The sequence below is a fragment of the Protopterus annectens genome, chromosome 10.part0 (assembly GCF_019279795.1).
Source record: "Protopterus annectens isolate FY-2018-M chromosome 10.part0, PAN1.0, whole genome shotgun sequence".
Classification (NCBI taxonomy): Eukaryota; Metazoa; Chordata; order Ceratodontiformes; family Protopteridae; genus Protopterus; species Protopterus annectens.
Window position 1 is genome coordinate 1,290,597,779 of NC_056744.1, and position 144,179 is coordinate 1,290,741,957.

Below are 144,179 nucleotides of genomic sequence, written 5' to 3' on the forward strand. Positions count from 1 at the left end.
ATGAGATGTGAGCTTGCAGTGCTAGGGTGCTCCTGTGTGTCCTGTACCAGTCGTGTAGTACTGCACACATATCAACATCCTCAAACATCTGCAGTGCAGAGTCCAGTGTGGGCAACATGCCACTTGCAGTTTACATGTCCATCATTGCGTATCAATACTTTCATTACCTTATCCCCTGTGCTACCTATGTATGTAACCTTCTGTTGACATCCTTACCACCAGTATGCCAACATGGGCAGATGATACAATATGGTGCTTACCATGGGTGTAGACAACAGTACAAGACAATCATATCCTTAATGCAAAAGGGATGCTGGGATATACCCACAATTATATCAGCACACAGTACTGTTAACAACATGATACTATTACTACACGTCTATGTAGTCACCCTATGCATCAGCAACATGTTAACCTGTACCTGCACTGATGTTACAGATTGCAGGAGGTGGCACAGTTTCATCATATGCACAGGGTGTGAACTTGGTATGCCTGAGTCTGCCACTGATACCTCCAATTGACATGTATGTGTATGTGTGTTGGTGAGGGACAGCAGTACAAGGTGGGGCAATGTTGATGCAGTGTGTGCATGTATGCGGTAGCCCTAGGTATTGTCAATTCACATGTGTGTATGGATGCACACAGTTCCACCTCATGGCTGCCATATACCGGTGTTTGTGGACAGCCACAGACTGTACCTGCCAGGTCATACAGATCAGTGTCTCTGGCCATGGACATGGTACCTGTGCCTTGCAGGGGTGCTACGGACCGTATCCGGTACCAATCCAGACTGGGTACTGACATCAGAAGCAGGTGTTCATTGACTGGACACAGATCCCTGTCGGGCCTGTCCAGATCCACGTGCACGTGGTCTCCTGGGGTGGCCTGATGACAGCACAGACCCAGCATTGCTGGGGCTGCTGCTGGCACTATGGGTGCGGCTGCGGCCCTGTTGTCATCCACGATGACTGCCAGCTGCTGCTGTTGCTGGCATATGCCCACATCGACGCCTCAACCGTCCACCATTGCCCTGGCTCATGTAGTTGTGGAACTGATCTAATATGTCTCCACAACTTATGTCTATGACATCGGTGAAATTACGGATGGCAGCCGCAATGTCACGCATACTGTCAGTCATGGCTGTGCAACATGCTGTCAGCTCCGTCAGACCCTGTTTGGTGTACCGTTCCATACGTGACTGTGCCTGCATGACAGCCCAAAACATAGCTGAGGTTGTAAGACCTCTGTGGGCATGTCTGACAGGGGCAGTACGTCCACGGATGCTCCCACAAGAACCCCTGGACATCTGTCTGTGTGGTACCATCTCAGGGCCATGCCCATGGCTGCTGTGTGGGGAAGCATGTGCCACAGATACCACATTACCCTGGTCAATGCCCACTGTATCCTGTCCATCACCTAGGGACATTGGTGACAAAGGGTGTATTGGCAGGATGACTGTACGCATTGATGGGATTGACAGCTGTGTACTGTCAATTGGCTGACCAATGATGGACCCTGGCATACCTTCCTGTGCCATTACACAGATGTCATCATTATCAGTACCCATGGCACCTGATTCAGGTTCCCTGCTGCATGACACCAGAGCAGCACCAGAACCTGTGGGAGGGAAACAGGAAACAGGAAACACAGTTTACAATGTCTACACAATGTTACCAGTGATGCACACATGCACACATGCACACATGCACAGGTGCACACATGCACACATGCACACTTGCACACAGTTGCACACTTGCACACTACTCAGCATGTGAGATATCAACACACAGACACAGACACACCTGCATGCATACACAGAGCACTACTAAGTGAGCCTAATATTACTATTACTATCAAGACTATTAAAGGTATTGTTAATACACACTCACCAGCATGGATAGGCTGCATTGCTGTTACACCGGAGGGACCTGCAGAAGTGAGGAAATTAATGTCAGTGGGCACAACTGTGCCATTGTTACTGAGTATGATACAGGTCAGTAGTACAACAGTTGCCTTTCACAGGTCAGCTGCTGATATTGAGAATATCACACTTGCACATTAAATACTATGATGACAGCTACAAGCCAAGGACACACCTCACACATGCATTAACTACCAGTGTACACAACATACATATGGCATATTACCTGCACACTCGTAGTCTTGGTGCTGTGTGGCTCCAGCCTCCATCATAATGCAGGTCTGCTGCTGTTGTTGTGTTGGCGGGCTGGAGCCACAACACTTATGAGTAGTCCCTCCAGTCTGGTGAGTGGGGGATATGTAGCCACCCCACCACCTGTGGCAACCTGTTGCCTGTGGATATCCGATGCACGCTGACGGACATTTCTGATTAAATCACTGCAGTGATGTCGTACCTGCTCATATGTCCTATTATGCGTGCCTATGTCATTTACCTGACAGACCAGGTCTTGCCACAGTGCAGCCCTCTCCTGCTGATTCTGGCTGGTGCGGGAAAAGAGTATTGCATAATCCCGCACCAGGCTCTGGTGTATTTCCTCATCCTCAGCTGCAGAGTACGCTGGATTGCGCTGGTGAGCCATGGTCCTAAAAAAGGAAATAACATGATATCAGCAAAATATGTCAGCAGAATGTGGCACACATACTACACATGCTACTCGACTGTTGTGATACAACATATCTCACATATATAGCATCTGTCTGTCTATTGGTGGATACACATGTAAATGGCCAGGTATCAGTTCTCAGCCAACAACTGTGCAACAGTACCTGGCACACTCCATACGACATACTACCAAACCCCAGCAGTCAGAACACTGATTCAGGTCCAAAGCACCTCCTCACTCTGGGGGTTTGTATCGAGGTACTGTATGGGGTACGTCATCAACCACTGTGAGCTGACCATAAACTAATTGCCCTGGATATACATATCCCACCTCCACCACCAGCACAAACGACTACAGTGAATAACATTTCAAATGCAAACTTTACACTTCATAACACTGACATGGTATTCTTTAAGCCCACTGGGCCAGTGGAAGACACAACCCACAATGCTGACTCCTTCACAAATGATTTCTACAGACATCTCCGAGAATGCATGGATCATGCAATCCCATATAAGACCAAGACACTCTCCACAAAGGGAAAGCATCCTGTCTGGTGGACCCCAGCCATAGACAGATTGTATAACAAAAGATGGAAGCTACTGCAAGACAGAGCATAATTCCATAAAGGGAAAGCATGTCTGATCAGCACTAGTAAAGAGCTATTTTCTCTCATACAAACATCCATGGGCAACTTTGAGAGGGAAATCAACAGGGACACTACAGATAACCACAAGGCCTTCTTCAGATATGTTAGAAACCTGGTCAGAAACCCTCCAATATGCTCATAGTTAGTACACAACAACAAATAATTCACTGAACCCACAGATATTGGCAACATTGGGGCAGACAGGTTCAGTACAAGTTTCCCCCCTCCCTCTCCCCCAAACTAAGACATACTTATCCCAGCTGACTGTAACCTCCCTGTCATCACAGATGTCCAGGTGAGAGCCGCCCTCAGAAAAGCAGAAAACACAGCATCAATGGGACCTGATGGTATCCCCGGTTGCATGCTACCTGAACTCCAAGAGGAGCTAAACACACATATAGAAGTGCTATGTAACACTAGCCTGACTACAAGATATGTACCTGTACACTGACGTACAGCAGTGGTTCCACTCCACGAAGGAGGCACCTCTACATACCAGTACAATACAACACAATACAATACATTACAATACAAAACAATACAATACAATATGCTATTGCCCCTGGGACTACAGCAGCATACTGTTCTGCTACCCTGAGCATTGTGACACATGTGATGTGATGGTACCTGCTCCTGTCAAACAGTTACACAGGGTGACTCATATGGCATATTACCTATCTGACTAACATTCAGCAGGGGTATGTGTGACATGTACTCATGGGGAGTCTTGCTTCTTAATGCTGTGTGGTTTATTACAGGGTATGTCTTACCTGTGGGTAGGAACCTGTACCTCCGCCATGTGCTCTCTACTGCGGTGTCACGGACAACACACAGCAGTCATTTAGGTTGTGGATGGTGTGAGGTGTTACTATGGTTGTTGGACATCTGTCATGGGTGTGACTTAAGTATGTAAATCCAGGAGTGGTAACCTCTATGTGGGTAGTATGTGTGTACTCTGTGGTGTTGTCAGTCACTGTGCATTGGTAATATGTTTGAGTGCATTGTCACAGTGTTGTACATGTCACTGTGTCCTTCTCCATATCTGTAGCTGTCATGTGAGGTACATACCGTGGCAGCCATTGTGTGGTGTGGAGGGATACACTGACCTACATGTCCATAGCTGACACACCATGTCTGCTGACACATACCATGTGCAGGTATTCCAAGAATAGTGTGCCACTGTGACTATCATTGGAGGGACTATTGTACACATTTATGACCCTGTTCACCCCTGACACATGCAGTGGTGGGAAGCCAATCACATATCTGGTGGTTACTGGTGTAGGTGATTTGAAATGGGGTATGGTACTCCAGTTTCAACACTGGTGTTCACTCCATGCCTTTGTCACCAGGCACCTGTTGCAATACATCTGTACATATGTGCCTCACTCAGAATATATATACATCTCTCTCTCTCTCTCTATATATATATATATATATATATGTATATATATATATATATATATATATATATATATATATATATATATATATATGTATATATGTATATATATATATATATATATATATGTATATATATATATATATATATATATATATATATATATATATATGTATATTTCGTATACATATACACATATATAAATTGATATACATATATTGCTATAGATATGGAGAGGGGGGTGTGTGTGTGACAGAGAGGGGGTGAGAGTGACAGAGGGGGTGGGACAGGGGGAGTGTGAGATCGTCATATACAGTCATATCTGTAGATAGTCAGATCTGTCTGTCTATGTATATGTATTTACATATATCTATATCTGTATGTGTGTATTACATATATATGTTTCTACATATTCTATCTATCTACATCTGTCTATGTATTCCTACATCCCTCTCTATGTATGTATACATATATGCATATTTTATATATATATATATATATATATATATATATATATATATATATATATATATATATATATATACATACATACATACATACATATATTGACATACATACATATCCATATGATAGATAGGTATATCAACATGTTTGTTTACAAAATTGTATACACACTAATACATAACTGTGAAACCTACTTTGTACATTGCACTACAACCTACATTCAACCTACATTGATATGTGCACATAGATGCCCTCACATACATATGTATGTACAGCCTTCACTGATAGTTGCTGTATGTCCCCTGCCCTATGCACATCTTCATATACATATGGATACAGACCAATGACACATATGGAAGGTTCACAGTATGTAGACTTTTAAAGTATTACTTTACATTACCTGTGTTTGTCACAGCTGCTTGCGTTGCTGTTTGGTTTGGTGTCCTGCTGCTCCAGTTGGCAGTTGGCAGCTTTCGAGTGGGTTTTGATGACTGTTTTTGTTTATGTATGTTTTTTTTTTCTCTCTCTCTCTGTCTCTCCCTACTTCCACAGGGTGCAATGAAAGTATTGCATGTGTGGACTGGGAGTACAGCATGCTTTTGTAGGTATCTGCATATGTCCATGTGATGGCCTCTGCACCAATTGTTAGCCAGCATTTGCTAATTGCATGCAGCCAGTTGTGTACTGATTGCAGTTCTCACTGTGATTCCAGGACAGTGCTATAAAAAGATATGTGAGATAGGCATAGCCCTTTCAGAGTTTAAGGGCAGGGACCATGCTGGTATGCTGTGGACACTGTTCTGTGAGTGTAAAGGTTAGTATCTCTCTCATATTTCCGGCTGTGTTGTAGATTAACATTTCTCCATTCATTTCTCCTGTTTCCTCTACTAAGTGTGTATGTAGACTGACACCTAAGACTACTACTACTGTTAATGTGGGTGTGTGTGCTTTCCTGTGGGACATGTGGTGTAACTGGTATATAGCAGTGGCTCTTGCACTTTGTTGCTATGGCTTCAATATTTGCCCTTTACATTCACTACTTGTATGCCTGCTAGGTGTCTTGACTGTAGTGTGTTGCTGTGGCTTTCTTATTTTCCATGTACATTCACACCTTGGAATGCTTGCTATATCTGCTAGGGTGTTACAGCATGCAGTGTGGTCTGGCCATGGTGTGGGCCTTGACATCTATTAGGGTATTTGAGTATGCTGCTGAGCAGGCCCCAGAGACTCTCAGGTGCATCTTTTATCTGCCTCATGGAATGGTACATATCAGTGGGGTACACCCATTAAATTGCCTGGTATTCTGCAGTTGTGACTTTGGGTTAGCATGAGCATATGTATTACTACACTATTTCCGACATGCAAGTGGTGCATACTTTCAGTACTTCATAGTTACCATTGCATGTGTTGTAACACCTTTCTGCCTACTGTTTGTACATTTCACAGGGAGTCTGGGGGGCATCCCTATAACTCAGTCACTGTTGCTATGTCTAGGCTCTTAACTATTCAAATATGGCAGTGTCAGACCTCTCAAGTGTACAGATATTTGCAGGTTGTCCACATTTTTGCCTCATATTTTGGTCCATATCTCATAAACAGCTTTTTCTGGCAAATCACTCTGAGCTCAAGTCAGACTATAGTGACAAACATTTCAGATTTGACAGTAAATATACATGACATGCTTTGTGTACTACACATCCTATATTCCCTTTACATTCATTCCTGCTATTACATGATATATTTATTGTAGCACAATGTTCTTATGTAACAGTCATGGTTTAGTGGTAAGTCATGCAGACTACTGTTTCCAAAGTCCTGGGTTCGTGACTGACAGTGGGATTTTATTTTGCTTTTGAGCAGACTACAGGCCTTGTCATTCAGAGTGACTAAGGCACTTTTAAGCAGTTATAACCGGGTTAGTGCTGGTTTGCACGGAGCTCACGCATGCGCACTGGCGTTCAGCTCCGTGCACACCTGCTTACAACTGCTTAAAAGTGCTTACTCTTGCACACACCCGCACTATTTTCTTTGAAAGAAATGAAAATGGGGAGACAGGAAAGTGGTAAAAAAGGGGTCACAAAGAGGGTAAGACAGTAGGGAAACAAGCTCGGGTTTTGCAGGAGGGATATAGGTAAGGCCCATAGCTGCCCATTTCTTCATCAGCAACAGCTGTGCATATGTTTGTAATTTGGTATGACATTTGAAACCTTCCACCCCTGAGAGAAGTGTAAGGACAGCAATAATACTTGTTGTACACCCAATTGTAATTGACAGTTTCCATGTCCAGCAGACATGTGTGCAAAATGGGCAGCTATGTATGGGGCGTAATTTTTTTGTGGGTACAGAGTGCCCTTTTTTTTTTTTTTTTTCAGGTGAGAGTGGTATGTCAGGTACGGGAAGTTGGTATAGCTGGGGAGGTAGGTTGGGTAGGTTAACAGACAAGACAAAGAAGACGCATACAGGAGCGGTGTATGACACATGTGGGGGGGGGTTACACAATTGATGGGGACAGATGTTTGGATATTTAGAGCCCATGAGCCCACAGATGGCAACAGTGGAACTGATACCCCCACCCATGGGCAGTTGCCACTGTGCCTTCACTGCCCAGGACGGGGCTGTGCTGGGGGCTGTGTAGGCCGGGCAGCAGGCACGCCCGTTAGTTGTGCCACCTGTGCCTCAAGCTGGGGCCCAAGAACAGCTTCCCGGATCTGCCTATGCACCACAGTCTGGACATTACGGAGGGTGAGTGGATGTTCTCCTCCGGCCACACTTGCAGAGGGGGGACGAGCCCCATCCCCTGCAGCACTTCCACCCGCAGGTGGCACAGGACCACCGGAGGAGGGTCCGGCCTGGGCACTACTGCCAGGTGCACTCGCCAGCTGAGGAGGGAGAGGTGGGTCCGCTGGAACCCATCTTCCCTGCCGTCCTATGTTTTGCATTATGTCATGACAGTTTGGGTTAGTAACGTACAATACCATTCACAAGTAGTTGTAACAGCATGCATTAGTATTCCCATTAACGAAACACCCAGATATTCAAACCATTGAAAAGCAAGTATAACACATGCATATTTTGAACAGCAATACACAGTCCAACAACATGCAGGGTTGACTGATGGCAACAGGCCATCAGGTTTGGATGTATGAACAGGGCAGATGAAGTCTAGCCAATTTGCCTTTCAAAGGTGAGAATCATACTCTCTACCTTGTGATAGTGAGGGAAGCATCTCAACTATTATACCAACCCAACCCCATTTCTTAATCTTGTTTCTAAACCCCATCTTCTTGTTCCCTATATCAAGCATTTTATTGTAAAGAGCATCCTAAATGTTCTATAAACAAAACCCTTGCCATGTCTTTCTCCATCTCTTTCTCTCTTCACCACTTCTGCTTTAGTACGTTGCCACTGTCCCTTCAATTGTGTGATTTAAAGTGTGCAAAGTAATAGTTCCTTTGCAGTGTGCTGTCAGCGTCACTGTCTAATGAAGTCTCTCCCACACCACAATTCCCACACCATTTCTAGTCTGTCCTCCTTCTGAATAGTAGATTCTGGTTCCCAAGCTAAGTGACTTTGCTGCACTGCCCTTCCATCTTGTCTCTTGGATGCATAAGATGTCTAGCCTCCACCTTATCATTATGTTATCTACTTCCAAGCTGCATTCGGTCAGTGAATCTACACTGAGTGTAGCAATTTTTACTTCATGTTTGGCAGGTTGTTTGGTTTTATGTCCACCTTTTACTCAATAGAGCTATCCCAGGAAACCCAAGCTGGGCTACTGGATGTTGGCCAGTAGCTTATTGACCCAAGGCTGCTTTTATGATGGGTGCACATTGTCATTAGAGGCACATACGACTCTTCCACTGTTAGCATGGGTCCCTGGCCTAGATCAGAGTAGGCTGGGTCCTCAACCCACTTATCACCGTCAAATACATTATTGTTCACACATTTGCTATTATCCCATGTCATCAATTGCATTCTTGTGTGGCTTGCATACTTAAAATCTAACAATTGTATAACTAGTATTATCCATTCCATGGTATCACCTATTCTGTAATGTAGCGTTCTGTAACATCACTGCTTGATTTCTGTAATTTGATTCTGTAGCTTTACCATTTTGTTTGTTTTTGGAGCTTTTCTTCCTGGACTTCTACTAAAAATGGGTTCACACTGGCCCAGTAGACCTCCTGGTAAACAAGTACAAATAAAATAAATAAATAAATGCCCATGCCCATTTGATGATGTTAGTCAATATAACTGAATCACCTAGAACCATCTTCAACACTTTCGAGTGGCTAGCCTGCTATGATTTGCAGTCTGCGATCTCTGCTTTCCTATCCTGAGGATACTGCTCACCACAGTAGATGGCTAAAGTGGTTGGTCTGTACAATGCTTCTCCCTGTAGGGCACCATTTAGAGTCTGTGTTGTTGCCCACAACTCCATTCTTGGGTAAGTTTGTGATGGAAACACTCAGAATGTTTTTGGAAGGTGGGAGGAACCCCACAAAAACATGGAGAACATGCAGACTCCATATAGGCATTGGCCAGAGGTTAGGATCTAACCTCATACTTTGCACCCGACAAGCAAAGACCTTAACCATTACATCAACTGGTCTCTTTAATGGTACTAAAAACAGTACAGGAATCAGGGGTTTGGGGGAACACCAGACACCAGGAATACTACTATTGTGCTAGAGGATTACGCTAAACTTGTGTGCTGTAATGGTACTTAATCCAGTACAACAAACCGGGGGAGGGGAGTAACCACAAGACACCAGAGATTACTATAAATACGTGTGCCATAATGGCATTTAAACCAGTATGGGGATGGGGTAGGGGTGTAGGGAGAACCACTAAACACCAGGATATGATGTAGAACTGTAACGTTTTCTGATAGTTTAAGGCTGGAAAAAGAGAAGCTATGGATGCTTGGCCAGCACAGGGAATGGTAAATGGACTCCAGATTGAATGTCTGTGATGTTAAATTTAATGATGAGATTCAAAATTTGAGTATAAATTTGGAAAAGAGGCATTACAGTAGTTCCAAAATTAATGCTAATAGAGGCAGATTTCACTTGTATGCTTGGATAAAGCAAAGCCTTATTTTTCTTTATGAGATTGCGATGAAGATAGCATTACTTGTTTGTGTCTTTCGGCTTTTCCCAGTTAGGGGTCGCCACAGCGGAACACCGGTCCGCTAATGATTGGCAGTTGATTTTTACATACCGGCTTGCCAGGCCTGATGCACAACCTTCAACGAAGGTACATCCATTCACGCATGTCTCCATGCAGAAGACGCTCTAGCTGAGAATCGAACCGGACCGCATCTTTCTGTGAGGCGACAACGCTACCACAGCACCACCACCGTTACTAGGAAGCAAAATTTGAATGACAATGTTAAGTTCCCCCTTTTTTTATACAAGAATCTGCACACCATCACTGAAATTATTAAGAAACATTGGTCTATATTAATGACTGATTCAACACTTAAGAATGTGATCAGAGAAGCACCCAGGTTTAGGTATAAAAATAAAAGGAACATTAAGAGCATGCTATGTTACCCCAAAGATACTGCCAATATTGATCTTGTTGGTATGGAACCAGGTACTATTCTCTGCAGTGCGTGTAGTTATTGTCGGCTTATATCTACAGTTAATGCATTTGTGCACCCTGATAATGGTCAAGTATACAATTTCAGAGTACAGGCGAGTTGGTACACCTGTCATGTAGTTTATCTTGCTACCTGCCAGGTATGTGGTTCATTTTACATTGGTAAAATGGATAGACTGTTAAAAGATCATATCAGAGAACACTTGTATCAGATAAGGATTAATTCTACTGCTAATACATTGTCTAAACATAGTCTTGACACTGAATAAATTCACTTTTTTATGTTTAATGTTTTAGAGGTTATCAAACTGAATATCACACAAGGTGATATTTGAAATAGGACTGAAAGTGCTGAGGCAGGATGAATTATTAAACTAAGAGTGGATAGGGTTAAGGGTTTGAATGCTAAGGTCCCTTTGAAATCATTTTTAAAAGCCAGGGGGCTACAACACTGAAATACAGCTATGTAGAAATGGTCCAGTGTTAAGAATTTTTACCTTTCATGTAAGAGGCCTGGGTTTGTTTCTAGGCTAAGCTGAGTTTTAAATTTTTAGTATTGACCACACATATTTCTTGAACACTGTGGAAATCTGTTAGAAGGGAGTGTTTATTGTGAGGAGAAGCCAAAGGCTAGGAGATATGGAATTGTTATTAACTAAATTATTTTAATTTGCATTGTCTGATTAGTTTGATCACGATATTATATGTTTTTATTTGTGGAATATGATTGGTTACAAGTCTATCCTAAATAAAGCCTGAATGCCTGTATTTTGGTTAGAAACTTTGCAACATGATTGGTTATATTGTTTTTTCCTTGTATTTATGACTGGTAGAAAATTTGTTATAAGGAACCTATACAGTTGGTTATAATACTACACTAAGTGGAATCTGAGTGGCTGTATCACTATGTTCTAAGCCACTGAATGGTTAACAAATGTATAGTGTGATTGGTTACAATGTTATATTAAGCCACGTATCATTGGTGGTAATGTTTTCTTTTAAGTTTTCTCTGATTGGTCTTATTATTACATCTAGTGGAATTTGAATGGCCATCAGATGGATAATAATGTTTTATATAGTGATTTGTTATGCCTCCTATGATTGGTGACACTGTCATATTTAAATGTTTCACTAAAGTGTAACATTTAATCTGTCTGATGAAGCAACTGTTTATGCTGTGAAAGTGCTCACCGACTTTTATTATTTTTAGACTCTATTCTATGAAATCATTTTTAGACCTAGAATGTGCATTGGTCTCACTCTTTGCATTTTTTATATCAGCTGTTATATTTAAAAATTCTTTGCTGCTTTAATGCCTAGTCCAAAGATCTAGAGGGGTGTTCAAAAACAAACAGAATGATAAATGAAAAGCATGGTGAGTGGAGACACACAGGGAGTCATGTTTCAGAGGCACGTGTAGTCTGATCCCTTTAGTGGGAAAACGGTATGTATGTATGTATGCATTGTATGTAAATGACCACATAATTACACACAAATGAGCATTAACATGATAATGAGAGTCATCACATATGCAAATGATGAAATTAAACATAGCAGCATGACTCATAAACATACAACATTTCTACAATAAGCTATCTAGATCAGCTTGCCTGAACACTATAATTGATAATGCACAGGAGAATCACTAATGCTAAGCTGCTTGGGGTGCCCCCACCACCATAGCTGGGCAGTATGTGTTAGTGGCCGGTATGGAATATGGTCTTCATGATGCTGTGCATTGTTACACCTCATATAATATAACAGTCTACCAGAAGCTGACATACCATCACCTCCTCCATCAGGACATTATCAACCATTAATGGCTAGACTGAGACATCATATGACTGCTAGTAGACATTTCCTGTCCTCACATGGATTCAAGGGGTATGCGTGGTTTACCTATCCCAGTGGATACAAAAGTTTGTGTAGCATTAGCCATCCTTTCTATGTGTACTTTTCAGCATCTATTACATCATTATCACTGCTTTCCATTAATTATTTTATTTTATTAATCATCCATACTTTTACAGGGTACACATTAGAAAGTTCACAGGCATTGAACTTTTAAATTCTACATCAGTTCCTTGATATGATGACACAACATTTGTAGAAGCATATTTGTTTTTCATGAGCAGCAAGGAGAGAACCACCAATATGCAGGAATTTTATGGCATAACCCATTTTCTTGAGGCCCTGAGGTCCACTGATTACATCAAATTGCTATCATATGATACCAGTATATCAATGAGAAGGGCATCTACTCCATTGACTATCGGGGTGCAAAGTGCAGAGAGTATTATATAAAATGTGTCTATGTGCCATTCAGGCAGTTCTATGAGTCCCATGTCTGCCACATGTGCAACCTATTGCACTATTTCCTGTAGGGGTTACTTGTCACAGGGCTCCCTAGTTGGTAGGTACACAAACTTCCATCCATAGATTCCCCAATAGTCTAGTCCCATGAACGTTTGAAGTAGACCATTCATAATAATTTCCACTGCTCTGGTTTGCAGTGATGCAGGGTACACCATGGAATCATGTCTGATGGCCCCTTTCACAGTTTCTAGACAATGACAGAGATGGCATATAACAACACAAAATCACAGATGCCTAACATCATTGATCATGTATTCAAACTGCTGAAAGCCTGCTTTCTCTGGATACATCTGATGTCACACTATAACAGTCTTCAGTGACCTGCAGGAAGATGTATGTGGTCTATGCCATGCTTCAGAACCTGGTGCTATGAAAACAGTTACAACACTGGGACACCACTGTACTGTTTTTTATATTGTGGCAGCAGCAGAGAAGGATCTGGGTGAGGAGTCATTTTAGAATCCAGATGTGGAAGGATCCTGTACAAGGCAGAGGAGAGTGTAATACTTTGTGGAACTAGCAAAGAAAACAGTGTCTATTCCACAGTTATGGGCTGTGAATAGAGTAACACAGAATAAAACTTATACAGTCAATAGCACACCTATGCTATGTATTGCAATGCACTGACCAGCTTCACTGTGCATCAGATGCTACCATACCCATACAAGTCAAAGGGGTGTGCAGTGCACAGTCATCATCATGTGCTCATGGTTAGGGCAGAGTGAAAAGGAACTGAAATGCTAGCACACACAGAGGGGTGATAAATTGTGGATACAGTATCCATATACATGGCTAGAGGGTACAGGATGTTTGGACCCTGCCGATTTGCCACCGGATGATTCGCCCCCAACCAGTTTGACCCCGGACGGTTGGACCCCAGTAAAAAAATGTAACGTAAGTGAAGCTGAAGCTCATCAAAGCAAAAATAGAAATGAAAGACTGTCTAAACATTCTTAAAATTGGTTTAGAAAGTATTTCTTTCCTATTTATGTGCTTCGACTACACTTACTTTAAACTAAGTGCAAATTGGAACTTTAATTATATATACAAAAACAGTAAGTGCCAAAAAAAAAACAAAACGTTTGCTGATTAATCCGGAAGTTCATGGCATTAACTAGTCTGGAGTTTCCGTATGATGATAATATCATTATTACATAAAAGTAAAGAAAATTAGCGACAAAACAACAAATAAGGATTAAAAATAAATTATATTTAAAAATGAAAACAAAATGGGCAGTCATTTTGATAGATGTCTGCTTTGATGTTCTGTTTGTTTCCCTGCTGAAATTAATGGGCTGTGGATGTAAGCTGTAGAGGCACTGAGCATTGTGATAGTGAAATGGATGTTTAGCCCTAGAATTGCACTTCTAAGCTTTGAACTACCTGTTGATACTTTTTACAAATAACTTCTTGAGTCCTTAATAACAGTGTTTTACTCAGGAATGTTTGTGCACTGTAGGTGGATTACACTGTATTGTGTGTATGTTGTACTCTGCAATCAAGTCAAGTCCTCTGCAGCACTACACACTAACAGTGTTGCTGGAAATCAAGAGCGTTTGCATTTACTCATACATCCATATCCATTTTCCTGAGGTTCTGATGTGCTTTGATGGTAGACGGTGGGAAATGGTGAAAATTGCATGTTGCTGCTTGAGCTTTGGTGGTAGTATAAATGTTCAAGATGAAGAAGGCATATTAACTTGAATAAAAAATGATTTCATTTAATTTTAAAAGAAATTATTTATAATAGATAATAGATTAGTTAACATATCAACATAATATAAAATAAAAAATATATATTTAATTGATGGAAAACATATGTCATGAAGTATGTTATAAAATATCAGTAGTCATAATATGTTAAAACATAACACTAGTTATTATATGTTAAAGATTTAAATGTTATATTTATACTAACCACTGTAATAATTAAATAAAATAAAAATATTAATAAAAATATATTTACAATGAAAAATTAACAGTGTTATTATTGAATAATTGATTAATTAATAACTTAATGATAAAGTACTTAAAAGAATATATTTGGGGTCAAATAGTCTGGGGTCGAACTGTTCACTAAAAAATCACATATATAATACATATAAATTTATACATGAAATGGTATAGAAATGCATTGGGGTTGAACTGTGAGAGGGCGAACTGTCCGGGGTCGAATAGTCCTGCTTCCTGGCTGGAAGGTTTGGGGAGTCAGGGATCACATCTTCCAGTGACTGAGTGGAGCTTACATAGGTGGAATATTGTATGGATGAATCATGTGGCACACTGTGTAAGTACTAGAGGCATCCTGTCTAAGGGATGGTGTAGCATGTCAGGTGCATATACAGCAACAATGTTATGATCCCTAATGGAAAACTAATACAACATTCTACCAGAATTTTGGCTTCCACAACCCTGTGAACATGCATGGGCAGGTGTCATTCAGTGTAGAGCTACAGTGAAACATGAAGATGTTAAACTGCAAGACCCCATGGAGTGTGCTCAGTGTGGAGCTAAAAGATCATTTGTCACGTCCATAGTGTCCACACTGAGATGTGATGGCAGTCATTGACAGCATGTACAGCAAAAGTCATCTCTGGAATGGTGTCTGCCATATGCATAAGCCTAAGGAATGATCATAAAATTTGCATCACTCTCCTTACCTGACCATGGCATCCAGTTGCCCACATCCATATGGATACACCTGTGGAAGCCAGCTGGGCCACCACTACACATATTTAGCATGTCTGCTCCAAGTCCCTGTATACCATGACACTCTGTATGTACTGCAGAATATCCTGCTGTGCCTGCAGCATTTGCAGGTCTTCAAACAAGACACTCAGCATCTCTGCCATGATGTGAGCAGTGACCTTCACATCTAGTGATTGATACCAAGGGTGACACCATGGTCTAGGAAAGTTCAGAAGTCATGGTGCCAGTGGCACACTGCAGACTTCTCTTCTTTGCTTAGTCTGGCCAACTCTGAGGCAGTGTGGCCCACTGATTCCACCTTTACTGGCAGTTCATCATACTCCTGCACAGTCACCTCAGCTGTGAGTGATGTGAGCTTGCCCACCATGGTTAGCATTGCCGACAGTGCCAATATGTCATCTGACCAGAACATGTGCCTGATGCAAACATTTTGCTTTTCTGCTCTCCTGGATCCTCTTTCAGTGGAATCTGTGAATGGATACAGATGACATACCTCGGGCAATTGAGGGACATATATGTTATGATTCTCCACAGTATGTGGCACACATTTTGATACATGCATATAACGTGCCTACATTTGCTATAGCAGGATAATGGCCACCCAACAGGACTGAGATCTCTCCTGCTTGTACCTTGTGCCTTGCCAGGTTGACTCCAAAAACTGGACTGCAACCTGACCTGTCTTCTGTTCCATGTCAGGCTGAGTTCACCAAAAGAAGTGAAACCTGTTTTTATTGTCCTCTGTGCCCAGTGAAACTGAGCCCCCATACTGTCAGTTCCTTCCTATCCCTATGCTGTGTTACTTCAAGCACTCCACTGCTATGTCACAGTGTCTCTCTTACTTCCATATATCCTCAAAATGCAAAAGTCCTAAGGTTCATTGTCATTGCTCAGGCTGCATTCTTTAAAACTTTTTGTTGTTTCAACATCTAGACATTGGCCTATACATTTTCTAGGGTTTGTTGATATTGTAAGAAGTCATTTTTTATTTAATTTCCGATTTATATGTCTGCCTTATACTGTTTTTGGATACACCGTGCTTTATACACAACCAACCCAACTACTAAATGCACTACTCTGCCCTACTATAGTCATTACTCTGCTTGTTCTTTCCAACCTAACCTCTTACCATGCTCAACTCAGAATCCACACCCTTCCCCCCTGGCAGACAGACTCCACAATTAACCACACCAAACTAAATTGCATTTCTATAAAGCAATGCATCCCCACCCACACCCAACACCTTATGCATCTCTATAAAGCAATGCATCCCCACCCACACCCAACACCTTGCTTACCCACACTACAAACTAACATTCAAAATAAACCCTCATATCTCTCAAAGATTAAACAAAATATTACACAAATTTAGCAACACTACTCACACTTACTCAAAACACTCACTAGTTGCAGTGATATACATCCCAACCCAGGACCTATATCACCTATCAACCATACCCCAAACCAGCTAAATGCCCTTTACAATAGACCTAGAACATCTACCCTCTTTTTTAACATCAATGTAAGAAGCATACTCAATAAAACACATGACCTTCATGCTTTGCTTACCCTATACAAACCTGAAGTCACAATATTAACAGAAACATGGCAAAAACCAGAACACCACAATGATGAAATTACTACCCTAGGCTACAATATGATTAGAAAAGATAGACTAGGAAAAAAGGGAGGGGGTGTAGCAATCCTCTTCCAAAATCACCTCACCATAGAGCAACTAGACTACAATAACCCAGAAATCAAAGATGTAGAACTAATCTTTGGCAAACTAGAAATAAATCCCAATAAGCACATAATTATTGCAGGTGGCTATATCCCACCAGGCATTAACACAACTGTTATGGAACACCTACTTAACTGGCTTTCCAACTCCTTTCCACATGAGACCATACTATTAGGGGACTTCAATATAGACTGGACAAAATGCTCCAGCCACAATCCCTCTGCCTTTCTAAACCTCCAAAGGTTTACCCAAACCATAATAACTCCCACAAGAAATGACAAAACATTCAAACACCAATCAATCTTGTACTGGATCCTAGTATCTGACCCCACTCAGGCTCACCTAAGTGACCATCACTCATCCTATCTAATTGGTTATAGGTTCATAGGTTCATAGGTAGGTACTGGGCTATCTGCCCAAAGGCATATATTAGCCCAGCCATGTTGTGCAGTATTCACCACTCCTTTGGTTACTTCCCTAGGCCCTTGATCTAGCAGCTAGTACCCTTGGTCCCTATCTAGTAGAGCTGTTGGTATGATTCCTGGTGTGAACTTTCTGTTACCCATCCACTCGTTAAGGTTCCTCTTGAAGAGTGATAGTGAGGGGCTCTGTCTTATGTAGATCGGGACCTTGTTCCCTAGCAAGAGAAGTCTTTGCAAAGGGAATCTATCCCTCCAGCATGTTCTATTCATTGTTGTGCTGAGGTTTATATCCCTAGAGCATGTAGCTCAAGTAGATTTGGTTATGCTAAGATGGAGCATGTTCAACAGTTCTGAGTTGGACATGGCTCTGTATGTTAGACAAAGATCGCCTCTGAGAAGGCGGTATGCAACAGAGAAAAGCCTTAGCTTTTTCAATCATGCTGCATAGGGCAACTATTTGAGGCCAGTAATCCTCTTAGTGAGGTACCTCTGTGGTCTCTCCAGCTGCTGGAGATGCCTAGCCAGGTACATTCCAATTGGTGCATTGTACTCAATAATGGGTCTGATGAGGGAAGAGTAGAGGGGCACCACTACATCCTCAGATCTTGATGCAAACCCTTTTGTGATCAGATGGGTCACATAGAAGGATTTTCTAACCACTTTGGCAACATGGTTATCAAAGGAAAGCTGACTATCTACTTGGGTCCCTAGATCCCTTATTACTTCTTCAGATTTCAGGGGGTTACCTGCTATGTGGTAGTTCGTGAGTACTCTGTTTTTTCCAAAGGGGATTACTACGCATTTTTTAGCACTTAGCTTGAGACCATGGTTTTGACACCATGCATCAGTCTCATTAAGGCCCTTCTGGAGGATATCCATGTCGGCCGGAGACTCTATTATAGCACCCAGTTTGCAGTCATCCGCAAACTTGGTCATCCACAGCCCTTCAGTGCTTGCCTGTACTTCTGAGAAGTATATGCCAAACAGGAGGGGCCCCAGGACAGAGCCCTGAGGCACATCGCTAGTTACTAGACTGTATTCGGACATAGATCCCACTACTCTTACTTTGTGGGATCTGTCTGAGAGCCAGTTTGTGATCCATCTTGTGATGTAAGGGTTTATGCCCAGGTTGGTGAGTTTATCAATAATACCGGAATGGGGAATGGTGTCAAATGCCTTAGCAAGGTCAAGGTAAGTTGTGGGTACCTCCTTTCCCTTATCTATAGCCTGAGTAACTGTCTCAAAGAAGTCCACCAGGTTCAGGAGGCATGATCTGCCCTTGACAAAGCCGAACTGTGTGGGGTCAAGTGTTTGGAGGTTCCCAATCTCTCCATTTATGAGTTCCATACTGATTCGCTCCATTGCCTTACAGATCAGACTGGTTAGGCTTATTGGAACACCTTCTTAACTGGCTTTCCAATTCCTTTGCACATGAAACCATACTACAAAAACATGCAGGAAATACATGCTCATAATCCCCAGAAATTTTGGGCCACATTAAATAGAATACTCCAATCAGGAAAAAACACCACCCCATCCCCAGTGCTACCTGGCAATCTTGAAGACATTCCCACACAATTCAAAATTCTTTAAACTGTCCAAACCCTGGCCAATGCCCTTTACTGTACCAGTAGTCCCACACCAACAAATACCCCCACCCTTCTCAACACTCAACCCAACATCCAACATCCCCACTTTCAACCTCCACCCCGTGTCCACTAGGGTGATTTATAAGCTCCTCAAAAAACTAAAACCAACGACACTAGCAGCCAATAAGCTCCCAGCAGACTTCCTTCACATATCAGCTGATGCCATAGCCTACCCAATCTATATTCTAATAAATAGATCACTGATGGAAAACAAAGTACCCACCTCCTGGAAAGCCTCACAGATCATTCCACTACACAAAGGGGGAACTCCTTAGAGCTGACCAATTATCGTCCAGTTGCAATCCTATCACCTCTGTCCAAAATATTAGAAAGAGTGGTTCACATTCAACTAATGCAACACCTCAAAGATAACAACCTTCTCTCTGCTTCACAACATGGCTTTAGACCATCTCACAGCACCACCACCACAGCCCTCCTATCATTCATGGATATAGTTAACCACCACAGAAACAATGGTCTGTTTGTATCCTCCATATTCTTAGACTTATCAAAAGCGTTTGATATGGTTAACCACAGCATTCTTCTCAGTTCTCTATCTAGTATAAACACAAGCCCCTCCTCTATTACTTGGTTTAACAGCTACCTATCTAGCCGTCAACAAACGGTTCTCTGGAAAGACCAACTATCCCCCCTATTGCCAGTTACCATAGGAGTCTCTCAAGGGTCTATTCTCAGTCCCTTACTGTTCTCCTTATATACTAACCACATCACTTTATCCTCACCCTCTGTGTCAGTAGTACAAAATGCGGATGACACCACCCTTATTTGTGCCACCTCCACATGACATGAACTTCAATCCTTAACCCAGAACTACTTCACTCTCACAGAAACATGTTTCAACAATATCAAACTTCTTCTCAATCCCAAAGAAAAACAAACTTATTATATTTGGCCCAGGAAAACCACCACCCCTAAGTGATAACTTCTCCATCAAATCCAAAGACAACACTTAAATCAGCCCTACCACACACACAAAACTGCTAGGTGTTGAAATCGACAACAATCTTAAATTCGACATCCACATTGCTCAAACCATCAAGAAAGTTAACAAAAAACCTGGACTCCTTTATAGGAATAAACACTTTATGACTAATAACACTAAAGCAACCATTGCAAGGACCTATCTCCTATCCATCCTCTTATATGCCTCTCCCATCTTAACTAATCTCCGGCAAGCCGACCTAAATAAAATGGAATCCTGTTACAACAAAATCGCTAAATTTGCTACCGAATCCCTTATAGGTCCCATCACTGTCTGTCGCTTAAGCAAGTCAACTAGTTGGAGCTACCTCATATGCTACTACTCAACCAACTGTCTACTGCTCACAAACTCTACTACTTTCCCAACCTTATCCCTGCACTACAGCAGCTCATACAACCATATATTCCCACTAGTACTCTTATATCCAGCAACCAAAATCTCATAAAAGTTGTCAAGCACAGAAATGATGCTGGCAAATCCCTTTTTGCCAGCACTATTGCCAAAAAAATGGAACACCCTACCAAGCCATACAACCTCTACCACCTCCACTACTCAGTTTAAAAAACTCCTGAAAATCCATTTTCAGAATATTTGGCTATGCTCATGTCATTCACCAAGATAACCCTTAAAAGGTAACTCCTCTGTACCCCAACTACTCTGGCAGTCTGTTTCATGAATACGAAATTCTGCCTCTTTTTAGGTCTTTTGAATAGATGTCTTTTGGTACTTTATCAACGTTTGACTTTTGTATGAACTGTTAATTTAATGTATTCCATACTGTATGTATCATCTCCTTGTGTGTATGCAATGAAAGCTCTCATAACATGAAACAAATGTTCCATGTAATTGCCTGTTATTCTATGTATGTGTATTTGGAGCTTATCTTCCCGGGCCTCAGCTGAAAATGGACCTGGGTCCAGTCGGACTTTCCCGGTTATCAAATGTAAAATAAAAAATAAAATAAATTTGCCCTGTCTACTGTCCATTTGACTATTAAGACACTACTCTTGGATATCCACTTTATTTTAATTATTAGTTTTGCGTTCTATAATGTAGTCTACTACAAAAAGGTGACTACAGTTTTCATCACACTGACAAGGGCTTGTAACATGGTTATTATGCTAATGAGAAGATTTCTTGAGATAGTCTCTGAACTGAGCAAATGATGTGATGTGATATCATCTCTAGTCTGCACTACAGGGCCCATTCATGCTCATTCAAGAGCTGGCTCTTGCCACCCCCATAGTGCCTTTTTTAGGCAAGGCTCAAATTCTAAACCTACCACCCTAGAACAAAACAAAGAAAAAAAACTAAGGGTAATGCTGCTCAATGCCAGAAGTCTCAACCTCAAGATGCACGCACTCGAGGCCCTTCTCAGTATGGAGAACATCGATGTCTGTGCTGTGACAGAAACCTGGTTCAAGGCTCCTGAGAGCACCCCAGCACTATCAGGTTTTACCTCATATCATGCGTTCCGGCCCCAAAACCCGGACAATACCAAGAAAGGAGGAGGGGTATCCATATTCATCAAGGACACCCACACCTCAAGATTGGTGGCATCGCACGATGCATCGGAAACCATCCAGGTGCAATTAACCATAGGCAAGACTGCTCTGCAATTTGTAGCATGTTACAGGCCACCCTCGCAAACTCAGGAACCTCATATGGCCTTCCTGAAAACACTGGAGGGGATAAATGTATCTCCGAACACCATCATACTAGGTGACTTCAACTACCCTAATATAGACTGGGAACACTACTCAAGCCCAAACACTCTAGCCCAAAAGTTCCTGGAATTCATAAACTCAAATGCCATGGAACAACTAGTCACCATTCCCACAAGAGGAGAAAACATACTTGATCTCATCATCACGAACATGGGAGCACAACGCCGGAAGTATACCCCTCACTGGTGAGATCTGATCACAAACTAATCTCGCTGGAGGTCCTCATCCCGCCCCCACCCGAAATGAAAAAGACCACAGTAAAGAACTTCTCGAAAGCCGACTTCACACTTCTAAAGACTAGTGTGGTCTCCTTTAAGGCCCCTGAGCCGGCGGTTAACATTACTCAAACCGCTGAATCACTTACAAATGCCTTCTACCAGCACCTGCAGGGCTGCATGGATCAGGCAATCCCAAGCAAAACAAAGACTCTTTGTACCAAAGGCAAGCGTCCAGTCTGGTGGACCCCAGCCATAAACAAACTCTACAACAAAAGGAGAAAGCTACTACAAGATAGAACAAAATCCTTAAAAGGTAAGACACCGCTGATCACTATAAGTAAAAAGCTAAGAGCTCTCATAAAATCATCCAAAGCTAATTTTGAGAAAAAAATAGCTAAGGACTCTAAAGACAACCATAAGGCATTCTTTAGCTATGTCAGAAACCTAGGAGGAAACTCCCAGATATGCTCAGAATTAGTTCAAAATGATGTGAAGATTACTGATCCTACAGACATTGCCAACATACTGGCTGACAGGTTCAGTGCAAACTTCTCTCCCCCCTCCCCCCCTAAAGGAGAGATATCTATACCAAATGATTGTAGCCCCCCAAACATCTCTAACGCCCAGGTGAGAACTGCTCTCTTCAAGGCAAAGAACACAGCATCCATGGGACCTGATGGTGTCCCCGGCTGTGTGCTCCATGAACTCAATGAGGAATTAAACCCACAGTTAGGACAGCTGTTTAATCTTAGTCTCACCTCCGGATACGCACTCCAGGAGTGGCGCAGCGACTGTGGTCCCACTCCACAAAGGCGGTGCCTCCACCGACCCTGGAAATTACCGTCCCATTAGCTTGACAAGCCTTATCTGCAAAGCCATGGAGAAGATCATAATGGATCTCATAAATAAAGACATAGGGAACTTGCAGACTTTGGATCCAACCCAGTTTGGCTTTGTCAAAGGCAGATCATGCCTTTTAAACTTGGTTGACTTTTTGAAACAGTCACCAAGGCCATTGACGAGGGAAAGGCAGTCCATACAGCCTACCTAGACCTGGCGAAGGCTTTTGATACAATACCTCACTCGGGTATCATTGAAAAACTCATCAACTTAAATGTAAACCCATACATTACAAGATGGGTTGCAAACTGGCTGAGTGACAGAACCCACAGGGTCAGAGTTGCTGGCGCCATGTCAGACTCAAAGCCTGTCACAAGTGGTGTCCCACAGGGCTCAGTCCTGGGCCCACTCTTGTTTGGCATCTACTTTTCTGAAGTACAAGCAAACACAGGAGGGTTATGGCTGACAAAGTTTGCAGATGACTGCAAACTGGGCGCCGTAGTTGAAAACACATCCAACACAGATATCCTTCAGAAGGGTCTCACAGAAACGGATAACTGGTGCCAGAGCCATGGCCTAAAGTTAAATGCCAAGAAATGCATAGTCATACCCTTCGGGAAAAATAAGGTTACCCCTAGCTACCATATAGGTGGCAATCCCTGAACACAGAAGAAGTTATTAGGGACTTGGGAACCCAGGTTGACAGTAGCCTTTCATTCGACACTCATATTGCTAAAGTAGTTAGGAAGACCTTCTACATTGCCCACCTTATCATGAAGGTATTCACATCTAGATCAAGGGAAGTCATAGTCTCCCTATACTCATCACTCATCAGACCAATGATCGAGTACAATGCCCCATTCGGAATGTATCTGACCCGACACTTGCAGCAGCTGGAGAGGCCACAAAGTTCCTCACCAAAAGGATAAAGGGTCTCAAAAATCTGTCTTATGCTGCCCGACTGAAAGAACTCCAGTTATATTCAGTTGCTTACCGCTTGCTCAGAGGTGATCTATGCCTGACATACAAGGCCATGTCAAACCCAGATTTGATGAACATGCTTCATCTCAAAAAATCTAGATCCCTTAGAGCCACAAGGGCGGGAGACTTAAACCTCGACACGGTTATTAATAGGACGTGCTGGAGGGATAGATTCATCACCCAAAGACTCCCTATGCTGTGGAACAAAATCCCGGTTTATGTGAGGCAGAGCACCTCGCTGGCCTTGTTCAAGAGGAATCTTGACCAATGGATGGGAGATCGCAGATACACCCCAGGGGTTACCTCAGTGTCACTGCTCGACAGAGGCACAGCAAAATAATGGGCATAGTTTCTCCAAACTAAAGGGGTGGCGTAAGCCACAAAACTATGGGCTAGGCTTATAAATGCCCTCGGGCAGATAGCCTAGTATGAACCTATGAACCTATAACATGTGCTAGCCTGTGAAGCCCTGCACACTAATGTCACTCTGCATAACACCACTGACCACATGCAATGCACTACTGTTATAAACCATCTTGCCAAACTGCTGCTTGTCTTGTCTGTTCACATACAGGGAGTTTGCACTTGGTATGCTTGTTAAGGAAGCCTGATTGCACTAATATCACTTTGCATCATGCTATGGACCATGTATATCACTCTGCTGTTAACTGGCATCATACAACCTGTTGTCCTTCAATGCATGTTTCGTGGTACCTATTACATCTGGGCATGTGCCCCAGCTATCATTTTTTCTGAGATGACATAGTGAATGAACATAATCTTTACTGGCACAGACTCTGGCAGGGCCTTCACCTGGTGAATCAGAGAGTGAAAAATATTTTCATCCCATGCAGTGCAGAGATTATTGGGAATGTATGCTGGAGGATTATTAGGGCCATCTTTATATAGAGGATGCCTGTTACCAGCTTGCTGGGACAGTGAGTGAGGGAGGGAGAGGTTAGAGAGAGAGAGAGTGAGAGAATGTGTGTGTGTGAGAAAGAGAGAGAGAGAGAGAGAAAGAGAGAGAAAGAGAGAGAGGGCAACCTTTTATTGTAAACATTCTGTTGTACAGCAGGCCTAGCACCTGTCAGAGTAATAGCTTTCTGCTGTCAGGGATGTGATATGCTCATTACTGTTTTCTATATGTTTTAGACAGCTACAGAAGACTGAAGATAATCAGATTGTCGGCAGGTGGAGTCAAGCCAGGCTTTCCTGATGGTGGGGTATGTGTGGGGTATTGCTAGAAGTAGTATAATAGTCCAATAAACTTTAATAAAAATAACTGAGGGCTTGTCTTTGTGTTTCTCCTTATTTTTCATTTTTGCAGTTTCCTTTTTATAATTTTACTTTGTTGTTTTTCTCCATCTTTCTCTGCACTGGCCACTGCCTTAACTGCTGTGTCCCCAGCAGTTCCCAGGCCTGCCTTTCAGCAGTTTCAAGAAAGCCACCCTGTTGGAGGTAAACTGGATAGCTCACCAATGGCATCAATTGTCTTTTCTTGGGAGAACTTGGAGAAGGATGGCTTGATGGCCACATTGACACCTAGAGGGGATCCTTGCATGGCTTGTAAAATTTCACAGCTGGCTGGCCCTGAGCTTCGGGCTACCAGAGATGGATCCCATTCAAGATGTAAGGCATGGAGGTGACTAACATCAGGGTACGCTGTCATATGAGTCAGCTTGTCAATCCCTTGTCACCCCTATCTATTGCTCATCTTTATGTTCTCCATCTTTTCATGTCTCTCCTCATCCCCTGTTTGGAGTCCAGTCCTCCTATTTACCAGTCTTCCGCCTTCAATCTGCATTTTGCCCCACCCCCTCATGTGTCACTACTTCATAATCATCATCATCAACCATGTTTTTCCCATTTTCTACATGAGGTCAAGGTGCCATGTTAATTGTCACCATCTCCCTATATTCATTGCCAAACTCCTATCTTCTTCAATATTCATGCCTGACTGTCACAGATCTTGTCTCATGAAATCCATCCACCTCTTTGCTGGATGCCCTTGTTTCCTCTTGCCCTCTTCCTGTCTGTCTCAAATCTTTCACCAGATTGTCCTCTGCTTTTCTGCACATGTTCCTGAACCACTGTAATCTGTTCTCTTTGATCTTTTCTGCAAATGGAGCTAATTTGGCTTCTGCTCTTATGTCCTCATTTCATCATCTGTCCCACAGTGTGCATCCTATCACCCTTCTCAGGCACTTCATTTCCATTACATTTAACTTCTTCATCTACGCCGCCTTTACTGCCCAGGTTTCTGTATCATACAGTAGTACTAGTCACACCATTGCTTTGTACACCTTACTTTTCAGCTTCTTCGGCATTCTTCTGTCATATACTATCCCTGATCCATAATGCCAGTTGGCTGCATCCACTCTGATTGTAGCTTTGACCTCTTCATTCAGACAGCAACCAATCCTCCCAGATACTTGAAGCTATTTACCTGTTCCAGTATCTTTCCTTCTATCTCATTTCTCAGCTTCTTCTGATTTCCCCAGTTTGCTTCAATTACCTCTGTTTTATCTGTACTTATTTTCATCCCATGTCCCTTCACTTTTGCATTCCATTCTCCTATCCTTTGCTGAAGTTCTTGCTCAGAGTCTGCCTGTAATGCCACATCATCGCATACAGCAACTTTGTTGCTCTGTCCCCTCCAACCTGTTTACTGATATAGCCCATCACCAGTATGAACAGCAGTGGGCTCAGACCTGAACCCTGATGCACACCCAATCTCACTGGAACCCCTCTGTAAGAATGAACACTGTTCATACTTGAGTCTTTGGGTCCTTGAACATAGCTTGCACTAATTCTATCAATGTTTCTGGGATTTTAAACCACTGTAGGACTGGCCAAATCAACTTTCTTGGGACCTTGTCATATGCTTTTAGACTGTCAAACTTTATTTGCATTCAGTTAATAGGCTGCCACATCTTACCTCTCAACATCTTAGGTCAGGAAATCTGGACAAAGCCAACAATAATGGGGGGACAAAGGCCCAGTAGGGACAGATTTCAAATTTTGCTCTTCTACACTTAAATAGTTGCTAGAATAACAGGTTTAGCATCAACAGGCATTTCCTGAAGGATATGAAAATTGAACCTCAAATGTCTGTCATTATTTAGCAACTTCAGTCCTCAGTTATTTGCCAGACAACAACGGCTTTTATGAGGAGCAGAGCAAAAACATAAGGCAAAAATCTGGACATTCTGCAAGTTGAAAGATACGCACATTAATAAACATGTAATTTTTATAAACTTTATTTACTGTTACTTACCACTCACTTAAAGACAGCACAGAAGCAAGTTTACAAAAATTATGTTTCAGAATGCAGCAGTCTAATAACTTGCTACTACCAAAAATAACTAACTAACTAACTAATAGAAACAATGGTTTACTATTAAAATGTCGAACGGCACTACGTCGACTGTACTATAGTCGAACACAGAAGTTCAAAAATAGTAATGTCGACGTCAAAAAAAACAATATAGGAATGGTTTTAACATGGGTCGAGGTAGGTGTTCAGTATTATTCAGAACTACAAACATGTCCCTTACCTCGACCCATGTTAAAACACAGTCCTAGATTGTTTTTTTGTCGTCGACATTACTAGTTTCGAACTTCCGTGTTCGACTATAGTACAGTCGATGTAGTGCCGTTCGACATTTCAATAGTAAACCAGAAACAACAACAACTTTACAGTATGCCACTTCTGATTAAGAAACTGTTATTGCTTACATACAGTGCAGGGGTGACAAATGAGTGCATTGTCTAGGGTGCCAAACTAAAGCTCAGGTAGTATGGGCACACTCTAACATTATTTTTGAAAAATAATTATATTGGCTTCTGTGTGTATCAGCAAAGTGCTTATTTATTTTATGGAACAGTATCATACACACACACACACACACACACACACACACACACACACACACACACACACACACACACACATACATGCACATGGAAGTTCTAGTTCATTGGATTAATAACATCCTCAGTGTATAAAACTGATAGCTACTTATTTGCATTGTTTTGATCTGGTAGTCTTCCTGACTACAAGTTATGACTATTTTCATAGGAGAGCCATGGCTCAGACATAGCACTAAATGCAGAGTCAGGATCAAAGCATACAACTGATAATAGCATATTGTAGAAAACACTGGCAAAAAAAAAAAAAAAAAAAAACAAGCAAAGATGTATTTTCTTTTTTATAACATTTTAAAATATTTTTTGTATATAACCACAACAGATTAATTTATAGTTGCAACAATACACTAAAATTATCATACCAAAGCGCCTACTTTATTAAGATAAGCGACTGTATATGTAAACTGCATATGTAATCAACTCACACAAATATGATGTAAAACTGTTGTAGTGCATGTAGTGCAGTGATTATGCTCTGATTTTCAGGAAAAGACAAATCAGTTAAGCTCTAGAGTGGCATGAGCCCCAACCATAACAAATGTTAGGCATCCCCTGCTTAGGTCGATAAGCTTAGGTATTAGGCTAGGCAATAAAATCTGCCAGTACTGACCAGCAAATGACAGCAGTGGAATAAAAGATTTTTCTGCATGCTGCCTGTTGGTAACTTGTCCCTGACTTCCTGTAATAAACTTGGAAAGTTGCTAGAATAACAGGATGCATGGTGCATGTTTGCTTGCATTTTTTGAATGATACGAGGTCTGAAATCCAAATGTCTTTAATTATTTTGTGCAGTCATAATGAAGAAAAAAACTAGACAGATGAGAGGCACATAGGTGAGTGTAAATGTAAGGGAATGAGTTATACTGCCTTCCTGACAGTGCTCTCTAAGTGCTTTATGACTTTGAAAGCTGGCGAAACACTTAGCATTTTTTTTCTTTTTTACTGTAACTAATAGTATATGGAACGGAGATAACTCCATGCACTACAAAGAATTATGCTCGGGTCTCCAGTCCTTACCTTATTATGTGCTCTTGACATAGATGCCAAGATTCACCTCTCAAGCTTCGCTCTTGAGGTGAATTTCTTGGCATCCATGTCTTGGATACATAATAAGGATAAACAAGTGGAGAACCAGAACGATTGCACACTAACTCCGTACAGAAAGAGGTTTATTCGATGAACCAGATAAAAAACGAAACTCATATAAAATTCAGTCGAATCAATTGAATAAAGTTCTTTCTGTACAGATTTGGTGGGCTGCTGTTCTGTTTCTCCACTTATTGATCCAGTTCATGGTCTGTTTTATACTTGTGGATTCTAGTTTGTGTTTGGACACATAAGTCGATTAGGATCGACGGCCCACTCATAATCCTCTATGAATGTAAAGAAGTGCCATTAAATTCTTGATCATATGACAATAACACAGTAATATGATTGTTTCAACAAATCATTATCATTATGGGGAGCTATTTTCCTGAACTTCAACTTAAATAATATGGTATTCATCTTCATGGTACCTTTCTTGTATATCATACAAGGGCCACAGAGAAGCAATCTTATTAACACTGAACATCACTTAAATGAACAAATGTATGAAAATTCAACAGAGTTTTTTTCTTGGTGACCTGTTTGATTTATGTAGCCCCTAAGTAAGCATTTGTCATGAAAAAATCCAGGGATAAAAGGGTATACAAATATAGTCCTAATTATTTCACAAAGTACATCAGGCACAGTCTGCTGGTAATGGCAGGAATTCAAAGTCACTGTGGCATAAAAAGAGCATACTTACCTCTCACAGATTCATTAATATCTGTATTTTAGAAATGAAGGGCATTTCCTTTCAGTCACTTGGGCAAACTTAAATAAAATCTGCATACACTGAAAACACTATCTTCTAGAAGAAGAAACAAAAACATGACAGATGTCACACATACTGGCCTCTGCTAGCTCTGTTATTACTGGATTAGCTCTTGGATATTTCAGAGATAATGTTGGGGGACAATGATGAATATACAACAATGGTGCATCTAAGCAAAAAGATAAGCTCCTGAAAGATCAGTTAAGCACTTGCAATTTCACAGGCTGCAAACAAAAGCATATCACTTACAGCCTTTTCCTGAAAATCTTTTTAATCAGCTCCCTCTCCCTATTCTGGAAAGCTGCATGTAAAATAGTTACAATCAGAGAAGAAATGTAGGCCTGAGAAAAATGAAAGGTGAGGGTACTCATTAAAATATAAGGAAATCACAGTGACTAATGGCTTCCAAACATTCTTACAGCTGTCAAATGGCTGCACATTTTAATTTGGTACTATGATAAGAACTTTTTTTTTCAAATGAATACTTACCATAAATGGTACGCTGTGAAAAGCCATTGTTTCTCACAAATTACACAGTTACTATGGCAACCAACCACGGAAGTTAATATCCATGTAGACTTAAAGATGAATTATATCTTTTTGGTTTCCATATTTTATTTTAATCAGAATAAAATAATATGTGGAGTAAAGATTATGTTGAGAATATGATCATGCCATGAATGAGAATATTTTTTGCTATCTCTCTTGAGGCTTTTTACTTAAAGGTATATTTTATTCTTTTGTTCATAAGTCAGAGTCTAATGAAGGTATTGCAAGCTAAGGATAATCATGGCTTTCTTCATAAAGCAGTGACAGGAATCTAAGTACCAACATCTGATAAGGGGACATGCAGTCTTAATACCAATTGTTATATTATACCACAGGCTAATGAATAATAAAATGCAAATGAAGAAAAAACAGACACATGCACGCATATACATTTATGTGTTTGTTTTACACACACACACACACACACACACACACACACACACACACACACACACACACACACACACACACACACACACAAACACATATCTATCTATCTATCTATATATCTATCTATCTATTTATCTATCTATCTATCTATCTATGTATCTACCTATCTATTGGTGTACCTGAAATTATCTAAACAACATAAGATTGGCAGTAAAATGATTGACAGAAAAATATCTAAAAGTAAAATGATCTAAACTAAAAAATATCTAAATACAAAACAACGACAACACTGAAGTTATAGGAGCATTAATACCCATTCCACTAATGCTGTGAGACCTTGGAGTTGGTCTATATAATTAGCAAGGGGTGTGGGGTTGGGGGAGTGCATTGAGAAAATGTGGTTTGATTTTGTTAGATTTTTCATTGGTTTTACATGTGGTTAGATTATGTCACATTTTTTCATATTTTTGCAGGGTCAAGCCCATCCTGCACCCTCCCATGTGAAGGCTGTTCCCCCCACACAACTCATGCTACTTATATATAACAACTCTGAGGTTGCATAACAATGGAGAAAGGGCATAAACCCTATAACTTTAATTTTATTGTTTTTCAGTTTAGATATTTTTCTGTCGATCATTTCACTGTTAATCTTATGTTGTTTGGATCATTTCAGGTACACGTGTATATATATATATATATATATATATATATATAATAGATATAGCCTCATTCTATGTGGTCAAAGTGCTATTTTTATTTTCTTGATTATGTGCTGTGGGTGTGAATGTGGTGTGTTGTGGAAATGTGTATGTCAATGTGCAGGTTTTCCAAGTGGAGTAGTGTAGTTTGTAGAGATACATAGGGTTTATTTTTTTAATGCCAAAACGTTTGAACATAATGAATATTTCTACATTAGAGGGTAGGAATGTGCATATATGTGTGTGTGTGTGTGTGTGTGTGTGTGTGTGTGTGTGTGTGTGTGTGTGGCGTGTGTGTAATTGTATGAGGGTTAGGGCTAGAGTGAGAATGTCAGTTAGTCAAAGGGATAGATTTAGTATGTTTGTTTTTTAGGGTTAGGATTACGAATTGGGGGGGTAGGTTTAATGTTATGTTGGTGTTTTGCTGCATGTGATGTGTGTCTGAGCCTGTCCTGTTTAGTAGTAGTGTTACAGAAAGGGTTAGGGTTGGAACAGTGGTGGAGATAGCAATGGTTAATAAGCTGGGTGGGGGGGCTCCACATTTCACTTTGCTGAATATGAAATGAATTTGAATTTGTTGACTTATGTTTGACAGCTCCAAGTTTAAACTGCACATGATGAGTGGTAGGGCACCCCCCTACACACACACACACACACACACACACACACACACACACACACAAACACACACACACACACACACACACACACACACACACACACACACACACACACACACACACACACACACACACCAGACTTACATCACAGACATACCACTGCCTAGCCCTGACACAGAACTGCCGCACTACCTAACCTTTTCACAGCCAAGTGATTACACTGCACCAAGGGCAAACACAGTCTTAAATGCAGAATTTGTAGTCAGATGGCAGAGAAATATACATGATCTGGATTAAACTGTAGTAGTACAAGTTTCTTGGATGGGCGTGGAGGATATATGAAATTAGTGAAAAATAGCATATTCTATGTGAAACTATGCAGCATGTTGAGGACAACTTCTAAATAAATTGATTTAGTTATCTATCTTAGTAAATGTTACCTGTTTCATATGTATTGTATGCATAAATTTGAAGTCTAACTAGAGTAAAAACGTTCAGTATTTGTAGGAAACATGTTACTTTGAGTAGGAGCAAGTTGAAAATAACTGTTATAGCACATGTTACTAAAGTTATAATATTTTATTACAAATTATTGATATTGTGGATCAATGTTGCTAAATTAATAAATTATATTTAAGGGTTTATGCTTAGATTCACTGATATATATATATATATATATATATATATATATATATATATATATATATATATATACAAATCTACACCATATTGACCATTTCACCTATAGCAGCTTATTTCCATCTCCATTTAGCAGAAATGTTGAAGGAAAAGAGGAAGTGAAGCCCCAGAGGTATATTAATAAATGCAGATACTGTAATTAGAGACTTCATTGCACCAGCATGTAGTGCACTAATATGAACCATTTATGTACATATATATCTATCAGTCTAGATTCTGAGTGCAGTCTAATAAAGAGTCATTCTGCAAATGGCACTGCTTCATTATAACTGTGCAAATCAAATCAGCAACTAAATAACATTGCAGGTAATGACAATTTATCTAGTTTGGGTTTGTGTAGCTATGATGGCAAAAGTCTGTTTTAACCGAAACAATTCACTACTGATAATTATAATCATTCCTTCTTAACAACTACTTCCATATTTTGTTTTATTAATGACGCATCTACACTTTCAGGTATGTTTTGAAAAGCATATTTAGAAATAACTAATTGCTTAGCAGTTTAGGCAGGGTTCACTGTCTGACATTCATGTTGCAATTTTTTTTTTCCATCTGCTTTGGTGCACATAAAGACTCATTCCCCATAATGTTTTTCATTCTATCATCTGCACTGCTTTTCCTGTAATGTAGATGTTACAAGATGGCATGTCTCCCAGAATGCACTCTGCCATGTTGTGATAACGGAGATCAGCAGTATAAAGGGAGGGCACTGGCTATGCATGCTTGCTATACTGGACTGCGAAAGTAGAAGAGACTGAAGTCTTTTGTAGAAATGAAGACTTACACAGCCCATATGTGCTGTGTGGTATCTCACAAGCAAAAATGCAACCCTTGATGCTGAATGCTTTTGTCAAGCCTGATGCTTCACTGTCATATCATATATAAACTATGTCATTCTATGTGCATGTGTGCACATCAGTTTTCATGTATGTGTGTCTGTTCAAGCACACATGCATATGCACGCGTGTGTGTGCGTGTGTGTGTGTGTGTGTGTGTGTGTGTGTGTGTGTGTGTGTGTGTGTGTGTATGCACTTACATATGTTTTTCATAGTTTTTCCATCAGTCTTTTAATAATTATTGTTATTCATACTTACAGTGAATCCAGCTGTTGGGGACCAGCCACTGATCATTAATTAATGGACAATGTGCCTTCACTTTACATCAGGCAGCTAACGCAAATTATAAGTACTTCACAACCTGCCATGTGTTTTACATGATAATAAACATCATATTCAAATATCATCAAGAATCTGATGATTATGTACAACGCTCAAAACAAGAATAACAGGACCAAGGAAAAACTCTTTATCTACTATGCCAAAAAGATGACAATCTTGCTGCTCTCACTTTTAAAAAAGTGTGCACTTGTATACAGTCTTCTTAAAACATATACCTCAGCAGTATCATCTGAATAACAAGACAGAAAAAGTGATGTGATAAAAAGCAGATGCCTATAGGCCCTTTTAGTTTGCCTAGCCTACGTGTTGCTCTTTTGTTGTTGTACTCCTATTTGTCAGTCTTCCTTCCTCCCTTCATTACTAAATTGTCCCATCAGGAGATTGTATCTGACATTCTACTGCTCGAGTCTGTTATCTGTTTTTATTGTTGACTTTGTTCCATTACTCCATCACTGTTTTATGTGTCCTAAACAGATGAACATCCTTCTAATTCTAATTCAACTTCCTTTGAGTCCATGGTATGTAAGTCACAGAATGAATTTCAGGATATTTTATGTCATGTGTAAGCAGATGTGTTAGTACACAGCTAGTCAACATTCTGTTGTATTTCATAGTTTGAATGTATTGTTAATATTTCTTATGTCAGTTAAATATAATATTTCAATAAACAATGTCCATGTACTCTGGCCATTCTCACTTACCTAAGAACATTCAAGATTAAACAATGCCGTACAATTTATTTATTCATTTATGTATTTATCTGAATTGGTTTACTGGGGTAGAGTACTGATCATTTCTGACTGACTTCAGTCTCAGCCCAAGGTACGAAACCTACCAGACATACAAGTGGGCAGGGGTACAATAGCAAAAAAGTGCCAGTGAAGCAGTACGCTGGCAACATAGCGCTTAGGACACATAGTAAATCCAAAGCATTACTCTCTAATATGTACAAATGTTTCAAAAATTTGCTAAATTAGAGTAGAGCAAATCAGAGATGTGAGAAGGAGTGAAGTATCTTACTGGTTGAGGTAGAGTGGAAAAGAGTTAAAGTAAACTCAAGTGATGTGGCCTGAGGGGGTAACAGGTACATTCTGATTATTTAACTAGATGTGATTTTAACAGAGAATACAACTTGAAATAAGACTATGCATCATTAATTTTCTGGTGGGCGGTACCTCCACAGTTTGCGCCCGAGAACTAAGAATGCATGGTCAGAAATATGTAGCATGGATTGTGGGATTTGTGTTTTAGGGCCTGTGTGGTTCAAGTTCTTAGGCTGTATGTGGAAGTGTGTCGTATTAGTTATGAAATTAAAGGATGCTGAGTATGTATTGTAGGACTTTGAACAGTTGGTCAGCACTTTGGTTAACTAGCAGCCAGTTTGCCTTTTTTAGTTTAATACAGTGGTGTTCATTTCTTGGGTACTGTGTAATAAATGTACATATTTTCTTTTCTAGTGTTTGAATAGTGGTGGGTTTTTAGCAGAGGTTGTTGGTATAAGAGGGAGGTTGAATTTAAGTTGAGGGAGTAGGACATCTTTCCTTATTGTAGACCCAGGGGACTGTGAGAGGAAAGGGGATATTTTTGTGTCCAGAAAAGTAGATAACTCATTTTTTTATATCTATGATCAAGATGAATGTTGAAGCTGAGTGAGGGATCTAACCAGAGACCAAGATATTTGAAAGAAGAGACTTAGTCTAAGGGGTTGCTGTGATCACAGATTGCTAAAGTTTTCTTGGATCTGCTGAAGTTTTAGTTTAGTACCAAAAAGTGTTGATTTAGTTTTGTATGCATTTAGTATGTGCAGTTTTTTTTGTAGTAATCCACTCACTGAGGTGATTGAAGTCAAATTGTAGGTCTTGTTGTAAGGTAGTTAGGGAGTGGTTAGGTCTGCAGAGGACCATACCATCTGGTTAGAGGAAGAGATGATGGTAAGGAAAATCGAGTTGAAGTTTATTGATGCATGTAGAGAACAGAAGGGGGTGCAAAAATAGATCCTTGGGGTACAATTTTGAATAGTGGGGAGGAGAGAGAGATGTAACAGAGTTAGAGTTCACTCAGAAATGGCTATTAGTCAGATGACTTTGAAATAAAGGAATGATATCAGGGTTAATACCTAATTCTGAAAACTGGATTATAAGAGAGATGAGATTAAGTGAAAGGGTCAGGTCTATAAAAATTGTACCAGGCAATGTGCCTTAGTTCATTGATATGAAAATTTAATCTCCTAGATGGCTGTAACTGTGCCCCTCCCTGACCAGAAGCCATACTGTTTTTGTGAGAGAAGGTGGTATTTCGTAATATATTCTGTGAGTTAAAGATTGACAGTTTTGTCTAAGATTTTGCATAGAGTTGGGAGGATGGAATGAGGTGATGGTGTAATGGGAGTATAGGTTGTGTTTGAATGTGCAGTGCTTTTATTATGGAAGATTAGGGCTGCAACAATGAAACCATGACAGTGGTATATGAAGCTTACATGTAGGTTGTCTGTACATGTGGGACCTTCCAGCTGTATCTGTTGCAGTAAAGAGATAATGTCTTTGGATGAGACTTGCTGGAAATAAAACAGAAGAAGATACTATGGGTGGAATGAGGGAGAATTTGTGGGGGGTGTTTGCAGCACATTTGGGGAAGTCGCTAAACTGTCTGTGCAAATTATCTGTAGACAAACTAAAGGAAGTATTAGTAGAACTGTAAGGCAGGTTATGTCCTGTGAGGTTATTGACTTTTTCCAAAATTTCCTAGGGCTGTATTTATGACAGATTTGGATGTATGTCATGGAATGACTTTTGTGTCTTAAATGACTTTTATTGGCAAGATTCCATAGATTTGTATACTACTTCCTGTTTGCTGGAATGGGATTAGATTTCCAGGAGTGCCTTCATCCTAGAGTTTGACAAGGGATTGCAATTTGTGGGTTAGACAGTTTTTGGGATTGGAGTTAGAAAGTCTAGAGATTAATGAAAAGTGTCTGTCTTGTAGGCTGGAAAGATTGTGTGTGTGAGGAGTTTACCTGCTTTGTTAGGACCTATGGTGTCTACAATATAGGTCTAGTCATGGGCTCCTTAGAAAAAATGCTGTTCTTCATTAGATGACAGTTGTAGTAATGCTAACTGATGTGATGTATCCTGCCAAGGATACCACATGCCCAGTCAATCAAAGCTCTGGCATACTTCATTTTTGTTCCGAAAGTCTGACCTTAGACCTATGCATGAGACTTTCTGCTGATAGATAAGGAAAGTCTTTGTCTTTCGGCTTTTCCTGGTTAGGGGGTCACCACAGCTGAACTTCGGTCCGCTCATGATTGGCAGTGGATTTTACAGTGCCGAGTTGCCAGCCCAATGCCCAACCTTCAACAAAGGCACGCCCATTCATGCTCGCACCTACCTGCATGTCTTTAACATCACTCGACCATGGGGAGGAAATGCAGACTCCACACAGGAGGTGCTCCAGCTAAGAATCGAACGGGAGAACCTCTTGCTGTGAGGCAACAATGCTAACCACTGCACCACCACGGCTTTGATACATAAAGAAAGTATAGGCATGAAAATTGTCATAACTCTCTTACTGCCAGTCTGTGACACAAGAGTCCTGTCTAAATCTTGGTCTGTCAGCCATGTGGAAGAAGCCAGCTACCTTCACTAAGTACATCTCAGTAGCAGGATGGGAATCCTTCCTCTTATCTTTTGTTTTTCAATAAAAAATGATATTTTCATGTCATCTAAGGGAGGGAAATATGACTGCAGCTGGCAAATCTCTTATAAATACAGGCATATACAATGTTTGTTTTTGTCTTGGATCTGACCATGACACTAATGAGTGCTCTATTTGTCAAGACTTTGTACCAAAGACCCTAAGTAGCCATTTACTGTCTCATAAAATCTATTTTAAAAATACACATCAATAGGTTCTCACATATGTTAGGATGCAGTCTGAATCTCCTTCCTCAGATGTCCCTTCACAGCCAAGGAAAAAGTCTAAAAATCAATAAGAGGACACTAATCACCCTGCTTCTTTTTTCTATGTCATAGTCAAATGTCTCTGTTGAAACTAATGATAAACCCACAGATCACCTGAAGTCTGGGCCTGGTCCTTAGGCCTATAAGGTACAAGCAGCTAACATGTCCCATCCACCTGATCAGATGGCTATTAAAGCCATGAAAGGAGAGCTGAGGCTTAGCGTAAGATTCCTTTTACCAGACAATGTGAGAAAAAAATCACCTGAAATCTATCTGAGTGCAATGCTGTCATACTGTTTCATTCCCAGTTCCTCTCTTTCCCTTTGTGAAGAAGCAACTCTTTTGGAATGCCAACAAAATAAAAGCCAGTTCAGGAATTCCCCCCAGCAAACCTCCTTAAAAAGTACCAGTAGCAACAGCCATGGATGCAGTATCTACAAAGTCATATACACACTTTAAACAATGAGTAGTGACCTGAGAAATGGAAGAAACTAAACCACACAAACCAGATTTTTCCTCACAACAGGGAACTGCAGATAAAACATTCATTATACTCTCACAATTTTTCAGAACAAACTTTAATATGTGAATTTTACAATTCAATATTTTAAAAATTAAAGTTTTTCCAAAACTTAACAATAGTTTTATCGTCCTTCTCTGAAGGAGTAGGGTTAGACTTAACATAATGTTTGGCAGCAGCTGGACTAACTAAGCTGTCTCTGTTGGGTCAGGTCTGGGATGGATTTATAAAAACTTGAAAGGCTAATGAACTTTGTACAACCTGTCTGCTGTCTTAGCTGCAGCAAACTGTCAGGGAAAATCACAGGCTGTGGCAAACATATCTTTCAATTCTGACAGCACTTGGAGGTTGGAAGAAGATTCTGGGAATACCAGATGTAACAACTCATAGTACATTCTGACGGAGGGAGAAACTTCACTGTTGTCCCACTGAAAGCACAGGTACATTCAGGAAATAGTCTCAGAAAAAAGAGAATGCCTCACATGGACATTTAAATACCATGCTCATCTCTGAGCCTGAATTAGAAATCTGAGGAGAAAAAACTGCATCTGTCCCATCTCATGTCTCCACAAGCTCAGAACTTTAAATCTCTTCAGGAAAAGTGGAACCTCCTTTTTTACCCCCCCCCAAAAAAAAAACTTATGAGAGGGGTCAATAGAATGTACAACACCCTGACACAGCCATTATAAACTACTCCTGACCAGAGAAACTGTCTCAGTAGAAGAAGCATGTTTAGTTGTCTGCTTCTTTTTGACTGAAATTTTGGGGCAAACAGACTTATTAATGGCAATAACAGCTTCTGAAGGGATAGGCACAACATTCTGCCTAAGCAAGGGCATCTTCTCTGCCCCCCTTCTCCCAACACTGGCAAGAGTTTCTCACACTAGCTCACTGCGGGGAACCCAACAGTCAAAGAGGAAGTGGCTAACCTCCCCCCCAGTCCATAATGGTTGTATGGACTACACAAGAGGGCTCTATGGAAATGATGAGTGATTTGTGGAGCCACTTTTGGCTACAGCAGAGTCACTGACCAGTCAATGGGGTAAATTGCTAGTCTGCTGTGGATGCAAAGACTGTTTATTTAGCTTTTTCTTTTCTTGGCTGGAAGAAGGACTGACTGAGGGACTGGTAGTTTTTCTATGGTCAAGTCAAAAATGGTCTTTTTTTTTCTTGGAGAAGCTAAGCAGCACAAGTCGGTAAAAAATATAAAGTGCTAAAAAAGTAACTTTTTTCCTAGTCAAAACACAATAAAATCACTCAAATACATTTGGCTAATCCCGAAAAGTAAATTAACACAGTTTCTCCATGCAAAAAGTAGTTTAAACAGGTTTGAACAATTTTTAATTTGTCAAGAACAAAAGTGTGCCTCCATTTAAAAGTAAATTAGAGTCATGTGACAATCATCAAACTCACAATTTCCTAGCTTAAAAATACTCTCTTTAACAGGAAAGTAAGATTAAGGAATAAAATATTAAGTGTGGAGGGCTTTTCCCCAACGGGAACTTACCTGACCAGAACTGGACAAGCATAAGTCATCCATCAATCCTCAAAAGCCTACAGAGAAGCTCTCTGTTTGCTGGCAGGAAAGCTGTAAAGGGCTTAGTGTACAAACCTGTCTGTTAATTAGCTCAGACTGAGGTGTCTAATTGTTTGAGTACACAGAAGGTGCTCGGAAACTGTGGAAAATAGCTGGCTATTATATCCTTAGCAGATTATAACCTATATAGCTTTGGCTACTTCAGCAGTGATCAATATTATGAACATTTTCTACTAACTGTTTAGCTAGAATTAGTGTTAGAACTAACCAGCTAATTAGGAAACTTTTTTTTTTTTTAAAGCCAAATGTTGGTTGAAAATCATTTAATGTATATTTCTCTTTGCAGTCACATATATGTTTATGTCTTTAATTGTTAAACTGCATTCCCTACTTTCTCTATGTAATTTTCTTTAATTTAAAAACTGATGCAATTGGCTTAGTAATGTTTATTAAGGTAAGTAAATTGAAAGTGTTAATTTTAACTGTTGAAATCCAACTTTCTAAGACGGAAAGTAAAATAGAGAGGTACTCCTTCACCTAACTACCATAAGATATTATAGTGCAGCTGACTCATTTTTAAGAGTGGAACCTAGATGTGTCGTAGTAGTTTAGCTGTGACAGAGAACTACCACCAATCAGGAAAGAGTTGTTGCACTGAATTATTCTGTATGTGTGAATGCAATATTATTACCCAACATACAGTTAATATTGGCAAGCTAACACTGTAAGATATTGGGCTCAGATTGAGATGGGTGAGTTCCTGTGAAGCCAGTATTTATAACCCTTGCCTGAAGCCATTCAGTGTGAACAGAATCCCAAGTCAGCAGTGCACACCTACTACATAGTAAGGACAAATACATTACGTATATAATTTTTTGAGACAGTGGTGCCGATTGAAAGACTGCTGCTCCTTTCCCTTGACTCTTAATTAGTGGCAGTGGTACATTTGTTTGTTGAACTTCTCTGGCATCAGATGGAATTATATACTAAGCCATTACAAGCAGAACATGACACTTGATGGTCATGTGGTGTATGAGAAAGCGAGCACACTGGTCAAAGCACCTTTTCTTGGACACAGTTTGGGCCTTTCAGATGGTGATATAGTTAGTACATCAAAGAAAGAAGTGGCATAATAACTTAACCAGAGTGCTGACTTAGTGATCAAAGCATCATAAGAAAATACATTGTTCTGTGGAATTTAATACACTGGCGCTGAAAGTAGCATAGATAAATTAGGACTGCTTTATTCACCAGAAGATCTACTTTTGTTTGTTATCAAACTTGTCTTTTTTACTTCTTTAAATATTTTCATCTTGCCATTGATGTTGTTTCAATATCATGGAGTGACAAATAGTAAAATGAAGACCCTATCACATGAATACATGTTTGTTCACTACAGTGAACTCCAAAAAAAAAGAAAAACTGTCATTGATTTGGGTTGAGAGAGAAAACGTACAAATAGGGGAAAGGTTCCAAGTAATACATTTCTAGGACTAATATTTGGTAAAGCAAGAGGAAAGTTTCAATGTCATGTCATTGCCATTGATTGAAAAGGGTTCTTGGAACAGTATACCTACTCATTTTTCCAAATAAATATCTTCATGTAGGCAACATATTTTTCATGACAAATCCACTCATGCCTCAAAAATGTCCCATAGTCCTGATCCTGGGGTTTGGTTATTGAACAGTTAATGTTAATATAGCAAGCTGACTATATGGCCTGTTTCTTGTTTTTCACATTACAGCTGTGTATTACAACTGATTAAATGATTTATTTTATTGCAGTACTTCACCGTATGTTTCCTGGTTACTGCTACTAATCTCCCTGACCATGCTTTATGACTTAAACTGTTGAAAAAGGTAGCTGAAGTTTAGGACTTGTGCCAAACACATTCTTCAAACAGCTAATACATCTCTGGTGCAAAAAAAGTTGTTTATTGACTCTCTTCATCTCTTTTTTATATAATGTGAGAAAAGAAGACTATCCAATTTATAGTTAAAAGTCTTAAATATTTCTGTCAAACATGAACTCAAAGATATAGCACTGACATTACTAATGGAATTAAGGGCATAAACAGAATAGGAAAACTTTGCACCATAAATTCTTTGAAAAGCATTTGTTTCAGATTAACAGTGCTATTCAAGTTCTGTCACATTAGGTAATGTGACTTCAGATTACGCCACAAATACATTTAATCACAAAATGCACCAAGTTTTAGAATATCAAATACTTTTTAGTTGTATAAACCAGTTTAACAAATTGAATTAACACCGAACCAAGTTGAGCATTTCCAAGAAGGTACAGAAAATATAAACAAGAAACAATGTTACAATTTCTGGTCTTTCTGAAAATACTAAATGACCAGATATGGGCAGTCTATCTATGTATCTTTTTAGAGTATTTTGCCTCCTAGAAGGCATCTTAAATAGTTGAAAGTGAATATAAAAAACAACCATTTATAGTACTAAGACAGTGCAAGTCACAAAAGTGAGGCTGAATGTGTGAAAATATGGACTTGTATTTTAATTCAGAGCATTCCCTTTTCTTCAAGGTAATGATGATCTCAGAGTTTATTATATTTAAGTGTGTGTGTGTGTGTGGGGGGGGGGGGGGGGCTTGCCCAAAGCATAGACAACTTTTGAAAAACAGTGTCAGAATTTTCTGTTCTCATATACTTTTTTAAATCTGCCTCTCAGTTATGAGGAAGCTGTGAACATATATTAACTCATTCTAGTATCTTGGGCTTTTCCATGTGTTGTCCAGTGTGAAAGCACATGTAGTTCACGCCTCCCCATGTATATAATTACGTCTGATATCCCCTTACCTTTTCTTTTTAGAAGTTTATTTTACAATATTTTTATGCCAATCCCAGTTTCACTATCTCATCGGTCAGTGCTCATTTCCAGTTTTCCTTGGCAAGATTACTGTTTGATCTAAGTTGTTTTACCACAAATATTTTTTTTCTGTCCATTTATAACCTTTTACATTGTTGCATTGAAAGGTATTTGGTCCTAGCCATTTTAGCAATACATGTGTATGGATTATTATGCCTTGTTAATGGATATGCTACAGCTGCTTTTGTAAACCTGTCTGTTGCATTCAAGCATTCTTCCAAGCTGCTGTGGCATGATTTTATGAGTACTTTTGTAATATTTTAATTCTTGGGCATAGTAGCTCCCTTATTCTGCTGTCTTTCATTTACACTTCCTCTCTCTCTACTTCTCTGTTGTTTCCAATCTAAATAATATTCTGGCATTCTTTTTTAAACTGCAAACTTTCTCACAGACTTTCCATGTGCTTTACCTCACCATTTTATCTGTTTATTTGTAGTGCCCATCCCCTATGTCCTCCCTGTTGGTAAAGTCTCAAAACTAGTTTATATTGTCCCTTTTAGGAGACAGCTGTGAATGACACTGTTGTTAACTATTGTACTTTCTAGCTGTAAGTATTGATTTAATCTGTAGCTGGTTTGGGTTTGAGGCTTCCTTTTCTGTTCTGAAAACCTGTATGCCTCACGAGGTAAATCATTGTGTTTCTTTACTTTTTATTTATAATATTATATATATTTTTATTACTATTTCAGGAAAAATGTCCACTAATTCATATATATACAACAGCATGATCTCATTGACCAGGACATTTTGCATATGGTCGGGCATGGTTTCCATCCCCCCCCCCCCCTCTCACTCATAAAATTTCCTTTTGAAAGTTTATTTGTGTGATATAACATGTTAAACCATTGCAGCTTGTGTAGGTATATATCAACAAACAACACTAGGTGGTGTTTTAGAGTAACTACACAAGCAAAGAGCAATGGAGACTTGAATAAGATGAACTAGCAGACAATTTTGGAAATTGTTTAAAGGATGGAGTAATAGTGGAGCTTTATTGGACGTGTAGTGATTCATCTCCACCACACTGGGATCTTTAATGTGGCAACAAGAGCGAGGCGAAATACCTTGAACACTTTGGGTCACATTAATATGTAGCAACATAAAGTGAGTTCTGGAAATATAAAGATACAGATTTAAATGCAGACATGAGTCATGGAACCTTTATGTATTAGTATATAAGGCAGCTGTATGACCGATGTTTCTCAATATTCATACAAATAGGAGAAGTTGCTTAGGGTAACTTTATAAGTAAGGATTGCTGAAGAGCCATTTGAGGTGAAGAAGTAAGTGTAGTCAACATGTCAGAAATAAGTGAAAAAAGGAGGTAAACAAACACACAGTCAGGCACTGTGTGTTGTTTTTGCACTTTTTGTATGTTTGAACGGCACTACTGGTAACTTGTCAATATAGAAGGGAATATTTATTTATTTTGTTTTTTGTTTTTACTATTTTTCATTTCTTACTTTCATGTTTTACTTGTTTACAAAGTCAAATACTATTGAAAGTACAAAATGTGCTGTGTCTTTTATTCTTGGGGGGTTGGCCTTTTTAAATCCCATTACAGGGTACTAAGCATTTTAAATGAAATGTGATTTCAACTGTAATTGAAATGTGATTTTATTTTAAAAAGTGGAAATTTGTTGATTCTTGTTGTTTGTCTGAAGAAGTCCTGCTAGGAGCAGGATGAAAAGCGGAAATTAAAACTGAAGGCTTTACCTTTTAAAACTTTTATGTTTTGCTTGGTCCATTGAAGGTGGATATCGATACCATTTGGATTGTTTTAATAGAAGTGGTGCAGTGAGTGCGTGTTCATTTGTCTCAGTTCTTTTTCTAACCTGTATGCATAACACTGGAACATTTTTTTCTTTTAAATAAATACTTGAATGGAGTAACTCCGACTTCGAACCAGTGACAAGTGGAGTACCACAGCGTCCAGTCCTGGGTCCTCTCCTGTTTGGTATCTACTTTTCTGAAGTACAGGCTAACACAGAAGGTCTTTGGCTAATGAAGTTTGCAGATGACTTCAAACTAGGAGCCATAATTGAAACTCCTAACGATGTGGACATCCTACAAAAGGGACTCACTGAGACAGATGCCTGGTATCAAATCCATGGCCTCAAGCTCACTGCCAAAAAGTGCATTGTCATCCCCTTTGGTAAAAATTCTGTACCCATGAGCTACCACATAGGTAGTAGTCTACTTAACACCGAAAGTGTGATAAGAGACCTTGGGACACAGGTGGACAGTAGTCTCTCCTTACATCGCCACAGTAGTCAGGAAATCGTTCTACATGGCACACCTCATCACAAAAGGTTTCTCATCCAGTAAAAAAGAGTTCATTGTTTTTTTTCTACTCATCACTCATTAGACCCATTATAGAGTACAACGTCCCTTTTAGTATGTACCTCACAAGACATCTACAACAACTGGAAAGGCTGCAGAAATACCTCAAAAAGAGGATTACCAGCCTCAAACAGATGCCCTACGCAGACTGTCTCAAAAAACTCCAGCTTTACTTCGTCACATATCGCCTACTCAGAGGCGATCTCTGCCTAACATACAAAGCTATGTCAAACCCAGAGCTGTTGGACATGCTCCACTTAAAGAAATCTCAATCCCTCCGAGCTACATGCTCTAGGGACCTAAATCTTGTTACCACAATAAACAGAACACACTGGAAGGATAGATTCCTGTACCAGAGACTTCCCATACTCTGGAACAAACTACCTATCTATATCAAACAAAGCTCCTCATTAGCACGCTTCAAGAAGAATCTTGATGATTGGATGGGAAATGGGAAATTCACCCCAGGGATCACCTCTGTGGCTCTGCTCGACAGGGGCACAGGAAAATAATTTTATTGGGTGGCAAAAGCCAGGGTACCTATTTGGTTAGACTTATATAGGCCCTAGGGCCAATAGCCTTGTACCTACCTACGAACCTATGAACCTAAGTACAGCATTTGACAGTGTCTAACAAATAATTATATAACTGCAAAAGGTGCTTGCTACTGCAGCCTTTCTGTTGTATTGCTCCAAATGTACATGGAAGTTTTAAACTGTGTATTAACTGCCTGACATTGCATAGGCTTACAGAACTGCAAGTGACATTTTACAGTCCTCATCCATTCCCTACCCCAATTTGACAAGCACTTCACTTAAAGAACTTCAGGAAGTGAATCAAAATATTCACATAATAACTACCAAATAACTCTCATCTGTGCCTCCCCCCATTCTTATTTAATTAAGTAACCTTGTTTATTATTATTATTTTTTTTATTTCTTAAAACTTTTCTCTGTGCTATTTTTTATGAAACATAAAGTGAATGTTATCACTGATGGTGTGCTGACTAATTACCTCACAATGGTTGTGATTTCTGGCCCACTACTTTCACCTCCCACCCCAGCCATTTCCAGTTCCCTATAACTTTCGCTCTGCTATCCACACCCAATTCTAACCACATAATACACAAATTTTAATTTCCACCTTCACACTCAGTTATCAACATTCCTCCTACCCAGATGTCTCTCTTTTCCAGTACCACACAATATTGATAAACTTTCTTCATATCTTCATCTTTCACTTTTTTATTACAAAATGTACTCCTCACTACTCATATGAACATCAGTTACTATGACTCCAAACGATACCTGTCATACATTGGAATATATGTCATAGGTAGGCAGATAGGTATGAGCCTTGCATTGAGCAGCATTCTACCTGCATCCAGAATAATACCATAGCATGGACATAAAATGATTGATTTTGATAAGTGGCTTAGTTTCTGGTGTCACACCAGGGGAATCCAATATCTGTCAGCATGGAAGGACATAATCAAAAGATCACATTGCTTTGCCAAGGATGGGCTACACCTGTCCCCCATAAACTTTCAGATATTAGCTAAAACTTTATTCACCCCCTTACAGCCTTTTCTAGGCAATGCCAAAAAGATAAAACCACTAACATACTGAAAAAGTCTACTAGAAATCTTAATATGTTCCTGCTCAATGCTCGGAGCCTAAACAAAAAACTTCGCATCCTTGAAGCTCTCTTCACTCAGGATAATGTATGCATCTGTGCCATGTCTGACACTTGGTTTAAAGCTGTAGAAAGTACTTGGCAGTGCAAGAATACAATACCTTCCACACATTTATACCAACAACAGCACAGACTAGGGCCAAAGGTGGAGGTGCCTCAATCTACGTTAGCAATAGACATACCCCCAGGTTGGTTAAACAGGATGATACCAGGGAGGTCATCCATGTACAAGTCATCATAGATAAGGTCCCTCATCATATCATAGCTAGTTACAGGTCACAGTCTTGTTTCATAGGTTCATAGGTTGTTGCAAGGCTATCTACCACCAGACCATACCCCCTCCTAGATCTCATATTGACAAACAAACCTTCTCTTACCTCAAACATCACCATCTACCCACCATCTTTGAATTAGTACTGCCCAATCAGTTTCCATATCCATCATCCATGTGAAAATATGCCACCAAAGCTAATATCTTTCTGTAATAGATCATAGCCTCACATTAACAAAAATCCACCCTCTCTAAATGGGTGAAGAACCAGTTCTGAATACAGCTGACCCTCACCCTGCTACAGAACTACTTATCTGTATATTGGATGACCTGCAAAAGTCCTGCTTCCCAGGATTCTAAAGACTATACTAACCAAAAACTAATAACTGGTTAACCTTTGACCTTACAGCTCTTCTACAACCTAGAGACATGGCATGATGGTCTTGGAAAGCTCTTCCCACTACCACTAGCAGACAATGCTTCACCCAGGCATGGAACCTTGCCAAGCAAGCAATACACCAACATAAAAGTCACCTGATGCAATTATACTAAACCTCACAAAAAAAAAAAAAAAATCACCCTAAAACTTCTGGAAAGAGGTTAGCTATCATACAGGATGGAATAACATTCTCTGTATGAAATTCACATCTTCTGATTTTCTTTCTCATTTCAGAAAACCTTCCATCGCTTACTATAGCCAATTCCAAACACCCTCTTGTCACACCATCAGCCCTCCATACATCCCTGCATTCTACATCAGAACTATCACATGTAAGGACATCCATCCAATGCTCAAATAGATTAAACTTGATAGCCCCCATGGTGCAGGCAACCTTCACCCATGGTTTATTTATCACTGCAGAGTCAACATTAAAATCCTATTCAAACACATCTATAACTTGTGTATTACACTTAATAGTATGCCTGATATCTCACTGACACCATTCTCCTTGGAAAGACTAATTATGGAAGCCATTTTTACTGACCCTACTAGATCCTTTGCTCTTGTAGATCACCCAGATGTCATAGACCATTTTACTGAAATAGGCAATTGCAATAACACACTGCCTCAGTTCAGAAACTGTCTCTCTAACCACCACTTCTCAGTGAACGTCAACTCATCAACCCCAACATCAGTGCCTCTGGAGAAGGGCACCCCCAAAGATCTGTTCTGGCACCTCTTCTCTCTTCTATCTACATTAATAGGCTATCTTTTCACTAATCCCATCTTCCTCTTTTGCTTTATACCAGTGGTATAACCATATTCTGTTCCAGCTATTCTCGTTCGTGTCTTGAACTCGAACTTCAGGCTGATTCTCATGCCCTTTTTCAATGGGTCAATGATAAATAATTATTGCTTTTGTGCTCTAAGACAAAACAATGCATTTTGGTACTAGGCAAAAGCTCACTTTTGTCCCCAGACCTCTACAAATCCTGATCATTTGAATAATAGTTTTGAAAATATAACTACATTAAAATGCCTAGGGATTTGAATGGAACCATTCCTAACTCTCTGTCTCCACCTGGCCTACACACACAAAAACTCATCTCCTGTTCTGCAATAATATAAACTGTAGACTACCTATTATGGAGTAGCTCCCCTTATAGGCTTTCTAAACCCGGTGGAGTGTCTGGTTGTCCCCAGGACCAACAAGTAAAAACAAAAGGAAAAAGCCTCTTTATTTTAAGTAATTCGTTGTTATATTCCTGTAGGCATTTTTCACTCAGACAGCTAACCAGAGTAGAATGTACACATTCTCAAAAATCAAGCAATGAGAACATGAAACAATCCTTCTTTCAGTCTTAATTTGTCTTGTTTATTAAAAGGAATGAGCACTTTTGTCTATCAGACTTCATCGGATACAATGTTTCTTCAGGAGTCTGAGAAGTAGAAGGAGCTGAGAAATACATTTTCTTGTTTATTTGCATTTCTATTTAGCTGTATGGGCAGTAAGACTACTGCTGGTATATGACTGCATTGGATTTCTGTATTTAATGTTTAGTTGTTTACATTATAACTGATTTTTTGCTCATATTATATTAGCCTGCTTTATTTTAAAGTTTGCTTTTCTTAAAGGTTTTTCTTGGAGTTTTAAAAGTTCTTAGATAAGGGCAGTTAGAAACATTTCCATTTCCATCACTCACTGAAAAAGCAGTAAGTTCAGGTGATAAGTAGGAGGAGCTGAGAATAGGATTTCTTATTTAGCTACAAGTGTTGTTGTACTACTGATGCTGTTTGACAGCACTAGATTTTTCCAAACCACCCAGTTTCTGTTGTACTTTTACACTTGCTGGCTTTTGAGCTGCCTGCTCTTACTATAAATTTGACTTTGGAGGCTCATCCCAGCCTAATCTCTTCTACTCATTCTACTGAATACTGAAAGACCAAACTAGACCAAACTAGGAAGTCCCTCCCATAGACTTGAGTTAGTATTTGTTTTATATCATCCCACTCCCTAAGTGCACACTGAAATATGTTGAGTATTAACCCATTTTTCCATATTACTTTTTAAATCTGTAACATCTGGTCTAGACTACCAGTCACTGGAGAGCCTAGGAACTGCTTCTGAGGAGTCAGCTAGGAGAATACTGTGTTTCTGTTTTGCTCCTAGTGAGAGAAGAAGCGGAGTGACATTATTGCTTGGCCTCCCATTACCTCCACAGTGTGCTTCCTACAGACTGCATTTACCAGAAAGCCTGAAAATTGCTTTGTAAGAGCTACTTTCAAATTAATGCTACTTCTTTTCTTCTGGCGAGATGAGGAGCAGAATATGCTGGTATTTAACTGGGCAGTGTATATCAGACTTTAAAAAGTGGTCTAGTTGCAGTTTTGGTGATGGCCTCCTCAAGACCTTTGCACAGTTTGGGTGTCTGTTGTATCTAGGTGTTGTAGGTTCTGTCTAGGATTAATACTAGTTTTCAGGAAAAAGCTGGGAATTAATGTTACAATTTTGCTTCTGGGGAGAGAAGGAGTTAAATATCATATATTGCTAGCTGCATGCAGTTGCACTGAGACCAGCTCTATCTCCACTATCAGACAGATAATACCTCCAGTAATCAACTGCAAACTGCTCCCCTTTAGCCCTTATAAATAAGGACCTGAAACCATGGATTTGCACTTGGTTGAAATGACTTCCTGAGATAATGCAGCAATTGTCTCTTGTTTAGTGACAATGAATTACTACTTAAACAGACAGTGTGTGAGAGATGTAGTTATGTAATTCTAAACATGAAGACACTACAAATTGTAAGCAGGTTGTCAGTACCAGACAATACCACATTGAACATATCAAAACAGATCAGGCCAAACCTACAGACATAGATATGCTGAGGCTCTTAAAAGTAACTTCCTGAACCACAAAGGCCTCCTAAACAAGTACTCTCAACAATCTCACAAAATACACAACACAGGCAGCACCCACCTTGAAACATACATGAAAGAGGCTCAATGTCTCAGTTCAAAAGCCTATAAGGCAAACCTCTGTACAATCTAACATCCTAGTCATAGTCACTCCATTGTGATACACACTGATGTATCATTCCCAAGGTTATGCAAGGATATGGTCATGGTCATTTGCCTATCAGGTGACAGAGTTTGCCACATCATACAAGCACTCATGTCCTAGTACCACAAGTACAAACATGGCAAAATGGTAGTACACATGGGTGTAAATGACTTGAAACATACTACCAATGACTGTATGAAGAGAAACATGATGGAGCTCTTAGAATATATGTCTAGTTATGAACCTAGCATTGTGAAGCATTTTACAATCACTAAGAATGATGCCACAATCAAATCAAATGATTATTGACTTCAACAATTGACTTAGCCTCTGGTGTGATTCATTTTGGGTCCAATGTATATACTAGCCTGGGAGGAGATGTCAGACAGTCCAAATTGCTTTGCCAGGGATGGCCTATACCTATTACTCAAGGCTTTCATATATTCTCTAAAACTTTGTTCCACCCATACTGCTTTTTTAAAGCAATATCAGTCCTCAAATGCTTCTAACACAGCAAAACAGAATCATGATAAACTAAAGGTATTGCTACTGAACACTAGGAGCCTTAACAAAATATCCATTCCATTGTTGTGGAGAACTTGTTCAAGGCCATCAATGCAGCGTTTCAGTACCTTCTATACATTCAGGCCCATCACACTAGATGAAGGCACTAATGGCAACTATGTCTTCATATTTGTAAAAAAAGCATTTCATCTTTAGATTTGATAGACAAGATAACAATCTGAAACTTCTCTATGTCCATCTTACCATTAAAACGCCTACTTAGCACATCATGGCTACCTACAGGGTCCCCTCCCTGTCCTTCTCAGCCAATAACTCCTACTTTACTAATATGGAGTGCCTATGCCTTAAGCCAAACACAATTCTTCTAGGGGACATCAACTATCCCTTGGTTAACTGGAAGACATATATATCCTTTAACATATATGCCCAGAGATTTCTAGACTTCACCAAAATAAACTTTCTGAACAATCTAGTCTGTACCGCAATCAGGGGCAATTAAATCCTGGACTTAATCCTCACCAATATGGGTTGGCACTGCTCCCTATGAATTGTAATTACCTGACTAGTTACCTTAAGAATAAAGCCAGAAGCATCTTCCAATAGCTTAGTATTCAGAGATTGTGCTATGGCTAATCTACTTAGATTGAGTGATGGATGACTTTGCTAAATTCAATTCAATGACACCGTTGCTTATGCAAAATCCTTCACTGCCAGATTCTGTAGACATGTAAATTGCTCCAAATTAAATAAAATGCCAAATACAAAAATGAGCGCCGATGGCAGAATCCAAGTATAAAAAATAGATCTATAATAAAAGAAACAAATTTGTTGCAAATAAAAATGAATGAGACTCACAAGATGCAAAAAAAAAACTTGCTAAACTTAACATTAAACTCCAGACTCTGATCAAATCAACCAAAGCCTAATATGAGGTAAAAACTGCCACATAGGCAAAGGGCAATCACAAAGCCTTCCTTAACAATGTTAGAATCCTTAGAAACAATAGCCAGCACTGTGTAGGTCCAATGGCAGAGAACTTTTGTTCATTTGTACTGTTGGTTCAATGGTAGAATTCTTTCCTCCCATTCAGGAGACCTGGGTTCACCTGCCAGCTAATACAACACCCCTGTTTCTACTTCTTTCTTCTACCAATCCTGAAAATTCTCTCTCTGTCTCTCACCTCTTAATACTAATCCTCCATTCCTCCTCTTCTCTTCTTCTACCAGATTTATTTCCCAGTATGTTTTATAGCATTTTATATGATGCTGCTATTAATGAATGGTATTCTGTTTACATTGTGTATGTTTTTTGATTACTTGTATGCCTCTCTTAACTATGTTCTTTATCTAATGTTTTAAACTTTTCTGGAGCTATTCTCTTCAGGCCTTTGCTGATAAGGGATAGCTTTCTGCCCATTCAGTCTATCACAACAGGCAAATTCAATAAATAAATAAATAGTAAATGGTGCCACATATTGCGACCCAGTGGGCAAAGACAATCTACTACTGGATAAATTTAGTTCTAACTTTATCCACTCTCCCTTTATCTCCCTGTATATCCCTTTATATCTCCTTTATATCCCTCCCTGTATATCCCTTTATATCTCCTTTATATCCCTCCCTGTATCTGCACCCTCCTCAAATCTCTCACAAAAAAAGTCATCAGTGCACTATCCAAGACCAAGAGCACTGTCTCCTTAGGGCCGGATAACATATTGGGCTGCTTTGGCCAGCCTGAAACAGTACTTGTCAGATCCCCTGGAGAGGCTATTCAATGTCAGCCTCCCAAAAATACTTTGTGCAGGACAAAAGAAGAACAGCAAATATCATTGTTTTGCACAAAGGTGGGTCATTAATGGACCCAGGAATTTATAATCTCATAAGTCTGACCAGCCTCATCTGTAAGGCTATGGAAAGGATCGTTATGTAATTAATAAATAAGGGCATAGGTATCCTACAACTTCTTGTCCCAAGCTAGTTCTTAATTATTAAAGGCGGATCCTGAGAGTTACTAAAGCAATGGATGAAGGCAAATTACTACACACTCTACATTTTTAAACATTGCAAAGGCATTCAGCACCATCCCACACACAGGCATCATAGACAAACTATCTCAGCTAAATAGTAATCCCTATGTAACTCAATGGATCGAAAATTAGCTCACAAATAGAATCAAAGAAAGTAAAGTGGGCTGCTCTGCCTCCTCAATGAGACTTGTCCCTAGTGGTATATCCAAGGGTTCAGTTCATGGGTCACTCCTCCTAGGCATGTATTTCTCAGAGGTCAGAGCTATTGTAAAGGGTTTATGGATGTTCAGGTTTGCAGATGATTGTAAATTTGGTGCCATCATAACTCCCCAGAGGACACCAGACTAATAGCTGGTGTAAAAAACATAAACTAAAACAGAATGCCATGAAATGTATAGTAGTATATTTCAGCAAGCAAGAAGTTCCATTTAACTATCACATTGACAACACATCCCTGAAAACTGATATAGTAGTTTTGGACCTGGCAATGTAAGTAGACAATGAACTGCCCTTTGATCACCATGGATCCAGCATTTCAAGCAAGTGCTTTTCCTTGCAAATTTTTTTTACTAAGGTTATGGCATCCAGGTCCAGAGATGGAATCATTCCATGACATTCTGCACTCAGCAGGCTGATCATTGAGTATAATGCCCCCTTTGTTGCATAGATGTCCAAACATCCGACACAACTCATATGCCCACAATAATTTCTTACTAAGTAGACTATCTTAAAACCTTGTCCCTCTTTTTGGTGTCATACAGGCTTCTGAGGGGTGATCTCTGCCATGGATAAATAACCTCAACAAAGCCTATCCTTTCCGACCTCTTGCACACTAACAAATTCAGTGGGGGCATAAATGCCCACTCAAGAAATCTAAATCTTTTTTACAGCATAAAAAGAACATGTTGGAGGGATAGGTTATGTATCACAAAAAAAACCTCCACTTCCTACAAGCCCTTCTCACCCAGGAGGACATATACATCTGTGTAGTTTCTGAGATATGGTTTAAAACAGTAAAGAACACTCCAGCATAATTCCTTTCACATGTTTAGGCCATCTACTGTCTAGGGTGGGAAAAAGGTAGAGGTGCCACTAATTTCATCCAGAAGTGACTCACATCAAGGCTCATAAAGCAGCATGATGCACTAGAGCGTCTTCATGTCTAAATAAGCATCAGAAAGGTCTCATACCATATATTAACTAGCTGGAAAACTCCATCTATGACCCAGGAAAGCCACAATGCTTATCCACAGGAACTAGGTTCACTCAGTATTAAAAGCAATGCCATTTTCCTAGATGATCTAAACTATCCAACTATAGACTGAGAAACCTAAAACAGCATGGACACGCAGAAACATACACCACCATACTATACCAATATGCAAACATCTGCATAGATACAGTTGTACACTGTAGAAACAAGTGCAGGATGTTTTGTTCCAAACAAACAACTGGTGCCAGAATCATGGGCTTAAAGTAAATACCAAAAATGCATATTTTGGGGAGTCATACAACCTGAGGAACTACCACATTGATAATATGCACCTAAAAGTTGACCAAGTTGATCAGGATTTTGGTGTCTCTGGTGCTGTCTGTTTTACCAAAGCACAAGAGATCCATCAGAGTTGAATCTGAGGATACCTTATATCCTCTTAAATGTGTATCAGAATCTACCTTACTGGCACCATTTCACTTATAGGTTTGATATTCTTAAACTTCCATCTTCCACTATTACAACCACATTTCCTATTTATCCTGTCCATTGTAATATTTATCTTTTATTTATTTCTTTATTTATTTACATTTGTTGACCAGGAGTGTCCGACTGGACGTAGGATCATTTTCAGGGGAGGCCCGGGGAGAAAAGCTCCACAGTTAAAATATACAGACAGTAGTTATATTGGATTTACATAGTGATTAACAATTTGATTAACATAGCAATTAATTACAAACATAGTTACAGATAAAGAACATAGTACATCAGTAGACAACTAGAATCTTTATCTGCGAAGTGCATAACAGACATTAACAATTGTTACAATAAGAAGTTCCTGCTGTATAATAAGTATAATAAGTACTAGGCTTATGAGCATCCGAGCTTGCTATAATCAAGGTAGTAAGTGGGATGGAAAGAAAGGTAGTGGTTGGATGGGGTGGGTGATATTAGAGGGGGAGTTGCAAGGGCATAGCCAGCATGTTTTTAGGTGCGCCTTTTCCAATCCTCACTCAAATGGTTCCCCTTGGAACGCATACTCTTCTGCTTACAATTCTCCAATGCATCCAAAATATTTTCATATAAATGCTGATCATTCCTTTATAACTACTTATCAGTCATTCATACCCTACTTCCCTCTTTCTCTCTCCCTCCAGCACTCCAACCCCTTGAAAACATTTACTTCCAAGTGATCAAGTTTTCACTACATTGCTCATCATTCTCTGTCATTATTGCCACTCAAACTATATCAAATACTCTGCCAACCTATCAATTCTTCAGCATCCAACTCTTCCATTCCTGGAAATGTATACCATACTAAGTCTCACCTCCCAATTTATTTTTGTTTAAATTCAACCCTATTACTTTATATTCCTTCTTAAAAGCAGCATTGAAATCAACAGTGGCCCACTGTTCAATATCCAACATTGAACACTACCTACTTTTACATCATGGTTCATCGCATCAAAATAAGCTAATCCGAATCAATGCATTTTATCTTGCTATAACATTAATTTACTTGCAGTCACTGAATCTTAGCTTAAAATGGACTCCCCTAATTTTAATCACCTGTTGCCTAACTACTATTACCGACATGACCCTAGATCAAGCACAAGAGCAGGAGAAGGTATCCTTCTACTGTTGAAATCATGTTTTGATCCCAGTATCATAGCCCAAGCTGATGCCCACAAACAGAATCAGATCCTAACTGGCTAGTCCTTAATTCTTCTCTGTCAGTAAAGATCCTCTTCAGAAATTCCAGGTTAACAAATGAACTCAAACAACTCCTATATCTTAGGGACCAGGCCTGGCATAGCTAGAAACAGGAACCCAACCATCACTCCTTTACCATTTTAAGGAACTGAGACAAACAATCAGTTAGGAGACCCAAATCCAGCTTCCAGAAATCAAGAAATATACCCTCCTTCATAAATTAAAACAATTCTAGAAAGATGTTAAACTGCTTAGAAGACATAAATCCCCTGATTTCTCCAAATCAAATAGCACTTTCAATTCAAACTTCAAACTTTCCAAATCAGGTTTGCTAAAGGAATTTAGAAAATTACCCCAAAATCCAAATCCCACATGGATTACATTCTTTCCACCACCATCACTCCCATCTGTTCATCCCCCTTCTATTAAAAAATGCAAGTAACATATGCTGAAACCCTTCTCAGCCATATCATCACCAATTCCTCCCCCACTTTTGAGAACCTCTATCCCTGGTCCCTAGATCTTTGCAAAGATGTCCTTACTATACCTCTCATTCACTCACATATACAAGCTCTAGCTAACCAAAAACATAATGACTGATATCAGGAAAACAGCCCTAGTTAAAAATCTCCATAAGCAACAAAATCCAAAGAAATTATTTCACTTTAGATATCACTCACAACCAATAAACAGAATACAAATATCAATACCAACTTCTCAGAAGAAAAAAAGAACAAACTGCTAGAAAAATGAATGAATTCATTTTCACATGCATGCATCCCTGGATTAGCTCAATATTTTAGGGCCTTCTGCCCAAGTGGGTATCTTCTGGATGATAATAAAATTATCCTGGTAGAGACTGCAAATACTTTTTAAATACTTTACTTGAGGGAAACAAACGTTGTTTAACAAAATGATTGTTTTTACTACCTGAACTCAATTTAACTGCCATTTAACTTTGTAGGAAGGCCAGTCTGAAAGAGATTGAACACTGTAAAGTGGTGACAAGGGAAAGTGTAGTTAGACAGCACAGGATGGTGGTCTGTAGGATGACATTGGTGATCAAGAAGAGGAGGAGGAGTATGAGGGCAGTGTCAGGGATAAAATGGCAGAAGTTGAAAAAGGGCGATTATGAGGTGGAGTTCAGGGAAGAGTTATGACAGGCACTGGGGGGCAGTGAAGAGTTACTGAATAGCTGGGTAACTACAGCAAAGCTGGTAAGGGAAATAGCTAGAAAAGTGCTTGGTGTAATATCTGAACAGAGCAAGAAGGACAAGGAGACCTGGTGGTGGAACAAGGAAGTACAGGAGAGATACAGAGGAGCAAGCTGGTGAAGAAGATGTGGGATTGTCAGAGAGATGTAGACAGGAGTATAAGGAGATGAGGTGTATGGTGAAGTGAGAGGTGGTGAAGGTTAAGGATAAGGCATATGAATAGTTGTATGAAAGGTTGGATACTAAGGAGGGAGAAAAGGACCTGTACCGACTGGCTAGACAGAAGGACCGAGTTAGTAAAGATGTGCAGCAGGTAAAGGTGATAAAGGATAATGAGGGAAATGTACTCACACATGAGGAGAGTGTGCTGTGCAGATGGAAAGAGTACTTTGAAGGCCTGAAGAATGAAGAGAATGAGAGAGAGCGAGAGAGAGAGAGAGAGAGTGAGAGAGAAGGTTGGATGATGTGGGGATAGTGAATCAGAAAGTGCAACGGATTAGCAAGGAGGAAGTAAGAACAGCTATGAAGAGGATGAAGAATGGAAAGGTTGTTGGTCCAGATGACATACCTGTGCAAGCATGGAGGTATTTAGCAGAGATGGCAGTATAGTTTTTAGCCAGATTGTTTAATGAAATTTTGGAAAGTGAAAGGATGCCTGAGGCATGAAGAAGAAGTATTTTGCTACCGATTTTTAAGAATAAGGGTGATGTGCAGAGGTGTAGTAACTACAGAGGGATAAAATTGATCAGTCACAGCATGAAATTATGGGAAAGAGTACTGGAAGCTAGGTTAAGAAGGCAGGTGATGATTAGTGAGCAGCAGTACAGTTTCCTGTCAGGAAAGAGCACTACAGGTGTGATGTTTGCTCTGAGGGTGTTGGTGGAGAAGTATAGAGAATGTCAGAAGGAGTTGCATTGTGCCTTTGTAGACTTACAGAAAGCATATGACAGGGTGCCTAGAGAGGAGTTGTGGTATTGTATAAGGATGTTGGGAGTGGCAGAGAAGTATGTAAGAGTGGTAAAGGACATGTATGAGGGTAGTGTGACAATGGTGAGGTCTGCTGTAGGAGTGATGGATATGTTTGAGGTGGGGGTGGGATTACATCAATGTTCAGCTCTGAGCCCTTTCTTATTTGCAATGGTGATGGACAGGTTGACAGATGAGATCAGACAGGTGTCCCTGTGGACTATGATGTTTGTGGATGACATTGTGATCTGTAGTGAGGGTATGGAATAGGTTGAGGAGAGCCTGGAGAGGTGGAGTGAAGGTCAGCAGGACTAAGACAGAATATATATGTGTGAATGAGAGGGAGGATAGAGGAATGGTGAGGATGCAGGGAGTAGAGTTGGTGAAGGTGAATGAGTTTAAATATTTGGGATTAACAGTTCGGAGCAATGGTAAGTGTGGAACAGAGTTGGAAGAGAGTACAGATAGAGCAGAGTAGGTGGAGAAAAGTGTCAGTAGTGATTTCTGACAGACGGGTACCAGTAAGAGTAAAAGGGAAGGTCTACAAGAGGGTAGTAAGACCAGCTATGTTATACAGGTTGGAGAAGGTGGCACTGATAAAAAGGCAGGAGTCAGAGCTGAAGGTGGCAGAGTTAAAAATGTTAAAATTTGCATTGGGTGTGACAAGGATGGACAGGATTAGGTATCAGTATATTAGAGGGTCGGCTCAGGTTGGATGGTTTGGAGACAAAGCCAGAGAAGTGAGATTGTGTTGGTTTGGACATGTGCTGAAGAGGGATGCTGGTTATTTTGGGAAAATATGCTACAGATGGAGTTGCCAGGTAGGAGGAAAAGAGGAAGGCCTAAGTTAAGGTTTATGTATGTGGTGAGAGAGGACATGCAGGTGGTTGGTGTGACAGAGCAAGATGCAGAGGACAGGAAGAAATGGAAACAGATGATCTGCTGTGGTGATGCCTAATGGGAACAGCCAGAAGCAGAAGAAGAAGAACTCCATTTAACTGCCCACTTAACTGATTAGTACACATTTACAGGGAGGACTACTACAGGGACCAATGCACTATGTTGCCACCATCTTACTAAATGCTTCATGGCCATATTCAAATATAACTACATCCTTAAACTGCATCAGGTTTCATTTACTGTTCCTTCAAATTATGAACTCATGTTTTTCTCATGAAGTTATCTCAGTCTTCCTTTGTAGACTGCCTTCATGGCATTCCCTACCACTACAGTTAAGCTTACAGACCTGCCATTCTACAATTTGTTTATGTTTCCTCCCTTGTAAAGTGGTGCCACACTTGCTGTTTTCCAATTATTAAACACTTCTGTACTAGCCAGTGATCTAATGAAGATCTTCATCAGGCAGTCTGCCAGCACATTGGCCAGATTCCTTAAGAATCTGGAGGGAAGCCCATCTGGTTCTTCTGTTTTATTCTTCCTAAGGGCAGCAAGTTCTCACTTCACCTTCTCCTTCTCTATCTTTGTGCCTTCCCAAATTCTGTCCACAAGTTCTATCTTCACCTTTTCCCTCTGTATCTTGGCATCTTCCCACTGTTCCCTTCATTCTGCTTTGCCTTCCTCCCAGCACAGCACCATCACTTTGCTTTTCTTTGTAAAGACTGAAATAAAGTAATCATTTACCACTGTTGTTTTTACCAAGTCTTCTCTTATCTACTATTTTGTTTAACCTGAAAAGGTCTACTTTGCTCTTCTTCCTTTCTAGGTATCTGACTCATAAAAGGAAATCTGGAATGTCCTAACTGGTTAATTACTGATAATAACCAGCTTACTATATGAGGTCAGCCGTATGTTAGTACATTGTATAAACAACATTACTACACATCTCTTTTTGGTCCTTCAAAAATCAAAATATTCCCATTTGAAATAATTGTCAGTTGTGGCTCACATGCATAGACCTGATTCTCTTTGACCGCCTAAAGCAGGGGTGGGCAAACTTTTTGATTCGTGGGCCACATTGAGTTCTAACATTTAACAAAGGGGCTGGAACAGGAGCAGATAGATGGCATGCTTTGAAAACATCACCTCATTGGGGGAAAAATACACATCTTGGGATATGGAGAAAACATGTGCTTTAATTTCCAATGAAAATGAAGAAAAGCATTACAATAAAATCTCTGACTTCGAAATGAGTCTTTAAACACTGAAAATCAAATAAATGACCATTTTATTTTAAAGCACTGAAAGTTCCGTTATCCTTCAGGATATCACCATCACTCTCCTCCAGACTGTTTTTTTTTCAAAAATGGTAGGAGATGCAGATGTACTTGTCCTGTTCCTTTTAATCAATTTGTTTCCCCGGTGCCAAAAGTCAACAACGACCAGTGCAAGGACGAAAGAGTTGCAGCAAGTCAGTCTGTGAAGCGTTATATTTGATCTGCGCGCACTGTTTATTTTAACAACGTGCGTATCACGGAGACACACACATTTTAATGGGAGCAGTGTTGTTGGTCTCCTTTTTTAGCCAGAGCATCAAAGTCTGGAGTTAGTTTTGTTGTGGCGATTGGGTCAAAGGGTAAAGTGCAAATGTGGAGTAATAGGCCTACGCTTCACCTCAACAAAGCCAATATATCTAGAGTGCGCCATCTAGTGAGGAAACATCAGAATTGCAGGGGAAATAAAACATTAACAAGGTTAATTTATTAAATTTTTTCAAGTTTGGCGGGCCGAATCAAAACGTTTAATGGGCCGCATGTGGCCCCCGGGCCGTAGTTTGCCCATGCCTGGCCTAAAGTCTTTTAATTGGTTTCTACTCTGCTCTGCTCCCATTTCAATCCTAATGATGCTCTTGACTTCTATTCCTTCATCAAAGTATATGTTTTTGTCTGTATATACATAAAGAAAATGGATATTAAATACAAATAACAGTAATTAAAATAATAATAAAGATAACAGATTAATCAGACATCATGTGGATTAACCAGATAACACATACACTACTGAAATGGGGAAACTGGCCTAGAGGTATAGTTTCAGACTTTACATGAGCCTTAGCCAGGAAAATAGTATTTGAATTGCATATAGTTAGAAATAGTACCCAAATCTGGCTTGCTATGTTGATAATAATATTAGTATCTCAGAGCTTAATATATGAGAAATATTGAAAAGAAACAAAGAAACTGTATGAATCAGCAATTATCAAATGCTAAAATGAATGTACAACAGAAGAAAGAGAGGTTAATGATCACATCTATGGGCATGCATAGGAGAATTTTAAGGTTAAAGGGTAAAAGCTTGATCCAAACTAAAGATTGTGGTACCCTCTGTTGGTGCTTGACTATCTTTCTCCACAGGAATGCATAAGGCACAGGGAACTTAATGAGTCAACACAGCACACCAATACTAGTGGCTTCCTGGTAAGGAGTTGAAATCAGAAGAAAAATGCATTAAACATGATGCCTTTTACTTCTAAGACTTGTTGTCCCTTATAAATAAATACATAATTAAGTAAAATAAAATAATAATAAAAATGTTGCTGTAGATTTCATTACTCGGATTGGTAGACATATTCTTTCATAACAAAGTAGATGACTATTTTTGCATTATTTTGCTAATTTCAAAATTGATCTTGTCTTTTCCCAGGCTGAGCTGAAATCAGTCCTTATAGACTGGTACTGCACCTGGTAAATTAAATAAAAATAAATGATTATGTAGACTCTTTTGCCTTCTCTTTGTGATTAGTCCTGTTGTTTTGTCTCTGTTGTCTACTTACTTTTTATTTTTCGTATTGTGTTAGAGCTCTTCCCCTTAGGCCTTAACTGAAAATAGGTAATCAAAGTTGGCTTTTCCTACTTAACAATGAGTAAACAGCATACAGAGAAACACAGAGACCAACAAATAAATGCATTAGCCATCCATTTTTTTTCTCAACCTGGTTGCCCTGACCTTCAGATAGTGAACTGGATACACATATCCCCCATCCATGGGTCCAGCTTAGTCCTACTACAGAAAGCTACTACAAGATAGAGCAAAATCCCTAAAAGGGAAGACATCTCTGATCAATACTAGTAAAAAAACTATGATCACTCATAAAATCATCCAAGGCCAACTTTGAGAGAAAAATCGCCAAGGACTCAAAAGACAATCATAAGGCCTTCTTTAGCTATGTTAGAAATCTGGGTGGAAACTCCCAGATATGCTCAGAATTAGTCCAAAATTATACAAAAATCACTGAACCCACAGACATTGCAAACATACTGGCAGACAGGTTCAGTGAAAATTTCTCCCCTCCCTCCCAAAAGGAGAAATATCTATCCCAGCAGAGTGTAGCCTCCCAATCATCGCAAATGCCCAGGTGAGAGCTGCTCTCTAAAGCTAAAACACAGCATCAATGGGACCGGATGGTGTCCCCGGCTGTGTGCTACACAAACTCAATGAGGAACTAAACCCACACATAAGGCTGCTGTTTAATCTTAGCCTTACCACAGGATACGTACCCAAAGAGTGGCGTACGGCAACTGTGGTCCCACTCCACAAAGGCGGTGCTTCTACAGACCCTGGTAATTACCGCCCCATAAGCTTAACAAGCCTGGTCTGCAAAGCTCTGGAAAGGATCATAATGGAACTCATAAATAAAGACATAGGGGACCTACAGACATTGGATCCTACCCAATTCGGCTTTGTCAAGGGCAGATCATGCCTCTTGAACTTGGTCGACTTTTTTGAAACAGTCACCAAGGCCATTGATGAGGGTAAGGCAGTTCACACAGCCTACCTTGACCTTGCAAAAGCTTTCGACACAATACCCCACTCGGGTATCATAGAAAAGCTCACCAGCTTAAATGTAAACCCATATGTCACAAGATGGGTTGCAAACTGGCTCAAGGACAGAACCCACAGGGTTAGAGTTGCTGGTGCCATGTCAGACTCCAAGCCGGTCACAAGCGGTGTCACACAGGGCTCAGTCCTGGTCCCCCTCTTGTTCGGCATCTACTTTTCAGAAGTGCAGGCAAACATAGGAGGATTGTGGCTGACAAAGTTTGCAGATGACTGCAAACTGGGCGCCATAGTTGAAAATCCATCAGCCACAGATATCCTTCAGAGAGGTCTCATAGAAATGGATAACTGGTGCCAGAGCCATGTCCTTAAGCTAAACGCCAAAAAATGTATAATCATACCCTTTGGTAAAAACAAGGTAACCCCAAGTTACCACATAGGTGGCAATCCATTAAGCACAGAAGAGGTTATCAGGGACCTGGGGACCCAAGTTGACAGTAACCTTTCTTTTGACACTCACATTGCCAAAGTGGTTAGGAGGACCTTCTACATTGCCCACCTGATTATGAAGGGATTCACATCCAGATCAAGGGAGGTCATTGTTCCCCTGTACTCTTCACTTATCAGACCAATGATTGAGTACAATGCCCCATTCGGAATGTATCTTACCCGACACCTGCAGCAATTGGAAAGACCCCAAAAGTTCCTCACCAAAAGGATAAAGGGGCTCAAAAATATGCCATATGCTGCCCGACTGAAGAAACTCCAGCTCTATTCAGTCGCATACCGCCTGCTCAGAGGTGACCTGTGCCTGACATACAAGGCCATGTCCAACCCGAATTAATGGACATGCTCCACCTCAAAAATCCAAATCCACCAGAGCCACAAGAGCAAGAGACTTAAACCTCAACACGGATATAAATAGGACGTGCTGGAGGGACAGATTCATCACCCAGAGACTCCCTATGCTGTGGAACAGAATCCCGGTCCATGTGAGACAGAGCACCTCACTGGCTCTGTTCAAGAGGAATCTTGACCAGTGGATGGGAGATCGTAGGTTTACCCCGGGGATCATCTCTGTATCACTGCTGGACAGAGGCACGGCAAACTAATGGGTATAGTATTCTTCAACCTAAGGGGTGGTGAAAGCCACACAACTCTGGCTAGGCTTATAAATGCCCTAGGGCAGATAGCCTAGTATGAACCTATGAACCTATGAACCTATGATAAGAGTTGTTCCAACCTAATTGACCCAGGAATGGGGGAGTTGCACACATATGCAGTGGTGAGTGCATCGTCCTTAGTGACCCTATCATTTTTTTCTTAAATCCATTGGCTTACAGTAGTCGAGATGATAAGGGCTCTCAAAGTACTGGCATTTTACTTGTGTGTTTATGCTCTTGCACCAACCCCAGCTCCAGTGCATGAATCTGCTGCTTAGTGGATACCTATCTCCAGAGACCTGTTGCAACATCTAGCTTCAGCTGTGTGTAATTACTGCACCTGGCAGAGCTGCGTTTCTCCTTTGAGGAGAAGCCATTTGGTATTGTTGCTCATTCCTATCCCCCCCCAGGTGGCAGCTCTGCTGCCAAAACAACTAGTTGGACCCACATTGTTTGGGTTGTAGTGAAAGTTTTGTTGTTTTATGCCAGGGAGATAGTCATCTGCATTTGTTATTTATACATAATGTTTAAAAGCTAAGTTACTTTGCTCTCCATTGCCATATTGTTTAGCATTAAACAAAAGGTATAACTTATACAGCTGTAATTCTTTCTACACATATTGAAGTGATTGCTGATGTTATGTGCACACTCTGACAAGGAGATGAAATGTCCACAAAAGAAGATAGGTGATTAGATAGACAGACAGACAGAGACCAATGAGTCAAGAAGATTAGATAGGCATTTCTTCAGTTTATATTTTACATTTTATTAATTGCTTCTTCGTTTACCATATTTCTGGTCACCTTGCTTTTTGTTTATCTTTGCTCAGGTACTGTTAGAGATCATCATGCATTGTTTATCCAAGCAGCCATGTAGTAATAGCTATATGCCCCTGTTTCTATGTACTGACAGATTGATATTCAATTGCAAATACAAAAATAGCTTTATACAAAGTGTATTATACAAAAATAACTTTATACAAATTATTTTCTTTGTTAAATAATAGAAGTATGAAATAACTTTCTTGATAAAGCTTTTCCTGAAAGGCATAGAATACAGTGGCGGCTGGTGACTTCAAATCAAAGGGGGGCTGCAAGAGACAGCTGAATGGGTGGGGTCAATGGGAAGGGGTGCGACCAACTAGAAAGCGGAGGAGCTATGTTCAAAACCACAAAAACTAAAACTTTAATTAAATACGCTGCCCTGTGTGCCAAACCGTCATTATGAGAGTCCAATCAAGACAAAAATAAATGTAGAAGAATACAAATATTTCAGTGCATTGGCTGCATGACAGCTTACTTAATATCTAGATGGAAACAAAAGGTTGTGAGGCATGAAAAAATAAATTACTTTTTAAATACATTACTGGAATGCCAGTCAAAAGCAAGTATAAGAAAAACAAGCAGCACTCAACTCAAACAACTTCTCCTTGTACTGCAGTTCTAATTATAAATTATATTCAGCTTTATTAAAGTACCAAGTAACATGCTGAAAGTAGAAATCTCTGTGATGCCCCCACTTGAAAAAATGTTTCTTATCCAAAAAAGACCTGCTGCCTGACAACTATCTACTTGTTTTATGGGGAAAACATGATCAAAGTAAAAAATGAAAAGCAAACAAGAAACAAGCTCAAGATACATTGCTTAAAGGATTACTGTACAGGTTATGGACCACACATTATTGGCATTCTGTTTAGTTTACGAGTAAAGCCTGTAGAGATGTCTGGAAGTCTCCAACAAGTGTAATGAGCTTTTTAAAATAATGTAATCCTGTCCTTCAATACCCAAGGCTTATACATTATCTAGTTAAGTATTCTCTGCATGGCAACAACAGAAAGGCTTTCAATGTTGGCAATTCTTTAACAGTATGCTTATTAAAGCTTACTTGCATCTTACAATCTCAGACAAGCTTATCTTATGGTCATTAAAGCATTGCTACATAAACACAGAGCAACAGGCACTTTGAGTAATAAGCATAAATCAACAGTACAAAAATATGACAGAAACCAAACCATTCTGCAAAATCAAGGACAGATGAAAAGCCACTGTAGTACTTGTGTCTACCCTGGATGGGGGGACACTCTGCACATGTTCCACTGCATAACTACTCCTTGCCTTGCTTGGACACATCCAGAGTCACTACATGGGGGAGTGGGGTGCAACAAGTATGTCACAATTTGAAATGTCTCTGGCTGACTGTGATGGCCCTGACACATTTGTCCTACCGCTCAACCTCAGAGCAAGAAATCTGGACAAAGCCATACATAGAAGTGGGACAAAGGCCCAAAAATAAGGACAATTTTTAAATATTGCTCTTATAAATTTAGAAAGATAATAGAATAGGTCTTGCATTAGTATGAATTTTCTGAAGGGTATGAAATCTGAAACTCAAAATGTCTGTCATTATATTCTAACTTCAGTCTTTAATGATTTGTCACTAATTTGCCAAAAAAACCCACAATTTTATGAAAAATGGACCAAAAATGTGATGCAAAAATATAAAATAGCCACACAATACAGCTGGGAATCTGTCAAAGAACGGACACTTTAATATTAGTACTGCTAACTTGAGCAGCTGACAAAATAAAAGAATCTACATGCATTTCAAGTAATCTATAACTTTGATTATTACAGTTATTTCTTCATTGTAAACCCTCCATGTTTTCTTCCAACATTGCTATTTTGCAGAGGGATTATTAGGGGGAAGAGCAACATTTTGAGCCAAAATCAGGGACAGTTGAGAGGCTGGCTATGCCTAATTCTATAAAACAATTTATTTGCATGTACCTCTCAAACTGTTAATGCGATAAATCTGGACAAGGCCAAATATATTGGGGGAACATATAAACAGTACTAAAAATTGCTCTTGTATAAACTGAGACAGTTGATAGAATAACAGGTCTTACTTTAGCATGCATTTTTCTTTTTTTTCAAAACAGGTTTATTGTTTTAACATATAAGAGAAATATCATAACAATTTTATACAAGTAATTAAAAATAGGTATTATTATAATATTCAACAAAACAACTAAAGTATTTACAAAGACATCCACTACAATCAGATCAATTAATTAAACTAAAATACCGTGCTATTGAAATTAGAATTTTTTAAACAAATTTTGTAAATTATCCCATACAATATAATATGATGTTTTTCTAGTTGTTCTCATTCTAATTGTGCTTATTTCCATATGGCACATTATATTCATAACATTTTAAATTCATTGAACGAAGGAGGTGTATCTGAAATCCAATTTCTAGTTATTATTTTCCTGGCCACTGCTAGGATAGACCATAACAAGGGAAGCTTAATCTTTTTAACACATTGAGGTACAGGTGTGTTGAATAATATAAGAGACTTAGAAATAATGAAATTATCTGTAAAAAGAGCCTGCAAAAATTCATTAATTGACTTCCAGTATTCTTTCAACTTCATACAGTCATAAAACATATGAGCCCAGTCAGCATTAATTTCTACATTACATCTCTTACATAGATTATCTTTATTATTTATTTTATTCATCATCAAAGGTGGATAAAAAGATCTATGTAAAAATTTCCATGTATAAAGTCTCCAGACAATGGAAGATGTAGTTCTACAAGCAGATTCCAATATATATTGTTTATCTTGTTGAGTTGGTGGGTCCCCATTAATAGAGGTGAAATAATTCCAGTATGAATCTACACTGTAAAAAGTTTCTTGTCTGATAATTTTATGTATATATGAAAGTTTACCTTTATCAGAAACTTTATGCTGTAAATTTAATATCAAGTAATCAATCAGTTTTGAAATAGATTCTTTAACTGTTATAGACATTAGATCTATTCTATCAATGAGATGTTGTCTAAAGATCTGAACCTCTAACCAGCAAGTTTCTCTTAGATCAAATTCTTGTTTTAAGAAATCTAGATTTTTAACTTTATTATCAGATATCAGCTGATACCAGTACTTTAGATCATTATCTATAGCTAAATGAGCTCCTTCAGAAGTAGATGACATAAGCATACCCTGAGTATACATTATAGGAATACAATAAAATTCCATTCCCTATACTTAGGGTGCATGAATATAAAGTTACGATAACTAATAATAATATTTAATGGGTAACAAACCATATGTTTAGGTGTAATAGGTGAAGTACAAAATTCCTTTAGCAACCACAACATGGAGTTATTTACAATCATATTTTTATGTGTTAAGGAGATTTTCATGAAGTGCATACTAATTAGCTCCCAATAATCTTTCCATTTTGCGATATATGACTGATCTATTAATAAAGTAATAACTTTTATAATAGAAGAGATAATATATAAATTAAAGTTTGGAAAAGAAATACCCCTTGAGACCAGCTATTAGTATGTTTCTTTAATGCAATCCTAGGTCTATTAGGTGCCCATAAGAAATTTAACATTAGTGTATTCAGTTTCTTGATAATTATTTTTGTAGGTGAAAGTATTATTGATTGTATTAAGTATAAAATCTTGGGGAATATTATCATTTTAATAATTGTAAGTCTCTCCTCCATAGTAAAAACATATTATTCCAGGTATTAAAAGATTTTGTATATTAAGAAAACAGGTATTATAGTTATTATATATAATAGATTTAATATCTTTAGATAGTATTATACCTAAATAAGTTATCTGACCTGAATTGGGTACATATTTAGTAAAATCACTAATGAGAATATTTTTTCGTGTATATATAGGTAGTATTTTACTTTTTCTTCATTGAATATTAAACCAGAAATACTTTTAAAATTCATCATTTTATCAAATAAAGACTGCATAGAAGAATTAGATCCTGCTGATGTAATTAGAACATCATCTGCAAAAGTTGCATTTTGATGTTGTATTTTTGTCTATTTCAAAACCCTCTATGTCAGTACTGTTTCTAATCAAATTAGCCCAAGGCTCCATTACTAAAGTGAATAATAGTGGAGAAAGTGGACATCCTTGCTTTGTACCTTTAAGAATGGGTATTTTTGTGAAACATATGTTCCTACCTTAATATAAGCCAGCGTTCCTTTGTATAAATGCTCAATTAAATTTACAAATGCATCAGAGAAGTTTGTGCATTTCAGTAAGGTAAACAGATAGTCCCAACTTACTGAATCAAATGCTGAACCTATATCAAGACTAATAAGTGTTAAATCTTTCTTTTTCCTATTTGCAAAATCAATTAATGTTAAAGTTCTTCTTATATTATCAAAAGTATTTCTATTTACAATGAAGCCCGTCTGATCTATATCTATAATGCCCGGGATGATTGTCTTCAATCTATCAGCAAAAATACTCATAAACATTTTATAATCAACATTAAGTAATGAGATGGGTTGATATGAAGAACATCTAGTTGGATTTTTATTAGGTTTTAAAATTGGTGAAATAAATGTATATTGCCAAGATGGGGGGGTTATTAACTCAGTTTGGGCCAAAATAAAAACCTTATGTATTAATGAATATGTAGTTTTAGAAAGGATTTTATATATCTCTGGTATAATACCATCATTACCCGGTGCTTTGTTTGATTTAAGGTTATTTATTTGTGTAATAACTTCTGTATATGAAATACTCTTGTCCAGTAGTTTAATCTGTTGTTTATTAAGCTTTTTATTCATGTTTGTGGTTATAAACTCCTTTATTTTATCTTTAGGTTCCATGTTAATGTTGTTATGGTTAATCTTGTGAAAGTGATTTCTAAATTCATCCAGTATTTCTGGTATACTAGAAACATTCTTCTTTTTCCTTAGAGAAAAGATTTCTTTGATATGGTTTTGTTTATTCAATCTTTTTGTTTTATTTTTAAGTCTATGTTAGTATTTGGGGCTTATTGAATAAGACAAAAATTTGTATTTCTCTAAAGTTATTTTAACTTTATGAGTTAAAATTTCTTTGTATTTCTCATTTAGTTTGTTTATTTCTTCAATAACTTTCTTGTCCATAATATTTTCTTTATTATTATGTTTATAAGAGTCTAATTTACTTTGAATATCTAACAATTCCTTATCCCAAGATTTCCTTTTATTATTATACCATCTGATACTTTGTCCATATAGATATGATTTTAAGGCATCCCAAACATAGACAATGGAGACTTCAGGAGTATTATTTATGTCTAGAAAATGTTGTACTTCTGAAAGTATATATTCTTTATAGTCTTTTAGCTGAGTTAAGTATGCTGGTATCCTTTTGATCTGAACATTATGAGTATTTTTTATCATGAATTCAAAAACAATTGAGTTATGATCAGATATAGGACATGAAATGATTTTGGAATTAATTAAATCTGTTACCATCTGGTTAGAAATAAAGACCCTATCTATTTTTGAATACGTTTTGTATCTGTTAGGGAAAAAAGGTGTATGGTAATGATTTTGAATCTATCTGATTATTAATATCATTCAAATGATAAGAATTAGCAAAATCATTTAAATGTTTTGCATTAGATGTAATTCTTCTTTTGCTTATAATGGTAGTATCACTTTCATGTAGTATACAATTAAAATCACCAGCTAAAATAATATTCCCTATAGAGAATGATATGATCTTATCAATATGATGTTTCACTGTATTAATACCAATTCCTGGTTTCCAATATACATTAATTAAAGTGTAAGTCTTCCCATTAATTTGTATTGTAACCATGCAAAACATTCCTTTGTCATCCTGAAAAGACTTAATGGTTTTAGGAATGGGCATACTTTTATTCCATAAAATAGCCATTCCTCTTTTTTTCTGAGTGTGCTCTGAACTAACCAATACTGTATACTTATTAGTGGCTAGTTTATCAATATCTTTTTTCAAGAGATGGGTTTCTTGCAGGAAGACTAGATTGGCCTTGTGTAAATTAATGTATCTTATTAGGCTTGCCCTTTTACACGGATTATTCAATCCATTAATGTTTAAAGAAATTCCTTTTAAAGATGTCATTTGGCATTTTTAAAACTCAAGAATCTTATGATCGAAATAACAAATAACAAGATAAATAATGTTACATCTCCTCTTTTAGGTGTACCTTTAAATATAGCTGTATTTATTAAATCTCTTATGGGATTTTGTATAGGATTCAATTTTGTTTGTAGTGACAATGAGTGTACAAAATATATTGTGGATGTCAAAACTATATACATATAACAATGAACAAGTGAAAATAATGTAAGGATTAAACCTTGCATCCAGCCTGGAGTTGAAAACTCCAACTTAGAGTAGTATTTACTACTCAAGTTAACCCCCTACCCTAAGCAGCAGTACCTCAGCTACCACCTTATCAATTTAATACTAGTTATATTTAACTGAGGTTAACAGTTTTCAATTCAATTATCTATCAAGACAAAACTACACATTTTGTAAAACAGCATCATATAAACTAAAATAAACTTTTTTTTTTTTAAAAAAAACTGTTCATACTACTATATAGATCTATGTAATATATAACACTTGTATTCAAATAGCATTCAACTAATCTTGATGTTAGAAATCAAGAGGAGAGAAAATTAGGTTCTAACATTCATTTAAATCAAAAACTTTGGCTAATATGATTCAGACATTACATATATTAAGATGCATCTATTTTCTGTCATGTGAATACTATTAACAGCTTCCAAAAAAAAAAATCTTGAATTGTTTGTATATGAGCATTTACTTAAACTCATTATTGTCAATAGAGTAAAATATTGTATTCATAAAAATTATTATAAATCATATTGCATAGTTATGCAAATTCTCAGAAACACTTGCATTATTAAAAAAAAGCCATCACACACATACACACAGACACACACACACATACATACACACACACATTCACATACACACACACACACACACACACACACATATATATATATATATATATATATATATATATATATATATATATATATATGATCTCACTGAGTTATGTCTTTGTTGAGCACTATCCTACTTGCTGTCCCTAGAATAAATCTGTCTGCTTTATAGAAAATAATGTACAGCAAACACATTTTAGTAACCAGATTTTACAATCATGCTAACCTACTGCTTTAAAATATATCACATGACATTTCTTCCAGAATAGAATTATACAATTGTTTATGCTTGTCAATCAGATGAATTAAATGAATTATAATAAAGTATATGTTTGGAACAGAAGTTTTTAACACAGATTATTATGCTGCTGTTAAGTAGATTTTCAAAAACATTTAAATAAATGTTTCATTTTCTATGCCTTCTAAAATAAGACATTTACTTACTACAAGAAACTACATCATTTAAACTCATTATAACTGACATTTTATGAATAGAGTATTTTTCCTGAATCTGTGGTGTGTCAGTATGATAACTAGGTCAGAGGTTATACTAACTGCTTTCAGTTTCTCTGTGAGAATTCTGTGAGTTGAAGCTTTTGAAGTAGTTCATGGACACTGTGCATGAGACAGCCCACATCCCAAATTGTCTCCCTTAACATTTTGGCGGGAAACTTATTAAAACTTGTGGCAAACATTCATTTTGTCAATAGAGTAAAATATTGTATTCATAGAAATTATTATAAATCATATTGGATAGTTATGCAGATTCTCAGAAACACTTGCATTATTATATAAAAAAAAGCCATCACACTTACACACACATACACATACATACACACACACACACACACACACACACACACACACACACACACACACACACACACACACACACACACACATATATATATATATCTGATCTCACCGAGTTGTGTCTTTGTTGAGCACTATCCTACTTGCTGTCCCTAGAATAAATCTGTCTGCTTTATACAAAATAATGCACAGCAAACACATTTTAGTAACCAGATTTTACAATCATGCTAACCTACTGCTTTAAAATATATCACATGACATTTCTTCCAGAATAGAGTTATAAGATTATTTATGCTTGTCAATCAGATGAATTAAATGAGTTATAGTAAAGTATATGTTTGGAACACAAATTTTTAACACAGATTATTATGCTGCTGTTAAGTAGATTTTCAAAAACATTTAAATAAATGTTTCATTTTCTATGCCTTCTAAAATAAGACATTTACTTACTACAAGAAACTACATCATTTAGACTCATTATAACTGGCATATTTTATGAATAGAGTATTTTTCCTGAATCTGTGATGTGTCAGTGTGATAACTATGTCAAAGGTTATACTAACTGCTTTCAGTTTCTCTGTGAGAATTCTGTGAGTTGAAGCTTTTGAAGTAGTTTATGGACACTGTGCATGAGACAGCCCACATCTCAGATTGTCTCTCTTAACATTTTGGTGGGAAACTTATTAAAAACTAGTGACAAACATTCATTTAGTAGTGTAAATGCATGTAAACATGACAAAACCTTCACAATGTATTCCACAGACCATTACAGCCTCTTACTTCTTTTCAGAAAGAGAAACAAATTGAATCACAGCTTGCCATTAAATCTTCAGATATTTTGACTGGTTATGAAACAAAACATTATAACTGACATATTTTATGAATAGAGTATTTTCCTGAATCTGTGGTGTGTCAGTGTGATAACTATGTCAAAGGTTATACTAACTGCTTTCAGTTTCTCTGTGAGAATTCTGTGAGCTGAAGCTTCTGAAGTAACTCATGAACACTGTGCATGAGACAACCCACATCTCAGATTGTCTCTCTTAACATTTTGGCGAGAAACTTATTAAAAACTAGTGACAAACATTCATTTAGCAGTGTAAATGCATCTAAACATGACAAAACCTTCACAATGTATTCCACAGATCATTACAGCCTCTATGTAAGTGAAATTAAGCCCAAAATTACCAACAAGCAATAAAACTCAACATTCTTCTCCCAACTCAATTTTCATACAAATCCTATTATTCACTGTGCCCACACAATCAAAAGCATTTCTATATATTAATAAAGAAAAGAAAAAGAGTAGAAAATAAAAGGGAGTGAGGCAGAAATAAAAAAATGTAAGAGAAAGCTGTAAGAAGTATATACAATGGAATGTTACTTACTGTTTATATTAATAGAGTTAAAAATAAAACATTATTTACTCTTATTTAGTTCTGATTATTATTAGTTAAAGCATAACAGATTATTTACAAACAGGCATAAGCAGTATAATCAAGAAAGTATAATTAGAAATAGCATTTGAAGAACTTATAAAAACTTTTACAAGGAATAAATATGTTATTATTCTATTAATGATATTTTCATTACTGTTCTCTCCTGCCCTCCCCCACCCTTTACCCACTACATAATCTAAATAGAATGTCATTGTTTAAACAAAGAAAATAATAAAAGGAGAAGGAAAAAAAAAGGTAAAGATAAAAAATGTATCAAATTACTAACCTTACTTCTTTTCAGAAAGAGAAACAAATTGAATCACAGCTTGCCATTAAATCTTCAGGTATTTTGACTGGTTATGAAACAAAACATTTCTTTGCACATAGAGAATAACTTTGATTAAATCTTTTCCAAAATATTTGTGGCTTTCTGGAAATGCAGGAACTATATTCAAAAAAGATTAATAATGAACTAAAATGATGAGAGAGAAAAAAAACATATAACAAATCATTTGTTTTTTAGTCTCTTCTTCTTCTCTGAAGTCTTCCATGAAACTTCAGTTGCCAATCTCTTTAATGAAGAACTAGCCCATTCCATTTCTTCTATTTTATCCAAAATCCTTTTTTCTTTGACAAACAGTAAAGCAGAGTCTAAATCATCGAAAACCTTAGGACCATCAGGAAGGAAGATTTTAAGCTTGGCAGGAAACAGAAGGTATGTTTTAAACTGTGCTTTTTTAAGCTCCCTTATTAGTGGCAGAAAAACTTTTCTTTTAGCTATTACCATGGAAGAATAGTCATTGCCAAAACGCACAGTTGTCTCATTAATCTTAACAGGAGCTTTAGCCCAAGCAGATTTAAGAACCATCTCTTTATCAAAAGATGATAGAAATCTAACTATAACTGATCTAGGATATTTTTTGTTAGAGTTAGTATTAGCTATAGATCTATGTGCTCTTTCGATACCAAAAGAGAATGCTTCTGGTAAGTCTAAAGTTTTAGGGAGCCAAGTTGTTAAAAAAGAAGTAATATTGTTACCTTCAATATTTTCTGGCAGTCCAAAAATCCTAATGTTATTGCACCTAGATCTATTTTTCAGGTCATCCAGCTTTGTTTTTAAATGTGTATTTTGTTTCAGCAGAAACTCAATGTTGATTTCCTCTTCTTGGATTCTATTTTCCATGTCATTCACAGCTTCTTCTATGCCTGTCATCTGGTTCTTCTGTTGTTGCAGGTCTGTATGTAACAGGTCTATTTGTTTTGTAGTTTTTTCTATGAAGGTGTCTATTTTAGTATCCATTTTATCCATTTTATCAGTAAGTTGCTGGATTATAATTATCAGAGACTGAAGTTCTTTCTTGATGCTGGAGTCTTGAAAATTTGTCTTACTGGAACTCATTTCAGACTGATAAACTGACAGGAAAATTACCACAGTGATTTCTGACAGGAATATTGTTAAGATTTCCTTTCTTTTTTAGATATAGTTCAAGAACTATATAAAACAAACGTATTTAGAAAGAAAATTACTTCAAAAATTTATTTTTTAAGTAATTAATTCCTGTCAGTGTAATGAAATTGGTGGAGCTGAAGAAATCTGCTGCTATCCTGTGTTCATCCTTGGCCACCTAGCATGCATTTTTCTGAAGGTTATGAAGTTTGACTCAGTGTATTATTATTTAGTGACTTAATTCCTAAATGATTTGCCAGAAAACTACAAATTTTATGAGGAACAAACCAAAAATAAGAAGCAAAAATCTATTCATTCTTTGAAAATCTGGACAGTTGGGAGGTATAGTTCAGCTGAGCCTCTGAGTTTGCCGCCCTTCCCCCTCACAAAATCATTGTCGAATGGAGCCTCTGCAGCCATTCCAATGATCCATTACTTGGCTATTTCACTCCATTTACCATAAACACTAATGTGCATACTGCTTTACTTCTATGATGATTTGGACTTCATTTTAAAGTTTTATTTTGCATTTTACAGCACAAACACTAAGACATCTGCTAAACAAAGCAATGCAGTCTCACAATGAAAACAGACTTAGCATTAAAACTTCTCTGCCTTTGAAACTCACATTCATTGAAACAGCATTGAAACCCACATTCAAAGAAAATACATTTTGCCAGTGGCAGATAAAGATTAATTTTGGTCTGTTTTCAAATCATAGGGCCCTTGCATATGAAACATACATGTGCTCTTTGATATACCTTCCTGATTGTACTAAATTGTATTCCTTGTCCAATACAGTACAGTTGTTAGAGGGTGTTTTAAAATTTGTTTTGAACGTTTTTCCAGTAAGCAATGAAACAAAATGCATGCACCCATAATGACAAAACTGCCCAGTTCAGAACATTTCCATCATAAAAGTCTACTCAGACTTCTACAGTCCACCATTATCAGTAAATATGCACAATTCTACAGTCCACCATTATCAGTAAATATGCACAATTCTACAGTCCACCATTATCAGCAAATATGCACAATTCTACAGTCCACCATTATCAGCAAATATGCACAATTCTACAGTCCATTATCACTAAATATGCATAATCTCTGAAGTAAAAGTCATCTAAATAATTCCATATTAAAGAAATTTGTAACTAATGAAGAGGTTGCTGTTAGCAAACACCTTTATATTTCATGGTTTTATTGAAAAATAGTGTATGTTGCCCCTGAGGAATAAATTGCCTGTATTACACTAAAAAATGATAAGCTAGTAATATTGCAAGAGGAAATGGATGGCAAACTGATAACAGGCTCATAGTTAGTATCTTCACCAAGGAGGACATTCTCAGTATGGCAGCATCCACTCCTTGTGGGAGTAGAACCCACAGCCTTCTGCATCAACAGCAAGTACACAACCTGTTGTGCTATTAACAATGCAAGCCAATTCAGCATAAGCAGCACTAAACTTCTCTTCCCCTGCAGCTCTCAGCTCCTTGTAAAATCTACTCAATACTCAACTGCATCTCAACTTCGCAGCACAAAAAATCTGGAAAAAGCCAACATTTATTGGGGGGGGGGGGTCAAAAGCCCAAAAACCAGGGACACATTAAACATTGCTTGCATAATCTTGGAAAGTTGCTAGAATAAAATGCCATGTTACCACCATACATTTTACTGCCAAGGTCCCTGTGCAAAACAGTCAGAGCAACATACCACTACGCCAAATCAGCTGCTTTGTCAAAGAGAAATGCTGTGTTACCACCATACATTTTACTGGCAAGGTCCCTGTGCAAAACAGTCAGAGCAACATACAACTACACCAAATCAGCTGCTTTGTGAAAGAGACAAAGACTGAAACTTAAATAGCTATCATTTAGTGAATTCACTTCTCGCCATAGCTGTCAACCTCTTAGTACAAAACACCTGGACAAACACAGTAATGAGGGAATACAGCCCTCAAACATATTCAGTGAATTCAGTTCTTGCCATAGCTGTCAACCTTAGCACAAAAAACCTGGACAAAGCCAATAATGGGGGAATAAAGTCCCAAAAATAGGGACACATTTCAAATATTCATCTTATAAACTTAGAAAATTGCTAGAATAAAATGTTGTGTTACTATGTATTTTCTGAAGAATATGAAGTCTGAAATTCAAATGCCTGTCAATTTTGCTTCTGATGGAACAAAAACAATTTTCAGCAGAGGCCCAGGGAGAAATACTGCAGACACATGTCTTTGTAAAATGGCAGGACACCAGAGCAAATCCACACAAACACAGGGAGAATATGCAGACTCCACACAGAAGGCACCCCAGCCAAGAATCAAACCAGAAAACCTATAGCTGTGAGGCAACAATGTTACCACTGCACCATCAAATATGTAAGGAATTAAACATTCAGAAACCTGAAGTCTGAAATTCAAATGCCTGTCACTTTTATTTAACATTTGTTAACATGGACAGTCTGACTTGGAACAAAAAACTATTTTCTGCAGAGGCCCAGGAAGAAATAATGCAGACATGCCTTTGTAACATGGGAGGACACAAAAGCAAACCCACACAAACACAGGGGAAAGATGCAGACCCCACACAGAAGGCACCCCAGCCAAGAATCAAACCAGAAAACCTACAGCTGTGAGACAACAATGCTACCACTGCACCATCAAATATGTAAGGAGTTAAACATTCAGAAACCTGAAGTCTGAAATTCAAATGCCTGTCACTTTTATTTAACATTTGTTAACCAGGACAGTCTCACTTGGAACAAAAAAAATTTTTCAGCAGATGCCCAGGAAGAAATAATGCAGACATGTCTTTGTAACATGGGAGGACACAAAAGCAAACCCACACAAACACAGGGAAAAGATGCAGACCCCACACAAAAGGCACCCCAGCCAAGTATCAAATCTGAGAACCTACAGCTGTGAGGCAACAATGCTACCACTGCACCACCAAACATCAAGCATTTAAATATTTAGAAACCACATACATTATGTGGAACAGAACAGATCAAATATGAGGCAAAAATCTGCAATTCTTTTACAAATGGTGGTGGGTAGGGAATTCAGGCCCTTAACAACTGCATACAAGGTACAGGGTTTAAGCCTGAGGTATTCCTTACACACCACCATGAGTCTACTCTAGCCAGCAGTATATAGTAACTGGGGCATTACACACACACACACACACACACACACACACACACACACACACACACACACACACACACACACACACACACACCTTGTCGCTGAACGGCCCCAGCAATATGCTTACACTCCTACCTTGTTGCTGAACGGCCCCAGCCCAACAAGCGAAATACCTGCTTCCTGCTTCCATTGCCGCTCGGTTGCTGCCGCCGATATCTGAACATCCCCTTACCCGTATTCCTTGCGCGATTGGTCCATCCCAAAGGATTCCCTGCAGTCCAAACCCGTGATTGGTCCTGCCTGCAACTGCTGCAGTCCGGAGTGCCTCTATGTTGTGATGTCATTGCCGCATAGACTTCTGGGCATCTTGCCTTTCCCCTTATCTAGACTGCTGTGAAAGCAGTCTGAGAGCATGTGCACATACGTACTGTCCGGGAATTAATTTTTGTGTTTCTCGGTTTGTTTTTATTTTGTTTCATAGGTGGGAGGGCTGCAGTCCGGCAGTCCTATGGCACGAGCTGCCCCTGATAGAATATGTTTGCAGGAAAGCACAACAATTTAAAAATGTAGCCTCTATTTGGAAAAGATTTTAGTCCATATAGTAAACTAGTAGGGTTTCTAATGCAAAGATATACTGAGCAGATTCAAAGGAAACCTGGTTAAATCAGTTGTGAATGATATCATTATAAAATGGGTATTAGATCTAATTTACAGCAAAAAAGACACTGACCCTTAGCAGATGGGAGGGGGGGGGCTTGGGGGGGGCAGAAAAAATGTAGAAAATTTAAAAAACTTTAAAATATAATCTGATGTTGCTCTATGCCTAGAAAAGCTGGAACTGTATTCAAATGACGCACAAAAAAAGAAACAGTACTATCCCCACCAACAAGGTCAGAAAGTCAACCTGAAAATGTCAAATTAGAATACTGTGGTGGAATACAGTTAGCATAATGCTTGTTTTCTATAAGTCAAAGTGATGGCTGGCATTTACAGAAGGAAATGAACAAACAGCCAATTAAGTAAATAAATATATAAATAAGGGAATTAACATTTGTTAGAAAATATAAAAAAAAAAGTTACAAACACTAAAACCAAGGAGAAGCCAAACTCCAATAAAAATCCAAGTAAGAATCCAAATCAAGTTCCACAGAAACCTTTATTGCATAGGTAAGCGCTTTCGCAACCTCTCCTGGTTGCTTCCTCAGACCAAAACAAACATGCTTAAAAACAATCCCTTTTTTATAATACACATCACACAAGATTCCTTTTTGCTGTTTTTTACCTAAAATACCTTCTCTTGCTTACTTTAGACAAGCTTAAACTGTTTTTTTAGCTGTTTGTTGCATTATATATTATCTGCACTTAAAGTTACATTTGGTCAAAAATTGGTCGAAAGTTTGTTTGTTTGTTAAATTTAACTGTTGAGGCTACCCACTAAAGTGTGCTAGCCTGTGTAACTGATTTATTACTGTTTACTGCATTTCTGTGTGCTTTCTATCTCAAAAACAAAAAAAACAAAAAATATCCTTGTTTTCCCGCCTCTCCTCGACTAGTTTAGACCAGTATACAGGCTTTGCTGTATTCTGGGCTGTGGTGTAGTTCCTGTGTTGTCCATTGCCTTACTTGGATAGAAAGAAGTTTCTTTGCTCACCAGTGGGAGTGGGGAGCCTTGAGCAGCCTATCTGTCCCTGAAGGAGTGACCTCAGCACAAGAGCTTGTAGTAATTGGTTGTTTTGGACCATTTCTAGCTCTTTTAAAAGTTAAAGAACTATTCAGTCTGAACAAGCAACCAAATGAGAGATGGAGCGCTGAGGAACAATATAAATTTTATCAAAATAGTTTATTAACGCTGTCAATACAATTCTGCATTTTTGTATAAAACACTTCTTCAGATAAATTCATGTGATTCAAATGCTGTTTAAATACTATGACGAGATTCAAATACAAAACATCATACAGAATATGAAACAAACCCCGGACCTTTTACAATTACAATCACCCTCAATATCGACAGTGAATGAAATAGAGATTTCGAACAATCACAGAGATGATTTCATTACTGTGTTTGATAATGTTTACACCTACCAGGGGTATAACATTTTCAATTACAGCCACATTTCTATTGATATAGAGCACTTTAATTTATTTTCAAAAGGTTTTAAATATGTTCCATATAGGAAAACAGATATGGTAAAAACTATTATAGATTTAAAATTGTTCATCAGAAAGAAGAACCTAGCTTTATTTTATGGAAATACAGATTCAGAATCGGTTTCAAATCCAGCTTTAAAGAGAAAAGGAATTTTTAACCCTCTGTTACACCCTCAATTGAAAAACCTTGAAACTATTTTAGAAAGGGAAATCAGAAGAGAGTTACAAAATCATAAAGTTAGTTCCAATTTAACACTAATAGAAAGACAAGATTTGGATGAGTTAAAAGCAGACCGTACCATCAGAATTATGTAACCCGATAAAGGGGGCAGTACAGTCTCGATGGATACTATTATGTATAAGTCTAAAATGAAGGAAGAGTTACAAAATTCTAGTAAATATAGTCTAGCATTGGTCAATGAGGTGAATATAGCCAATTCAAAAATACACATGTTGTTGGATGATTTATTACTAGAAGGTTCTCTCAATTTGGATATATATAAGTTTTTGTACAATAAATTTCCCAGAGTACCTTCTGTATTTGGGATTCCTAAGGTCCACAAAAATCACCTTTAAGGTTGGTAATTTCCTCTGAAGGTTCAATTACTTCTTTTATTTCACAGTTTTTAGATAATAAACTTAAAAAATTAGCATTTGAGGGTTCTGCAGTATTAAAAGACTCATGGGATTTATTAAGACTTTTAAAAACAATTATGTCATGATTCGTTGAAATTTATTACAATGGATGTTGTGGATTTATATGGTTGTATACCCCATGAAGTAGGTCTAAATTGGCTGGAAGAATATATGTTAAAGTTCGGAAACTTCTCAAACATGGATTTTAATAATATACTTTTATTCATGGAAATAGTTTTAAACAAGAATTTTATGTACTTTGAGGGAGAATTTTACAAACAGATCAAAGGGGTGGCGATGGGAGCAGGATGTGCTCCTACACTTGCCAATATCGTACTTTCTTGGTGGGAAGATCAATTCATTTTAAATAGTGAATTTAAAGGTTGTTGGACACTATACACATGTTTTTTGGATGACATATGTATATCATGGACTGATACAGAACAAAAATTCATCGCATTTTTGAATTATATTATGACCACTACACACTTTTTGGATTTTACATATAATATCGACCATAAGACTTTAAATTTTCTGGATATTAGTTTTTCAAAAGAATTGGGTAGTTTTAGTTTAAACATTTTTAGGAAACAAACTTTTTCCAACTCTTATTTGCATTTTAATAGTGGCCACCCCTACTTTCAGAAGAGAAATCTTATTAAAGGTCAATTGGTAAGGATTAGTCGGATGACATCTAACGAAACAAAATTTATGGTCGAAAGTAAAAAGGTCTGTGAAATGTTCAAAAATAGGGGTTATCCAACAGACCTAATATGCCAGATAGAAAGAGAGGTTTTTGAAGGTAGAAAAGGTAGGTTTGGACCTATTTTAGGAACAGATCTGGTTAACCTCCCTATAACCAAAGATTCAATTCCAAGAAAAGATGACAAAGACCCTAAAGGGACATACATTCTTGATTATAATGGAGATTTTAATATTATAAAAAGAATAGTGAATAGGGAATGGGATAGATTTCAACAAATTTCAGACATCGATCCTAAAGTGTTAGGGCCTTTACATTTTATATATAGACGGGACTTGAATTTCAAGAACATGTTTGAATTTGGAAGTAGAAAAGCAAATACAAGTTGCCGTTTAAAATACGGCACATATAAGTGTGGGATGTGTTCCCAATGTAACTTCATAGTGAATGCTTGTTCTATTGAAATTCCTAGTAGGAATAGGCATATCACGAATAAGGTTCATGCAAATTGTAATAGTTCTGGTTTAGTTTATTTAGCTACATGTAAAGTCTGTAATTCATTTTACGTTGGGAAGACCAAACGGAAACTTAAGACGAGGATTTATGAACATTATTATGAGATAAATAAGGCCAATCTTAAAAATGCATTATTTCGTCACAGGTTGACCTGTCCACAATCTATTTTTTCTTTTTTGTTCTTGAAATTGTTCCTAGGGAAATACGGGGAGGTATGTGGGAGGCAAAACTGGAATATAGGGAACTGTTTTGGCAAATTATTTTAGAGGCCAACAGGAATCCCGGTTTAAATGAAATGTTGTCTATTATACCTGTTTTAAAACTTAGATCAGCTAAACTGTAAAAATTATTAATGTCATTTTATCATGTGCCACCAAAGGGCATTGGTGTATTATTCATTTCCTTCAACATGGGTGAATTTTCTACATAATGGAAGTTTGTTATATATACATACATATACATATATATTTTTCATTTATTATTATGACTAAATTAGTTTGTTAAAGAAGATTTTAGGTTAATAATATCATGACTATTTATTTATATTCTTGAAAATCTCGAAAATGGATGTTTTATTTTAATTATTACTGAATATCCAATGATGTTTTGTATTTGAATCTCGTCATAGTATTTAAACAGCATTTGAATCACATGAATTTATCTGAAGAAGTGTTTTATATGAAAATGCAGAATTGTATTGACAGCGTTAATAAACTATTTTGATAAAGTTTATATCATTCCTCAGCACTCCATCTCTCATTTGGTTGCTTGTTCGGACTGATTAGTTCTTTTTAAAGTTCCCTGTTTAAAATCCGCGTTTGCGCGGCTTTGCGCGATTGTGCGCATAGCGCAGCGCCGGTTAAACAAGGTTAAACTTTTTCTGGCTCCGCCAAGTCTGCTCTTCAAATTTTCCCTTAAGAAAGCTCTACTCTTATAATAATCAGTCTACTCACTTTATTATAAGCCTAGCACTTGTTCTCAAAACCTCTCTTCTAAGTAAGCACTCTCAAACTAAAGAAAGCACTACATCCTCCTACCACCCCTGTGAGTACCCACTTCCCTTAACGGTACAGCACTCCCTTATAATATTCTAGCATGTCGAGTGGTAGATCACTAGCATCCTCTCCCGTTCAGCTGGTTAATCTGGGAATCTTGAGACAATGCTACAATTGTCTCATGTACACAGACAAACCTCTCCTCCTCCCAACAAACACAAATACATGTGAGAGATGCAACTATATAGCCAAACTGGAGGCTGAACTCTCTCAACTCAGGACTGGCAAGACCAGACAGGAGGAGAAGGTAACCACACACACAGCAAACCCAGTCCCACATAGACCTACCACAACTGCAAACCAAACACATAATAACACAAAGACATACTCGGAAGCTCTAACAAAAAACTTACCAAAACAACAGAGGCTCCCAAAGCAGACACCCAAAAATCCACCACCTCAAAACACAACACATGCAACACATACTTCAATAAATCAGTGTGTCAAACAATCACAAACCTTAAGGCCAAACACTATGCCTGATACACTAGTAATAGGTGACTCCATAGTCAGACACACTGACGTTCTGCTTACCAGGCTGAACAAGGAGAGGGTAACGGTGAGCTGCCTATCAGGAGCTAGGATCCTCCACATAACACACGCACTCAGGTCACTCCAAAGCAAGTACAAATATGACTCTGTCATTGTCCATGCTGGTGTGAATGACCTGAGACGTACCTCCCTGGACTACATGAAAAGAGACATAGAGGAGCTCTCTGATTATGTAGCCCAGGCTGGTATGATCCTGACCCTGAGCAGCATCTTGCCCTCACCAAGAATGATGCCACAATACAAAGACAAGATGATCAGCTTTAATAATTGGCTCAATTACTGGTGTCATTCTAGGGGGATCCAATGTCTGTCTGCTTGGGATGACATGCTGGACAAGCCACGCTGCTTCGCAAGGGATGGCTTGCATCTGTCACCACTGGGCTTCCGGATATTGGCTAAGGCTCTTGCCACCCCCATAGTGCCTTTTTTAGGCATGGCTCAAAAGACAAACCCACCTCCTTAGAAAACAAAAATGGAAAAAAAATTAAGGGTAATGCTGCTCAATGCCAGAAGTCTAAATCTCAAGATGCAGGCTCCCGAAGCACTCCTCAGTATGGAGAACATCGATGTCTGTGCAGTCAATGAAACCTGGTTCAAGGCTCCTGAGAGCACCCCAGCACTACCAGGCTATACTTCGTACCATGCTTTTCGGCCCCAAAACTCGGGCCAAACCAAAAAGGGAGGGGGAGTGTCCATTTTCATCAAGGACACCCACACCTCCAGGTTAGTGGCAACACATGAAGCATCAGAGACCATCCAGGTGCAACTAACCATAAGCAAAACTTCTATACAACTGGTAGCATGTTACAGACCACCCTCCCAATATCAGGAACCCCATTCAGCCTTCCTGAAGACATTGGAGGATATGAATGTCTCACCAAACACCATCATATTGGGAGACTTCAACTACCCTAACATAGACTGGTTGCATTATTCTAGCCCTAACACCCTAGCCCAAAGGTTCCTGGATTTCATAAATTCAAATGCAATGGAACAGCTAGTCACCTCTCCCACAAGGGGAGATAATATACTAGACCTGATCATCACAAACATGGGGACAACGTGCTCCGCACCAGAAGTATACCCCTCACTAGTGAGATCTGACCACAAACTAATCACCCTGGATATACATATCCCGTCTCCACCCCCAACACAAAAGACTATAGTGAAAAACTTCTCAAAGGCCGACTTTACACTTCTTAAGACTGAGATGGTATCCTTTAAGCCCACTGCGCCAGTGGAAACCACACCCCACAATGCTGAATCCTTCACAAATGCTTTCTATGGACATCTCCAAGCATGCATGGATCATGCAATCCCAAATAAAGCCAAGACCCTCTCCACCAAGGGCAGGCGTCCTGTCTGGTGGACCCCAGCCATAAACATATTGTATAACAAAAGAAGAAAGCTACTGCACGTCAGAGCAAAATCCCATAAAGAGAAGGCATCTCAGATCAGCACTAGTAGAAAGCTACGTTCTCTCATAAAAACATCCAAGGCCAACTTTGAGAGAAAAATCGCAATGGACACTAAAGATAACCACAAGGCTTTCTTCTGCTATGTTAGAAACCTGGGCGGAAACCCTCAGATATGCTCAGAGTTAGTTCACAATGACAAAAAATACACTGAACCCACAGATATTGCAAACATTCTGGCAGACAGGTTCAGTGCAAATTTCTCCCCTCCCTCACCACCAAAAAAGGAAATACTTATCCGAGCTGAATGTAACCTCCCTGTCATCTCAGATGTCCAGGTGAGAACCGCCGTCAGCAAAGCTAAAAACACAGTATCAATGGGACCTGACGGTATCCCGGGTTGCGTGCTACGTGAACTCCAAGAGGAGCTAGACCCGCACATAAAAATGCCATTTAACCTTAGCCTTACTACAGGATATGCACCTGAACACTGGCGTACAGCAATAGTGGTCCCACTCCACAAAGGAGGCACCTCTACAGACCCTGGTAACTACCGCCCCATAAGCTTAACCAGCCTGGTCTGCAAAGCTATGGAAAGAATCATTATGGAACTCATAAACAGAGACATTGGGGACCTACAGACACTCGATCCCACCCAGTTCGGCTTTGTAAAAGGCAGATCCTGCCTTTTGAACCTGGTTGACTTTTTCAAAACAGTCAGTACAGCCATTGACGAGGGCAAAGCAGTTCATACAGCCTACCTGGACTTGGCTAAAGCTTTCGACACAATACCCCACTCAGGCATCATAGATAAGCTCAACAGCTTAAATGTAAATCCATATGTCACAAGATGGGTTGCAAACTGGCTAAAGGATAGAACCCATAAAGTCAAAATCGCTGGAGCCATGTCAGACTCAAAGCCAGTCACAAGTGGTGTCCCACAGGGCTCTGTCCTGGGACCCCTCTTGTTCGGCATTTATTTCTCAGATCTGAAAGCAAACATGGGAGGCTTGTGGCTGACAAAATTTGCAGATGACTGCAAACTAGGTGCCATAGTCGATACACCAGCTGACACATACATCCTACAGAAAGGCCTCACTGAAACGGACAACTGGTGCCAGAGTCATGGCCTTAAACTAAATGCCAAAAAATGTATAGTCATCCCCTTTGGGAAAAACAAAGTACCCACAAATTATCACATAGACAGTAACCCACTGAGTACAGAAAAAGTAATCAGAGACCTGGGGACCCAAGTCGATAGTGACCTCTGATTTGACACCCACGTTGCCAAAGTGGTTAAAAAGACTTTCTACCTTGCCCACCTTATCATGAAGGGATTCACATCAAGATCAAAGGAGGTCATTGTACCCCTGTACTCCTCCCTTATCAGGCCCATGATTGAGTACAATGCCCCATTTGGTATGTACCTCACCCGGCACTTGCAACAGCTGGAGAGACCCCAAAAGTACCTCACCAAGAGGATCAAGGGTCTCCAACATATGTCATATGCTGCCAGACTAAAGAAACTCCAGCTCTATTCAGTAGCATACCGCCTACTCAGAGGTGATCTGTGCCTGACGTACAAGGCCATGTCCAATCAGGAATTGATGGACATGCTCCACCTCAAAAAATCCAAATCCATCAGAACCACGAGAGCTAAAAATTTAAACCTCAGCACAAATATGAATAGGACATGCTGGAGGGACAGATTCATAACTCAGAGGCTTCCCATACTCTGGAACAGAATCCCAGTTCATGTTAGGCAGAGCCCCTCACTGACTCTCTTCAAGAGAAATCTTGACAAGTGGATGGGAGATCATAGGTTTACCCCGGGGGTCATCTCTCTGTCACTACTAGACGGAGGCACAGTAAACTAATTTTATTATGTAAGGGGGTCTTCACTGTGTCACTACTAGACAGAGGCACAGTATTCTAAATCTATTCTGTACACTTTTGTACCATTACATGGGGTGGTGAAAGCCACATCACTATGGCTAGGCTTATAAATGCCCCAGGGCAGATAGCCTAGTACTAAACTATGAAACTATGAAACTATAAGACCCACCAATCCCCGTGGAGAATACAAGACTCCAATGCTTTCCAGATTCAAAGAGATACACACTCTTTTAAATCAGATAAAAACATATATGTAGAAAATGCATATAAAAATACATGTAGAAATACATATAAAAACGCATAAAAAGTTTGTATAAAAAATATATAAAAATGTGTAAAAAGCCTAAAAGCACTGTAAAGCATGCTTGCATGTCCTATTTGAAACATAACCCTAGTTCCAGAGCACAGCAGATTGCTTCATACTACTTTCTTCCTAAGTTTCCTGTTCTTCAGAACAAGTTTAAGAGATATATAATCCTTCAGCCCCGGTGATTTATGTGCAGACAGTGTCAAATTCCATCTAAGTTCTTTCTGTTCAGTTCTGTTGCTTAAATCCCCACCTCTCATATTTTCTGCTAAATTGTCTATAATGGAGAAATTAAAATAATGGTTCTCCCCCTGCTGCAACATATGCTTGGCTATTGCACTATGTTCCTGCCCTCTCCTAAAGCAGTAGAAGTGATCTCGTATACGTTCTCTGAGGCGTCTGGTGGTTTTCCCAACATAGAATGCATCACAGCATACACAGTGGGCTAAATATATCACATCCTTAGTTTGACAGTCCCCCATGGCACTAAATTTATATGATTTCCATGTTATGGGATGTACAAATAATCTGTTGGTTTCAATGTACTGACAGAATGCACACTTGTTGCATTTCACTGTCCCATAGGTCAGCAGAGGGGGATGTTCCATCGTTTCTTTATAGCAGAGCATTCCTCTGAGTGATTTACTGTTTTTATATGTAAACTTCGGCCAATCACCTACTATCTTACTGACCTGATCATCTGTACCTAGAATATGCCAATTCCTATGCAGTATATTCTTAATCAGATGTGTATCTGTCGAATGTGTCGTGTTATAGCTCAGAAAGTGTGTGCCACCTATCCTTTTCTCAGAGGTCAGATTATCTCTAGCCGGACTGGAGAAGTATGGTTTCCCTATATTGTCTCTCTGACTTTTGGCTGTTTGACAAGCCTTCTCTATCTCTTTTTTGGAGTAACCTCTCACTGCAAACTCATCCATCAAAGTTGCCAAACTGGTCTCAAAATCCCTGTTCCTGGCATGTAAACTGGACATGAACACAGCCTGATTCTAACAACATTCTTAAAGATATGGGGTGGATGTATACTTGTATGGTGAACATAACTGTTATGGTAACATTCCTTCCTATGCAGGCTAGTGTATATCTTTCCAGTTGTTGTTTCCCTTATTACTTTAATATCCAAGAAGTCAACGCTAGTCCTAGAACTATTAACAGTAAAGTTCAAAAATTCCGTACTATTATTCAGATGTTCAATAAACTCATATAACCTTTCTTCAGTATCACCCCATAGAAGAAACAAATCATCCACAAAACACCAGAAAAATAATATATTCCTACTGAAATCATTATTTTTCATGAAGCATTGTTCCCACTGTGCCATTACTATGTTTGCATAACTGTTAGCTGTTGGGGTCCCCATGGCCGCCCCTGATGTTTGCAAAAAATACCTTGTTTCAAATGTGAAAACGTTCAATTCTAACATTAATTCAAGTAGGAAACAAATTAAATCAATCTTTTCTACAGCTATTGTGGCATCTTTCATCAAGAACTCCCTTACATAGCATATTCCTACCTCATTGGGAATGCTGGTGAAAAGGGATACTACATCCAAGGTAACCAAAAGTTATTTCCCAGTTGCCTTGTAGCCTTTTTTATTATTCCTTTTTCATTATTACTTGTTAGAAAATACATGAAAATGATGTGGAAGAAAACATAAATAAATATTAATTTAGTCAGGGGGGAGCATGGATGCATTAAGAGGCGAGTGCATTCAGTACTAACTATACATGAGAAGCATGGTAATACGCAATGGAAGCAATAGTAAGGCCTCATACATGTTACTGTGTTATTTAGGTTCATAGGTTCATAGGTTCATACTAGGCTATCTGCTCTAGGACATTTATAAGCCTAGCCAGAATGTGTTTGGCTTTCGCCACCCATTTTAAATTTATTTTGATATGCCCTTTTTCGAGGTTAGTATACTGTGCCTCTGTCTAACAGTGACAGAGAAGTGATACCCGGGGTAAACCTATGATCTCCCATCCACTCATCAAGATTCCACTTGAAGAGAGTCAATGAGGGACTCTGCCTAACCTGGACTGGGATTTTATTCCAGAGTGAAGGGAGCCTCTGGGTTATGAATCTGTCCCTCCAGCATGTCCTATTTATTTCAGTGCTGAGGTTCAAGTCTCTCGAGCGCGTAGCTTGATGGGATTTGGATTTTCTGAGGTGCAGCATGTCCATTAATTCCGGGTTGGACATGGCTTTATACTTCAGGCACAGATCGCCTCTGAACAGGTGGTATGCCACTGAGTAGAGCTGGAGTTTCTTTAACCGGGCAGCATATGGCATCTGTTTGAGCCCTTTGATCCTCTTGGTGAGGTACTTTTGGGGTCTTTCCAGTTGCTGCAGGTGTCTGGTAAGATACATCCCAAAAGGGGCATTGTACTCAATTATGGGCCTGATGAGGGATGAGTAAAGAGGCACACAGCCCTCCCGTGATCTAGATGTGAATCCCTTCATGATTAGGTGGGCTATATAAAATGTTTTTCTAACCACTTTGGCCATGTGGTTGTCAAATGAGAGATTGCTATCAACTTGGGTCCCCAGGTCCCTAATTACTTCTTCTGTACTTAATGGATTACCACCTATGTGGTAATTTGTGGGCACTTTGTTTTTGCCAAAGGGGATGACTATACACTTTTTGGCATTTAGCTTGAGGCCATGGCTCTGGCACCAGTTGTCTGTTTCTATGAGGCCCTTTTGGATGATGCTTGTGTTGGCTGGAGAGTCGATTATGGCGCCCAGTTTGCAGTCATCTGCGAACTTGGTCAGCCACAGTCCTTCCGTGTTGGCCTGTACCTCCGAGAAATATATACCGAACAAGAGAGGTCCCAGGACTGAGCCTTGTGGGACACCACTTGTAACTGGTTTGGAGTCTGACATGGCTCCAGCAATTCTAACCATGTGGGTTCTGTCCTTGAGCCAGTTTACAATCCATCTAGTGACATAGGGATTTATATTTAAGCTGGTGAGCTTATCTATAATGCCCGAGTGGGGTATTGTATCGAAGGCTTTTGCGAGGTCCAGGTAGGCTGTGTGGACCACCTTCCCCTCGTCAATGGCCTTGGTGACTGTTTCAAAGAAATCAACCAGGTTTAAGAGGCAGGATCTGCCCTTAACAAAGCCGAACTGGGTAGGATCCAGTGTCTGTAGGTCCCCAATATCTTTATTTATGAGGTCCATGATGATCCTTTCCATAGCTTTGCAGACCAAGCTAGTCAGGCTTATGGGGTGATAGTTTCCAGGATGCGTTGAGGCACCACCTTTATGGAGAGGGACCACTGTTGCTGTACGCCACTCTTTGGGCACATATCCTGTAGTAAGGCTGAGATTGAACAGTAGTTTTATGTTTGGGTTTAGGTCTTCTTGGAGTTCATGTAGGACGCAGCCCGGGACACCGTCTGGTCCCATTGATGCTGTGTTTTTTGCTTTGGAGAGGGCGGCTCTTACCTGAGCATCTGAGATGTCAGGGGGGCAGCACTCTGCTGGGATAGATATTTGCCCTTTTGGTGGGGAGGGGGGGGAGAAGTTTGCGCTGAACCTGTCAGCTAGGATGTTGGCAATGTCTGTGGGTTCAGTGTATTTTTTGTCATTTTGGACTAATTCTGAGCATATCTGGGAATTACCACCCAGGTTCCTAACATAACTAAAGAAAGCCTTGTGATTATCCTTAGTGTCATGTGCAATTTTTCTCTTGAAGTTGGCCTTAGACAATTTTATGAGTGCCCGTAGTTTTTTGCTAATACTGATCAGTGATGCCTTCCCTTTTTGGGATTTTGCTCTATCATTTAGTAGCTTCCTCCTTCTATTGTATAGTTTGTTTATGGCTGGGGTCCACCAGACAGGACGTCTGCCTTTGGAGGATTGGGTCTTGGTTTTATTTGGGATCGCATGATCCATGCATTCCTGAAGGTGTTCATAGAATTCATTTATAAAGGATTCTGCGGTCTGGGCCATATTTTCCACAGGCCCGGGGGCTTTGAAGGATTCCACCTCGGCTTTGAGGAGTGTAAAATTTGCTTTAGAGAAGTTTTTCACTGTGGTTTTCTGGGCAGGGGGTGGGGTCGGGATGTGAATATCCAGTGGTCTGATCTTACCAGTGAGGGATACACTTCTGGTTTGAAGCATAGAGTACCCATGTTGGTGATGATCAGGTCCAGTATGTTTTCCCCTCTTGTGGGAGTGGTAAAAAGTTGTTCCATAGCATTTGAGTTTATAAATTCTAGGAACCTTTGGGCTAGGGTGTTGGAGCTAGAGTAATGCTCCCAGTCTATGTTTGGGTAGTTGAAGTCGCCCAATATAATGGTGTTTGGAGAGACCTTCATATTTTCCAGTGTTCTCAGGAAGGCCGAGTGGGGTTCCTGGGTTTGGAAGGGTGGTCTGTAGCAGGCTATAAACTGGAAGGCAGTTTTACCCACTGTTAGTTGCACATGGATAGTCTCTGATGCTTCGTGCTTTGCCACCAACCTGGAGGTGTGGGTATCTTTGATGAATATCGATACTCCCCCTCAATTTGTGGTTCAGTCCAAGTTTTGGGGCTGAAAAGCATGGTATGAGGTATAACCTGGTAGTGCTGGGGTGCTCTCGGGAGCCCTGAACCAGGTTTCTGTTACTGCACAGATATCGATGTTCTCCATGCTAAGGAGAGTTTCGAGTGCGTGCATCTTGAGGTTTAGACTTCTGGCGTTGAGTAGCATTAATCTTAGTTTCTTATCCCTTGTGATACCTATGGAGGTGGGTTTGTCTTTTGAGCCTTGCCTAAAAAAGGCACTATGGGGGTAGCAAGAGCCATTGCCAATATCCGAAAGCCCAGGGGTGACAGGTGCAAGCCGTCCCTAGTGAAGCATCGTGGCTTGTCGAGCATATCATCCCAAGCTGACAGGCATTGGATCCCCTTTGAATGACACCAGTACTTAAGCCAATTGTTGAAATTGATCATCTTGTCTTCATATTGTGGCATCATTCTTGGTGAGGGTAAGATGCTACTCAAGGTCGGGGTCATACCGGCCTGGGCTACATGCTCAGAGAGCTCCTCTATGTCTCTTTTCATGTAGTCCAGGGAGGTATGTCTCAGGTCATTCACACCAGCATGGACAATGACTGAGTCATATTTGTACTTGCCTTGGAGTGACCTGAGTGCTTGTGTTATGTGGCGGATCCTAGCGCCCGACAAGCTGCTCACCGTGACCCTCTCCTTGTTCAGCCTGGTGAGCGGGACGTCAGTGTGCCTGACGATAGTCACCTATTACAAGTGTATCAGGTGTGTTGTTTAGTCTTAAGGGCTGTGACTGTTCGGCACACTGGCTTTGTGAGATATGTGTTGCATGTGTTTTGTTTTGGGGTAGCGGTTGCTTGGGTGTCTGCTTTGGAGGTCTCTGCTGCTTAGGGAGATCTTTATTTAGAGCCTCCGAGTATGTTTTTGTGTGATTATGTGTTTGGTTTGCTGTCGTGGTAGGTCTGTGTTAGACTGTAATTGTAGTGAGTGTGGTTTCCTTCTCCTCCTGACTGGTTATGCCAGTACTGAGTTGAGAGAGCTTAGCCTCCAGTTTGGCTATATGGTTGCATCTCTCACATGTGTTGGAATTTGTTGGGAGAAGGAGAGGGTTGTCTGTGTACATGAGGCAGTTGTAACATTGCCTCAAGATTCCCAGATTCACCAGCTGGACCGGAGAGGAGATTGACAACTGACCTTTGGACATGCTAGAATAATACTGGGAATTCCTTTATAATTGAAAACAAGGGCTAGTGGGGAGTGAGGGTGTAGTGCTTTTAATTTTTAGTGCTGACTTATATAATTGCTTTAGTGGGCAAGTGCCAGGTAACTTAAGTGCAATGTGTTACAGGTAACTTAAATGCAAAAATGACAAACAGTAACTTTCTATCAAGTGAAACAAGGAAATAAGTACAGTAAGCAATGCAGATATCACTAGTGATCCACAGAAGCGTTGAGAAGCCGCGTATTAGGTGGAATTAGCATTCCAGGGAAATAACAAGCAAACAAACAACAAGCATATAAACAAAGCAGCTTTATTTGGCTGTAATTCCAAGGCTGGACTTGGTGCAGAAACCTTAGAGTCACTTAATTGGCATCTTTTTGACAATTTCAGTAGCTGTAGCATTTTGTCATCACAATTTTTCTTCAGAGTGAAATAGCATATATCCTGATGGTAGATAAGAGCAAGAAATATTGTACCACCAAAACTGACATTTTCTTCCCTCCAGGATAAACTGTTTTCAGTTAGCAAATTGCTGGCATCTTCCCATCAGTTAAAAGAATTGCTTTTTCTGCCATGCAGTCATGAATTTTCACCCTATTACTGAACCCACTGCCCTCTCACAATTGCTGTTCTCTACAACTACTGCTGTCTTTATAAAGAAAATATTTCTTCAGCATGTCCCTGAGGTAGTCTCTCGCTAACTTAAAGTGAGCCATCTTGCCCTGTCATATATCTTTTCAGAAAACAATGCCTATTTAGATTGTGATCTTTAAGTACCTTTAGGCAACTTTAATGTTTTGTATTATCTGTCCCTCCCACCCACTTTCTTTTATGGTGTACAAAATTATTTTTCTGTATCTTGCCATCTCTCTCTCTCTCTCTCTCTCTCTCTCTCTTTTTCTCTCATTCTTCAGCTTTTAATTTAGGCATTGTACGATTTTATTTTGGGCAGCTATAATGTTTTGAGAATTTGTAGACACATGAGCAGCACACAGCATGCAATAACATAGCTAAAGCTCCCTGTATAAAAATGAATAACCATTTTATTTTTTCTATCATACTTTGCCAAGTACAGCTCTACAAACATAAAGTCTTTTTTACTGTTTTCACCAGATATTTCCCTGCTTTCTACAATATGACGTTAGGTATGAATTATCTTTTTTCTTTTCAAAGCTGTTAATATATGCAATTTGTACTTTACTGGATTTTTTTACTTCTTTTACTTCATACTTTCAGCCTCTTCACAAGGAATCCTAATCTGACAATTGCATGACAATGTTTTCTAATGTGGTAAGTGCTGCCTCACTCTTTTTATTATATTTTGTGCATTAGCTTTTTTGCAGATTCTTTTGGGCAAAATGCAGTCATATATTTCTCCCCAGTCTCTTAGCATCATCTTTAAGAGACATTGAATAGTACCAGTGCTACTTACTTCCCTGTTCTTTAAAAAGCACTTAATTTATTGTAAATGTCTGATAGAGAGTCACATTTAGTCCTTATAATCCACTACTAGACCAGGTAACTTGCGTGTAATACATGTTTATTTTTTATTATTAAATACATGGTAAGTAAAATCCTTGTTACAGTAACGTTTTTGTAATGTCACATTTGGCTTGTTCACAAGCAGAAATGTGAGACAATTTAGTTTTGAGTTCCATCACATAATACATAAGGCTGGTATTTATAGCCATAGTCTGAACTCTTATCTGCCCTGTCCACAAATGAGCGTAGCTAGGCGACGATTCAGAGGCCATTTATGGTAATATGCAATGGAAGCAAATTAGTGTAGGCAAATTAACTGTACCGAGATGTAAATGATTAATTATGTTGAGCAGCACATGCTATTGAAGCCTACTTACAGTTCATATCATATCATATTGTCATGCCATCCTCACAATCATCCTTAAAAACATACCCATGCTTATTATATCTGCTTTGCACTCTGCATAGATGTTTGCTGACCCTGTAAAAAGTAATTCAAGTTGTCCTTCCTCTGCCACAATGTCACATTCAAACAAAAACACAAAACCTGTCATCCTCAGAAGAAAAAAAAAGTAATGTGACACAACCCACATAATGATATTACATGTGCAAAGTTTAGTCGGGTAAAGTTGCTCTGAAGTGATGTTTGCACTAACTTTAATACACTGATAAAGTAAATAAAGCAGTTTGTTAACACGTCCATCCTTTCAATAGCACCTGTCACATTCTTATAATCAAAACACTGTTAGTTGCACTCAGGAACCTCACAGTACAGTCACAAAACATCCTTGCCACTTCAGTACTTCTATTGTGTATGCACAATCACGTAATGACACCAAAATAAATTATTTTCTCAGTGATCACATTTCTATTGCTGCTGTAATGATTTTCCTTTTACAAATGACAGCTTTACAATATCTACTAAAGCCATTGTATAATGCCCATCTAAGGAATAAAACACAATGATTTCTTCAAGTGAACTGAGTAGCTTGTTTATTTTTAAAATGGCATTACTTTACAAAGTCCTACATAAGTTTATGCATAATTCCAATAATCCCCAGGTAATATGGTGTTTTTAAACATATATTCAGGGTCCTTTACACGTTTTATATGCAAATAAGGCCCATTTACATGTATCTCAATGAATAGTAGTAACACACCAAAGTCTATGATGCCTTACAAAAGTAATAGGTTTCCCCTTAACGCTTATCCCTTAAGTGCTTTTCGCTTTTGTCATTTCCTCGGCTTTTCCATACTCAAAGTGAATTACCTCCACTGACTTTATTTGCATAAGTACATATTGTCACTGTTTGTGAATTAAAGCTACAGTCAGCCAAAACTTGGGACTGTGAATACCATTCTAAAACTTAAAAAAAAAACTGTTATACATTGCAGCCTTCATACTAATTTCAAGACTACTGCACTTCAAAAAAAGAAGAGGAATACTAAGATACAGTGCAGGCTTGCATTTAACATATTCTTTGCTTTCAGAGTTTAAGTTCAGCAATGAAGGGGATCACAGTTATGGCCATCATGCTTTCAGTATGCATCCATCACAAATGATATTATTAGTATCTGTGAATACGACAATCATGCTGCGATAAAGTGGAACGTGGGTCATGGTATCCCAAAGGAAGAAATGAACCTTTGAAAATTATTTCCATTATTCATGCCATCCAGCACTGGCAAACTGTAACAATTGCTTCTACTTTTCAAGCACTGAGGAATATTTTCTAAATCTGTAACTGTGTAGCAAGGCAAAACACAAGGAAAGAATGATGGGCGCTTTAGGAGTGAATTAGAGTTCATACTGGTAAATGGGTGGGTAAATCTGCAGTAAAATAGCACGCAACACTACCTTGTAAATGCCTAAATTCATATTCAGTAATTGCAAACAAATGTCCTTTTATCTTATTAAGGTTTAAAATATACTAAGTGGAATAACCATCTTGTTATAAAATACTCTATTTAGTGATCAGATCATAGAATAAAATTGTTTTATGTTCTTGAAGACATTCATATTTATATAACTACTAAACCCTTGAATCAGTGTGCTGACAACACTCCCTCACCTATTAAGGATTTAGGCCCACAATGGAAATGAGGGGACATCCCATTATTCATTTGGAACATCATCATTTTGTACCAAATCATATATAATACTAACCTAGAAGTCATAGACATCATAGTAATTCTATACTAGACTATCATATAATTGCAAACGACAAGACCTCCTGTATGTCCCATGTGATGGACAGGGGCAAGTTCTTATAATTCACACTATTGTTACCAACACACATGATTTGCAAATAAAATCTACACTTCAGGCTTCAAGTAAAATATGGGAGGGAAGCAGCAGTTCTTAAAAACATACTATAAATGTTCACTGCTACCTAGAGTAATAGGAAACATCTGCCAAACACAAAGAAGCTTCACATTGTACAGCTACAGTTCACTGACTCTCTGGGATTTTATAAGACTGAGATGAGCACCTTCCAACATAATCTTACCCACAGTAATTGCAACTTTGTAGATGACAGGATTAAGCCCATACTGCACCCTAGACAACCATTATTAAATAAGTGCTATGGGCTTTAGAGGAGCAAAAAGAGGATGAAGGAAGTAAGTGGCCAATGTCTGCTTGCCCATCCTGTGTTGAGGGGAGTAACCTAGGTTCACTGTAGCAAGCAGTGTATGGACCTGGCAAGCTCTGTGCTGTGTAAGCAGTGAGCTGTTAAGTCAGGAGGTTGCAGAAGAGCTTATGCACTTCTCCAGTGTAGCAATCCTAGAGCTGACAAAGCTACTGTGAAGGTGGGAGTTAGAGCACACTCCCTGACAGCATTATGATGCTGCACCAGCATCCTCACTCTCTTCACAATCCCTGAACATGGGTCAGGTTGGTCATGGGGGACGCTAAGGTTGGTTGAGTAGACCTGATGAATGAGGAGAAAGAAAACAGTAATCGAAACTTTTAAAAAGGTTATTTTGCATAGAAACATGCACACACACACACACACACACACACACACACACACACACACACACACACGCACACACGCATGCACATGCGTGCACACACACACACACACACACACACACACACACACACACACACACACACACACACACACACACACACACACACACACACACACACACACACACACACACACACACAATATTTTTCAAGGGATAATCATCATCTTCTTTCAGCTGTTCCTGTTAGGGGTCGCCACAGCAGATCACCTGTTTCCATTTCTTCCTGTCCTCTGCATCTTGCTCTGTCACACCATCCACCTGCATGTCCTCTCTCACCACATCCATAAACCTTATCTTAGGCCTTCCTCTTTTCCTGTTACCTGGTAGCTTCATCCTTAGCATCTTTTTCCCAATATACTCAGCATCCCTCCTCAGCAAGTGTCCAAACCAACGTAATCTTGCCTCTCTGGCTTTGTCTCCAAACCTTCCAACCTGGGCTGACCCTCTAATATACTTATTCCTAATCCTGTCCACCCTCGTCACACCCAGTGCAAATCTTAACATCTTTAATTCTGCCACATCCAGCTCAAACTCCTGCCTTTTTGTCAATGCCACTGTCTCCAACCCATATAACATAGCTGGTCTCACTACCCTCTTGTAGACCTTCCCTTTCACTCTTACAGGTACTTGTCTGTCACAAATCACTCCTGACACTTTTCTCCACCCACTCCATCCTGCCTGTACTCTCTTCTTCACCTCTCTTCCACATTCACTTTTACTCTGAACTATTGACCCAATTATTTTTAAACCCATCCACCTTCACCACCTCTACTCCTTGCATCCTCACCATTCCTCTATCCTCCCTCTCATTCACACACATATATTCTGTCTTAGTCCTTCTGACCTTCATTCCTCTTCTCTCTAGAGCATATCTCTATCTCTCCAGGGTTTCCTCCACCTGTTCCCTACTCTCACTACAGATCACAATGTCATCTGCAAACATCATAGTCCACGGGGACTCCTGTCTGATCTCATCTGTCAACCTGTCCATCACCATTGCAAATAAGAAAGGGCTCAGAGCTGATCCTTGATGTAACCCCACCTCCACCTTAAACACATCCGTCACTCCCACCGTAGACCTCACCGCTGTCACACGACCCTCGTACATATCCTGTACCACTCTTACATACATCCTTTAAGGTATTGCTGCCACCAGCTAGAACATAGCAAAAATCCAGTTGATGTTTACCTTTAAATAAGCAGACTCAGTCAGGCTGTTAAATATTGGCATGGCAGTGATAGTTTGAGCACCAGCTCTTTGAAAGCTAAAAAACAACAGATGTTAATGCACATTGCAGTGCATGTACCATTAAGCTAGCAACAAACACTTAACATTAAATCATAGGTTCATAGGTTCATAGGTTCATAGGTTCATACTAGGCTATCTGCCCTAGGGCATTTATAAGCCTAGCCAGAGTATGTTTGGCTTTCGCCACCCATTTTAAATTAATTTTGCTATGCCTTTTTTTGAGGTTAGTATACTGTGCCTCTGTCTAACAGTGACACAGAAGTGATACCTGGGGTAAACCTATGATCTCCCATCCACGCATCAAGATTCCTCTTGAAGAGAGTCAATGAGGGACTCTGCCTAACCTGGACTGGGATTTTATTCCAGAGTGAAGGGAGCATCTGGGTTATGAATCTGTCCCTCCAGCATGTCCTATTTATTTCAGTGCTGAGGTTCAAGTCTCTCGAGCGAGTAGCTCGATGGGATTTGGATTTTCTGAGGTGCAGCATGTTCATTAATTCCGGGTTGGACATGGCTTTATACGTCAGGCACAGATCGCCTCTGAACAGGCGGTATGCCACTGAGTAGAGCTGGAGTTTCTTTAACCGGGCAGCATATGGCATCTGTTTGAGCCCTTTGATCCTCTTGGTGAGGTACGTTTGGGGTCTTTCCAGTTGCTGCAGGTGTTTGGTAAGGTACATCCCAAAAGGGGCATTATACTCGATTATGGGCCTGATGAGGGATGAGTAAAGAGGCACGATGACCTCCCCTAATCTAGATCTGAATCCCTTCATGATTAGGTGGGCTATATAAAATGTTTTTCTAACCACTTTGGCCACGTGGTTGTCAAATGAGAGATTGCTATCAGCGTGGGTCCCCAGGTCCCTAATTACTTCTTCTGTACTTAATGGATTACCACCTATGTGGTAATTTGTGGGCACTTTGTTTTTGCCAAAGGGGATGACTATACACTTTTTGGCATTTAGCTTGAGGCCATGGCTCTGGCACCAGTTGTCTGTTTCTATGAGGCCCTTTTGGAGGATGCTTGTGTCGGCTGGAGAGTCGATTATGGCGCCCAGTTTGCAGTCATCTGCAAACTTGGTCAGCCACAGTCCTGGTAATTTGTGGGCACTTTGTTTTTGCCAAAGGGGATGACTATACACTTTTTGGCGTTTAGCTTGAGGCCATGGCTCTGGCACCAGTTGTCTGTTTCTATGAGGCCCTTTTGGAGGATGCTTGTGTCGCCTGGAGAGTCGATTATGGCACCCAGTTTGCAGTCATCTGCGAACTTGGTCAGCCACAGACCTTCCGTGTTGGCCTGTACCTCCGAGAAATATATACCAAACAAGAGAGGTCCCAGGACTGAGCCTTGTGGGACGCCACTTGTAACTGGTTTGGAGTCTGACATGGCTCCAGCAATTCTAACCATGTGGGTTCTGTCCTTGAGCCAGTTTGCAACCCATCTAGTGACATAGGGGTTTATATTTAAGCTGGTGAGCTTATTTAGAATGCCCGAGTGGGGTATTGTATCGAAGGCTTTTGCGAGGTCCAGATAGGCTGTGTGGACCACCTTCCCTTCATCAATGGCCTTGGTGACTGTTTCAAAGAAGTCAACCAGGTTTAAGAGGCAGGATCTGCCCTTAACAAAGCCGAACTGGGTAGGATCCAGTGTCTGTAGGTCCCCAATATCTTTATTTATGAGGTCCATGATGATCCTTTCCATAGCTTTGCAGACCAAGCTAGTCTGGGTCCATTGAGACACCACCTTTGTGGAGAGGGACCACTGTTGCTGTACGCCACTCTTTGGGTACATATCCTGTAGTAAGGCTGAGATTGAACAGTAGTTTTATGTTTGGGTTTAGCTCTTCTTGGAGTTCATGTAGGACGCAGCCTGGGACATCGTCTGGTCCCATTGATGCTGTGTTTTTTGCTTTGGAGAGGGCGGCTCCCACCTGAGCATCTGAGATGTCAGGGGGGCAGCACTCTGCTGGGATAGATATTTGCCATTTTGGTGGGGGGGAGAGAAGTTTGCACTGAACCTGTCAGCTAGGATGTTGGCAATGTCTGTGGGTTTGGTGTATTTTTTGTCATTTTGGACTAATTCTGAGCATATCTGGGAATTCCCACCCAGGTTCCTAACATAACTAAAGAAAGCCTTGTGATTATCCTTAGTGTCCTGTGCAATTTTTCTCTCGAAGCTGGCCTTTGAAGATTTTATGAGTGCCCTTAGTTTTTTGCTAATACTGATCAGAGGTGCCTTTCCTTTTTGGAATTTTGCTCTATCATGTAGTAGATTCCTCCTTCTATTGTATAGTTTGTTTATGGCTGGGGTCCACCAGACAGGTTGTCTGCCTTTGGAGGATTGGGTCTTGGTTTTATTTGGGATTGCATGATCCATGCATTCCTGAAGGTGTTCATAGACTGCATTTATAAAGGATTCTGCGGTCTGGGCCGTATTTTCCACAGGCCTGGGGGCTTTAAAGGATTCCACCTCGGTTTTGAGGAGTGTGAAATTTGCTTTAGAGAAGTTTTTCACTGTGGTTTTCTGGGCAGGGGGTGGGGTCGGGATGTGAATATCCAGTGAGATCAGTTTATGGTCTGATCTTACCAGTGAGGGATACACTTCTGGTCTGGAGCATAGAGTCCCCATGTTGGTGATGATCATGTCCAGTATGTTTTCCCCTCTTGTGGGAGTGGTAACAAGTTGTTCCGTAGCATTTGAGTTTATGAATTCTAGGAACCTTTGGGCAAGGGTGTTGGAGCTAGAGTAATGCTCCCAATCTATGTTAGGGTAGTTGAAGTCGCCCAATATAATGGTGTTCGGAGAGACCTTCATATTTTCCAGTGTTCTCAGGAAGGCCGAGTGGGGCTCCTGGGTTTGGGAGGGTGGTCTGTAGCAGGCTATAAACTGGAAGGCAGTTTTACCCACTGTTAGTTACACATGGATAGTCTCTGATGCTTCGTGCTTTGCCACCAACCTGGAGGTGTGGGTATCTTTGATGAATATCGATACTCCCCCTCCTTTTGTGGTTCGGTCCAAGTTTTGGGGCCAAAAAGCATGGTATGAGGTATAACCTGGTAGTGCTGGGGTGCTCTCGGGAGTCCTGAACCAGGTTTCTGTTACTGCACAGATATCGATGTTCTCCATGCTAAGGAGAGTTTCGAGTGCGTGCATCTTGAGGTTTAGACTTCTGGCGTTGAGTAGCATTACTCTTAGTTTCTTATCCCTTGTGATACCTATGGAGGTGAGTTTGTCTTTTGAGCCTTGCCTAAAAAAGGCACTATGGGGGTAGCAAGAGCCTTTGCCAATATCTGAAAGCCCAGGGGTGACAGGTGCAAGCCGTCCCTCGCAAAGCATCGTGGCTTGTTGTGCATATCATCCCAAGCTGACAGGCATTGGATCCCCTTTGAATGACACCAATACTTAAGCCAATTGTTGAAATTGATCATCTTGTCTTCATATTGTGGCATCATTCTTGGTGAGGGTCATACCAGCCTGGGCTACATGCTCAGAGAGCTCCTCTATGTCTCTTTTCATATAGTCCAGGGAGGTACGTCTCAGGTCATTCACACCAGCATGGACAATGACTGAGTCATATTTGTGCTTGCCTTGGAGTGACCTGAGTGCTTGTGTTATGTGGCGGATCCTAGCGCCAGACAGGCTGCTCACCGTGACCTTCGCCTTGTTCAGCCTGGTGAGCGGGACGTCAGTGTGCCTGACGATAGAGTCACCTATTACAAGTGTATCAGGTTGTTGTTTAGCCTTAAGGGCTGTGACTGTTCGGCACACTGGCTTTGTGAGATATGTGTTGCACGTGTTTTGTTTTGGGGTAGCCGTTGCTTGGGTGTCTGCTTTGGAGGTCTCTGCTGCTTAGGCAGATCTTTATTTAGAGCCTCCGAGTATGTTTTTGTGTGATTATGTGTTTGGTTTGCTGTCGTGGTAGGTCTATGTGAGACTGGAATTGTAGTGAGTGTGGTTTCCTTCTCCTCCTGACTGGTTATGCCAGTACTGAGTTGAGAGGGCTTAGCCTCCAGTTTGGCTATATGGTTGCATCTCTCACATGTGTTGGAATTTGTTGGGAGGAGGAGAGGGTTGTCTGTGTACATGAGGCAGTTGTAACATTGCCTCAAGATTCCCATATTCACCAGCTGGACCGGAGAGGAGATTGACAACTGACCTTTGGACATGCTAGAATAATATTGGGAATTCCTTTATAATTGAAAACAAGGGCCAATGGGGAGCGAGGGTGTAGTGCTTTTAATTTTTAGTGCTGACTTATAATTGCTTTAGTGAGCAAGTGCCAGGTAACAAGTGCAATGTGTTACAGGTAACTTAAATGCAAAAACAACAAACAGTAACTTTCTTTCAAGCGAAGCAAGGAAATAAGTACAGTAAGCAATGCAGATATCACTAGTGATCCACAGAAGAACTGAGAAGCCGCGGTTTAGGTGGAATTAGCGTTCCAGGGAAATAACAAGCATACAAACAAAGCTAGATTCAGCAGGCCTGGATCTAGTCTATGCTACTGCAAACAAGGTGGACCAATTTCAGTAAGATACAGTTCAAATATTCAGGCACTATAAACCTTTAACCAGAAATTCCCAGCTCAGAAGGGTAGAGTCCATCCTCTCCACCCACAAGAGTGCAGACCACGAACCTTCTTAATGTAAAATAACTGGCCTACAGCCCAAGTGCTTAAACCAGAGCTAATACACTTTAAGAATAGCAGACACCGAGCTCTCAATCAGCAGTTCCCAACTTAGAAGGATGAAAGCTACCTGTCCTGCCACCACAGTGCATGCCACAAACCTTCCTAATGTAGAACAACTGGTCTGAAGCCCAAGTGCTTAATCCAAAAGACTTAGAATGATAGCTACACTTTAACCAAGTTACTACCAAGCAGTAACAAATACAACTGAATACTTTAAATAATGCCTGGATTAGTGCTCACGTTATACAAACAAAGCTAGATTCAGCAGGCCTGGATCTAGTCTATGCTACAGCAAACAAGGTGTACCAATTTCAGTAAGAAGAAATTCAGATATGCATGCACTATAAGCCTTCAACCAGAAATTCCCAGCTCAGAAGGGCAGAGTCCAGCCTCTCCTCCCACAAGAGTGCAGACCACGAACCCTCTTAATGTAAAATAACTGGCCTGAAAGCCCAAGTGCTTAAACCATAATTAATATACTTTTAGAATAACAGACACTGAGCCCTCAATCAGCAGTTCCCAACTTAGAAGGATGTAAGCTACCTGTTCTGCCACTACAGTGCAGACCACAAACCCTCTCAATGTAAAACAACTGGTCTGAAGCCCAAGTGTTTAAACTAAAAGGCTTAGAATGAGTTACACCAAGCAGTAATAAATACAATTGAGAACTTTTAAGATGGCCTTAAAAGCAAAATAAAGTAGGAAGAAACACAAGTACAGTAAAAGCAGAAGAATTTTTTTTTTTTTTTTAGAAAAGTAGCAAAAGCAGTAGTAAATACAATTCTCATGCAGTGCAAGCTGGCACACTTGAATATGTAGCAATATTAGTCCATACACAGTTTGAAAAAATGTAATTAAATTAAATTAAAAAGGACTAAAAGCAAGTGCAGAAAGGGTTTATTAGGTAGAATGCGGTAAAGAGATGTCCTGGGGGAGTGTCTTAGATCAAATCTACAGTGGGACAGGCACTGCAAAAGCCACCAAATTTAAACTACAACCAAGAATAGGGAGGGGGGGTGGGGAAACAGTTTCAACACAGATATAAGGAATGTGCAAATTATAAAAAATATATATATACTGTTTTCTATATATTTGCAGAGCAGTAAGACACAGATATCAAGCAGACAATTTAGCTCTATAATACAGAATAACACAGAAAATATACTCAGCTCTATATACTTGAAGATAGTTCTGTAAGGCTGTCTCTCAAACTAAGGTTCCAGTTTGAATACAGGTTGTTAATTAAAAGGAGACACAGCACTAGCTAAATTATATCAGCTGAAAGACAAGGCAGGAAATGAGGGGGTGGGGAAACAATTTCAACACAGATGTAAGGAATGCAAATTATAAAAAATATATATACTGTTTTCTATATATTTGCAGAGCAGTAAGACACAGATATCAAGCAGACAATTTAGCTCTATAATACAGAATAACACAGAAAATATACTCAGCTCTATATACTTGAAGATAGTTCTGTAAGGCTGTCTCTCAAACTAAGGTTCCAGTTTGAATACAGGTTGTTAATTAAAAGGAGACACAACACTAGCTAAATTATATCAGCTGAAAGACAAGGCAAGAAATGAGGGGGGTGGGGAAACAATTTCAACACAGATGTAAGGAATGTGCAAATTATAAAAAAATATATATACTGTTTTCTATATATTTGCAGAGCAGTAAGACACAGATATCAAGCAGACAATTTAGCTCTATAATACAGAATAATAAAGAAAATATACTCAGCTCTATATACTTGAAGATAGTTCTGTAAGGCTGTCTCTCAAACTAAGGTTCCAGTTTGAATACAGGTTGTTAATTGTAACACTGTTTACTGAAATAAATAAAACAAAGAAATGGATATTGTAAAATCAAATATACAACCCAATTTAAATTTCCACAAAAGAAATGGATATTGTAAAATCAAATATACAACCCAAATTAAATTTGCACAAAAATGCAAAATAAAAGACTAAATAAAAAAAAGATAAAGTAAAAGACAGATGACATAAAGAAGAATTCCAACAGCTTATCTGGACCTATTTCTACCAATAGCTTAAGAAATATATTGGATTTCTATTTACCATTTACTCAGAAGTCCAAATAATTGTTGCATAATTTTACAGTTGTGGAATCTGATTTGAGCTGTATGCAGAAGACCAATCTGCTCACACAGTTTATTAATAAGAGCCTCTCATCTGGTAGTTGGTTGGTCCAACAGCTTATCTGGACCTATTTCTACCAATAGCTGAAGAAATATATTGGATTTCTATTTACCATTGACTCAGAAGTCCAAATAATTGTTGCATAATTTTACAGGTGTGGAATCTGATTTGAGCTGTATGCAGAAGACCAATCTGCTCACACAGTTTATTAATAAGAGCCTCTCATCTGGTAGTTGGTTTCTGAATACTTGAAGTGTCCAGGGTGGTACTTCTGCTTTTCCTGTTCTCAGTCTTTTAGCTCTTGGGAGAGGTTGAGACCAACAAGCTAGTATCGAAATAAGTTAGTGCACCCAGGCATTCCAACTGTACATTTGAGGGGCACACTTGTTTTCACTTGCAATAGTTGCCAGCTTTTCAATGAAGCCATATTTGCACTGTGTAAAGTTACATTTTTTTCATTCTGTACACTTTGCACATTTTACATATTTATTTATTTGACATTTGTTAACCAGTTGGTCCAAACTGGGACTGGAGCCCATTTTCAATGGAGACCCGAGGAGAAAAGCTTCATAGTAATATAAACAAAAAGATTAGTACAAAGCAAAAAAAAAAGTATGCAAGCATTGTGTGCAAAAGTGAAACATACAGATTGTGATAAATATGCTAAAGTTGGTACAAGTCAATTAGGTATTTGCATAGATCATGGATTACAAAAACTATAGTAAAATATGCATATACACATAGGTTGTAACTGCACTTCATAGTTTGGTATGACATCTTTATGAAAGAGGAGAAAAACAAATGGGATTTGCTGAAAGATTTACAAAGACATGATTTTATGAATATAAGATCTGCAAATTGGTGTGTCGTAAATTCCTCCCTCCTCCTAGTAACACAAGGGCTTGATCATACCAATGCCCACTATAAATGCCATGGTTCATCCATCTATCCATCCATTGCCTCCTCTTTACCATTTCTACACATGGGTCAAGGTGTCACATCAACAGTGGCCATCATTAGAGCCAAAGTTCAGACCACATGGTGGCTAGTCTTGTAGCAGTTGGTCTTCCATACTACAAACATGCATGCACACTCATACTTTTCGCAAATTTAGAGTGTCCGATCCACCTACTGGATGTCTTTGGAATATGTTTGAAAACCAGAGCATATAGAGAAAACACACAAGCAGATGAACAATATGCAAACTGTCAACAGAAAGCACTCCAGTTGAGAATTGAACTGGAGAACCTTTTTGCTGTGAGATGACAATGCTCCTCACTGCACCACTAATGGTATCTTTTCTAGTATCAAATAGGTTATAGTTTCACATCATATGTCCCCTATGCGACACATCATTGAGTACAGCACACCATTTCGTATATACTCTGCAGAATATGTACTTCATTTCCAAAGACCACAGAGACTCTTGAGAAAATTAATGGTATGAGCAACCTTTGTTTCATGCCGGCTCTTCTTCACCCTCACAGAATTGGCATTATCATAAAGACTCACAGCAAATAACTCTACTCCCTTTTCATATTACCAACATCCATTCGCAAGATAGATTTTTAAACCAACACATTCCTGATTTTTAGAACAATCTTTTGCATATAGATTCATAGGTGTGTACTAGGCTAATGACCACAAGGGCCTTTTTAAGCCTAGCCATGCATCCCAAATCTTTGACAAGTTCTGGTATCCTTCATAAGTGTAAGCAGGTGCTGGGGAGATGAACTTTTTACAAGCAGGGGCTTAGGAAATGAAACATTTACAGGCTGTTTGTGTTCATTAGAGACATAGGTGCTAAAACAGGGATGAATTTCCTGTTCCCCATCCAATTGCCCAAGTTAGACTTGAATTGAGTTAAGGAGGAACTCAACTTCACATGGATAGGAAGCCTATTCAAGAGACGTTGTAGTCTCTGTGATACATACCTGTCTCTCAAGCAAGTCTTATTTATAGCACAGGCAAAAGTCTTTAGAAGTGGTAATTCTAGTGCTGTTTGTTTTGTGAATATGCAGGATGTCAATCAGGGTGGGGTCTGACAATACTTTGTATGCCAGGCATAGATCTTCCCTCAAGAGCCTGTAGTAGACAGCATATATGGATAAGGTTTGAAGATGGTCTCCATAAGACACGCTACTCATGCCCTGCATTCTTTTAGTGAGGAACCTCTGTGAACATGCCACTTGTTCAATGTGCCTGGTTATGAAAAGAAGGTATTGTACTTAATGATAAGTCTGATGAATGCTGAATACAGTGGAACAATGACCTTCTTGGACCTTGATGTCATATGTTTGTTTATAAGCTGCACAACATAGAATGATTTCCTCACTACTGTAGACAAGAGATTGTCAAAGGCTACATTACTATCTGTGTCACCAAATCCCTGACTACTGGGTCAACTCTTTGGCATGTTTTGTCAATAAAATATTTACCAGGGGTAGATGACTCCACAAAGGATACTATTATGCATTTCTTGGCATTTATTTTTAGTCCATGGCTCTGACACAAGTTATTTGTCTGTTTCAGCCCTTCATGGAGACAATAAATGTTGGTGGGGGATTCTGTGATTGTTCCTAATTTGCAATTATGTGCACACTTGGTCAGCCAGAGGCCCTTGACACTGGTGTTGACTTCAGAGAAGCAAATGCCAAAATGTAGTGGTCCCAAGATGAATCCCTGAGGGACTCTAATTGTGACTGGCCTCTTTGTAGAGGTAGACCCCCAAATTTTAACTTCCTGAGTCCTGTCTGTGAACCAGCTGGCTATCCACAGTGTGACCTAAGGGTTTATATGTAACCTCTTGAGTTTGTCAACAATATCCAAGAGGGTTATTGTATCAGATGTCTTGGCCAGGTTAAGTTAGGCAGTGTGAACTATTTGACCCTCATCCATGACTTTGGTGACCTTTTCAAAGAAGTCCACCAGATTGTGTAGGCATGACCTGCCCTTGACAAAACCAAATTGGGTTGAGTCCAGTGTTAGGAGGTTTCCTATGTCATTATTAATGATGTCTCTGATAATTCTTTCCATGGCCTTGCAGGAGAGACTGGTGAGACTTATGGCTCTGTAGTTTATAGGGTTTGTAGATGGCCCATCTTTGTGCATAGGGATGACTGTTGCTGTTCTCCATTTGTGAGGCACAAAAGCCTTTTTGGAGGCTAAAGTTAAATATCAATTCCGCAGGCCCTGATAGGTCATCTTTCATGCTATTTAGAAGGCATCTTGGATTATTGTCTGGGCCCATTGCTACAGCATTCTTGGTCTTAGAGAAAGTATTGAGGACCTATTCCCTAATGATAGTAGAGGGAGTTATATTTGATGGTATTAACTGAGGGGAGGTTGAAGGGGAGATAGGGATAAAGTTAGAGTTGAATTTGTCTGCCTGTAGGTTTACTATATCTTTTTGCTCAGTACAGGTATCGCCATTAACAATGAACTCTGCACACAACTGTGTATTGCCTTTGAGGTTCTCAAATTTGGCTTTGGTAGACTGTATTTGTCTTCTGACTTGACTGTTTAGTTTGATGAGAGTTTTTTTAGCCTCCTGGTTGCTTCAACTCCTAATGTTTGCCATAATTGTCTTCCTTCAGCTTATTGATGTGATTTCTCCAGGGTGGCTTGTTTTTTTAATTAGTTCTGTACTTCATCCCGGTGGTTCCATCTGCCTCTTTGCAGCTATTAACATGCTTGTATGGGGTTTCTATGAACATTTCCACATAAGCCGCAGTGTTCTCAGGGTTTATGGTCTCTTGAAATTTTTCCAGGTTATCACTTAACAGTTGGACATTAGCCTTATTTAGTTCCTGAACAATCCAGGGTAAGCTGAGATTCTGGTTTTTATTTTTACTTCAAAGGAGATCATTTTGTGGTCCAACCATACCAAAAAAGACATTACACTCAGAGATGTGCAGCAATTTTCTATATTAGCGTGGACCAGATACACTACATTTGCCCCCAGTAGGCATATTGACAACTTGGTCTGGGAAGTTTGTGTTTACAAAATCCAGGAATTTTTGTGCCTACACGTTTGGTGTTGTATATGATTCCCAGTTAATAGTGGTGTAATTAAATTTACCTATGAATATTGTATTCAGTTGGATGGTGACTGATTCCAATAAGCTTAAATACATGTTATAGAATTTCTGGGTCATAGAAGGAGACATATAGGCTTATAAGGAAGTGGTACAGGATTTTGCCTATGGAGATTTGAATGTGGAGAAGCATCAGTGTGTCTCACAATGGAGTCTCCAATTACCAGACTCTTGGTTTGTGTTGTGGCTTGCCTTATGGGCTTAGAAGTAGAGGCTCCATGAGATGTGGCTGTATGTGTTGATGTGGGTGTTGTTTTGAAAGAGTGTATTCAGGCTGCTGTAGATATTTTTTATGTGTACTTCATCTAGGAGGTCTTTGGGGTTTAGAAAGGTTACATTTAAGTGCCTCTGCACATATGGGTCTATGTGTCTACTTTCAAATGTGTGTGATGGATGTAGCATGTGTACTACTGACAACCTGATTGACATTAGCAATGCTTTCATGTGACAGCTTTGCCTCCAATAACATTGTGTAAATACATCTTACACATATCAGTTTGTTTGAGAATTAGCTGTTTGTCAATAAGAATGAGGCAATTTCTACATTGCCTCAGGATCCCCATATCCACCAGTGATGGAGAAAGTGGGAAAGTTCATATCTATGGCAACATGTCTTTTTTTATTTGATTAGAAGTTTATGGTAAGAATGTAATGTCAGGAGTATCTGTTTTGCAACTCAGTGGAAGTGCTTGTCACTGCAAACTAATTGCCCTGTGTGGAACCGGGTATTGGTGAAATTTCAAGGGTGTTTTTTTCAGGAAAAAATATTAACTTAAAATGTCTGTGTTTATACAGGGCACTGCCAAACACTTGAGGGGAAATTATCAAAACAGACCCTGATAATTTATGGATGAAATATTTAGGAAGATATTTCAAAGTTAGGGTAGACATCAGGTAAACAAGCAGTACTTACTGAAAAGAAAGAATTAGCTTTATCAAGAATGATGAAAAGATAGGATTCACCTGATTGGCTACTGCCTGGCTACTGCTAGCTGTGGTCTCACCACAGCTTCATACTGCTGGGATACAGTACACATTCTGAGTTCATATTTAAAGGCGCATATTTATATGTAATTATTTTCTTGAACATTTATGTATTAAATAGTTCTTTTAATATTGAATTGTATTGTTACAATTTCAGTTTAGATTAATTGCTTAGCAATATAAGCAGTTTAAAATATCTGTTTCCTAGATAAGCTCTTTAGTGAATTTGTGTCCCCAGTTTTGATGTCATGTCAGCCTTTGACTTGAGCTTGTTTGTGTGATCACTAAAGCCTATGTCATACTGTGTGCTCATCTGTAAGAAATCTCATAATGCCTATGTCATACTGTGTGTTCATCTGTAAGAAATCTCAACTCTTTCACTCCAGTGGAGCTCAGGAAGTTTGCATTGTAACTTCCAATGGGCGGAGCCTAATTATGTTCTCACATTTCAAACAAATGTTCATATCTCTGGAAACAGAGATGTTATGAAAGAAGTATAAATGGCAAATTCTTCAGCACAAACTATTTTTATAGTGGTAATATTCCGTTGTAAACAGACATTTATAAATCACAGTAAACACAGTTACAATTACATTTGTAATATTTTGTAAAAACTTACAATATCTAAGCAATCACTCAAGTTACATACACACTGTCAGCAGCATTCCATTCATCTAGCTGAGAGCTTTCATATGAGGCTAAGGAGTTCTGTCTTTGTTACTTGGTTGTTGCTGTATTTAGAAAATGTGAAAATTATATCCATATAAATCAATATAATAAAAATGACAGTTAATATCTCTTTACCTGCACTAGTCAGAGGTTAAATATTAATGCAGATGAGTTTGCCATTATTTAAGCTTTAAGATGAAAATTGTAAAACCTTGTACATCGCATGGTTTTGGAATTATTGATGCAAATATGAACAAGTAATATTTGATGCCTAGAGGCATCAGTAGGAGTTAACTGCAGATGCACCTGGAGGTGTCACTTGGATGTAATGAGTTAGCTTTGTCACACAACAGCCGTAACTTCTGATCAACCTGCCATAATTTCTTAAGACAAGAAGTATCTTGAGATTCTAGACAAGGTAGCTACACTACATCTGGGCAGAACTATGTGTGGCTTCCTGCTATTTTCTGTACATATCTGGGCTGATGGCCATGTTAAATGTGCTGACTACATTTAAAATTTGGCAGAAGTAGGCATAAGATGCATACATACCACAGCCAGCCCATTGTCCAGCAGAGAATACACACAGAGTACATATATGACACCTGTGGACAAAGAGATGTCCCAGCTCAACTGACTTGCACTCATGCCCTTTTCTGGTACCTCTGGTGGTGAGAAGAAAAATAGTTTGGGGATATGGCCTTAAAATAGGTCAATGCACAGGCAGCTAGCTACAGAAATATTTCATGTTTACATCATTAGGAAATGTTGTCGGGGGATGACAGTCCGGACAGTGAATGGGAGGGGAGATGGAGGTAAGAAGTGTTAGCAGTTGGGAGAAAGTAAGGCTGGAGGTATGAGGGGTATACTTTATGGATGCATCTATATCTTGTAAGCCTTGTTCATGTAGAAATGTGCACTCTTGAATATGCTTTCTTGATTATATCTTCTTTTTTGATTGACCCATCTTGACAGTTATATATGAAGCCAAGAAATCTTAAGTCTGTCACACAAAATAGTGCAACTTAGCTATTGCTTTTAACTTATATGCATTAGATCCAATTCCACTAGCACTGATATTGGGGGCAAAATATTTGAGTTATATCTTTCCAAAACTGCATTTGCCTCAGTTTAATTTTAGCCCAGAGTTTTGAGTAGTTTTCAGTAGTGCCTGCAACATCAATTTATGCATTGTTTCGATCAAATACCAGGCAACAATAAAACACCATCAAGTCCATAGCGTAAATCAGTTATTTAATACTGGAAAATTTCAGGTGCTGAGGTTATACCAAAAAAAGTCTTCTTAAACAGAAGCTTCCCCTTGATGTAATGAAGGTAGTTAGCTTTTGACTTATTTTGTTTAGCAGCATTAGCCAAAACCCCTAAAAGCATCTAGAATAGAAAACAGCATTCAATAGCTCGCTATGTTTTTTAATGTAAGTAAAATTAATCTTTCTCTCATGACAGCATCATTGAGCTTTTTTAAGTCAAAAGATTTTCACACACACAACCAATTTTCTTTGAAACTTTGGTTGTAGCAGCACACTACTCAGCTCAGCTACACTTTTAATTATGTCAAAGCTCTGCATTTGCAAAAGCTCAGCTTCTGGTTTAAGAAACATAAGAAATGGTACCCTCCTGCATGAGGTTAAGGCATGTGCAGTACCATTCTGTTTTAAAATTAGCACTCTTCAAGAAAAATATTGATGAGTGGATGGGAAATAGGAAATACACTCCAGGGATCACTTCTGTGTCTCTGCTGGACAGTAGCACAGGAAAATAACTTTCCTGGGTGGCGTAAACTATGGAACCTTGCTGGCTAGGCTTGTGTAGGCCCTTGGGCCGATAGCCTAGTACCTACCTATGAACCTATGAACCTATAAAATAATTTTTATTGGTTCACAGGTAAGCAGACTGACTTCACCAAACACATCTACAATGGCTTCATTTATTCTGGAAATTAAGTCCATTTTGGATGCCGCAGCTCTGCTAAGCAGATTATTTTTGCATGGGCCAGACCCAAAACTTATATTTGTGCCCTTTTCACTCAAACATGGCTAGGAATCTACCAATGCACTTTAGTTTGCCTGCAGAGCTACATTTTTCAGTCTCTGCTTCATACAGCTCTGAACACTTTATGAAATATATAGATAGCAAGTAATATCACTGTAACCTCAACAATACCCACAAATCACATATCTCACAAAATCAGTGTGCCTCACAGTCACAGCCCATAAGGCCAAACAACACACCAAATACACTTGTTATAGGGGACTCTATTGTCCGGCACACTGACGTTCCACTCACCAGACTGAACAAGGAGAAGGTCACTGTAAGCTGCCTGTCGGGTGCCAGGATCCACCACATAACGCAAGCACTCAGGTCACTCCAAAGCAAGTACAAGAAAGACTCCGTCATTGTCCATGCTGGTGTGAATGACCTCAGATGTACCTCCCTGGACTACATGAAAAGAGACATAGAGGAGCTCTCTGACCATGTTGCCCAGGCTGGTATGTCCCTGACCTTGAGTAGCATCTTGCCCTCACCAAGAATGATGCCACAGTATAAAGACAAAATGATCAGTTTCAACAATTGGCTAAAGTATTGGTGTCATTCAAAGGGGATCCAGTGTCTGTAAGCCTGGGATGACATGCTCGACAAGCCACGTTGCTTCACTAGGGACGGCTTGCACCTGTCACCCTTAGGCTTTTGTATACTGGCCAAGGCTCTTGCCACACCCATAGTGCCTTTTTTAGGCAAGGCTCAAAGGACAAACCCACCTCCATAGACAACCCAAAGATAAAAAAACTAAAGGTAATGCTACTCAATGCCAGAAGTCTAAACCTCAAGATGCACGCACTCAAGACTCTCCTCAGTATGGAGAAAATTGATGTCTGTGCAGTAACAGAAACCTGGTTCAAGGCTCCTGAGAGCACCCCAGCACTACCAGGTTATAACTCATACCATGCATTTCGGCCCCAAAACTAGGACCGAAGCACAAAAGGAGGGGGAATATCTATATTTATCAAAGATACCTACACCTCCAGGTTAGTGGCACTGCACAAAGCATCAGAAACCATCCATGTGCAACTAACAGCGGGCAAAACTGCCTTTCAGTTTGTAGCCTGCTACAGAACACCCTCCCTATTACAGGAACCCCACTTGGCATTCCTGAGAACACTGGAGAATTTGAAGGTCTCTCCAAACACTATGTTACTGACTTCAACTACCCAAACATTGACTGGGAAAACTACTCAAGCTCAAACACCCTCGCCCAACGGTTCCTTGAATTTATAAACTCTAACGAAATGGAACAACTGGTCACCACTCCCACAAGAGGGAACAACATATTGGACCTGTTCATCACAAACATGGGGACTCTATGTTCCACACCAGAGGTAAACCCCTCATTGGTAAGATCAGACCATAAATAAATTTCCCTGGACATCCATATCCCGTCCCCACCCCCAGCCAAGGAAATCATTGTAAAGAATTTCTCCAAAGCCAACTTTGCACTTCTGAAGACTGAGGTGGAATCCTTCAAAACCCCTGGGCCAGAGGATAATACAGCCCAATCTGCAGAATCCTTTACAAATGCATTCTATGAGTACCTGCAGGAATGCGTGGATCGTGCTATCCCAAATAAAACCAAGACTCACTCCTCCAAAAACAGGAGACCAGTCTGGTGGACCCCGGCCATAAATAAGCTATACAACAGAAAGAGGAAGCTACTACATGACAGAGAAAAATCCCAAAAAGGGAAGGCATCTCTGATCAGTATTAGCAAGAAACTTCGATCCCTCATAAAATCATCAAAGGCCAGTTTCAAAAGAAAAATTGCCCTAGACACTAAAGATAGTCACAAGGCCTTCTTTAGTTATGTCAGAAACATGGGTGGAAACTCCCAGATATGCTCTGAATTGTTGCATAATGGTACAAAATATACCGAACCTACAGACATAGCCAACATCCTGGCAGACAGATTCAGTGCAAACTTCTCCCCCCCTTCCCCCCCAAAGGAGAAAACGCCTATCCCAATCAAATGTAACCTCCCTGACATCACAGATGCACAGGTGAAAGCTGCTCTCTCCAAAGCAAAAAACACAGCATCTATGGGACCGGACGGTGTACCAGGCTGTGTCTTACATGAGCTCCAAGAAGAACTGAACCCTCATATTAAGTCACTGTTCAAACTTAGCCTTACTACAGGATATGTACCCAAAGAATGGCGTACAGCTACAGTGGTCCCACTCCACAAAGGTGGTGCCACAACGGACCCCGGAAACTAACACCCCATAAGCCTGACTAGCCTGGTCTGTAAAGCTATGGTGCATATTATCATGGAACTCATAAACAAAGACATTGGGAGCCTCCAGACACTGGACTCTACCCAATTTGGCTTTGTTAAGGGCAGCTCTTGCCTCTTAAACCTAGTTGATTTCTTTGAAACAGTTACCAAAGCCATAGATGAGGGCAAGGTAGTCCACACAGCCTACCTGGACCTTGCAAAAGCCTTCAACACAATACCCCACTTGGGCATCATAAATAAGCTTACCAGCTTAAATATCAACCCCTATATCACAAGATGGGTTGCAAACTGGCTCAGAGATAGAACCCACATGGTCAGAATCGCAGGTGCCATGTCCGAATCCAAACCAGTTACAAATGGCATCCCACAGGGCTCAGTTCTGGGACCTCTCTTGTTCGGTATATACTTCTCTGAGGTTCAGGCTAACACGGGGGGATTATGGCCGACAAAGTTCACAGATGACTGCAAACTGGGGGCCATAATCGAATCTCCAGCTGACACAAGCATCCTCCAAAAGGGTCTCACAGAGACGGATGCTTGGTGCCAGAGCCACGGCCTCAAGCTAAATGCTAAAAAGTGCATAGTCATCCCCTTTGGGAAAAACAAGGTGCCCACAAATTATCACATAGGTGGTAATCCATTAAGTATGGAAGAAGTAATTAGAGATTTGGGGACCAACGTAGATAGTAATCTCTCCTTTGATAATCACGTTGCCAAAGTGGTTAGAAAGACCTTCTATATAGCCCACCTTATCATGAAAGGGTTCGCATCTAGATCAAGAGAGGTCATTGTGCCCCTCTACTCGTCACTCATCAGGCCCATAATTGAATACAATGCCCCTTTAGGGATGTACCTTACCCGACACCTGCAGCAACTGGAGAGACCCCAAAAGTACCTCACCAAGAGGATCATGGGCTACAAACAGATGTCCTATGCAGCTCGACTAAAGAAACTCCAGCTCTTCTCAGTTGCTTACTGCCTACTCAGAGGCAATCTATGCCTGACGTACAAAGCCATGTCAAACCCAGAATTAATGGACATGCTCCACCTCAAAAAATCCAAGTCCCTTAGAGCTACACACTCCAGGGACCTAAACCTCAGCACAAAAATAAATAAGACATGCTGGAGGGACAGATTCATTTCCCAGATTCATTTCCCAGAGGCTCCCCTCACTCTGGAATAGAATCGCAATTCATGTTAGACATAGCCTCTCGCTGACCCTCTTCAAGTGAAATCTGGAAACGTGGATGGGAAATCACAAATTCACCCCTGGGATCTCTTCTGTGTCCCTGCTAGACAGAGGCACAATAAACTAATCTTAAAAGGGTACCTTCTGTGACCTACTTTACAGAGGCACAGTTGGCTAATCTAAAAGGGAGGCAGAAGCCAAATACACTCTGGCTAGGCTTATAAATGCCCTAGGGCAGATAGCCTAGTATCCACCTATAAACCAATGAGACAGTGGCATTGACAAAAAGGCAGGAGTCAGAGCTTGACGTGGCAGAGTTAAAGATGCTAAGTATATTAGTGGGTCAGCCCAGGTTGGAAGGTTTGGAGACATGTGCTGAGGAAGGATGCAGAGTATATTGGGAAAACGATGCTAAGGCTAAAGCTGCCAGGTAATAGGAAAAGAGGAAGGCCTAAGATAAGGTTTATGGATGTGGTGAGACAGGACATGCAGGTGGTTGGTGTGACAGAGCAAGATGCAGAGGACAGGAAGAAATGGAAACAGATGATCTGCTGTGGTGACCCCTAGTGGGAGCAGCTGAAGGAAGAAGAAGACAGCTATCCGACCATAATGCTTGAACAAAATTATTAATATCTTCCCAAAAGGGAAATACTATTTTGCATTCTAATATTATATGGATTTAATCCGCATTAATGACTAAATCACATCTCCAACATTTAACATTAATTGCATTAAATACTAAAGCTATTTTATGTTGACTGATATATGCTATGTGTAGGTATTTCCATGTAAAAAAAAATTCCAATGTAATGAAGATGTAGTTATTGCTGCAGATTGTGAAATCAAATGTTTTATTTTCGTCTAAAAAACTTCATTATTAATTTGCATAGAATAATTCCAAAATAAATAAGTATAACAAGATAAAGAAGATCTAAGAATTATATTTATCTCAGATAAATATGATTGTTTAATTATTAGTATTAATATTAATTAAAAACTCTAAAATCTTAGGAAATGAATTTGTATAAGTATCATGCATACCATCAATTTTAAAAAATACATACAACCTAAAAAAATTGTAAAAAATAACCAATTATTTAGATCTAAAATATGTTCTTAAAAGAAGTTCTGAAATGTATAATTATTATCATTCAGAAACTGATGCCAAAAATTTAAATTGCAACTCTTCATGTTCAACATATTATTAAAATTATGTGTTTCTAAACATTCATTAGTAGATGCAATATGAAACAAAGAAAATAAATGTATATTTTATATATATATATATATATATATATATATATATACATATATATATATATATATATATATATATATATATATATATATATATATATATATATATATATTAATAACAGGATTGTAATAAATACATTTCTTAAAAGTGAAAATAATATAATTTATAAAAGGAAACAAATAAGAGTTACTAGTGCCATTCACATAATAATCATTTATCCACAAATAAAACCTATTCAAGATAATTTGAGTATGAAATGAGTTAATATAACTATTATTAAAAAGGATATATCTTCTCAGGTAATAATTTTCATTTTGATTGATATGAAGAATTAAGCCATAATCCTATTATTTTAATAATGTTTAAAGTAACATAAAGTTATATATCTTGAAAACGTATACCTCTCATCTTCCCAACTTTTCCTATACTATTCAAAGGAATTCCTTGATTTACTTGGATAAAAAAGGAATTTGAGGAGATAGTATTTATTTTCTTCAAAAAGGATTTAGATGGAAGTAAAAATAACAATTGTATAATGAATAATATTTTTGGCAGGACTACCATTTTAATTAACATGAAATGATCTTCCATAGAGAAGAAAAATGTGTTCCAATTGGAATTTTCACATTCTTTGATTTCCTGTCCTTGCCTATTTAAGTGGTACAGTGTGAAATATTTTCTGCTTAAAAACCTCAGCTTTGGCCGGCTAAGAACTTGCTATATTCAACTGGACGTATAAGAGAATTTAAGTACCTTTATCTGCTCTTTTTTTTTTTTTCCAAAAATACAGTATTTAAATTGATTTTAACTGTGTGGAAGGAATATTAGCTGAACTGGAAGTTAGTCAGTGTTTGCTGAATTTTATTTGCTAGTAATTACAGGTGTGGGGTAGTCACATTCTTTGATTTCCTGTCCTTGCCTATTTAAGTGGTACAGTGTGAAATATTTTCTGCTTAAAAATCTCAGCTTTGGCTGGCTAAGAACTTGCTATATTCAACTGGAAGTATAAGAGAATTTAAGTACCTTTATCTGCTCTTTTTTTTCCAAAAAATACAATATTTAAATTGATTTTAACTGTGTGGAAGGAATATTAGCTGAACTGGAAGTTAGTCAGTGTTTGCTGAATTTTATTTGCTAGTAATTACAGGTGTGGGGGTAGTCACATTCTTTGATTTCCTGTCCTTGCCTATTTAAGTGGTACAGTGTGAAATATTTTCTGCTTAAAAATCTCAGCTTTGGCCGGCTAAGAACTTGCTATATTCAACTGGACATATAAGAGAATTTAAGTACCTTTATCTGCTCTTTTTTTAAAAAAAAATACAGTATTTAAATTGATTTTAACTGTGTGGAAGGAATATTAGCTGAACTGTATGTTAGTCAGTGTTTGCTGAATTTTGTTATTTGCTAGTAATTACAGGTGTGGGGGCAGGCACATTCTTTGATTTCCTGTCCTTGCCTATTTAAGTGGTACAGTGTGAAATATTTTCTGCTTAAAAACCTCAGCTTTGGCCGGCTAAGAACTTGCTATATTCAATTGAACGTATAAGAGAATTTAAGTACCTTTATCTGCTATTTTTTTTTCCAAAAATACAGTATTTAAATTGATTTTAACTGTGTGGAAGGAATATTAACTGAACTGGAAGTTTTCACTCTGCTCTTCAGTTAGTCCCACCCACCCTCCCTGTTTTTGTTTTGGTGTTAATTAGTGGCCTTGCAACTGCCCGCCTCTCTTGTAAATTTGTGTTTGGATACTCCTTCTGGGCCCATCTCATTTGCTCACTCAACTAAGTGCAGTGAGATCATATTCTGATTTCAGGCACTCCTACTGTGTACAAAGAGAGCATCTGGGAAACAGAAAAAAAAAAATTAAGCTTGTTTCCTGCCTTTCCTGTTAAGTGGCATAGACTATTTGTAGGCTTCTGAGCCCCCAAGCCATTTTGTGTTGGAGGGAAGCCTTCTAGCTTAGTTTTTTTTTCTTATAACTACCAGTTTTCTAGTTTCAGCACTCAAATCTGTTTCTTTGATCTCAGCACTTGTTCAGAAAAAAAAAATGTCATCTGCTTTTACTGTACTTGTGTTTCTACCTACTTTTTTACTTTTGCATCATCTTAAAAGTACTCAGTTGTATTTATTACTGCTTGGTGTAACTCATTCTAAGCCTTTTCTGGTTTAAACACTTGGGCTTCAGACCAGTTGTTTTGCACTGAGAGGGTTTGTGGTCTGCACTGTAGTGGCAGAACAGGTAGCTTACATCCTTCTAGGTTGGGAACTGCTGATTGAGGGCTCAGTGTCTGTTATTCTAAAAGTGTATTAATTCTGGTTTAAGCATTTGGGCTTTCAGGCCAGTTATTTTACATTAAGAGGGTTCGTGGTCTGCACTCTTGTGGGAGGAGAGGCTGGACTCTGCCCTTCTGAGCTGGGAATTTCTGGTTGAAGGCTTATAGTGCATGCATATCTGAACTGCTTCTTACTGAAGTTGGTGCGCCTTGTTTGCTGTGGCATAGACTGGATTCAGGCCTGCTGGATCTAGCTTTGTTTGTGTAACTTGAGCACTAATCCAGGCATTCTCTAAAGTATTCAATTGTATTTATTACTGCTTGGTAGTAACTTGATTAAAGTGTAGCTATCATTCTAAGTCTTTTGGATTAAGCACTTGGGCTTCAGACCAGGTTTTTTACATTAGGAAGGTTTGTGGCATGCACTGTGGTAGCAGGACAGGTAGCTTTCATCCTTCTAAGTTGGGAACTGCTGATTGAGAGCCCAGTGTCTGTTATTCTTAAAGTGTATTAGTTTTGGTTTAAGCACTTGGGCTTCAGGCCAGTTATTTTACATTAAGGTTTGTGATCTGCACTCTTGTGGGAAAAGAGGCTGGACACTGCCCTTCTGAGCTGGGAATTTCTGGTTAAAGGTTTATAGTGCCTGAATATTTGAACTGTATCTTACTGAAATTGGTACACCTTGTTTGCTGTAGCATAGACTAGATCCAGGCCTGCTGAATCTAGCTTTGTTTATATGCTTGTTGTTTGTTTGCTTGTTATTTCCCTGGAACGCTAATTCCACCTAATACGTGGCTTCTCAGCGCTTCTGTGGATCACTAGTGATATCTGCATTGCTTACTGTACTTATTTCCTTGGTTCACTTGAAAGAAAGTTACTGTTTGTCGTTTTTGCATTTAAGTTACCTGTAACACATTGCACTTAAGTTACCTGGCACTTGCTCACTAAAGCAATTATATAAGTCAGCACTAAAAATTAAAAGCACTACACCCTCACTCCCCACTGGCCCTGGTTTTCAATTATTAAGGAATTCACAATATTATTCTAGCATGTCCAAAGGTCAGTTGTCAATCTCCTCTCCGGTCCAGCTGGTAAATCCAGGAATCTTGAGGCAATGTTACAACTGCCTCATGTACACAGACAACCCTCTCCTCCTCCCAACAAATTCCAACACATGTGAGAGATGCAACCATATAGCCAAACTGGAGGCTAAGCTCTCTCAACTCAGTACTGGCATAACCAGTCAGGAGGAGAAGGAAACCACACTCACTACAATTCCAGTCTCACATAGACCTACCACGACAGCAAACCAAACACATAATCACACAAAACCTACTGGAGGCTCTAAATAAAGATCTGTCAAGCAGCAGAGACCTCCAAAGCAGACACCCAAGCAACCGCTACCCCAAAACAAAACACGTGCAACACATATCTCACAAAGCCAGTGTGCCAAACAGTCACAGCCCTTAAGACTAAACAACACACCTGATACACTTGTAATAGGTGACTCTATCGTCAGGCACACTGACGCCCCGCCACCAGGCTGAACAAGGAGAGGGTCACGGTGAGCAGCCTGTTGGGTGCTAGGATCCGCCACATAACACAAGCACTCAGGTCACTCCAAGGCAAGTACAAATATGACTCAGTCATTGTCCATGCTGGTGTGAATGACCTGAGACGTACCTCCCTGGACTACATGAAAAGAGACATAAAGGAGCTCTCTGAGCATGTAGCCCAGGCCGGTATGACCCTGACCTTGAGTAGCATCTTACCCTCACCAAGAATGATGCCACAATATGAAGACAAGATGATCAATTTCAACAATTGGCTTAAGTACTGGTGTCATTCAAAGGGGATCCAATGCCTGTCAGCTTGGGATGATACGCTCGACAAGCCACGATGCTTCGCTAGGGATGGCTTGCACCTGTCACCCCTGGGCTTTCGGATATTGGCAAAGGCCCTTGCTACCCCCATAGTGCCTTTTTTAGGCAAGGCTCAAAAGACAAACCCACCTCCATAGGTATCACAAGGGATAAGAAACTAAGAGTAATGCTACTCAATGCCAGAAGTCTAAACCTCAAGATGCACGCACTCGAAACTCTCCTTAGCATGGAGAACATCGATATCTGTGCAGTAACAGAAACCTGGTTCAGGGCTCCTGAGAGCACCCCAGCACTACCAGGTTATACCTCATACCATGCTTTTTGGCCCCAAAACTTGGACCGAACCACAAAAGAGGGGGAGTATCGATATTCATCAAAGATACCCACACCTCCAGGTTGGTGGCAAAGCACGAAGCATCAGAGACTATCCATGTGCAACTAACAGTGGGTAAAACTGCCTTCCAGTTTATAGCCTACTACAGACCACCCTCCCAAACCCAGGAACCCCACTCGGCCTTCCTGAGTACACTGGAAAATATGAAGGTCTCTCCAAACACCATTATATTGGACGACTTCAACTACCCAAACATAGACTGGGAGCATTACTCTAGCTCCAACACCCTAGCCCAAAGGTTCCTAGAATTTATAAACTCAAATGCTATGGAACAACTTGTTACCACTCCCACAAGAGGGTAAAACATACTGGACCTGATCATCACCAACATGGGGACTCTATGCTCCAGACCAGAAGTGTATCCCTCACTGGTATGATCAGACCATAAACTAATGTCACTGGATATTCACATCCCGACCCCACCCCCTGCCCAGAAAACCACAGTGAAAAACTTCTCTAAAGCAAATTTCACACTCCTCAAAACTGAGGTGGAATCCTTCAAAGCCCCCGGGCCTGTGGAAAATATGGCCCAGACCGCAGAATCCTTTATAAATGCATTCCATGAACACCTTCAGGAATGCATGGATCATGCGATCCCAAATAAAACCAAGACCCAATTCTCCAAAGGCAGACGTCCTGTCTGGTGGACCCCAGCCATAAACAAACTATACAATAGAAGGAGGAAGCTACTAAATGATAGAGCAAAATCCCAAAAAGGGAAGGCATCACTGATCAGTATTAGCAAAAAACTACGGGCACACATAAAATTGTCTAAGGCCAGCTTCGAGAGAAAAATTGCACAGGACACTAAGGATAATCACAAGGCTTTCTTTAGTTATGTTAGGAACCTGGGTGGTAATTCCCAGATATGCTCAGAATTAGTCCAAAATGACAAAAAATACACCGAACCCACAGACATTGCCAACATCCTAGCTGACAGGTTCAGCGCAAACTTCTCCCCCCCTCCCCACCAAACAGCAACAGTGGTCCCTCTCCATAAAGGTGGTGCCTCAACGGATTCTGGAAACTATCGCCCCATAAGCCTGACTAGCTTCGTCTGCAAAGCTATGGAAAGGATCGTCATGGACCTCATAAATAAAGATATTGGGGACCTACAAACACTGGATCCTTCCCAGTTTGGCTTTGTTAAGGGCAGATCCTGCCTCTTAAACCTGGTTGATTTCTTTGAAACAATCACCAGGGCCATTGACGAGGGGAAGGTGGTCCACACAGCCTGCCTGGACCTCGCAAAAGCCTTCGATACAATACCCCACTCGGGCATTATAGATAAGCTCACCAGCTTAAATATAAACCCCTATGTCACTAGATGGATTGCAAACTGGCTCAAGGACAGAACCCACATGGTTAGAATTGCTGGAGCCATGTCAGACTCCAAACCAGTTACAAGTGGTGTCCCACAAGGCTCAGTCCTGGGACCTCTCTTGTTCGGTATATATTTCTCGGAGGTACAGGCCAACATGGAAGGACTGTGGCTGACCAAGTTCGCAGATGACTGCAACCTGGGCGCCATAATCGACTCTCCAGCCGACACAAGCATCCTCCAAAAGGGCCTCATAGAAACAGACAACTGGTGTCAGAGCCATGGCCTCAAGCTAAATGCCAAAAGTGTATAGTCATCCCTTTGGCAAAAACAAAGTGCCCACAAATTACCACATAGGTGGTAATCCATTAAGTACAGAAGAAGTAACTAGGGACCTGGGGACCCAAGTTGATAGCAATCTCTTATTTGACAACCACGTGGCCAAAGTGGTTAGAAAAACATTTTATATAGCCCACCTAATCATGAAGGGATTCACATCTAGATCAAGGGAGGTCATCGTGCCTCTTTACTCATCCCTCATCAGGCCCATAATTGAGTACAATGCCCCTTTTGGGATGTACCTTACTAGACACCTGCAGCAACTGGAAAGACCACAAAAGTACCTCACCAAGAGGATCAAAGGGCTCAAACAGATGCCATATGCTGCCCGGTTAAAGAAACTCCAGCTCTACTCAGTGGCATACCGCCTGTTCAAAGGCGATCTGTGCCTGACGTATAAAGCCATGTCCAACCCGGAATTAATGGACATGCTGCACCTCAGAAAATCCAAATCCCATCGATCTACACGCTTGAGAGACTTGAACCTCAGCACTGAAATAAATAGGACATGCTGGAGGGACAGATTCATAACCCAGAGGCTCCCTTCACTCTGGAATAAAATCCCAGTCCAGGTTAGGCAGAGTCCCTCATTGACTCTCTTCAAGAGGAATCTTGATGAGTGGATGGGAGATCGTAGGTTTACCCAGGGTATCACTTCTCTGTCACTGTTAGACAGAGGCACAGTATACTAACCTCAATAAAGGGCATAGCAAAAGAAATTTAAAATGGGTGGCGAAAGCCAAACACATTCTGGCTAGGCTTATAAATGCCCTAGGGCAGATAGCCTAGTATGAACCTATGAACCTATAATCATTTCAAGAATAAGTATAAAATTCATTAATACTAAGGTGCAAATTCAATAAAGCTTACACAGTCATTTTTTACATGTGCAGCGGGTTTTAGATTCAGTAAACTCAATGTAGGGTTGCAGAAGCATGCACATTCATATGCATCAACTGAAAGTTTCATGGTATGCAAATTTTGGTATAAGTAGCTGAATTTTATGCTAATGAAGCAAACCAATATGGTGAAGCAATCCAACAACTCTGCACTCAACTATGTAGGCTCCATGTCCGTGTTGGAAGGGTACACGAACATTTTCCATGTACAGGAGGCTACACAGAAGTAAGAGCATACAGAAGTCCTGAAATAAGAAGAGAATGCCTCTAAAAAAGTAAAAACCAGTGTCTACTGTCCAAGGATGAACAAAAGGATTAGGAATATGTGTGAAATCACTATAAATATTATAATTTTTATTTCAGCATAAATTTGCTCAATGCATCGCTATGCGCAAAACATTTTAAAAAAGAATAATACAAATGTAATTAAAAAGTATGGTATAATATATTCTCACAATGATTACAGTAATACCCTGCTTTGTATCTTTAAATCCATGCACACGTGCTGTTGCTCAGCTTACATGGCTACCATCAGTGTAGTTCCCAGGCTGTCAGCACAATTGTTATGTAAATGATGTTAAAAAATGAGTGGATTTGTTGAATCACAAAAAGCAGGAACCATATAGGGCTGTACACTCCATATTAGCTCCTACACGGTATGTGTTTTCCATGGATGACAACTTCTGAGCAATGAGCAAACAAAGTAAGTGGGGTTGTGCTCAACTAATCAACTCTAGTCATGTGATGATGACTGTTAGGTGTTGGAATTGGGTGCAGATAGCCTTGGGTTCAAGTACAGGCTAACCAACTTTCAGTCATACTGTCCTGGCATTGTAGGTTACAGAAATGAAGTGCAATTATCTGTAATTAGTGGATTCTGTATGTATCATGATAACAGGGATGATATTATTAAATGGTTGCATGATTTGCTGTCAATGTGCATAGCCGTGCTCTGCTATGCATCAGTGCACAGAGCACAACACTGCACACTGTAGCAGGAGTTCTAAATCCTGTAAATTATACCCTAAGTAGGTGAGTGTCATTTAAAGCAGCCAATACCAGATGGTGGCCCTAATCAAGAAATGTATAAAGTATGCATACAGCCTACAGTCTGACTTGCCCTCAACACCTCAATAACATTGGAGTAGAGACTTGGAACTTATGACTGATGTAATGCTAGGGGCTGCTGCAGCTATTCTACAGCTGTATGTTCTTGATGCTGAAGTCAATGTTGCTTGTGCTGATGACAATAGGCTTAGGATGAGAAGGAGAAGAGTGTTCAGGCCTAGGGTGACTTACCAGGTGCTACATGAGCTGGAGATTGTACAGTGCTACAGGGTGGACAAGGACACATTGCAAGCACTCTGTGAGCTCTACCAGCCTCAACTCAGAAATAGAGTCAACCAAGGGAACCAATCACAGTGGAAAGTAAGATATGAATAGCCCTTAGAATATTAGCTACAGGTACTTTTCAAAGACCAACTGGGGACATAATGGGGGTGTCACAAGTATCAGCATCCAGGATATTCCACCATTTCCTAGATGCTATGCTTATACATGCCAGTGAACTCATATGTTTTCCCCTCATTGCTGAGGAGAGGACAGTAATATGTAACACTTCTATTGTGCAGTGCACTACCCTGAAGTACTGGGTGCCATAGATTGCACTTATTTACAGACCAAGGCACCATCTGGTGAGCAGGGTGGAATCTACATTAAACCACAAGGGATACCACTCCATCAACTGTCAAGTCGTGTGCAATGCCCAGGGGATTATCTTGAATGTGCGTGCTGGAAACCCTGGCAGTTATCATGATTCAAATCTGGCACACATCACAGCTGCACCCGATGTTTGCTAGAGGGGACATCCCATAGGACCATTTACTGGGGGATGCTGGCTACACCCTGTAACAATGGATAATGACACCCATCAGAACTGCACACACACCCATGGAAGAATGCCATAATAAGGCACATGCACAAACTATGAACATCATAGAGCATGTGTTTGGGCATCTGAAGTCACAGTTCCGGTGCCTAGATAAGTCCAATGGAGCTTTGCAGTATACTCCAAGCACATGTACACAAATTTCACAGTTTGTGCTATGCTGCACAATCTGATCATGCACATACAGCTGCAGTAGGATCAGCAAGGGGAATGAGCAAACAGCCACAGTCACAGGAGGACTCAGAGAAGAAACCCCTAACTGCTGTCCCTGTAGGTAGACATAGGAATACTCAGTATGTCCTTGCTTTGGCTAAGAGACAAAGCATAGAACATTCACTGATCACCTACGTCTAACACCTTCCTCTTGCTCACAAACATATATCAAAATAGATGTTAGGCAACTCACACAATCTTTATTTATACATGTATTGACTGTGTACTGCTTGCATCAGACAGAGTCAGCCCTGAATTAATGATGTGTTAGCTGATGTATATGCAAGGTAAGGCCTGAACCTAGATTGTAGTGTTGTATGCTATTTTGACATATCTTTGTATATGTCTTACATTGTTACAGTGTGCAAATATATAGTGGTGCTTTTGTAGATAACTTAAGTTAACATGCAAGTACACACACTTATATTAATACAATGTTACCATATGTAATTGTTATGCTTCAGGCATGAAACACTCACAGACTCTAACCACAGCTGAATACTATTATATCATGCAAGAGAGAAGTTAGAAATTGACTCCACTCCATTTCAGTTTCTGACTTCAGGCTACTTTGCATCATAACAGTAAATGTGTTTTCCCACAAACACAAACACAAGATTGCAATTCAGAGAAATGTATAGTTATAGTCATAAGTTTGACTGGAGTTGTGTCTACTAACTGGTCTGTGTCCAAATGTAAGCCATAGAAGTACTTATACCATATACTGTGCATGGTTTGATAGCAGTGTACAGTTTTTATGAAAGTGGGTGTGTGAGGAATGACCCTAGTTTAGAAAGCAGCTTCTGTGGCCAAAAGGACTAAGGGAGCCACCCTGCTTTATGAAGCTTTGATGGTGTTTTGGGTTCTAATCCCGATGTAAGTTGAAGTTTTGGAGGTGTTTTTGCTGTAGTCTATGTTTTGTACAGACTGTGACTCTGTGCCCTATACTTTCTTCATCTTTATATGTTTAGTACACATTTGCGTGATACATCTCGTGCTGAAAACAGTTTTAGTAATATTTAAATATATTATGCAAAGCACAAAACTGCAGAAAAAAGAAACTATGCAGATAATAGTTATAGATTGCCTGCAGCAAATGTGATATCATGGCCTGGAGTACTGAAAGGAGTGGGCTGCAGTAAGACATATACAATACATAATAAGAAGAGTGGATGTTAGCAATGCACCTCTCATTTTTGTCCGCTCCTTAACATCACACAAACAGGTAGAGGAGTAAAAAGTGCATGTAGCCCTAAACTGTCAAGATTACTGAAGAATGTCCATGTTTTAACATTTTTTTAGTCTTTTCCCTATAAAATGTTAGTTTATACATCATTGCTAAATAATTGAGAATTAAGTCATAAAATAATGACATACATTTCATGTATGGATGTCATCCTCTTCAGAAAATGCCTGCTAATGCAAAGCCTGTTAGTCCACCAACATTATAGGTTTGTAAAGGCAATATTTCAACATCCGCAATATTAATTATGACTTTTTGCAGATTTTGTACTCTTTGAGGTTGAGAAGTATGCCAACTATTACATCACATACACAGATCTGTGTTCTTACTGTTCTAATTTTCCAAGATGTGGAAGTATTGCAAACTGAGGGCACAGTGTAACTATCTGTACAGACAGTTAATAAACATCTATTTGTGTTTTCTCACAACCAACCTCAACAGCAATCAGTACAACCATGGTATCTCCTTAACTCTACAACACATACATCTAACACAATATAAAGGTGTAATAATGTTGTGTACTCCCTCATGGGCATGGTAATAATGTTGTGCTTAAAGGCTTGCAATTCCAAAAGAAAACATCTAAATATGCTCAATAAGGGGCTCATGCAGTTCCACAGTTATGGCTTCTAAACCATATACTAATGTTAGTGTACTAGCGTTGTGCCTATGCAGGCCTCCCAAGCTGGTGTTCCCTATATCCCTTGATGATGTCATCTACTATAAGATCACATTAGGTCATGTTAAAATCAGAATTGTGTAGTGGTGCTTGTATTAAAATGTGTTCATTAGTCTGTGCATTTAGATAGGGGTTTGGTTCTCACTGTAGTAGTATGTGTGTGTCTGTCTGTCTCCATAAAGATTAGTGTGAGTCCAACAACTCCTTGGAAACTGGCAATGTGCTTGCAAAAAACATCCTTATGTCTAGCAGTCCTACACCCTCCTGTTCCCACAGGGCCTGCTGATATCATCTGCTATAACATCACATGCAGTGCTGTTAGAGACAGACCTGAGCTGTGGTGCATGCCTTAAGTACTGTGTTCTCTAGTCTGTAAACCTAGATTGGCATTCTAATCTCACTGCAGCCAACTGTGTGTGTGTGTGTGTGTGTGTGTGTGTGTGTGTGTGTGTGTGTGTGTGTGTGTGTGTGCATGTGTGTGTGCATGTGTGTGTGCGTGTGCGTGTATGTGTGTGTGTGTGTGTGTGTGTGTATGAGTGCGTGCATGTGTGTGTGTGTGTGTGTGTGTGTGTGTGTGTGTGTGTGTGTGTGTGTGTGTCTGTGCATGTGTGCATGTGTGTGTGTGTGAAACTAGCATGCTTTTGCATTGCTTTTGTAATTGCAGAAAACATCTTTATGTCTATCAGTCCTCCAACATTCTGTCCCTCACAGGGCCTGCTGATGTCATCTACTATAAGATCACCTGCAGTCCTGTTAAAATCAGATGTATACCATGGCATGCCTCAAGTACTATGTTCTCTAGCCTGTAAACCTAAATAGGCAGGAATTCTAATTTAACTTTAGTCAACTTGGGGGAGGTATGTGTTTGAGCTACTGATGGAAGGTATACAGATCATTTTACCACAGCCTATGGTACACTGTCCTCATGTCTTCAACAGACATTGTTGATGTCATCAGCTATATCAGATTATTGGATATGTATTGCTCACAACAGGCCATGGACACACAATGTCCCAGCAGACAGGTAGGTGTCACCTCATGCAATATAAGACAAACAACAGTGATAATCCTTTCATGCTATGCACAAGCATCATGACATCCCTTTGCCATGGTGATGGACAGGTTAACACACAAGATAACACAGGGGCCCCCATTGACTAAGATGTTTGTGGATGATATTGTGATCAGAGAACATGTTTAGGAGACCTTGGAGAGGTGAAGGTATTATGTACAGATGTGAGTACTAAATGGCATAAGGACTGAGAATATATGTCTGTGAATGACAGGAATGATAGACTAATGTTGAGACTGCAGAAAGTACAGTTGGCAAAGGTGTATGATATTAAATACTTAGGAGATAAAGCTCGCAGTAACACTGAGTGTGGAAAGGAGGTGAAGAAGACAGTGCATGCATGGTGGAGTGGGTGTAGAAGAATGTCAGGAGTGATTTGAGACAGACGGGTACCAATAACACTAAAAGGGAAGGTCTACAAGAGTGTACTGAGAACAGCTATGTGATATGGTTTGGAGATGGTGGCACTGACAAAAATACAGGAGTTATAACAGGAGCTGGAAGAGTTCCAGATGTTAGGATTTGCATTCGGTGTGCTGACAATGGACAGGATTAGTAATCAGTATGTGGCGTCCCACCACTGCCATCCAATATGGATATCCCACCTCTGAGCCAGTAATCAAACAGCCTCAATCCTCACCACTGGCACCTGTGAGGGCCATTCACTGGGAGGATAACAGGTACACACACAGTATTTCCAGATTCAGCTCTCTGCATCAAGTGCAATTTCCTTTAAGAGCACACAGAGACCACAGTCAGTCTGGGGCTGGTTCCTCTTTCTCCAGATCTCCAGTAAGAGTCCCCATTTGGCACAGCTATAGAGTTGAGTCCTTAGCCAAGGTTCCAAGCCAAGTCCTCCAACACTCTCTCTCTGTCCAACCAGTGCTTCATGTCCTTGGTCAAGTAGCTGACACACACACTCTTGGAGATTTGATTTACACACACACACACACACACACACACACACACACACACACACACACACACACACGCACAGACACACCTGGGAAAGGCTGGCACATGTTTACAAGCTATACCACCTTTTGCCCAGACTATAAGGTAGTTACCACTGCCACCAGAAGCCCTTGACAGTTACTTTAAGGCCCTTAACAAAGGGTGTTCAATCTTACTGTGTAATATTAATATTATTGCAAATGGCAGTTTGACCAAGAGCAAGGCTGTCAGGAGTGGCCCACACAGTGTCACCCGATAAATATGCAAGTAGTGTCAAAACTTAAATATTTCTACAAAGATCGGCCACATTGAAAGGTTTAAATATATTTAATAATAAATACTAAAATAATAAGAAAATAGTAAGTATATTATATTCACAGTGACATCAGAGTTCAAAATCACAGGAAATATTTAAAACTACAATGAAGGACAGTCTCACCCAAACAAAGAAAAATAATATTTAAACTAAGCTTCCTATATTCCTGACAGAATCTAAAAAAATATACTATTCCCTAGTAACTTACTAATAGAGCAAGGCAACTGATGTGGTGAATGGTTATTCTTGTTGTCAGGTCCAAGACAGAATACAGAATGTGCTGTCGCACTAAGAGACTTCTAAAAATAATGTCTAAACTATTACTGCAGGGATAGCTTGCAGAATGACATCATTTCTGGTCATTTGACTTCTAGTTATCATGCAAACTCCCACTGCTGAAACTGGCAGTATTTAGCATCTAAATGTAAAAATACTCATACAAGGGCTTTTGCTCAGATCATTAGCAGATGCCGGAAGTAATAAAACAATTACATTCTTTCATGCTTCCAAAGTAGCAATTAGTTCACCGTAAAAACAGTACAGAAAGCATCCTAGTACAGACTCTGTGTCTCTAGCTGCATTGAAACATTTTTATGGTGTGGCCTATAAAGTAATTTAATTTCACATATTTTTCTAAAGTTTACTGGATTGAGGTTAACCTCCTGTATTCCAGTTTCCACTGTTAAAATATATACATTTAAACAGTTACAATAATGCATTTACAGTTATGTTCTCTTCCAGTAGGTCACAATGTGGATACATTTTAAACACAGCACTTTAAAAATAACTTTTCAACACAAACGCCTGTACAAAGCAGTTTGATATACACATGGCATACAGTTCTAATATATTTGTAACACAAGCATCTTGTATAGATTAGTTTGATATTCACAAATGACATATAATTATTTACAAAAGTCCAGCTAGCTATGCTGGCAATACCTTCTTTTGTCACACAGTATATTACAGTGTCAGCACAAGGCTGTACAGTTTGGACACAAGTCCAGAGAAGTAAGATTGAATTGCTTTGGACATGTGCTTAGGAGGGATGCTGGGTATATTTAGAGATAGATGCTGAAGATGGAGCCAGCAGGTAAGAGGAAAACAGGAAGGCCTAATGTTAATTTCATGGGTGTGGTGATTGAGGATATGCAGGTGGTTGGTGTGACAGAACAGGATGCAGATGAAAGGAGGAACTGGACGCAGATGATGTGCTGTGGTAACTCATCATGGTAGTAGTCAAAATAATAAGAACATTAGGATGAGATCAGTTTTAATAGAAATCACAAGTATGTACAGTAGGAGTCTCTATTTGAAAGTTACTGTTTCTGGACTCAGTATGAGCTTTAACAGTGTTTCCTTGGATTACCGGTCTGTTGTGGTTTATGTGCAGACAACTTAACACTTATGTACAGAAGTGACAGTACAATTATTTTCCAGTATAAAATCTGATGCTATGTTGCAGAGCAGATCCTCAACAGTTCAAGCTAGCTGTCATACATTCTACCACTTGCATTTAAATATATTTTTAAAAACCCGCCAGTACCCTATAGAATTAGAAATTACATCAAATTGTCTTCAAAATATGAAAAATAGAGAAAATAAAAAATAATATATAATATATGAAAATATCCCCCTTCAAATCAATCTGTTAACTACAAATGCTATTTTAACAGGAATATTAGCAACAATACATACCTAAAATACATATATAATTATAAGTACATAATAGACCCTCTAAATATAAGTATAAGGTAATTATCTATTCAAAGCTTTCAATTTTAAAATACTATTAATGGAACTGTATCCATTAATACCAGACCATATATAAGCTTCTAATCTCAATTGCCATAGTAATTCATTTTTTCCAACTGTAGAGCCCATGATCCCTTCGTCAATTGCTCAATAATTAAAAAATTAAATGTGTGTTCCTGATTACTTGGCACATGTTTTGCTAATGCATTAGTAAGTGTTCCTTTCTTAATTGCATATAATTGCATATATAATTGCATATAAATGTTTGTATATTCTTTCTTTTAGAGTTCTCTCCATTTTACCCAAGTAATAACAGAGACATTCCTTACATAAGGCTAAATATACCACACTTTTACTCATGCAATTATATGATATTTTAATACAATAATTCATATTTCTGATCTGAAATTGCTCCCCCACATAAACATATTTACAGTAACTGCAAATTCCACATTTGTTCATTCCCCTATATTTTTTAGCATTAGTAAAACCTCTATTTCTTGTTTCCAACAAATATTTTATGTTTGCCCCTCTTCTTGCTATCATTCTTGGTTTGTCATGTAAAATATAACTCAAAAAATTATCTTCCTCAATTAACACCCAATTCTTATTGAGAATGTAATTGATTTTATAATAATCAGTAGAAAATATAGTGATAAACCCCATGGGGACCTTACTCTTATCCATCACATACTTATCAACTTTAGTTACATCAATATTTTTACTGTTTAGTATAGGTACAAAATATTCTTTCTCTCTCTCTCTGTCTCTTATTAATAACCTTTAAACATAGTTCATCAAGTAAACTAGGTGTGTACCCCTAGAGGTAAACATTTCTCTTAATTTGCTACATTCTTCCTCAAGATCAGCATCCAAAGTGATCATCCTGGCTGCTCGGACCAGCTAGCCTTTTATGACTGATCTTTTATGATGTATAAGATGTGCGCTCTGGTAATAGAGGAATGAATTTCAGTAAGTGGCTTTCCTATGTATACTGGAAACCAACATTATATTACTAACATTCTTTCTTAAATTTACATCCAAATAGTTGATGTAATTTGGGCCTACATTATAAGTAAATACCAAGAATTGTGTAATACTGTTAAGGTAATCCATAAACTGATTTATCCTCTCATTGCTACCCGTCCATAATATAAAAATATCATCCAGGTAATGTTAATACAATCTAATATACTTGTTAAATTCCTCATTAGTTAATACAAACCTTCTTTCCCAACAAATCATAACCAAATTAGCAAAAACTGTACTACAAGGAGAGCCCATCGCTACCCCTATTTTTTGTAAATAATAGTTCCCCTCAAAAAATATATAATTATTGTATAGAACTATTTCAAAGAGATCCACATATAAGTTAATTCTTCTTGGGACACTCCATGTGCATAAAGGTATTTGCTAATATCCAATATACCCTGTTTTGTGGAATTACAGAGAAAAGATCTTTGACATCTATAGTTAAAAAATAAGTTCATCCGTATATTCAATATGTTTAATAACCGCAAAAATTGCCATGAGTCCTTACAAATTTGTTTTTCTTTTTCAACATACTTCCCCAACTTTCTAGCCAAATATTTATCACAAGCATATGTTGCTGAATTTCTACCATCAACTATTGGTCTTAATGAAGGATCTTGTATGCTCTTGTGCTTCTTTGGTGCTCCAAACATTACTGGTATTGTTGGTGATATCATTGTGAGATAATTATATAACTCTAAATCAGTCCTTCGCTCCAAAAACATGTCCTGTAATATATTAGGAATTTTTTGAAAGCCATAAACACTTCATTTTTTGTTACAGGTCCATAAGTATCTGTAGATGAAATATTTACTACCTGATTGTTATAATCATACTGATCCATAATAACCAAACCTCCCCATTTATCCGGTTTCAATACCCTAATATTTTTTTCAGCTAAATATGTTAATGAAATTCTTTAATTTTTGGTTAGATTATCCTTAAACCATGTTCCTTTTTTATTTTTAGTTGTCTTATGTCCAATTCACATACCATCTCGTAAACAGGCAACAATGGATGGGGGGGGGGGGGTTATAACTACTGGCTATAGAAAATTCTTTGCTGTGTGTTACATTATTATCAAGACATATTTTGAGATTCAGTTTTCTCAGAAACCACTTCAAATCAATTAACGCAGTTGCTATATTTAGAGCTCGAGCAGGAAGAACAAAATTCATACCTTTACTTAGCAAATTGACAGTTTCTGTGTTAACACTTATACTAGAAAAATGAAATACTTTAAAATCTTTTGCATCATTAAGCACAATAACTGGCTTTTTTCCATCATAATTATACAAATTGTCCAGTATCACTTGAGACGTGTCATAATTATCTTGTTCCATTAGTTGCTCATATGCTGGTAACCACCCTTCCTTCTGTTCAAATAGCCTTCATAACCCCCTCCCCACTGATTCCTCCTCATCAGAGTGTAAAAATCTGACTGGTTATTGTGGTTATTAGTATAATTATGCTTATCCCTGAGTCTCTCTGACCTTCTTAATTGGGGGTATTCTTCTTCATAGTTTACCTGTTTTTTGTATACTTGTGGAGCATGTCCCCTATTACCTGTATTCATTCCCTGCCACACATTATTCTCAATAACAACTGTACTGTCATTTATAATTTGTTGTTCTGGTAGCTGTCCATTAGGAGGTCTTGGATAAGCCTGATTTTTTGCATATTGTTGCTTATCCATACTTAATTTCCTAAGATTATTTTCTTTAAGCTCAGATAAATCATGTTCAATACTGGTATAGATTCTTTGATGTTCGAATCTATACCTTTCATAGTCAACATCCTTCATTAATTCAGTCTCCATCTTGGTTATGTTTAATCAGCAGTTCCAAAAACTTAAACCCGTGCTGATCAAATATTTGCAGCAGCTCTATGTGCAGTGGTAAATTCACTTTCAAGCCTGTAGGATAGCGCCATATTCATAAGCCTTTTGGTACCACCCCAATCTGTATACATTCTCTTAAATACATATTTTCAAGCTGCAATTTCTTTGTTTTAAATAATTTACTGTCAGAGTTGTTTAATTTTTGTTTTAGGGACTGCTCTACATTATTGGGTACTGGAATATTGCTAATGAAATCCCCACCTATTGACAACCAGTCTTTGAGTGGTGGTGGTTTCCAAACAAATGCATTTTTGCTATTAATCTGTGCATGCAACTGCGTGTTGCCATTAAAACTGAAAGCATTTCCAGTACCTCATTGTGGCAGTGTTGATATTTAGAGGGTTTGTTATTATGTATTTATAATTATATATGTATTTTAGGTATGCATTGCTGCTAATATTACTGTTAATAATAGCATTTGTAGTTAATAGATTGATTTGAAAGGGGATATTTTTATATATTATATATTATTTTTTATTTTCTCTATTTTTTGTATTTTGAAGACAATTTGATGTCATTTCCAGTTCTGTGGGGTATTGGTAGGCTTTTTTTAAATGTAAGTGGTACACAGTGTAGTTGTCTGATGAAGTTTAACATTGTGTAAATGAGAGCGCTCATTTTTTACTATAATAAAACCATTTTGGTTCAGTTAAAGTGTCCGTCTGCCTGCTCCGTTTTATGTTTTATTTTTAACAGTTTATTGGTGTGTCAATTCATTTTGGTCTAATAATTTATGACACATAGCCAGGCATAACCATAAGCCTGTCATTATTTACATCTGCAAAATAAAATATAGTACTCAGATGTATATTGAAGTAATTCTGGATAGTATTGCACACACTGATCCAAGGGCAGCCACGTCACAGCAAGAGGTTCTCAGGTTCGATTCTCGGCTGGGGTGCCTTCTGTGCGGGGTCTGCATGTCCTCCCTGTGGTCGCGTGGGTTTCCTCTGGGTGCTTCGGTTTCCTCCCACATCCCAAAGACATGCAGTAGGTGGATTGGACACTCTAAACATTGGCCCTAGGTGTGAGTGTGTGCATCTGTGTGCCTTCTGTGGAAGGTTGGGCACTGGGCTGGCAACTCGACACTGTAAAACTCCACTGCCAATCATGAGCAGACAGATGATCTGCTGTGGCGACCCCTAACTAGGAAACGCTGAAAGAAGAAGAAGATTGCACACACTGATCCACTGTAAATTCCAAACCTGCTAGCAGACACAGGTGGCTGTTAAGTGTCTCCCCTCACAACACCAAGCTTACTACATTTTGGCATTATCACCTCCAAACCATGGTATCTACATAAAGCAAGTTATCACTGTTCACTCCAATACATGGAACACAGAATCCATGGGACCCCGTGACATTCTGGATTGTGTTCTTCATGTGCTGCATCAGTGAGCTACTGCACTAGGCACCATATTCATCCACGGTCTGAGTAATGCTGTGGTCCACAATTGAATGGAGTACAGTGACCATTTCACACCCACACAATGTAGGATAGGCAACATACAAATGATATCATACTCCTATAACTGTATTCAACATTCATTTAAAGCAATAGAAACAATATGTATGCATCTCATACAAAAAAGACATAGGTGACCTCCAAACAATAGATATGTTCCAGTTAGTTGTACCCATGAGTAGCTTGTGCATGCAAAAACTGTGAGAAATTCAGACTGTGAGCAGAGACATATACAAGGCTGTGCACTCATTCTATCTTGTCTTGGCCAGGCACTTCAATGCAATCCAACATTAGTTCTCATTGAGAAACTTACCAAGGGGAATAACACACTTTCTATTAACAGGTGGGTTGCAAATTGGATCATAGACCAACAATACTCAGCCAAAGTGGGAGACTTCACCTCAAGTAATTGACCTATCACCTGTGTGGTAACAGATGTGTCGGTGTTGTCTCCTCTCTTTTTTTGCCATATAGATATCAAAAGGCCCAATAAAAAGCAGAGGATGTGTGGCAAAACACCTCTGTGCCACTAATGGCTGCTGACAAAGCCATGGGTGTTATAATAACTGCACAAACATGTATCATCATACCCTGTGCACTGGTACTTCCACACCCAAGATTCGATGGTGTGCTACTCCCTGAGGATGACTGATGTCTGCTGGACATCCTCCCATCACAGGAATTACCAGAAACATGACTTCATGGCATGCTACATCTGGGTGTGGACAGCACACTCTCTGATGGAGAAGCGGATGTACTGCCACTATGGGAGATTGATCGTGCACAGCCCCAATGGCTCTCAGCAGACGTAGTTGCTGATTTACACTTATAAGGTTGATGTTCCCCTCCCAATACATGTTCCAAAACAGACAATGTGCATTCCATGACAGATGCTTTGTGCTCTCTCACTGCCACATCCCATTCATATGTGTCATTGAACTAATCAGTGCATCAACAACACTGTAGAGGCAGTCTCGGATGTCAGATTGTGCCACATCTAAAACCCTGAGAATTTTCCTGGAGTGATGTTTTGAAGGTGCCTGTGCCTCCATTACAGCCCAATATATACATCAAGTGACAAGTGAAGACACACCTGCAGCAGGTGGTGGGTGGATAGCAGACCTCAGATGAGCACTCCTATCAATCTGCCTGAATAGCAACTCGCCAACAGTTTGGTTATGGACAGTGTCAACAGGCACTGCAGCCATGGTAGCTGCACTTCCCTGGTCTATGTCTTCACCCTCCAGCTGTCCACTATGTGTGGCCTCAGTGGACTGTATATGTCTAGGCATACTGGCTGTGTTCAGGGATCCTGAGTCTGGGTGCTGGATGTCAACTTCTGTGTCAGATTCAGCCTCTGCAACTCCCAAGTGTGCCTCACTTTGGCCACCATCATCATCAGATTCTGATGAAATACTGACATCAGGTGGGACAGGGGACACAGCACTACTGCCGTGTTTACCTGTGGCAATAAAAAAACAGGACAACATTAATACCTGCACTACTTTTCTGCAGTTTACACTGCTATCACTATTACAGACATTTAAACCTGTCAACCACTTATAGCAAGAAGTGTGGACAAAGCCATAGATAGTGGTTGTACAAAGGCTAAATAATATGGACAAATGTTACCTAATATGCTTCTAAAAAAACATATACAACTGATGGAGTAACAAGTTTTGTTTCACCATGACATGTCTGAAGGGTATGCAGTTTAAATGCGGGATTTGTATGATATAACTTAATGTTTGCTATCATTACTGACTTTACAGCAATCTGACATTCAGTTACTATGATCTTAAATACAGGCCCACAAGATGATTACAAACCTTGACAATCGGAAAAAAACATGTGCAGTGGATAGGTATACAAACAGTACTTAAATGCATGCAGCAGGCCTGAGAGGACAGTGTAGCAAATATGTTGGGAAAAAAAAAAAAAAAAAAAATATATATATATATATATATATATATATATATTTATACACAGGGAAAAAACGTAGTACGTACTGCTGCAGCCCTTGTACATTGAATCCCTGATGGTCCTAGAAAAAGTAAAAGAAGACATAATGGCAATAGCAATACACATTTAAATGTACAACAGGGGTTATAGTTTACTCATCTGTATGCATGCTAAAATAAGTGTTATCAGGAATGTGGCTAGCATCCTTCTCATGAGCATAAATCTGCAGCTATCTGAAATACCCCAAAACAACACACATATGGCTTGACACAACTATATACACTTATGACAAAATGCAGAAATATTTTCAGGATAATGTAACAAGGCATTCCTGGCAGCCCCACATGTGATGCGGGAGTGGCACCCACATCCAGGACATATTGGCACAAGGATGACTGAGAGCTGTCCTGTGTGTAGATGTGTACCAGGAATCCCTCTATGGCATTTAAAGGACCTGACATTGCAGCTGTCTGACTTACACCCCACCAATAAAGCAACCTGCCACATAATAAAACTATTTACAGCATTATAGACTGACTGAAAACGTATTCTACTGATGATCCAACATAGCCTACCTGGATGCTCATCTTGAGTAGCAGGAGTGGCACCCATGTCAAGGACATGATGGGCACTTCCCTGGCTGGCAATATTTGCCAGGAATTCTTCGGTGGTGCTTAAGGGTTCTTCTGCTGCAGGCCCACCACTGGTGACCTCACAATTAAGCAGGGGATGATATGACAGTGGTGAAATCGGGAGCAAGCAGGGGGAAAAAAAAAGTGACAGGAAGGTAGGAATGTGCAGGAAGGGTGTAGGGAATAACCATAGCTATCCATTTCTTCAGCAGTAACAACTCGGCACATGTACATATTTTAAGACGTATTTGGACTTCCACCTCCAGAAAGAGTGGTGAGAACAACATAATTGATTGTGAAGCCAATTAGATCACATTAGGTGTGTCAGGTACACATATTTGCAAAATGGAGATGTATGTATGGGACAATATATATATATATATATATATATATATATATATATGGTTTACTATCATAAATTCGAAAATCAGAATAAAACGTGTCTGAATTTTCGAATTTAAACATCGGAAATGATGTTTCAGACAACAACCCTAATGTCGAAAACAGCTGTGTATTGCAGCACTCCCACCCGTCACGTAACTCTCTACCTAACTAGCCTAAACTCACAGTTATGCAGGGGGGCAAGCCCCCCTGCACCCCCCACACCCCCCTAACTTAATATTCCAACTCTAAGATTGCATTACAGTGAGGAAAGGGATGTATTTCCCTAACCACACTGTACCGTGATCCCCTCACATGAGCGAACGTTATAATTGCGAATGCACAGTCCATTCGCAATGATACCGTTCACTCATATCACCTGCCGAACTATGAAGTATTCGAACATCTGTTGTTCGAATACTTCATAGCCGTGCAATTGCACGTCGGCATTGTGATAGTAAACCTATATATATATATATATATATATATATATATATATATATATATATATATATATATATATATATTTTTTTTTTTTTGGGGGGGGGCAGATGCCCTTTTGTTTTTTTTTTTTAAAGGAGAGCATGGAATGTTAAGTGAGGGACATAGGCAAGTCTGGGACAGGCAAGTTGGGAAGGTGAGGAAGCATTTACAGACAAACAAGACAAGGACAGTGCCAATGAATGACAGAAGAGGGGGTGAATACCTTGGTTGGGATGGGGGTGGAGGAAATGAGGTCCCATGGACATCAGCATGGTAACAGTGTGACTCAAGTCCTCAGCCCCTCAACTGTCAGCACTGTTCAATCACTGCACCAGTGGCTGTAGTGGCAAATGTCTTGGCCTACGTCCTGTGTGCCATACAAGGATGGACAGCATGTTCTTCATCAGGTATAGACATGTGTCCAGAGCCTGGTGCACAATCCTACACACCACATCTGACAATTCCACATGGATGATGTAACCACCCTTCCCTCCTCTTCTCCTAGGGGGAATGCACACCTGGCCCTTAAGCCAGATTTACCTGAGGGTCCAGGTAGGGCAGGGGTAGCAAAGGGAGTGCCAACAGATGGCAGCCCAAAAGTGCTGGGCCTTGGTGCTGCAGCTGGTGGATTGAGCATAGGCGAATCACCAGGAACCGGCCTACCCTGTTGTGCTGTAGTAATAATATAAAGAAAAAACAGGAACCAAAATTAAATAAAACATGAAACAAATTTAAGGACTTTACAAAAAGAAAAAAATTATAACAAAAATTATAAAAAAATAATATTAATACAGACTGATACATGAAAGTTAGCATGAACACAAGATAAAATAATACATAAACAAAACATAAAAGGTTGTAAAAATGATATAATAATGTAAATATGATTAATGAAATATTATTGTAATAATAAGAAATAAATCATAATAAAAATAAGTACTACATAAATAACCAAAAGAAGATATGGGGTGGGGTGAGAGAAAAAAGGAGAACATTAGCAACTTCACACATTATACAACAAGCTTTCAAAAATAACTTTATTGTTTCCAGTTACAGTCTTCTTTAAACAATAACAGCTGCTAAGAAATTCCTTTATTACTTGGACTAAATGTACAGTGATTACATGTGACAGCAGGCCATTGAAGCCACACTTGTGGGGGTTGGCATTTTAAATGTTATAATGTTGATTACATAACAGTGCTGTAAGTTTTATTGATGAAAAGCTAACACAGTATTGTAATCAGATGATTTATATATCTGGGGAGTGTGGTATTAGAACCCACAAACAGTGTCTACTGTAATAATGTACTTTTCCATTGAAATACAACATAATGCAAACACTCCTTTTTAAACTTTATAAACTCATGGTAATTGTTATCTGAGAAGGTGCAACTGTTGCTTTGCATTTCAGACCACACCTCTCCACCTTTTTGAGCAAGATATCTGGACATATCATTACATATTGGGTGTACAAGAACCCATAATTAGGAACATATTGCAAATTTTGCTATTACACACATGGTAAGTTGCATAGAATTTGAGTTAACATAACGTTTCCACACTCATTTATTTATTTATGTCTACATTACGTACTTGCCAGACAACCGTGAACCCTACAATAACCAGGGCAAAATAGTGATTCTTAATAACCAGGGCAAAATAGCGATTCTTAAATCTGGATTTTCAGCAAATATAAGTAGAATTTAAAGGTACTGTACAGAT